This window comes from Nerophis ophidion, linkage group LG20 (assembly GCF_033978795.1).
Source record: "Nerophis ophidion isolate RoL-2023_Sa linkage group LG20, RoL_Noph_v1.0, whole genome shotgun sequence".
In the NCBI taxonomy this organism is placed as follows: Eukaryota; Metazoa; Chordata; class Actinopteri; order Syngnathiformes; family Syngnathidae; genus Nerophis; species Nerophis ophidion.
The window spans coordinates 20,442,441-20,586,619 of NC_084630.1; the positions used below are offsets into that span (position 1 = coordinate 20,442,441).

At 41.5% G+C, this 144,179-nt stretch overlaps 1 protein-coding gene across 9 annotated transcripts; it reads left to right on the top strand.

Annotated features, from left to right (window-relative positions):
• Positions 1-2,956: 2,956 nt before the first annotated feature.
• On the top strand, positions 2,957-120,271 carry pecam1b (platelet and endothelial cell adhesion molecule 1b). Of its 9 annotated transcripts, XM_061880678.1 has the most exons (16): positions 14,302-14,572; positions 14,651-14,686; positions 41,568-41,864; positions 47,512-47,793; positions 47,879-48,148; positions 48,212-48,484; positions 53,404-53,691; positions 60,546-60,824; positions 65,019-65,120; positions 65,238-65,268; positions 83,099-83,178; positions 104,868-104,921; positions 107,270-107,359; positions 107,677-107,742; positions 112,408-112,430; positions 120,038-120,271. In XM_061880678.1, exons 1-16 carry the CDS (start codon positions 14,527-14,529, stop codon positions 120,137-120,139), a joined length of 2,319 nt encoding a protein of 772 aa, XP_061736662.1. In that variant the 5' UTR covers positions 14,302-14,526; the 3' UTR covers positions 120,140-120,271. The 9 variants fall into 9 exon arrangements, 8 of the variants coding, with proteins under 8 accessions (XP_061736666.1, XP_061736662.1, XP_061736665.1 ...); XM_061880682.1 differs by lacking the exons at positions 14,302-14,572; positions 14,651-14,686 and adding an exon at positions 2,957-2,975; XM_061880679.1 differs by lacking the exons at positions 65,238-65,268; positions 83,099-83,178 and having other exon boundaries at positions 14,303-14,572.
• Positions 120,272-144,179: the final 23,908 nt, after the last annotated feature.

Sequence of the window (144,179 nt, forward strand, 5' to 3'; positions counted from 1 at the left end):
GTAAATAATATATAAATAATAAATGTCAGTGTTCATCTGTAAATAATAAATGTTATTGTTTTTCTGAAAATAATATATAAATATTAAATGTCAGTGTTCATCTGTAAATAACACTATCTAAGTAATAAATGTCAGTGCTTATGTGTAAAAATGTATAAAACAATGGTCAGTGTTTATCTGTAAATAATATATAAATAATAAATGTCAGTGTTTATCTGTAAATAACAATATATAAATAATAAATGTCAGTGCTTATTGGGAAAAATATATAAAACAAATGTCAGTTTTTATCTGTAAATAATATATAAATAATAAATGTCATTGTTTATCTGTAAATAAACAATATTTAACTAATAAATGTCAGTGTTTATCTGTAAATAATATATAAATAATAAATGTCACTGTTTATCTGTAAATAAACAATATGTAAAAAATGTCAGTGTTTATCAGTAAATAATAAATGTTACTGTTTATCTTTAAATATTATATAAATATTTAATGTCAGTGTTTATCTGTAAATAACAATATATAAATAATAAATGCCAGTGCTTATGTTTAACAATATATATAAAAACATGTCAGTTTGTATCTGTAAATAATGTATCAATAATAAATGTCAGTGTTTATCTGTAAATAATAAATGTTAGTGTTTATCTGTAAATAATATATAAATATTAAATGTCAGTGTTCATCTGTAAATAACAATATCTAAATAATAAATGTCAGTACTTATGTGGAAAATATATAAAACAATGGTCAGTTTTTATCTGTAAATAATATATAAAATAATACATTACAGTGCTTATTGAGAAAAATATATAAAATAAATGTCAGTGTTTATCTGTAAATAACAATATATAAATAATACATGTCATTGTTTATCTATAAATAAACAATATGTAAAAAATGTCACTGTTAATCAGTAAATAATAAATGTTACTGTTTATCTTTAAATATTATATAAATATTTAATGTCAGTGTTTATCAGTAAGTAATATATGTTACTGTTTATCTTTAAATATTATATAAATATTTAATGTCAGTGTTTATCTGTAAATAACAATATATAAATAATAAATGCTAGTGCTTATGTGTAACAATATATATATGAAAACATGTCAGTTTGTATCTGTAAATAATATGTCAATAATAAATGTCAGTGTTCATCTGTAAATAATACCTGTTATTGTTTTTCTGTAAATAATATATAAATAATAAATGTCAGTGCTTATGTGGAAAATATATATACAATGGTCAGTTGTTATCTGTAAAAGATATATATAAATAATAAATGTCAGTGTTTATCTGTAAATAACAATATATAAATAATACATGTCAGTGCTTATTGAGAAAAATATATGAAACACATTTCAGTTTTCATCCGTAAATAATATATAAATAATAAATGGCATTGTTTATCTGTAAATAAACAATATACAAATAATAAATGTCAGTGTTTATCTGTAAATGAACAATATGTAAATAATAAATGTCAGTGTCTATCTGTAAAGAAACAATATGTAAATAGTAAATGTCACTGTTTATCAGTAAATAATAAATAAATGTTAGTGTTCATCTTTAAATAATATGTTAATATTAAATGTCAGTAAATCTGTAAATAACAATATATGAATAATAAATGTCAGTGTTTATATGTAACAATATATAAAGAATACATGTCAAATAACAATATATAACAACTAAATGTCAGTGTTTATCTTTAAATAGCAATATATAAACAATACATGTTAGTGTGTATCTGTAAATAATATATGAATGTTAAATGTTGGTGTGTCTGTAAATAAACAATATATAAATAATAAATGTCAGTTTTTGTCCGTAAACAATATATTAATAGTAAATGTCAGTGTTTATATGTAACAATATATAAAAATAAATAGCAGTTTTTATCTATAAATAACAATATATAAAAACTAAATGTCAGTGTTTATCTTTAAATAGCAATATATGAATTATAAATATTAGTGTTTAGTTGTAAATAATATACCAATAATAAATGTCAGTGTTTATCTGTAAATAATATATAAATAATAAATGTTTGTGCTTATCTGTAAATAATTTATAATTATTAAATGTCAGTTTTTATCTGTAAATAACCATATATATATATATATATATATATATATGATGTCAGTGTTTGTATGTAACAATCTATAAATAATAAGTGTCTGTGTTTATCTGTAAATAACAATACATTAAGAATAAATGTCAGTTTTTATTTGTGAATAACAATATATAAATAAAAAATGTCAGTTTTCATCTGTAAATAACAATAATATAAAAACAAAATGTCAGTTTTTATTTCTAAATAGCAATATATAAATAGTAAATGTCAGGGTTTATGTGTAAATATATAAATAATAATTGTTAGTGTTTATCTGTAAATTTATAATTATTAAATGTCAGTGTTTATCTGTAAATAAACAATATATAAATACTACATTTCAGTTTTTATCTTTAAATAGCAATATATAAATAATACATGTTAGTGTTTAGTTGTAAATAATATATAAATAATAATTGTTAGTGTTTATCTGTCAATAATTCATAATTATTGTCAGTGTTTATCTGTAAATAAACAATATACAAATTTTACATGTCAGTTTTTATCTGTAAATAACAATATATAAACAATGTCAGTGTTTATATGTAACAATATATAAAGAATAAATGTCAGTTTTTATCTGTAAATTTTTTTTCCACTAAAATGTTGTAGCCTTACCCCCAAATTAGAAAAAACAATGGTATATTATCACACAGTGCCCCTCTGTGGTGGTTTAAGGAAATACTTTCAGTTAGAAACGCTCCCTTTTTTTGGGGCTGTCACCTGTCTAAGGTTGAAGGTCAGAGCATCCATCTTGTTTTCCCACGGTTTGTGTGAGTCAATGTGCTCGACAAACATTTCCTCCTAAAGCTCAGCAGCGTCGTTGTTGAGCCTTAAAGAAGCTTTGGTGGTAAGTCTTTTCAATTTATGACACGTCTGCACGTCCACGGATGCTGTGTACTTGTTATGGGCCTGCTGCAGTGCTGCCCAGCAGAGAATGGACGCTTGCATTGCAGCTGGCCCATATTATTACAAGTCATGTTACCATGACGACGCTAATCATGAATTAATTTTTTTTTAAAAGGGCCAATTGAATGGGTACATGCACTTTTAATGAAAAGTCTAAAAGATTACTCTGAAGTTAAAAAGTAGCCTGGGAGCAATCAAAGCTGCTCACCCGGTCAATAAGGTGGACACTTTGTTTGACACGTCAACTTAATGTGGGTTATAGTCATCCATGACAGCCTTTTTGTTGTAAATTGTGAGGTGTGTGTGTTAAAATCATGGTTGTTTGTACAAATGATGCCAGATGTGAACAAGGTGTCATGATGTAAATGAGGTGTGGTTGTATCGTATATTAAGTGTGTTCATGAAAGGGCATTTTATGACGTTTCTTAATTTGATGACATGCTATAGTATGATTTTATTGCATGATTTTTGTATCCCTTTAATTTAGGTAGCCATGGACTGCAGATGGGAATGAGCTACCGTATTTCCTTGAATTGCCGCCGGTATGCGCCTGCCTAGAACTATTGCCGGGTTAAACTCGTTTCGCAAAATAATTAGCGCATGCTTAGAATTAAAGCCGGCTCAGGATAAACGCTGGGTCAAACTCGTTCCGCAAAATAGTATTTTTATTAGCGCATGTCTAGAATTTCCCCGGGTCAAACTCGTTTCGCAAAATAATTAGCATATGCCTGGAATTTCCCCCGGGTCAAACTTGTCACGTCACGAGTGATACTTCACCTGTCATCATTTTCAAAATGGAGGAGGCTGATTTCAATCATTTGAAATCGCATAAAGGGAAGTAGATTAAGTAGGATTCAGTAGGATTAAGGTCCAAACTATTGAATATGCTAAAAAGAACATTAAGCAGCTATGTTTTATTAATATACCATAGCTGCGTGTGTCAAATATGAGTCATTAAATGACTCCCGCCTCCTGGTGGTAGAGGGCGCTAGTGATCCTTCTTGCGACTACTCGGCTGCAGAAGAAGTGACAACAAGCAGCAAGAGTGAGCAGCGATCGTTTATTTTTTCCTCTCGCTTGCACTTTTAACATGGAGGATTACATATCTAAAATAAAACAGTTTTCTAAAATGGACTTTCAATCGAAGCAGGAGGTAATAAATGAAGATCTCCATCGAGACAGAGAGACTTTTAAAACTGCAGAAAGATAAGGAAGACTTCTATAAACAAGTTATCGATGCTTTTGATCAGAAGGAGCTGGACTTCATTTATAAGTAAAGGTAAGACCATAGTAAAGTTTTTTTATTAAATATCCTTTTCATGAGGGTATCCTTACATCACACTCAAATTTATAAGCGCAGGCCTAAATGTACAACATGCCTTTGGTAAGTGCGAGGTTTTAAAATAATTAGCGCCCCGGCGTCAATTCAAGGAAATACGGTATTTATAATCCGTTAAAGAACATATCTGTCTTTGAGCTTAATATTTCTGTGCTTTGTCCCTTCAAATAAAGACTAAACTAACGAATGGAGGATTGCTCAGAGACAAGATTACTCCTCTCGCAGCTCAGCCGTTCTTTGACAAAGCTCGGCGCTTGATGTCTCATTTTGTTCACACACACGTCTACTTGGACCCTGGCTACAAAGTTTTGACGTCCAATGTTCGGTTTTGTCTGGACGGCCATCGGAAGGAGGCGAGCGCCTTCGGTCTTCCTTCATTAAAATGGATGGCATCCGCGCTAATTTAATAGATTGTGGAAGCCTTGAAAATGTGCCTTTTTTTCCTTTTTTTTTGGTGAACAACCTGTCCTCGTGGCCACATCTCTTACGCCACTGTCATGTGTTTCGGTGAAAACCTTGACACACGTGTCGTCTCTCTTAAAAGGTCACTGTGACAGGTTTCCAGCCGCCATCGTGGACCATCGATGCAAGACGCCTCGTAGCAGGTTTGCCACTCGTTTATTATTTCAATAATATTTCACAGTCGGTCACGTCGATTTCCAGCGCGACCTCCTTTGCTGCTCATCTCGGCTCGCCTTCCGGTGGCCGGTGGCTTCGTCTTCCTCGCGGGCTCATCTTTCTTCTGGTCGCTCTCGTCGTCTTTCACTGTTGTTTCTCCTCCGTCTTCTGCCCAGATTGCTCTTCCTTCTCCCCTTTTATACTGCAGGAGAAGATGCACGGATTGAGAGCAGGTGTGTGTCTTACACACCTGGCTCCGATAGCTGCAGCGTCGCTCCAGGCGTGCCCCACCTCTCTGATCCGCCGCACACTCCGCCTCCTGGCCTCCATCTTGAGTAGGACCGCGTTTTGTCCTACCCCGCTGTCGGCTCCGTCTCTCCACAGTCATTTTTATGGAGCACATGTGTCCCATTTGACTCCTGTTGGCCCTCAAAGCCAAGAAAGTCGGTTACAGTAAATCTCTCATTGACTCCAATGTTAGATGTCCACTTCAACAAACACAAAATTGCTCATTTTCCATTTATTAGAACATTGACAACAACAGAAAGTTAAAATATAACCTTGAGGCACTAACGTTTTTTAGGAAAAGTCCATATCTTGCCAAAACTGTCAGAAAGTGTATATTTTTGGAAAACTTTTTTTCGCTAAAATTTCATAAATAAAAAAAAATAAAAAAACGGACTTGCTTCAGCAGCACAATACTGGTGCTGTAGTTGTAGGGCATGTCTCAAAACCTCACCAGGAGTCCCGATTAAACCCGAAATATGGCAGAAAATGCATATTTTGCGTTAAAAAAAAAATTCACCAAAATGTCGTAAGGGGGTGCCCTGAAAAATTTTTCAAAAAAACGGACTTGCTTCAGCAGCACAATATTGGTGCTGTAGTTAAATAAATAAATAAATAAATAAATGGGTTGTACTTGTATAGCGCTTTTCTACCTTCAAGGTACTCAAAGCACTTTGACACTACTTCCACACTTACCGATTCACACACTGATGGAGGGAGCTTTCATGCAAGGCGCTAACCAGCACCCATAAGGAGCAAGGGTGAAGTGTCTTGCTCAGGACACAACGGACGTGACGAGGTTGGTACTCGGTGGGGATTGAACCAGGGACCCTCGGGTTGCGCACGGCCACTCTTCCACATATATTTATAAAGGATTTTTGAATTGTTGCTTTTTTTTTAGCATACTTTTTAAAAATCTCACGTACCCATTGGCATACCTTCAAGTACCCCCAGGGGTACGCATACCCCCATTTGAGAAACACTGCTCTACATGACAGAAAGGCTCTGTTGGTTTTAAATAATCTACCGCGAAAATCCAAATCAGAAATCCTCGAAATGTATTTAAAGGACGTCCTGCAAAAAAGGCTAATCAAACATCCTCCATTTGACGGGAGCACTCTAGTGGGTTTTAAGCACCTACTGCAAAAAGGCTAGTCAAACATCCCTCTCTCTATGTGACAGACTGTATATTCTGCTGTTTATTTGTCACTTTGGGGTTTCACATGCATCACAGCTGGAGAGAGACGGTGTAGTTGAAAAAGGGGAGTGTCTTAGTTGAAGGAGATGTCTCAAAACATCATCTGGAGTCTGGACAAAACCCCAAAAAGGCGAAAAAATCATATTTTTGGAAAACTTTTTTTTCGTTAAAACATCGTAAGGGGGACCCTTACAAAAAAAAAAACAGATTTGCTTCAGCAGCACAATACTGGTGCGGTAGTTGTAAGAGATGCCTCAAAACATCCTTATTGAGTCCTAACAAAACCCAAAATGGCAGAAAATGCATATTTTTGGAAAACTTTTTTTCGCTAAAATGTCGTAAGGAGGGAAATAAAAAAAAAAACAGACTTGCTTCAGCAGCGCAAAACTGGTTCTGTAGTTGGAGGAGATGTCTCAAAACGTCATCAGGAGTCCCAACTAAACCCGAAAATGGCAAAAAAAATCTATATTTTACAGAGATAAAAAATCGCTAAAATTCAAGAAAACGGACTTGCTTTAGCAGCATTATACTGGTGCTGTAGTTGTAGGAGATTTCTCAAAACCTCATCGGGAGTCCTGACAAAACCCAAAAATGGCAGAAAATGCATTTTTTTGGAAAACTTTTTTTTGCTGAAATGTCCTTACAAAAAATTAAAAAATACTGACTTGCTTCAGCAGCACAATATTGGTGCTATAGATATAGGAAATGTCTCAAATTGTCATCTGGAGTCCCGATAAAACCTGAAAAGGGCAAAAAAAGGAATATTTTACAAAGAAAAAAAAATTGCTAAAATGTTGTAAGGGGGGGACCCTTACAAAAAAAACAAAAAACAAACTTTCTTCAGCAAGACAATACTAATGCTGTAGTTGTAGGAGATGTCTCAAAACGTCATCAGGAGTCCAGAGAAAACCCAAAAATGGCAGAAAATGCATATTTTTGTAAAAGTTTTTTTTCGCTAAAATGTCATAAGGGGGGACCCTTTCAAAAATTCAAAAAAATGGAATTGCTTCAGCAGCACAATATTGGTACTGAAGTTGTAGAAGATGTCTCAAACGGCATCGGGAGTCCCGACACAACCCGAAAACTGCAAAAAAAAGTATATTTTTTGGAAAACTTTTTTCCCTAAAATGTCGTAAGGAGGGACCTTTACAAAAAAAAAAAATGAACTTGCTTCAACAGCACAAACCTGGTTCTGTAGTTGGAGGAGATGTCTCAAAATGTCATCAGCAGTCCCAACAAAACCCGAAAATGGCAAAAAATCTATATTTTACAGAGATAAAAAATCGTTAAAATGTCGTCAGGGGGACCCTTACGAAAAATTCAATAAAACGGACTTGCTTCAGCAGCACAAAACTGATGCTGTAGTTGTAGGAGATGTCTCAAAACGTCATGAGGAGTCTCGACAAAACCCAAAAATGGCAGAAAATGCATATTTTTGTAAAAGTTTTTTTCGCTGAAATGTCCTTGGAGGGGACCCTTACAAAAATTCCAAAAAACGGAATTGCTTCAGCAGCACAATATTGGTACTGTAGATGTAGAAGATGTCTCAAATGGCATCGGGAGTCCCGACACAACCCGAAAACTGCAAAAAAAAAAAAAAGTATATTTTTGGAAAACATTTTTTTCGCTAAAATGTCGTAAGTCATTTACAAAAAAAAACAAAAAAAAACGAACTTCCTTCAGGAGCACAAAACTGGTTCTGTAGTTGGAGATGTCTCAAAATGTCAAATGTCATTTTTTTTACGAAAAATCCAATAAAACGGACTTGGTTCAGCAGCACAAAATTTGTGCTGTAGTTGTAGGAGATGTCTCAAAACGTCATCAGGAGTCCTGACGAAACCCAAAAATGTCAGAAAATGTATATTTTTGGAAAACTTTTTTTCGCTAAAATGTCGTAAGGGGGACCCTTACAAAAATAAAAAAAACAGTTTTCCTTCAGCAGCACAAAACTGGTGCTGTAGTTGAAGGAGATGTCTAAAAATGTCATCAGGAGTCCTGAAAAAACCCCAAAATGGCAGAAAATGCATATTTTTGGAAAACTTTTTTTCGCAAAAATGTCGTAAGAGGGGACCCTTACAAAAAAAAAAAAAAAGACTTGTTTCAGCAGCACAAAACTGGTTCTGTAGTTGTAGGAGATGTCTCAAAACGTCATCAGTAGTCCCAACTAAACCCGAAAATGGCAAAAAAATCAATATTTTACAGAGATAAAAAATCGCTAAAATGTCATAATGGGGGACCTTACAAAATTTTTTTTAAAAACGGACTTTCTTCAGCAGCACAAAACTGGTGCTATAGTTGTAGATGTCTCATAACCTCATCAGGAGTCCTGACAAAACCTGAAAATGGCAGAAAATGCATATTTTCAGAAAACTTGTTTTTCGCTAAAATGTCGCACAGTCCAGTAAGTACCTTACAAAAAATTCAAAAAAACCAGAATTGCTTCAGAAACACAATATTGGTACTGTAGTTGTAGGAGATGTCTCAAATGGCATCGGGAGTCCCGACACAGCCCGAAAACTGCAAAAAAAAAAAAATATATTTTTTGGAAAACTTTTTTTCGATGAAAAAAAACGAACTTGCTTCGACAGCACAAAACTGGTTCTGTAGTTGGAGGAGATGTCTCAAAATGTCATCAGCAGTCCCAACTAAACCCGAAAATGGCAAAAAAATCTATATTTTACAGATATAAAAAATCGCTCAAATGTCTTAAGGTGAATTTTTTGTAAGGGTCCCCCCTTACAAAAAATTCAATAAAACGGACTTGCTTCAGCAGCAAAAAACTGATGCTGTAGTTGTAGGAGATGTCTCAAAACGTCATCAGGAGTCCCGACAAAACCCCAAAATGGCAGAAAATGCATATTTTTGGAAAACGTTTTTTCGCTGAAATGTCTTAGAAAGGGGACCATTACAAAAAATTCAAAAATACTGACTTGCTTCAGCAGCACAATATTGGTGTTACAGATGTAGGAGATGTCTCAAATTGTCATCAGGAGTCCCGACAAAACCTGAAAACGGCGAAAAAGGAATATTTTACAAAGAAAAAAAAATCGCAAAAATGTTGTAAGGGGGGGACCCTTACAAAACCCCCCCCAAAAAACAAACTTGCTTCAGCAAGACAATACTGGTGCTGTAGTTGTAGGAGATGTCTCAAAACGTCATCAGGAGTCCCAACAAAACCTGAAAATGGCAGAAAATAAATATTTTGCAGAGGAAAAAACTCGCTAAAACGTCGTGGGGGGGGGGACCTTACAAAATATTCAGAAAAACGGACTTGCTTCAGCAGCACAATACTGGAGTTGTAGTTGTAGGAGATGTCTCAAAACGTCATCAGGAGTCCGGATAAAATCCAAAAATTGCAGAAAATGCATATATTTGGAAAATATTTTTTCGCTAAAATGTCTTAAAGGGGGGACCCTTACACAAAAATATTCAAATAAAACGCACTTGCTTCACCAGCACAATACTGGTGCTGTAGTTGTAGGAGATGTCTCAAAATGTTAACAGGAGTCCCAACAAAACCCGAAAATGGCAGAAAATTTATATTTCAGGAAAAAAGCTGAACTGCACCAATTTTGTCAAAAGGAGTGGTCAAAAATTCAAGCAGAAGCTTGTGGATGGCGACCAAAAGCGCCTTATTGCAGTGAAACTTGCCAAAGGACATGTAAGCAAAAATACTTTTGACCCAGTACATTTTCTCACATTTTCAGTAGACTCATAATTAATTCATAAAAGAATCAAACTTCATGAATGTTTTTTTGTGACCAACAAGTATGTGTTCCAATCACTCTATCACAAAAAAATAAGAGTTGTAAAAATGATTGGAAACTCAAAACAGCCATGACATTATGTTCTTTACAAGTGTATGTAAACTTTTGCCGTGTTGTATAAAACTTCCCAAGATCATTTTCATTGCAGTTGAACTCATTTACGCTTCTTCAAGTGTCAGGTTCAAACACTGATGACATTTATTAAACAGACAAGAAGCAAGGAATCATGCAGAGACAGAGTTCAATTTGGCTCATATGAGGAGAGACATGTATTGGGCTGTACTCTAGTTACAGATCCAAACTACGTTCTAAAAGTCCAGCCCACATGCTTCCTCTATTTATTTGGGAGGTCCCTGGTTACATCACTGAAGCTGTCGCTGAGGGAAGGGGGCAATCTCGACAACTCCAGTTAGACACAATATATGATTATACAAAAATGCAAACGTGTTGACGGTGGTGATATCTCCTCGTCTCTGCTTTGTCAGCGTCCCGGTACTCGATGTTCGGCCTTGGCGGTCAGCAGGCCGAGTCTGGACACAACACCGATACGAGACAACTTGCAATCCTCTTGATTGCCAGCTTTGCACAGATAGAAAAATACAGCTTCAGCACAACTGATAATAACTATAGCAACGTCCTTTAAGCATAAAGTTACTTTTGACCAAGCAGATTTAGTCACATTTTCAGTAGAGCCATAATTAATTCATAAAAGAACCATACTTCATGAATGTTTTTTTTGTGACCAACAAGTATGTGCTCCAACCACTCTATCACAAAAAAATAAGTCGTAGAAATGATTGGAAAACTCAAGACAGCCATGACATTATGTTCTTTACAAGTGTATGTAAACTTTTGACCGTATGTGTCTGCCGTGTTATATATAACTTCCCAAGATCATTTTCATTGCAGTTGAACTCATTAACGCTTATCCAAGTGTCAGGTTCAAACACTGATGACATCTATTAAACAGACAAGAAGCAAGTAATCATGCAGAGACAGAGTTTAATTTGGCTCAAATGAGGAGAGTCGTGTTTTGGGCTGTATTCTAGTTACAGATCCAAACTACGTTCTAAAAGTCCAGCCCACGTGCTTCCTCTATTTATTTGGGAGGTCCCTGGTTACATCACTGAAGCTGTCGCTGAGGGAAGGGGGCAATCTCGACAACTCCAATTAGACACAATATATGAATATTAATAAAATACAAATGTGATATCGCCCCGTCTCTGCTTTGTCAGCGTCCCGGTACTCGATGTTCGGCCTTGGCAGTCAGCAGGCCGAGTGTCATGATCCGCTCCTCGGATCATGACATATTCTGGTTTTGGTTACGTTTTGTATCTCGTCTTGTTTGACTTCCTTAGTTCCCGGTGGCACTTCCTGTTTTGTTCCGTTTCCATAGTTACCCATTTGTGTCACCTGCCTTGCTTTTCACATGCACCTGCTTTTTGATTAGTGAATTGAAGTGAATTATGTTTATATAGCGCTTTTCTCTAGTGACTCAAAGCGCTTTACACAGTGAAACCCAATATATAAGTTACATTTAAACCAGTGTGGGTGGCACTGGGAACAGGTGGGTAAAGTGCCTTGCCCAAGGACACAACGGCAGTGACTGGAATGGCGGAAGCGGGAATCGAACCTGCAACCCTCAAGTTGCTGGCACTGCCACTCTACCAACCGAGCTATGCCGCCCCTTCTATTTAAGCCTGCCCTTGTTTTTCATTGGTTGTCGGATTCTCGTTTGCTATCCCAGGTGACGTCGCTCTTCCCGCATTATGGTAAAGAATTTTTGTATTCATTAGCTTCCACGCTATTCTTTTGTTTGCTTGTCCCTAGTTTACATGCTAGCGCTTTTTGTTCCTTCAAGCTCCCATGCTAGTTCGGTTGGTTTGTCTCTAGTGCCTTTGTGCCAGTATTTCCATTATTAGTTTGTTTTTGTAGTTAGAAATAAATCATAATTCCTACCTTCATGCTGTGTTACATTCTACTGCATCCATGGGAGAACAAAACCTCACCACGATGCCACCCAAGCGTCACACCGAGTCTGGACACAACACTGATATGAGATTACTTGCAATCCTTTGGATTGCCAGCTTTGCACAGATAGAAAAATACAGCTTCAGCACAATTGATAATAACTTTAGCAACGGCCCTTAAGCATAAAGGTACTTTTAACCCAGCAGATTTAGTCACATTTTCAGTAGAGCCGTAATTAATTCATATAAGAAGCAAACTTCATGAATGGTTTTTTTTGTGACCAACAAGTATGCGCTCCAATCGCTACATCACAAAAAAATAAGAGTTGTAGAAATGATTGAAAACTCAAGACAGCCATGTCATTATGTTCTTTACAAGTGTATGTAAACTTTTGACCGAATGTGTCTGCCGTGTCATATAAAACTTCCCAAGATCATTTTCATTGCAGTTGAAGTCATTAACGCTTATCCAAGTGTCAGGTTCAAACACTGATGACATTTATTAAACAGACAAGAAGCAAGGAATCATGCAGGAACAGAGTTGAATTTGAGACGTGTTTTGGGCTGTATTCTAGTTACAGATCCAAACTACGTTCTAAAAGTCCAGCCCACGTGCTTCCTCTATTTATTTGGGAGGTCCCTGGTTACATCACTGAAGCTGTCGCTGAGGGAAGGGGGCAATCTCCAAACTCCAGTTAGACACAATATATGAATATTGATAAAATACAAACGTGTTGACGCTGGTGATATCGCCCTGTCTCTGCTTTTTCTGCGTCCTGGTACTCGATGTTCGGCCTTGGCAGTCAACAGTCCGAGTCTTGACATGTTTTGGATTGCCAGCTTTGCACGGATAGAAAAATACAGCTTCAGCACAATTGATAATAACTATATCAACGGCCCTTGAGGACAACATTACTTTTAACCCAGCAGATTTGCTCACATTTTCAGTAGACCCATAATTAATTTAAAAAAGAACCAAACTTCATGAATGTTTCTTTTTGGGGACCACCAAGTATGTGCTCCAATCACAAGTTGTAGAAATGATTGGAAACTCAAGACAGCCATGACATTATGTCCTTTACAAGTGTATGTAAACTTTTGACCGTATGTGTCTGCCGTGTCATATAAAACTTCCCAAGATCATTTTCATTGCAGTTGAACTCATTAATGCTTATCCAAGTGTCAAACACTGATGACATCTATTAAGCAGACAAGAAGCAAGGAATCATGCAGAAACAGAGTTCAATTTGGCTCATATGAGGAGAAACGTGTTTTGAGCTGTATTCTAGTTACAGATCCAAGTTATGTTCTAAAAGTCCAGCCCACGTGCTTCCTCTATTTATTTGGGAGGTCCCTGGTTACATCACTGAAGCTGTCGCTAAGGGAAGGGGGCAATCTCGACAACTCCAGTTAGACACAATATATGATTATACAAAAATGCAAACGTGTTGACGCTGGTGATATTGCCCCGTCTCTGCTTTGTCAGCGTCCCGGTACTCTATGTTTGGCCTTGGCAGTGAGCAGGCCGAGTCTTGACATCTTTTGGATTGCCAGCTTTGCATGGATAGAAATATACAGCTTCAGCGCAATTGATAATAACTATAGCAACGGCCATTGAGGATAAAGTTACTTTTAACCCAGCGGATTTGCTCACATTTTCAGTAGACCCATATTTAATTCATAAAAGAACCAAACTTCATGAATGTTTCTCTTTGGTGACCAACAAGTATGTGCTCCAATCACAAGTTGTAGAAATGATTGGAAACTCAAAACAGCCATGACATTATGTCCTTTACAAGTGTATGTAAACTTTTGACCGGGACTGTATGTCAGTGAAAAGTTATGTCAGTGATAAACTTCAGGAAAGCACTTAGCTTCAGAAACAATGTATGTGTGTCGTTCTTTTTACCTGGTCAGCCACTCACGGCCAATCCAAGAGGTTAAAGGCCTGTCTACTGTAACATAATTTGGACTGTCTCACACACACACACACACACACACACACACACACACACACACACACACACACACACACACACATACACACACACACACGAATAAAAGAACATTCCACAGCAGCAAATAGTGGGCCGGCGTGGACATCCTGAGGAAACAACACTGACTTCCTGTCAAATTAAGCAAAGCCGCGGCTGCTCGGAGTGATAACCGATGCCTCTGGTCACTGAGTGGCTGAGGTAGGGCGCCACCTTCGTGCCACCCCGTCTACCGACCACATCCCAAACCCAAATCAACACTCATCAGTCAGAGATCCATGAGGATCATTGGTAGGACCATTGGAGAGCTCCTCAGACACAATGGATTACTTTCTACCGGTGTTTACTTCCTTGCTCATATGCAACCGTAAGATGTTCTAATCTCTTTGGTTAGAGGAAGGTCATTGATTTGTCTCTAATCAGCTGCTTTTTTTCCGTCTTTAAGACATTCACCCATGGAGAGGGGCGGACGCACAGTCCAGTAAGTACCGTACACTTGCATGCGTATGTTTTTTTAGGATCCCCATGAACCTGTTTCTAGAAAACGACATATCCACGTTAGTCCGATTTAATCGCATTGCCGTGGATTCGTCATTGCCAAAACGTCATCGTTCCTGCTCACAATCATTTCAATGGAACCCCGAACAACATATTAACAGATTACTCAAAGTTAATTCAAAAGAAAGCAATACAAACAGAAAATAACAAACGTAAGAACACATTTTATGGACTTAGTTTTTTTTTTACGGATTAAGTGTGTGAGGTCTGTTTCTTATTGTATCTCCATAGCATGGGTGTAATGATGATTGGTAAGGTAATATTATTATCATTAATATTATTACTAACAACGTAGCAATACTCTCAGAATTACCGTATTTTTCGGATTATAAATCGCTCCGGAGCATACTTTGCACCGGCCGAAAATGCATAATAAAGAAGGAAAAAAAACATATATAAGTCGCACTGGAGTATAAGTCGCATTTTTGGGGGAAATTTATTTGATAAAACCCAACACCAAGAATAGACATTTGAAAGGCAATTTAAAATAAATAAAGAATAGTGAATAACAGGCTGAATAAGTGTACGTTATATGAGACATAAATAACCAACGGAGAAGGTGCCTGCTATGTTAACTGTCTTGTGATCATGTTTTGTTTAGTTATGTTCTGTTTGGCTTAAGACTCCAGTGTTTCCTGTTTTTGCACTTCCTTGTTTGTTTGGTTTCCATGACTACCCATTAGTTTTCACCTGTCCTCACGTTTTGCACTTGCACACTTGTCACTAATCACCACGGCATTATTTAAACCTGTAGTTGCCAGATAGTCAGCTTGGCGACGTCACCTTTACCCACTTCATGACATGCTACCTCTGTCACTCATGCCGATCCATAGTATTGCGTCTTGTCATGCCACGTAAGTTTTGTTTATTAATGCCACAATTAGTGTCTTTTGTTTTTTTGTCCATAGTTCTGCTTTTGTGCTAGCCTTTTGTTTTTATTAGTCAAGTTTTTTCTCCGCCATTGTGCGCGCCTTTTGTTTGCTTCTTTTTTTGTAGTTTGCTAGTGTTATAAATAAATATGTACTAACATTCACGTCTTGCCCGCGCCAACTTTCCTTTGCCTTCTGGGGAAAACAACCATCACAGCCCACGTTCTGACATTAACGTAACATATTATGGTAAGAGTCATTCAAATAACTATAACATATAGAACATGCTATACCTTTACCAAACAATCTCCCACTTCTAATCCATAAATCCCATGAAATCCAAACAACTCTGCCAAATCCAAAGGTATGCGCCGCTTCCTGTTGTCGTTTTCTGCTGCATATTTCACTACGTCCAGCTTGTAATCTGCAGTACATGATTTCATTTTCTGTGCCATTTTTGTTCAGCCCTTCTCAGTTTTTATAAGTTACCGCCAACGATGAAATGATCCATTTTAATAGCTACGGAAGTAGCATATAGCATATAGCAGTTAGGATCCCATGACCCACAATGCACTCCTGCCATGACCCTCCCCCGCCGAATTCTTATTGGTTGACGTGTGAGGGACGATTGCTGACATTATCTTCGTCTCTTCCGCGAATTAGATGAATAATATTATTTGATATTTTACGATAATGTGTTAATAATTTCACACATAAGTCGGCCAAACTATGAAAAAAAATGCGATTTATAATCCGAACAATATGGTATATTGCCCAAGGGACCAGGGTACATTGGGAATAAGTCTTCATTAAGAGTTACCGTATTTCCTTGAATTGCCGGAGGGCATATAGTATGCGCCTGACTTGAATTACTGCCGGGTCAAACTCTCTTCCCAAAATAATTAGCGCATGCTTAGTATAACCGCCTGGTCAAACTCGTGACGTCACGAGTGACACTTCCCCTGTCATCATTTTCAAAATGGAGGAGGCTGATTTCAGTACCGGTAAATTAAAATCGCATAAAGGAAAGAAGATTAAGAGCTCTTCAGTAGGATTTAAGGTCCAAGCTTACATCATAATCATTTTTTTTACTGCATACCTTTGGTAAGTGCCGGAGTGAGAAGAGGTTTTAGAATAATTAGCGCATGCTTACTTTTACCGCATGCCTTTGGTAAGTGCAGGAAGTTTTAAATCAATTAGCGCCGTGGCGGCAATTCAAGGAAATACGGTACTTGCTGACCGTCTAACACACATTATGTTTTGTTTTTGCTTGCATGAGTTCAAATCTGTTGTCATCCCCTTAAAAAGCCATAATTGGAACACAGCGGGGGCGTAAAAGCCATTTTTTTTTAATCAAAGCAATGGGATTGGTGGAAAAGTAACAGCCGCGGACTATAAGAGAACATGTGTCACAGTTTGTTAGCGTAAAAATGGAACATTCGACTTAGTCTTTATCAGGTTTTATGGCTTTTTATTGCATTAAATCTTCTTTGTCGCAGATGCTTTGTTAAAGAATAGTCTACCTTCCAGCAATTGTGCTCCTGCCATGCTCATTTTCCATCAGCGCCTCCTGAATGACGCCCACTCTCGGCCGGTTTACTCCGCTCTGAATAGCCTGCTGGTTTTTTCCTGCTTTTTTTGTTGGTTTACTGGTAAAAAAAAATAGAAGAGCGAGGGTGGGAGACTGGCGTTGTAAGTCAAGTGTGGACACAGGCAAAAATGCTGATATTATACGTCCATCCATCCATTTTCTACCGCTTGTCCCTTTTGGGGGTCGAGGGCGTTGCTGAAGCCTATCTCTGCTGCATTCGGGCGGAAGGCAAGGTACGCTCATAGAAAAATGTATATATTTAATAAGGATTTCCAATAATGGCTTTTTTGCCGATATTCTGACATTGTCCAACTCTTAATTACCGATTCCGATATCAACCGATACCGATGTATACAGTCGTGGAAAAAACACATTATTATGCCTCATTTTGTTGGATGCATTAAATAATGTAACAAGGTTTTCCAGAATAAATCAACTCAAGTTATGGAAAAAAAATGCCAACATGACACTGCCAGATTTATTATTGAAGTCACAAAGTGCATTATTTTTTTTTGAACATGCCTCAAATCAGCAGCTTAGAATTTCGGACATGCTCTCCATGAGGAGGTTGAGGTGGGCATAGTGGGGTGTATATTGTCGTGTCACGGAAGAGTTAGTGCTGCAAGGGTTTCTTGGTATTTGTTCTGTTGTGTTTATGTTGTGTTACGGTGCGGATGTTCTCCCGATATGTGTTTGTCATTCTTGTTTGGTGTGGGTTCACATATTTGTAACAGTGTCAAAGTTGTTTATACGACCACCCTCAGTGTGACCTGTATGGCTGTTAACCAAGTATGCAGGCATTCATTTGTCTGTGTGAAAAGCCGTAGATGATTTGTGATTGGGCCGGCACGCAAAGGCAGTGCCTTTAAGGTTTATTGGCGCTCTGTACTTCTCCCTACGTCCGTGTACCACTCAGTCATAAATTTAACTTTTTGAAACCAATACCGATAATTTCCGATATTACATTTTAAAGCATTCATCAGCCGACGGACATCTCTAATATTTAAAAATATTTAATTATATGGATAATATAATGTAAATCTTTGTAACTACGTTTATAATATATTGAGATAAGGACCGTTAAAAACAGTTACCGTACTTTCTGGACCATAGGGCGCACCGGATTATAAGGTGCAATGCTGATGAGCGGTTTTAGTCAGGTCTTTTTTCATACAAAAGGCGCACCGGATTATAAGGCGCATTAAAGGGGGAAAATTATGATTTTTTTTTTAAATGTAAAACACTTCCGTGTGGTCTAAATAACATGTGATGGTGGTTCTTTGGTCAAAATGTTGCATGGATGATGTTTTACACATCATCTTCAAATCGCTTTAGGATGCGCCGTTTTGTGGGCGGTCTTATTTACCTTTGACAGCGTCTTCTCCCCGTCATCATTATTGTAGCGGTGTAGCGTGCAAGGACAGGAGTGGAAGAAGTGTCAAAAGATGGCGCTAGCTTGTTTTAATAACATTCAGACTTTACTTCAATCAATAACGAGGCAGCATCTCCTCATCCGTGCCTCACTAGTGCAACAATGTGTCCCGTGAAAAACGGTCTAATCCGGACTTCTAATAACTAAAGTTCCTTGGAAGAATAATGTCAACTCACTACAAAGGTAGTTATTAGCGCTTCCATAGTAAGATATAAGTAAGAACTTTACACTACTTTATGTGAGAAATGGCAAAAGCAGAGGATGAATGTCCCATAACAAGAAGATAGAGAAAAATAAGAAGCTTATCGATGGAAGCGTGCAAATTTTTAGTTTTATGTTCCGGATCATGTTTTTGTTATATTCTGTTAGTTTTTGGACTCCCTTAGTTCCTGTTTTTGTGCACCCTTGTTTGTTTTTAGTAACATTTTCAGGACTTATGGGTCTTGGGTCCTGGGTACATGGGTCCGTCTAGGCAGACCATTAAAATTGTGAAATAATGATACTGCTATCTGTTCTTTTTTATCCATTTGACTATCGTAATTATGGCATGCGCGCACCGCACCCTTCTTGAGTCATTTCTGTGCTCTCAAACTACCAAACTAACTCCAAAATACAGAGCTGAACATTTCCCAAATGACTTCAAGTGTCAGCCAATATGGTTTTTATTTTCCGCCATAAAGCTGTGTGAAAAACACCCGCTACTACTGCACACCGATGTAAACGCGACCACCCAATACAGATCTTCATTGGTAAGTCCATGGTAACTTGGCAGTTTCTAATACTGTAGTTGGACTACTGTGGTGTTGTAACACCTCTCTACACACTATGCACAGCTTTTCTCTGTTTTAATTGTTGTGACTTGAGAAAATAAGTAACTTTTCCAAAAGTTGTATTATTATTTTTTTACATCTTCTTTTCTTAAAGTTAATTGCATTGCACTGAAGTTATTAGCTCTACAATTTTTGTATGTGTCTATTTAAAAAAAATAAAAAAATAAACACATGCCATTGTGGCCCTGCGATGAGGTGGCGACTTGTCCAGGGTGTACCCTGCCTTCCGCCCGATTGTAGCTGAGATAGGCGCCAGCGCCCCCCGCAACCCCAAAAGGGAATAAGCGGTAGAAAATGGATGGATGGATGGACATGCCATTGTTCTGACATGATATATGATACACATGTACAGTCCTTTGAGACATTTGTGATTTAGGGCTATATAAATAAACATTGATTGATTGATTGATACACACAAAAAAAATTACCATGAAAAGATTACGTTTGCATCAAATTGTAATGTTTTAAAATATAATGTTTGCATCGAATTGTAATGTTTTAAAATATAATGTTAGTGGATGGAACTGTAACCCATGTATCTAGATCGGATGCACACTTTAAATAATAAGTTAATGGAGATATCAAGAGGTGGCACAAAACATAAGGAGTCTTAGTTGTGCACAATCTGTATAGATTTATTCTAACTAGGAATGTCCGATACTATCGGACTGCATATATTATCGGCAGATCAATGCATTATAAAGTGATATCAGAAATTATCGGTATCGGAGTCAAAACTATCGGTATCGGTTTTAAAAAGTAAAATCAATGACATTTTTAAAACGCCGCTGTGAGGACGTAGGGAGAAGTACAGAGCATCAGTCAACCTTAAAGGCCTTTGCGTGCCGGCCCAATCACATAATATATGCAGTTTTTCACACACACAAGTGAATGCCAAGCATACTTGGTCAACAGCCATACTGGTCACACTGAGGGTGGCCGTATAAACAACTTTAACACTGTTACAAATATGTGAACCCACACCAAACAACAATGACAAACACATTTCGGGAGAACATCCGCACCGGGGTTGGGGAGGAGACCCTGCCCCAAGTGGAGGAGTTCAAGTACCTAGGAGTCTTGTTCACGAGTGAGGGAAGAGTGGATCGTGAGATCGACAGGCGGATTGGTGCGGCGTCTTCAGTAATGCGGACGTTGTGAAGAAGGAGCTGAGCCGGAAGGCAAAGCTCTCAGTTTACCGGTCGATCTATGTTCCTATCCTCACCTATGGTCATGAGCTTTGGGTCATAACCGAAAGGATAAGATCACGGGTACAAGCGGCCCAAATGAGTTTCCTCCGCCGTGTGGCGGGGCTCTCCCTTAGAGATAGGGTGAGAAGCTCTGCCATCCGGGAGGAGCTCAAAGTAAAGCCGCTGCTCCTCCACATCGAGAGAAGCCAGATGAGGTGGTTCGGGCATCTGGTCAGGATGCCACCCGAACGCCTCCCAAAGGAGGTGTTTAGGGCACGTCCAACCGGTAGGAGACCACGGGGAAGACCCAGGACACGTTGGGAAGACTATGTCTCCCGGCTGGCCTGGGAACGCCTCGGGATCCCCTGGTAAGAGGTAGACGAAGTGGCTGGGGAAAGGGAAGTCTGGGTTTCCCTGCTTAGGCTGTTGCCCCCGCGACCCGACTTCGGATAAGCGGAGGAAGATGGATGGATGGATGGCATCCGCACCGTAACACAACATAAACACAACAGGACAAATACCCAGAATCCCTTGCAGCACTAACTCTTCACCCACCTCAACCTCCTGCTGCTCTCTCAGGGAGAGCATATCCCAAATTCCAAGCTGCTGTTTTGAGGCATGTTAAAAAAAAAATAACGCACTTTGTGACTTCAATAATAAATATGGCAGTGCCATGTTGGCATGTTTTTCCATAACTTGTGTTGATTTATTTAAATGCATCCAAAGGGGCATCACAACAAAAGTAGGCATAATAATGTGTTAATTCCACGACTGTTTATAACGGTATCGGTTGATATCGGAATCGGTAATTAAGAGTTGGACAATATTGGGATATCGGTTAAAAAAAGCCATTATCGGACATCTCCAATAATAATATGACTCCTTTAATGAGAATAGACCTGAATAGGCAGTGCACTTTATAATCAGGTGCGCCCTATGGTCCGGAAAATACGATAACTAAAGCTGGACTGCAGTAAATGTATTTAGAGATGCTAAAAGAAGCAAGTGGACTCGGACTACCCAATATTAAATTCCACTATTGGTCAGCAAATGTTGCCAGACTATCACAATGGAAACATGGATATGAGGGAAAGACCTCCGACCCAATACCTTTTGTTGACCTTTCCACTGCCTTGTGAGCCATCCATTTTATACCGCTTGTCCCTCTTTGGGTCGCGGGTGGGCTGGCGCCTATCCCAGTTGTAGTAGAGCGGAAGGCGGGGTACACCCCGGACAAGTTGCCACATCATCGCAGGGCCAACACAGATAGACAACATTCACACTCACATTCACACACTAGTGCCCCGAGCTTGGGGATCGAACCCAGGACCTTCTTATTGTGAGGCACACACACAAAACCCGGTGTCACCGTGCTGCCCTGCCTTGTCATCTGAAGGACGAAACGGCAAAGAGAAAACCTTCCCAAAATTTGGCTCAATAAAGCTTTAAAATTCTTCAGTCAACTTTTCTCAGACGACAGGTTTTAGTTCTTTTAACCGTTCACTCCGAGAACACAATACTCGTGCTACACAAGTTTAAGTACCCTCAACCTCCTAGTTTTACAAAAACCGTCCCCTTCATTCCTCTATTTACCGCCACAGAACCAAGTGGAGGCTATTGTAGGCCGGGAGTCGGCAACCCACGGCTCTTTAGCGCCGCCCCAGTGGCTCTCTGGAGCTTTTTGCAAAAATATATGAAAAATGGAAAAAAACAAACATATTTTTTGTTTTAATATGGTTGAGGAGGACAAACATGACACAAACCTCCCTAATTGTAATAAAGTACATTGTTTATATTAAACATGCTTCACTGATTCGAGTATTTGGCGAGCGCCGTTTTGTCCTACTAATTTTGGCGGTCCCTGAACTCACCGTAGTTGGTTTACATGTGCAACTTTCTCCGATTTTCTAAGACGTGTTTTAGGGCCATTCTTTTTCTGTCTCATTTTGTCGACCAAACTTTTAATTTTGTGCATGAATGCACAAACGTGAGTTTTGTTGATGTTATTGACTTGTGTGGAGTGACAATCAGACATTTTTGGTCACTGCATGACTGCAAGCTAATCGATGCTAACATGCTAGTTAGGCTAGCTGTATGTACATATTGCATCATTATGCCTCATTTGTAGCTATATTTGAGCTTATTTAGTTTCCTTTAAGTCCTCTCAATACAATTTATATCTCATGACAAACTATCTGTGTGTAATATGGTTTTGGATTTTTTGCGGCTCCAGAGGGATTTGTTTTTGTATTTTTGGTCCAATGTGGCTCTTTCAACATTTTGGATTGCCGACCCCTGTTGTAGGCAAAGACCCATTCAGGGAAAAAAACGTGCCTCCGTTTTGTACAAGTCGATGCTAAAAAATTAAACCTGCCATATTTTCTGGACCATAGGGCGCACCGGATTATAAGATGCACTGCCGATGAATGGTCTATTAAAATCTTCTTTCAAACAAAAGGCGCACTGGTTTATAAGACTCATTAAAGGAGTCATTATGATTTTTTTCTAAATGTAAAACACTTCCTTGTGGTCTGCATAACATGTGATTGTGGTTCTTTGCTCAAAATGTTGCATGGATGATATTTTACAGATCAGGATACGCCGTTTTGTGGGCGGTCTTATTTCCGTGCCTCCATTTCTTCTTTTCCCCGTCATTTTTGTTGTAGCGGTGTAGCGTGCAAGGATGGGAGTGGAAGAAGTGTCAAAAGATGACGCTAACTGTTTTAATGACAATCAGACTTTACTTCAATCAATAACGGAGCAGCATCTCCTCATCCGTGGCTCACTACTGCAATAATGTGTCCCGTAAAAAAACGGTCTAATCCGGACCTCTCTAATAACTGAAGTTCCTTGGGTGAATAATGTCAACTCACTACACCGGTAGTTTTTAGGGCTTCCATAGTAAGATATAAGTAAGAACTTTACACTACTTTGTATTAGAAATGGCAAAAGCAGAGAACGAATGTCCCATAACAAGAAGATAGAGAAAAATAAGAAGCTTATCGACTACGGAAGCGCGCATATTCTCAGATTCCTGATCCGGATCAAGTTTTTGTTATATTCTGTTAGTTTTTGGACTCCCTTAGTTCCTGTATTTTTGCACCCTTGTTTGTTTTTAGTAACAGTGAAAAAGTGTATCGACTATGGCATTCTCAAGGACTACAGCGGCGGACATGCGTACATTTTCAGGACTTATGGGTCCTGGGTCATTGGTACTTGGGTCCGTCCAGGCAGACCGTTAAAATTGTGAACTAATGACACTGCTATCTGTTCTTCTTTATCCATCTGACCATCGTAATTATGGCATGCGCGCACCGCACCCTTCTGGAGTAATTTCTGTGCTCTCAAACTACCAAACTAACTCCAAAATACAGAGCTGAACATTCCCCAAATGACTTCTATATGTCAGGCGATATGGTTTTTATTTGCAAATATTTTGTGGGCGGTCTTATTCATGTGGCTCACCTTCGACAGCGTCTTCTCTTTGTTGTAGCGGTGTAGCGTGCAAGGACAGGAGTGTAAAAAGTGTCAAAGATGGCGCTAACTTGTTTTGATGATATTCAGACTTTACTTCAATCAATACCGGAGCAGCATCTCCTCATCCGGGGCTCACTAGCGCAAAAACGGAAATGTGTCCCGTGAAAACCCGTCTGACCTAAATTCTCTATTATTCAATCCAATCCACTTTATTTGTGTAGCACATTTAAACAACATAAATGTTTCCAAAGTGCTGCACAACAATATTAAAAGCAATATTCAAATAAATCAATCAATCAATGTTTATTTATATTGCCCTAAATCACAAGTGTCTCAAAGGGCTGCACAAGCCACAACGACATCCGCGATACAGAGCCCACATAAGGGCAAGGAAAAACTCACCCCAGTAGGACCGCTTATGGGGGAAACCCCGCCCCCCTTAAAATAGTTTTTTGCCCCACTGTGTATATATATATATATATATATATATATATATATATATATATATATATATATATATATATATATATATATATATATATATATATATATATATATACACACACACACACACAGTGGGGCAAAAAGTATTTAGTCAGCCAACGATTGTGCAAGTTCTCCCACTTAAAAAGATGACAGAGGTCTGTAATTTTCATCATAGGTACACTTCAACTGTGAGAGACAGAATATGAAAAAAAAAATCCAGGAATTCACATTGTAGGAATTTTAAAGAATTTATTTGTAAATTATGGTGGAAAATGAGTATTTGGTCGCTTCAAACAGGGAAGATCTCTGGCTCTCACAGACCTGTAACTTCTTCTTTAAGAAGCTCTTCTTTCCTCCACTCGTTACCTGTATTAATGGCACTTGTTTGAACTCGTTATCTGTATAAAAGACACCTGTCCACAGCCTCAAACAGTCAGACTCCAAACTCCACTATGGCCAAGACCAAAGAGCTATCGAAGGACACCAGGAAAATAATTGTAGACCTGCACCAGACTGGGAAGAGTGAATCTACAATAGGCGAGAAGCTTGGTGTGAAAAAATAAACTGTGGGAGCAATTATCAGAAAATGGAAGACATACAAGACCACTGATGATCTCCCTTGATCTGGGGCTCCACGCAAGATCTCGTCCCGTGGCATCAAAATGATCATGTAAACGGTGAGCAAAAACTCCAGAAACACACGGGGGGACCTGGTGAATGACCTGCAGAGAGCTGGGACAAAAGTAACAAAGGTTACCATCAGTAACACACTACGCCGACAGGAAATCAAATCCTGCAGTGCCAGACGTGTCCCCCTGCTTAAGCCAGTGCATGTCCAGGCCTGTCTGAAGTTTGCCAGAGAGCACATGGATGATACAGCAGAGGATTGAGAGAATGTCATTTGGTCAGATGAAACCAAAATAGAACTTTTTGGTAAAACTCAACTCGCCGTGTTTGGGGGAAGAAGAAGACTGAGTTGCATCCCAAGAACACCATACCTACTATGAAGCATGGGGGTGGAAACATCATGCTTTGGGGCTGTTTTTCTGCTAAGGGGACAGGACGATTGATCCATGTTAAGGAAAGAATGAATGGGGCCATGTATCGTGAGATTTTGAGCCAAAACCTCCTTTCATCAGTGAGAGCTTTGAATGGTTAACCAAATACTTATTTTCCACCATAATTTACAAATACATTTTTTAAAATTCCTACAATATGAATTCCTGGATTTTTTTGTTCCCACATTCTGTCTCTCACAGTTGAAGTGTACCTATGATGAAAATTACAGACCTCTGTCATCATTTTAAGTGGGAGAACTTGCACAATTGCTGGCTGACTAAATATTTGTTGCCCCACTATATATATATATACATATATATATATATATATATATATATATATATATATATATATATATATATATATATATATATATATATATATATATATATATATATATATATATATATACATTAAAGTATATAATTTATATTTATTTGTTTTGCCGTTTCTGTTCACATGTTAAAGGTGTTTTAATGAATATACATGCATGTTCAACATACAGATTCCTATCTTTCATGAAGACAAGAATATAAGGTAAAAACATGATTTAATTTAAACTAAAAAAAGATACAAACAAAAATCGCTCACAGTGGAGGCACAACTTGGGCTAAGGAACAAAGCTAACGCATAAACAGACTATGAACATAAATCACACAAAACTTACTTGGCATGGCATGAAACACGAAACTATGGCAAGGCATGAAACAAGTCAGCACAGAACAAGAAAAGATCACATTGACACCAGGGCGACTGACTGGCAAAGACGAGCTTAAATACTGCCTCTGATTAGTGCTCGGGAAGCAGGTGAGCGGGCATTTTGTCCACCAGAGACAGGTGGAAAAAATGAGTAACTAAGGAAACAAGAGAAGGGAGTGGAAAAAAACGGAACTTAAAGAGTCCAAAGGACAAACAGCACATGGCCAAACAAAAACATGATCAACAGACATGACATTTGATTTATTATTGGTTAGCTTCAGAATAACAATGTTATTAAAAAGAATAAGAGACTTATTATACTTTAAAAATGTTGATCTTACTTAAAAACGCGCACATTTAGTTGTATTCAGTGTTAAAAAAATATGATATGGCTCTCACTGAAATACATTTTGAAATATTTGGCTTTCATGGCTCTCTCAGCCAAAAAGGTTCCCGACCCCTGGTCTTATACCACATGAAAGTCGTTGGTTTTTGGCATCTTATTTGTCCAGCTTCCATATTTGTTTTTATACACTTTACAAGAAATACATTGGCGGCAAACTCCGTAGCTTACTAGCTTTTTTGCGCTAGCTTTCAAAGACTCTTATTTTGTTAGCGTAGGCGCGATGGAGCGGGGCTTTTATTGTGAAGACAGGAACTGTGCAATCAGTCTTTAGGCTTTCGACGGGAAGTACGGTTGAAATAAAAAGTGTCTTTTTTTCCTTTACATTTTTGATTGATTGAAACTTCTATTAGTAGATTGCACAGTACAGTACATATTCCGTACAGTTGACCACTAAATGGTAACACCCCAATAAGTTTTTCAACTTGTTTAAGTCAGGTTTTACTGTGACGGTCATGTGACCGCCTGGCTCTGTTTGATTGGTCCAACGTCACCAGTGACTGCATGTGATTGGTGAAACGCAGGCATGCGTAGATCCTACTTTGAAGCTCTGTGACAAACCAAAACATACAAAGCGTGCATTAACAGATCGATTAAGAAAAAGTAGCGAGTAGCGAGCTGAATGTAGATAAATGGAGCGGAGTAAAAGTAGCGTTTCTTCTCTATAAATATACTAAAGTAAAAGTAAAAGTATGTTGCACAAAAACTACTCTTAGAAGTACAATTTATCCCAAAAGTTACTCAAGTAGATGTAACGGAGTAAATGTAGCGCGTTACTACCCACCTCTGGTTATAAGGCGCACTGTCATCAGCATAGTGGGTTTTAAGAATAGACTAAGAGGAGAAGTGGTGCAAAAAGAGATTATTCTAGATCAGACCTGGGCAAGTTAAGGCCTGGGGGCCACATGCGTCCCGTTGATCTTTTCAATCTGTCCCGCTGGACATTCCCGAATATATATATTTTTTTAATCTTTAAGATGGAAAGTGTAGCTGCCATCATAATGTGCAATAATCTGCATTTATGGATGATATACCAGTTACTATGGTCATCTCATTAGTTACTATGGTCATCTAATTAGTTACTATGGTCATCTAATTAGTTACTATGGTCATCTAATGAGTTACTATGGTCATCTAATTAGTTACCATGGTCATCTAATTAGTTACTATGGTCATTTAATTAGTTACCATGGTCATCTAATTAGTTACTATGGTCATCTAATGAGTTACTATGGTCATCTACGTCACAGCAGCTCAGACGAGGCACCAAGCAGTGTGGGCGGGGAGCGTTTCCACAGACAACAGAAGGAGATTTTCACAACAAAGTTCTAAAGCTTAGTTATATATAGAATAAAATAGAAAGTACTTTATTGGTCCCCGGGGGAAATTCAGCAAATATCAGACTGTAGGTGAGTTTGTGTATACTTCGCGTTCATATTTCACTGTTTGTTGCATTTTTGTTGCGTTTCACTTAATTGTAAAATATGTCGATGGAAAGGGGGCGTGACATACATGTTGTCAATATTCAGTGTTTTATCCCTAATAGAAAAATTTAAAAATTCCACTATGTTTTTTAAGGCGGTCTCTCATAAGGTTTTTAGCATTCAATCGGACATTATTGTGAAGATTTGTGTTGTTGTTCCTAAAAATAGACATACATTTTTTTCTCTAAATGTGGCCCCCGAGTCAAAATAATTGCCCAGGCCTGTTCTAGAATGTACCTAATGTCATGACTGGTTTTATTTATTATTGACTATTTTATTGATTATGGGACAAGTAGTAGAAAATGGATGGATGGTACTTTTTCGTCACTTATTGTTTGTTTTCGGTACACTAATGTGGGTATTTTAGGCCAGTGGTCCCCAACCTTTTTGCATCCGCGGACTTTTTTCAACGCTTAATAATTTGTCCCGCGGCCCGGTGGGGGGGGTCCTTTTTTTTTCTTTTTTTTTTTCTTTGTCATGTAAAAGGGACGTTTTTGTCATGAAAAAGGGAGGTTTTTGTGGTTGGTGCACTAATTGTAAGTGTATATTGTGTTTTTTATGTTGATTTAATTTAAAAAAAAAAAATATATATATATATATATATATATTCATATTTGTTTTTTTTTTAAATAAAAATTAATAAAAAATTCTTCTGCGGCCCGGTACCATGCCGCTGCCCGGTGGTTGGGGACCACTGTTTTAGGCCATTGCTTATTTGTTTTATATTTGAAAAAAAAAAAAAAATAAATAAAATGAAAAAAAAAAAATGAAAAAAAAAAAAAAAAAAAAAAAAAAAATATATATATATATATATATATATATATATATATATATATATATATATACATTTAATTTTTTTTATTTATTTATTTTTAATTTTTAATTTTTTTTATTTTGGTACATTATTATAGAAACTCAAAGTTATTGTTTTTTTTGGGTTCTTTGTTGTTGCTATTTTTGTATTGCAACATTTTATTTTTGATCAGGTCGTACTTCATTGTAAACTTTTTGTTTTGTGATTGTGTGATGTTTTTTTGCCTGGACCCCGGGGAAGAATAGTCTCTACTCCGGTGTTGACTAATGAAAATCCTTAATAAACTAAACCAAACTGTCGAGTTTTGAGAACATGGAAGGATTTTAAGTACGCCTTATCATTTGAAAAATATAGTATTTAATGGAAGAAGTCCAAATCTGCCTGGGAAAAATACATTGGTGTTAGTCTAGTGAGGAGTGGAAATCCTGCCTGACTCGTATTCATCCTTCCTCCCGGTGTTTGACACACTATAATCCAGTTCAAAGTGATCACTGCCTCCCTTACACAAGGGAAAAAATGGCAAACATTGACCCTGAGCTGGACCCTGCCTGTGGGTCACATGATGTGGTCTTCCCCTGCCCTCGACCACTCCTGGAAGCACATTTTTCTCAGCTCTCTCAAATTTCTGGACAAGATTTAACAGTCGGTATTAAAATTGCGTTTCTTGGCATAACCCCAGCACATTGCAAGTTTAATGAACATTAAACAAAAGCCATAGCATTCACCATTTTACCTGCCCATAGGTTTATTCTTTCCCACTGGATATCAGACTAGACCCCATCATTCATGCAATGGCTGAAGGATATATGCTTTTTCCTGCCATTGGATACGGACCGTTTTCTACAGAACAGAAATTATCTGAGAGCTGGAAGCATTTCACTGTGTGTGTGAAAACGTTCCCCCTTTTTAAGGGGAGAGCCGGAGTGTACTCTGTTATACAAACCCCGTTTCCATATGAGTTGGGGACTTGTGTTAGATGTAAATATAAACAGAATACAATGATTTGCAAATCATGTTTAACCCATATTGCTACAAAGACAACATACTTGATCTTCAAACTTTTTTTTGCAAATAATAATTAACATAAAATTTCATGGTTGCAACACGTGCCAAACTAGTTGGGAAAGGGCATGTTCACCACTGTGTTACATCACCTTTTCCTTTAACAACACTCAATAAACATTTGGGAACTGAGGAAACTAATTGTTGAACCTTTGAAAATGGAATTATTTCCTATTCTTGTTTTATGTAGAGCTTCAGTCGTTCAACAGTCCGGGGTCTCCGCTGTCATATTTTACGCTTCATAATGCGCCACACATTTTCCATGGGAGACATGTCCGGACTGCAGGCAGGCCAGGAAAGTACCCAAACTCTTTTTTTACGAAGCCACGCTGTTGTAACACGTGCTGAATATGGCTTGGCATTGTCTTGCTGAAATAAGCAGGGGCGTCTGTGAAAAAGACGGCGCTTAGATGGCAGCATTTGTTGTTCCAAAACCTGTATGTACCTTTCAGCATTAAATGTGCCTTCACAGATGTGTAAGTTACCCATGCCTTGGGCACTAATGCACCCCCATACCATCACAGATGCTGGCTTTTGAACTTTGCGTCGAAAACAGTCTGGATGGTTGACTTCCCCTTTGCTTCGGATGACACAATGTCGAATATTTCCAAAAACAATTTGAAATGTGGACTCATCAGACCACAGAACACTTCTTCACTTTGCATTAGTCCATCTTAGATGAGCTCTGGCCCAGAGAAGCCGGCGGCGTTTCTGGATGTTGTTGATAAATGGCTTTCGCTTTGCATAGTAGAGCTTTAACTTGCACTTACAGATGTAGCGACAAACTGTATTTAGTGACAGTGGTTTTCTGAAGTGTTCCTGAGCCAATGTGGTGATATCCTTTAGAGATTGATGTCGGTTTTTGATACAGTGCCGTCTGAGGGATCAAAGGTCACGGTCATTCAATGTTGGTTTCCGGTCATGCCGCTTACCTGGAGTGATTTCTCCATATTCTCTGAACCTTTCGATGATATTATGGAGCATAGATGTTGAAATCCCTAAATTTCTTGCAATTGTACTTTGAGAAACGTTGTTCTTAAACTGTTTGACTATTTGCTCACACAGTTGTGGACAAAGGGGTGTACCTCGCCCCATCCTTTCTTGTGAAAGACTGAGCATTTTTTGGGAAGCTGTTTTTATACCCAATCATGGCACCCACCTGTTCCTAATTAGCCTGCACACCTGTGGGATGTTCCAAATAAGTATTTGATGAGCATTCCTCAACTTTATCAGTATTCATTGCCACCTTTCCCAACTTCTTTGTCACGTGTTGCTGGCAACAAATTCTAAAGTTAATGATTATTTGAAAAAAAAATTTTTTTTATCAGTTTGAACATCAAATATGTTGTCTTTGTAGCATATTCAACTGAATATGGGTTGAAAATTATTTGCAAATCATTGTATTCTGTTTATATTTACATCTAACACAATTTCCCAACTCATATGGAAACGGGGTTTGTACAAAAGGTGAATTGTGACAAAAAAAAGTGTGATATGTCATTTGTCATCACAAATGTTTGTTTTTCTGTGTACTGTATTATTATATTTTAGTATATTTTTATATCACTATTTTTTTTTGTTATTTACGGGACACGTGTCAAACCCAAGGCTTGGGGGCCATATTTGGTCCGCTATATTATTTTATGTAAAACAGCTAGGAATGTTCTTGCTAAAAGTATTCAACTTTTGATTTTGACAGAAAAGAATACACACACTACATGCAATTTCATTATTTAAAATGTATCTGAATATGTTATTTTCTTACTTTTTTTTTTAAACAAAAATAAATACTTAAATATTGGCTTGATTCATACTTTTAAAGCAAGTTTTTTATGAAGCCCTGTAATGTAGACTTAGAGTGAGAATTAGTAAAGTTCAAATATAAATTTTAATTAAGTTTACAAGGGATGATCCTAATCATTCCTTGTAATATTTTTAATGTGTATAATGTTTTTGTTTAACAAAACCCAAAAGCAGTGAAGTTGTCACGTTGTGTAAATGTTAAATAAAAACAGAATACAATGATTTGCAAATCCTTTTCAACTTATATTCAAGTAAATAGACTGCAAAGACAAAATACTTAACATTCGAACTGGAAAACGTATTTTTTTTGCAAATATTAGCTCATTTGGAATTTGATGCCTGCAACATATTTTAAAAAAGCTGGCACAAGTGGCAAAAAAGACTGAGAAATTTGAGGAATGCTCATCAAACGCTTATTTGGAACATCCCACAGGTGAAAAGTCCTATTGATTGGGTATAAAAGCAGCTTCCATGGAATGCTCAGTCATTCACGAACAAGGACGGGGCGAGGGTCACCACTTTGTCAACAAATGCCCGAGCAAACTGTCCAACAGTTTAAGAACAATATTTTTCAACCAGCTATTGCAAGGAATTTAGGGATTTCACCAATCATCTAAAGCATGGGTGTCAAACTCTGGCCCGCAGGCCAAAATTGGCCCACCGTGTAATTTAATTTGGCCCTTGAGGCAATATCAAATTAACATTAGAGCTGGCCCGCCGGTAACACCACATTCACCGCTACTCATACTTGCCAACCCTCCCGATTTTCCCGGGAGACTCCCGAAGTTTAGTGCCCTTCCCGAAAATCTCCCTGGGCAACCATTCTCCCGATTTCCACTCGGACAACAATATTGGGAGCGTGCCTTAAAGGCACTGCCTTTAGCGTTCTCTACAACATGTCTTCACATCCTCTTTTCCTCCATATAAACAGCGTGCTGGCCAAGTCTCATAATATATGCGGCTTTCACACGCACATATGCGAATACCACGCATACTTGGTCAACAGCCATACAGGTCCCACTGAGGGTGGCCGTATAAACAACTATAACAGTGTTAAAAAATATGCGCCACACTGTGAACCCACACCAAACAAGAATGACAAAACACATTTCGGGGGAACACCCGCACCGTAACGCAACATAAACACACCAGAACAAATACCCAGAAACCTTTGCAGCACTAACTCTTCCGGAATGCTACAATATACATCCCCCGCTACCACCAAACCCCACCCACCTCATTTTTTTTTTCAAATTTATTAGCATGCGGAAAAAGTTAATGTTGATATTTACCTCAGCAAATAGAAAAGAGGCATTAATTTTTTTAATTACATTTTATTTAATATACCACTGATGTTTTTTCGTAAGTTGATTTTGCACTATTATGTTATATAAGCTCTGCTTGTTCCGTGGGAGGAAGCCGGAGTACCCGGAGGGAACCCACGCAGTCACGGGGGAGAACATGCAAACTCCACACAGAAAGATCCCGAGCCCGGGATTGAACCCAGGATTACTCAGGACCTTCGCATTGTGAGGCAGATGCACTAACCCCTGTTCCACCGCGCTGCCCTATTTAAGCCTTGCTTGTTCAATATTCAATGCAAAACTTGTTTGGGTCCCTATTAAAAGGTTAATTTGTTCAACCTTGGCCCGCGGCTTTGTTCAGTTTTAAATTTTGGCCCACTCTATATTTGAGTTTGACACCCCTGATCTAAAGGTTCAGAGATATTTGACATTTTCAAAACCCAAATTATGTTTTCAATCATTTCATTTCAAATCCAGGTTCTTACTTTCTTTGCCGTTTTTTTGAATGGTACATGCTGTTGAAACAGTAGGACCTTATTAAGTCGGTCAGATTTTTCAAGAAGCTGTCAATAAGGACCAATGATTTAAGTTCTAGCCCAGGGGTCGGGAACCTTTTGGGCTGAGAGAGCCAAGAATCCAAATATTTTAAAATGTATTTCCGTAAGAGCCATATAAAAAAATGTTCAACACTGAACAACTAAATATGAGGATTTTTAAGTAAGACCAACATTTCTAGAGTATAATAGGGCTCTTATTCTTTGTAATAACATTGTTATTCTGAAGCTAACTGTGGAGGGGGTGTGGCCTGCGGGCCTGCAGCGAAACGGGGTGTTGCCAGGATCGGCTTCGAAATCAGCAACAGATGCGTAGAAGGCCCACCTGGGCCTTGTTATCTAATCACCTGTCGCTCTGTTATAAGCAGCAGCCAGGAGGAGAGATGGGGTGGAGGCTGGAGCCAGAGCGCGAGCGAGAATGAAAGAGGAAAAGACAATTGCTAGGAAGCAACTGAGAGACTTATTGAAAAATAAAACAATATTGTAACCCTGAAACAGGCTCTCATGTCGGTGCTTGGGGGTCTGAAGAACCCTCAGGAGGGCAAGCCCCACACCAATATTAAATACATAACTTCTTACCATTAACGCAACTTCTTGAACAGGTGCGGTAGAAAAACGGATGGATGGCTTCAAAATGCATGAGAATGATTTTATATTTTGAACGTTATTTTTAACACTGTGATTACAAGTGGAATTATTCATTACTTATCGTGTTAAGCAATGTCAGCTCAGATTTATCCGAGAGCCAAATTCAGTCATCAAAAGAGCCACATCTGGCTCCAGAGCCATAGGTTCCCTACCCCTGTTCGAGCCATTCTGTACGTATTAGTAAAAAGTGCCTGCCTAAGTCGATGTTGACTGCTTTTAGCTGACATAAAGTTTAACAAAGTGGTCATTTTTTTGAAAAATGTATCTGTATAGACATGTGTTGTATTGTTGACTGCATTGGTACCACAAAGCAGAGTGAAAAGACAACAGCAACAGAACTACCGGTACTAGGGTTCCACATTGCAAAGTAGCAACGTGGAAAGTAGCAATCGATTATTTTCTATGTTAGTAAGATCACATGCCATATTTTTCGGACTAAAAGGTGCACTTAAAATCCTTTTAAAACTGGACAGTGCGCCTTATAACTCTGCGCGCCTAATATACAAAAACATTTTGATTGTGCTTACTGACCTCGAATCTTCTTTAATTTGGTACATGGTGTAATGTGACCAGTAGATTGCAGTCATACATAAAATATACGTTTGGACTGCAATATGACTCAAACAACACCAACATTTTATATATCCTATTGAAAATATAGAACACAGTGCTCAAAAATCTATCAGAATGTTTTAGTAGGACTTTGGTAAGCTATGACGCCGTACCGCTTGATGGATTGTACTGTGCTTCAACATAGGAGTATTATTATGGTGTGTGTGTGTATAAGGTAAAACATATTATCTGGTGTTTTGTTTCGCAATATTATGCTAAAGCAACTTTTCTTACCTTCTGGTAGCTGCTGATCTGTATTTGGGATCTGCATAAGTCGTGAGAATGTGCGTGTGTCCGCCTTTGTAGTCCATTCCGACACCATAGTCAGTAAGCTTCTTTTTTTCGATCTTGTAATATAAAATAGTGTAAAGTTCTTACTTATATATGTTAGTAAACTCGCCATGAAAGCACTAAAACGTACCGGTGGGGTGAGTTTACATTATTCACCCAAGGATGGTTATTCACGGGACACATTTCCGGTGTTGTTGCACTAGTGAGCCACGGATGAGGAAATGCTGCTCCGTTATTGATTGAAGTAAAGTCTGAATGTCATTAAAACAGTTAGCGCCATCTTTTGAAACTTCTTCCTCTCCCGTTCTTGCACGCTACACCGCTACTACAAAGATGACGGGGAGCGTCTAGTCTTCTTCTGTGACGTTAAGGATGCCAAAGAGAGGGTCAATCAACAATCGCTAGATTGCAAAACTGGCCATAACCACAAAAAGGTTTAGGTGCAGGCAGCATACCCTTTCCTCTTCGAGCTGTCCTGGATTAAATGATTTTTTTTTTGCCAATCATTTTGGAACGTGCAAGCGTATTTCTTCTTCTTACTCGTCGACACTATGTCTCTTCTTCATTCTGCTGCTTCATCTCATCCGTGTCGTGTGTGCAGTTGTGCCCTGAGCTCCAAAAGCCGTAGTAGATGTTATTGTAGCGTCCTGGAAGAGTCAGTGCTGCAAGGGGTTCTGGGTATTTGTTCTGTTGTGTTACGGTGCGGGTGTTCTCCCGAAATGTGTTTGTCATTCTTGTTTGGTGTGGGTTCACAGTGTGGCGCATATTTGTAACAGTGTTAAAGTTGTTTATACGGCCACCCTCAGTGTGACCTGTATGGCTGTTGACCAAGTATGCGTTGCATTCACTTGTGTGTGTGTGTGTGTGTGCTTGAAATGAACTTTATCATTAAATCAGTTAAAAGATCATACAACGTGTCAGCATTTCATGACATCTTGGAGTAAAAACTATTGTAACACCCGTCCAACGCTAAGTTATTATGTGACTGGGCCGACACGCAGTTTATATGGAGGAAAAGCGAACGCCTGGACAGCATGGGGCTGTTAAGGGGTGAAGGTTTCAGGTGAGAGAGAACGCTAAAGGCAGTGCCTTCAAGGCACGCCCCCAATATTGTTGTCCGGGTGGAAATCGGGAGAAATTTGGGAGAATGGTTGCCCCGGGAGATTTTCGGGAGGGGCGCTGAAATTCGGGAGTCTCCCACGAAAATCGGGAGGGTTGGCAAGTATGGTACAAAAAGCTGATGATTTTACATTAAAAAATTGTTTTGGTAAATATTTTGTATGGTAAGTCTTAATTAATTATTTCAATATTTACAAAATAAGATAAGCTATGTTTTATCCTGCATTATTGTATCATTTATTTCATTCATTCAATGGCTGTTGTTGTCACGACCCGAATAGGACTCTGGACACATATGGAGGATTTAAGAAACTTATTTATTCTGGCAAAGGAAGGGGTCCAAAACAGGAGAAGCAAAACAGATCTAACCTGCCCACTAAACTAACAAAAATATTAACAACTCAAAAAGCTCCAACTGTGGAGGGAAAAACGGGCTAAGAACAAAAACTACCAACTACAACAAAAAGCGCTCCAACGGAGGCGATGCTAGGAAGCTAATCTGACCTGAAATGTGTCTCGTGAAAACCCTTCCGACAGAATTTTTGAATTCTGAATTTTTAAACTGAATTTTTAAACACGAGCATTTTGCTAACAATTTCTTAAAAATGTCAACATAATTTAAGAATTCAGTTAACCAATTTCAAATGGGAAAAAAATGTAGTGACCATATTTTCCGGCCCATAGGGCGCACCGGCTTATATGGCACACTGCCAATGAATAGAATTGAATAGAAACTTTATTGTCATTTCACAAGTACAACAAAACTATGTTTTCAGCACAAACCCGTTCAAGACGAGACAAACAAACAGTGTACAGGGTTACAGAACAGGAACGCTGATGGGTTGCCACGAGGCGCCCCGTAAAAAATGGGGAAAAGGTAAAACGCTGGGGAAAAAGATGAATAAAAAAAAATACAAACTAGACTGAGGTCCTAAAGGGGCATAGTCTGGAGTAGGGAAAAACTTCCATGCCACGCATGTTACATATAATCGGGACAACTCGCAAGGGGGCGGGGGTTGGAGCCCTGGAGGTCGATTGCTGCTATGAACCGTCCATCACCGAAGGGGAATCAAGCGGTAGTGAAGGTTTGTGTGTGTGTGTATGCCCATTGTCTTAGGTGTGTTGATGTAGTGTCCATAGGCCTGGGGCCGTTCTGCATGCAAGCACAAGTTCGTCTCCAAGTGTCGTTGAGGCAGGGGGGAGGTCAAAAGCGTCCATCATTGGAATGGTCTATTTTCTAATTTTTGTCATATATATGGCGCACCGGATTATAATGCACATAAAGGGGTCATATTATTATGATGTTTTTCTGAATGTAAAACACTTACTTGTGGTCTACATAACAAGTGATGGTGGTTCTTTGATCAAAATGTTGCATGGATGATGTTTTATAGATCATCTTCAAGCCGCTTTCTGACAGTATCTTCAGGATGCGCCGTTTTGTGAGCAGTCTTATTAACGTGGCTCACCTTCGACAACGTCTTCTCCCCGTCATCTTTGTTGTAGCGGTGTAGCGTGCAAGGACAGGAGTGGAAGAAGTGTCAAAATATAGCGCTAACTGTTTTAATGACAATCAGTTTTCAATCAATAACGGAGCAGTATCTCCTCATCTGTAGCTCACGAGTGCAACAACAATACTGGTCAAAGTTATCATTACCAAATAAAATAGCTTCGAGGTCGGTAAGCACAACCAGAATTATTCCGCACATTAGGCGCACCTGGTTGTAAGGCGCCGTCGAGTTTTGAGAAGAAGAAAACATATTTTAAGTGCGCCTTATAGTTCAGGAAAATATGGTATATAAGTTCAGTGTCAAAAAAAACTTTTTTTTATTGGAGACACAAATTAACCTTCATACCTTCTACTCTTGTCTTACTAACTGGCAATTCTACAGAACCTGGGTTCCCGTATTGTCCGCTGTCTGCAGACATTATCCATCCATCCATTTCCTACCGCTTATTCCCTTTTGGGGTGGCGAGGGGCGCTGGTTTTAGCTGTCTCAGCTAAAATCGGGCGGAAGGCGGGGTACACCCAGGACAAGTTGCCACCTCATCACAGGGCGTCTGCAGACATTATGTGTGTCGTATTTGCACATCCAATTGCTCCTTTGTTTCAACAAATTGTTAGTAAATTTACCTACAAATTAGTTGAGAATAGAGAATAATATCGGACTGCCAATCGCTTTAAAATGTGATATCGGAAATGATCGGTTTTCGGTTTCAAAAAGTCAAATGTATGACTTTTTAAAACACCGCTGTACGGAGTGGTACATGGACGTAGGGAGAAGTACAGAGCGCCAATAAACCTTAAAGGCACTGCCTTTGAGTGCCAGCCCAATCACATTATATCTACGGCTTTTCACACACACAAGTGAGTGCAGTTCATACTTGGTCAACAGCCATACAGGTCACACTGAGGGTGGCCGTATAAACAACTTTAACACTGTTACAAATATGTGAACCCACACCAAACAAGAATGACAACATCCGCACCGTAACACAACATAAACACAACAGAACAAATACCCAGAACCCCTTGCAGCACTAACTCTTCTGGGACGCTACATTATACACCCCCACCTGAACGCCGGCCCCCTCAACCTCCTCATGCTCTCCCAGGTGGAGCATGTCCCAAATTCCAAGCTGCTGTTTTGAGGCATGTTCAAAAAAATAATGCACTTTTTGACTTCAATAATAAATATGGCAGTGCCATGTTGGCATTTTTTTCCATAACTTGAGTTGATTTATTTTGGAAAAACCTTGTCACATTGTTTAATGCATCCAGCGGGGCATCACAACAAAAATAGGCATAATAATGTGTTCATTCCACCACTGTATATATCGGTGTCAGTTGATATCGGAATCGGTAATTAAGAGTTGGACAATATCGGAATATCGGATATTGGCAAAAAAGCCATTTTTTTAAGAACATTAAAAAAAACTAACGACCACAATCTATTGTAGTCATGTTTGTTATTAAATGAGAGACGACGAGAGATTATCATCACACGCCTCTGTCAATGTAAACAAGGAAATAAGAAGAACGCAGTGGGCGATGCACGGAGATATTTGATTGGCTGTACAGTTGAATTTTTAGAGACCGATTCGATTAGCAAAAATTGACGATGATTTGCCAAAATGTGCAAGGACGATGCGAAATACTAAAGGCTCCAAAAAAAAAAACAAAAAAAAAGATTAAACCCAAAACTAGTGAAGTTGGCACATTGTGTAATTCGTAAATCAAAAGAGAATACAATGATTTGCAAATCATTTTCAACTTATATTCATTTGAATAGACAAGATACCTAATTATTGCAGTTAATCATTAATTTAGAATTTAATTGCAGCAACACATAGCAAAAAAATTGTCACAGGGGCGTTTTTTCCACTGGGTTACATGGCCTTTCCTTTTAACAACACTCAGTAAACGTTTGGGAACTGAGGAGACCAATTTTTGGAGCTTTTCAGGTAGAATTCTTTCCCATTCTTGCTTGATGTACAGCTTAAGTTGTTCAACAGTCCGGGGTCTCCCTTGTGGTATTTTAGGTTTCATAATGCGTAACACATTTTCTATGGGAGACAGGTCTGGACTGCAGGCGGGCCAGGAAAGTACCCGCACTCTTTTTTTTTTTTACGAAGTCACGCTGTTGTAACACGTGGCTTGGCATTGTCTTGCTGAAATAAGCAGGGGCGTCCATGGAAAATACTTTGCTTGGATGGCAACATATGTTGCTCCAAAACCTGTATGTACCTTTCAGCATTAATGGTGCCTTCACAGATGTGTAAATTACCCATGCCTTGGGCAATAATACACCCCCATACCATCACAGATGCTGGCTTTTGAAGGATAACAGTCTGGATGGTTTGCTTCCTCTTTGGTCCGGATGACACAATGTCCAATATTTCCAAAAACAATTTGAAATGTTGACTTGTCAGACCACAGAACTCTTTTCCACTTTGCATCAGTCCATCTTAGATGAGCTCGGGCCCAGCGAAGCCGGCGGGAGTTTCTGGGTGTTGTTGATAAATGGCTTTCGCTTTGCATAGTAGAGCTTTAACTTGCACTTACAGATGTAGCGACAAACTGTATTTATTGACAGTGGTTTTATGAAGTGTTCCTAAGCCCATGTGGTGATATCCTTTAGAGATTGTCGGTTTTTGATACAGTGCGGTCTGAGGGATCGAAGGTCACGGTCATTCAATGTTGGTTTCCAGCCATGCTGCTTACGTGGAGTGATTTCTCCAGATTTGCTGAACCTTTTGATGATATTACCATGAATTGATTAACGTGGACCCCGACTTAAACAAGTTGAAAAACTTATTCGGGTGTTACCATTTAGTGGTCAATTGTACGGAATATGTACTGTACTGTGCAATCTACTAATAAAAGTATCAATCAATCAATCAATCAATCAAAACCGTAGATGTTGAAATCTCTAAATTTCTTGCAATTGCACTTTGAGTAACGTTGTTCTTAAACTGTTTGACTATTTGCTCATGCAGTTGTGGACAAAGGGGTGTACCTCGCCCCATCCTTTCTTGTGAAGGACTGAGCATTTTTTGGGAAGCTGTTTTTTATACCCAATCATGGCACCCACCTGTTCCCTATTAGCCTGCACACCTGTGGGATGTTCCAAATAAGTGTTGGATGAGAATTCCTCAACTTTATCAGTATTTATTGCCACCTTTCCCAACTTCTTTGTCAAGTGTTGCTGGCAACAAATTCGAAAGCTAATGATTATTTGTAAAAAAAAAAAAAGTTTATCAGTTTGAACATCAAATATGTTGTCTTTGTAGCATATTTAATTGAATATGGGTTGAAAAGGATTTGGAAATCATTGTATTCCGTTTATATTTACATCTAACATCATTTCCCAACTCATATGGAAACAGGGTTTGTATATAACGTTCAACTACAGCAGCCTTAAGATAAAGTTAAACACTTTATGTTCGTGGAAGCCAGTCATAGATGATACTTTTGTCAAAAATCATGCATGTGAACCAAAATGTTCAAACTAAGTCGGGGGGTTCTTTTATAAATTATCTCATTTTGTAACCTTTGTATTTATTCACAACGCAGGTTTCACTATACGAGACATCAGCATATCTCTGGAGCCCAGTTCCGATGTGGCGCGGGGCACCAATGTGACCGTCAGATGCCAGGCGCTGGTCAGCATCTCCGGCACGGCAGCGCTGAGTCGCGAGTACACAATCTACAAGGACGGCATCACGGTGTACACCAAGAACATGGGCAGCTCCGACGACCTCCTGTATCGACTGCCTGACGCCAGAGTACCCAACACGGGCAAGTACAAGTGTCGGATCAACATCGACGGCCGGTGGATGACAAGCGAAAGCAAGAAGCTCAAAGTGACAGGTAACTTCTTTTCTTCTTGATGTTTTAACTTAGCACTTCTGTGCTTAGACTTAGTCCAGGGGTCGGCAACCCGAAACGTTGAAAGAGCCATATTGGACCAAAAATACAAGTCACACTGAGGGGGGCCGTATAAACAACTTTAAAAAAATATGCGCCACACAGTGAACCCACACCAAACAAGAATGACAAACACATTTCGGGAGAACTCCCGCACCGTAACACAACATAAACAGAAGAAATACCCGGCAACCCTTGCAGCACTAACTCTTCTGGGATGCTACAATATACCCACCGCTACCACCAAACCCCGCCCCCCCTGAGCCTTGACATTAATGAAGTATCATCCAAGAAAAGATGGCAGGTATCTGGCTTGGTCACATCAGATGCGATCAGTGTGTAGCAAACTGAGAAGTAAAAAGGCCTGAATGGTTGATTTATTCAATGTTATTTTCTTTTCAAATGTTTTAGCCCAGGGGTGTCAAACTCAAATACAAAGTGGGCCAAAATTTTAGACTGAACAAAGCCGCGGGCCAAGGTTGAACGAATTAACCTTTTAATAGGGACCCAAACAAGTTTTGCATTGAATATTGAACGAGCAAGTCTTGTATAACTTTATAGTGACATGCAAAATCGATTCTCAAATATTGTAGCATCCCGGAAGAGTTAGTGCTGCAAAGGGTTCTGGGTATTTGTTCTGTTGTGTTTATGTTGGGTTACGGCAGTGGTTCTCAAACTTTTTTTGTCATCCCCCACTTTGGACAAGGGGGAGTTTTCAAGCCCCACCTGCCCCCATCGCCACAACAGAACGCTAATGCCAAGCTTAACATTTTCAGATTTATTGAACATCAAGTAACATTCAAGTCAGGGTTTCCCACTCATTCATTCATTTGTGGCGGCTCTCCACGAAAGAATGACAGCCGCCACAAAAAAAAAACAACAAAAAAAAAAAACGGCTTTTGACTCGCTTGACCGCTCATAAAAGCAGTGAGACTCTGTCTGTGAATGGAGCTTGTAGTTACATATTATATAAATATGTAAATATGATATAAATATCTATATGAATATGTACATAAAGTGTTGTAATTATATTCCAACTCCGCGTTCTTCTTGGTCATTGCCGCCACAAGAACATAATAATAAAACATTTTTTTTAAGTGGAATTCCCTCCCGTTCCTCGCGCCCCACCTGTCATGTCTCTATTCCCCACAGGTGGGGCCCGCCCCACACTCTGAGAAACGCTGGGTTACGGTGTGGATGTTCTCCCTAAATGTGGTGGTCATTCTTGTTTGGGGTGGGTTCTCAGTGTGGCGCATATTTGTAACAGTGTTAAAGTTGTTTACACGGCCACCCTCCGTGTGACCTGTATGGCGGTTGACCAAGTATGCGTTGCATTCACTTTGTTTGTGTGTGAAGTCCGCATATAGTATGTGACTGGGCAGACACGATGTTTGTATGGAGAAAAAGTGGACGGTACGACAGTTTGTAGAGGACCTTGAATGCAGTGCCTTTAAGGCACGTCCCCAATGAATGTTGTTTGTGTGGAAATCGAGAGAAATTCGGGAGAATTGTTGCCCCGGGAGATTTTTGGCAAGGGCACTGAAATTCGGGAGTCTCCCGGGAAAATCGGGAGGGTTGGTAATTATGAGTATTAGCGGTGAATGCTGTGTTATAATACCAGCGGGCCAGCTCTAATGTTAATTTGATATTACCTCAAGGGCCAAATTAAATTACACGGTGGGCCAGAGTTTGACACCCATGGTTTAGCTCAGGGGTAGGGAACCTATGGCTCGCTAGCCAGATGTGGCTCTTTTGATGACTGCATCTGGCTCTCGGATAGATCTGAGCTGACATTGCTTAACACAATAAGTAATGAATAATTCCACTTGTAATAAGTGTTAAAAATAATGTTCAAAACATAAAACATTCTCATGAATTTTTAGTCCATCCATCCGTTTACTACCGCACCTGTTCAAGAAGTTGCGTTAAAAAGTTATTTATTTATTATTGGTTAGTGTGGGGCTTGTCCTCCTGTGGGTTCTTCAGACCACCAAGCACCGACATGAGAGCCTGTTTCAGGGTTACAATATTGTTTCATTTTTCAATAAGTCCCTCAGTTGCTTTCCAGCAATTGTATTTTTCTCTTTCGTTCTCGCTCGCGCTCTGGCTCCAGCCTCAACCCCGTCTCTCTTCTTGGTTGCTGCTTATAACAGAGCGACAGGTGTTTAGATAACAAGGCTCAGGTGGGCCATCTACGCAGCTCTCGCTGATTTCGAGGCCGGTCCTGGCACACCCCAGATCGCTGCAGGCCCGCGGGCCACGCCCCCCTCTACAGTTAGCTTCAGAATAACAATGTTATTACAAAGAATAAGAGCCCTATTATACTCTAGAAATGTTGGTCTTACTTAAAAATGCATGCGTTTAGTTGTGTTCAGTCTTAAAAAATATATTATATGACTCTTACGGAAATACATTTTAAAATATTTGGCTTTTTGGCTCTCTCAGCCAAAAAGGTTCCCGACCCCTGGTTTAGCCTGTGGAAAAAGTTCATATTGATATTTACCTCAGCAGGCTGCAAATAGAAAAGAGGCATTAAATGTTTTATGTACCGTATTTTTGGGACTATAAGTCGCAGTTTTTTTCATAGTTTGGCCGGAGGTGCGACATATACTCAGGAGCGACTTACCGTATTTCCTTGAATTGTATGTATGCACCTGCCTAGAATTACTGCCAGGTCAAACTCGTTTCGGCATCGTTTCAGCATTAAGGGTTGGAATTGGGGGTTAAAGGGGAACATTATCACAATTTCAAAAGGGTTAAAAACAATACAAATCAGTTCCCAGTGGCTTGTTGTATTTTTTGAAGTTTTTTTCAAAATTTTACCGGTCTCGAAATATCCCTAAATAAAGCTTTAAAGTGCCTTATTTTCGGCTCTCTGCGAAGACACTGGCCATTTCCCTGTGACGTCATACAGTGCTGCCAATGTAAACAAACAATGGGAATACCACAGCAAGATATAGTGACATTAGCTCGGATTCAAACTCGGATATCAGCGACTTAAGCGATTCAACAGATTACACATGTATTGAAACAGATGGTTGGAGTGTGAAAGTATTGAAGAAGAAACTGAAGCTATTGAGTGAATAGCTATTGACGCTATTCATAGCCATAGCATGGCCGAATAGCTGCGTTTGCATCGCCGGTAAAATGTGCGGACCAAACGATCAGGACTTTCGCATCTTTTGACACTGGAGCAACTTAAATCCCTCGATTGGTAAGTGTTTTTTTCGCATTAAATGTGGGTGGAAGGAAACGTAATATAGTTGCAAATGCATCCACAGGTTATCCATACATCTCTGTTCCATGTCTGCTTTAGCACCGCCGGTAAATAGCATGTTAGCATCGATTAGCGTAGCATGTTAGCATCTATTAGCTGGCAAACAAAATCAACAAAACTCACCTTTGTGATTTCGTTGACTATCGTTGCAAATGCATCTGCAGGTTATCCCTACATCTCTGTGCCATGTCTGTCATCGCCGGTAAAATGTGGAGACATTCTGGCACATTCAATGGGGGTCTGGCGGCAGACACTTTCGCATGTTCGGGCCAGTGGTGCAACTTGAATCCCTCCCTGTTAGTGTTGTTACACCCTCCGACAACACACCAACGAGGCATGATGTCTCCAAGGTTCCAAAAAATAGTCAAAAAAACGGAAAATAACAGAGCTGAGACCCGGTGTTTGTAATGTGTTGAAAATGAAAATGGTGGGTGTGTTACCTCGGTGACGTCACATTCTGACGTCATCGCCTCCAGCTCGGTAAACAGAAAGGCGTTTAATTCGCCAAAATTCTCCCATTTAGAGTTCGGAAATCGGTTAAAAAAATAGGTCTTTTTTCTGCACCATCAAGGTATATATTGACGCTTACATAGGTCTGGTGATAATGTTCCCCTTTAAATCACCATAAGTGATTCCCGGGCGCGGCCACCGCTGCTGCCCACTGCTCCCCTCACCTCCCAGGGGGTGATCAAGGGTGATGGGTCAAATGCAGAGGATTATTTGGCCACATCTAGTATGTGTGTGACAATCATTGCTACTTTTGTAATAGGGATCCAAAATTTGTCGCCGACAATTATAATATAACAATAGTCGTGATGTCATCGTTCGTGTTTTTTCCGGCTGAAAGTGGGTCACTTGCAAAAACATCCCCAGTGACAACATAACATGTGAAGTGTGAGGACATTTCCTCTTATTTTTGTTGAAAACATGAATTCCTGGCTCATTCTGCAAAGCGGAACTTGTTTTTGTGCAAGCATTTTAAAGCAGAGACATGACGTCAGACATTTAGAGGGACCATGCCGACGTAAGAGTACTATTAGCTTCTACCTTGCGAGGGACGAAGTTGCGTCAAAAATAACTATCATTTTAACCAAAGTCAGCCAGCGGAGCTTTGTCTACATCAACTTTTTAAAGCAGCATCAATTTGCCACACTTTTCCTCCTTGCACCACCCTAAGGCCCTCTGTTTCATCGGACAACACAATGACAAAGATAAGACCTTCTGGAGGAAAGTTCTGTGGTCAGATGAAACAAAAATGGAGCCGTTTGGTCACAATACCCAGCAATATATTTGGAGGAGAAAAGGTGAGGCCTTTAATTTCAGGAACAGCATCCCTACCATCAAGCATGGTGGTGGTAGTATTATGCTCTGGGCCTGTTTTGCTGCCAATGGAACGGGTGCTTTACAGAGTGTAAATGGGACAATGAAAAAGGAAGATTACCTCCAAATTCTTCAAAACAAGCTAAAGTCATCAGCCCGGAGGTTGGGTCTGGGGCACAGTCGGGTGTTCCAACAGGACGATGACCCCAACACGTCAAACGTGGTAATGGAATGGCTAAATCAGGCTTGAATTAAAGTTTTAGAATGGCCCTCCCAAAGGACTTAAAGGTGTGGACAATGTTGAACGTCCAGTGCGCGTTGGTGGTGCACTGGACCCCAACGCTGATACTCCGACAGAGAGTCGCTGGGCGAATCGGACGTGTAACACGTTAGTCGTGATGTGCTACCGTAACTGAAAACTCAACGGCGAGCCCCTACACACCCCTTCCCCCTCTCCCGTTGGCTACAGACCGAGACGATTTTTGTTATTTGGGTCCCAAATGTGTCTTTCAAGGTTCTGGGTTGCCTACCCCTGCGTTAGTGGAAAAGCGGCAAATGAGTGAAAGCGACAGAAACGTTTCAATGGAAACAAGGGTTTTCTTACCTGCCTGGCTGCGGTCACACCGTGACACCTGTCCGTCAGTAATAACAGTCCCAGATTCAAACCGTTATTTTTTTTTTCTATTGTTTAATTTGCATTGACTCACATTTCTTAATTGTCATTTAGTTTCATTTATATTTAGATTTTATTTTGTGTTGACAATAAAAATAAAGACATTTAAAAATATTTGTTTTAAGTAATCTTTTCTCGCGGTCCAGCCTCACCCAGACTCTGCATCCAGTGGCCCCCAGTTAAATTGATTTTGAGACCCCTGATATAGATGAAAATGTTCATGTTCCCCCTTAATTATTTTCTTTAAGCACATTCGACTGTGAAATAGTACTGTAGTTTTCCCGTCGCCCTCACACTTTGTATATTTCCTCACTCTGCAGGTCTGTCAGCACCACAGTTCCATATTAACAAGGGTGTGGTCAGTGAGGGGGAGGAGCTAACAGCCAAATGCACTGCACCGGGTGAGACGGGTTCCATTATTTTCTACTTCTATGACAACTCCAAGGAGATCCGGGAGGAGCGGGTCAACTCCAACACTTCCGAGGTCAAACTTCACTTCAACAGCGTTGGCATCCACAAGCTGTACTGTTCCTACACCATCCCTGTGACGCCGGACTCCTTTCAGTCCGAGAAAAGTCAACCGCTCACACTTACCGTCAAAGGTGAGGGGGGGGGGAACTTCAAACACCCTTGTCTTTACCAAGCATTGATGTCCGGCTAACACATCGGTCCGACATGTTTCCATAGAGTTTTTGATCACTCCGGTTTTGGAGATTTTCCCCAACAACAACGTCTATGAAGGAGACCGACTTGACATCTTGTGCACTATCAGAAACCTTGTGTACAACTCCGGGACTGTCCACCTCTACCTGAGCCGAGGGACCCAGCTCCTCAGCAGGGGGGACACCAACGTTAACCACAGCATGATCGCACTGGCCAAGGACTCTGAGGAATTTGAGTGCAGACTGGAAATGGGGAAGGTCGTCAAAGTAGACACAAAAAAGGTTCCGGTGATTGGTAAGTAAATTCTATACTTTACTTTGTCGACGCAAGACTGACGTCACGTCGTTGTTTCCATAGAGCTCTTCTCAGTGCCCACTCTGACGATGTCTCCCAAAGAAGTCTTTCACAAGGAAAACATGACGTTGACCTGTAAAAGTAGCAGCTACGCTTCAGAGAGGCTCCACAGGGACCAGTTGACCTACAGTTTAGATCCGCCAGGGAGCCTTCAGATTCCTAAGACCACTGGAGTCTTTTTTGTCAAGGCTCTGCTCTATGAGTTCAACTACACCTGCATAGCTCAAGCGAAGGGGATCCACAAATACAGTAAACCGTTGACGGTCCGTCCTAAAGGTGAGCATGCCGTTTTCTTACGTATTTAGTCTCATATAAAATGTTGCTGCGGAAGTCGTTTCCGAGCGGTCCCACTGACAGACACTTCACAGGATCCAAGAGAGTTTTAATTATATGTTTTTATCCAAAGTTTTCTCTCTCAAAACGTCTGTATCCTCTCTCCCTTTCTGCTCCCGGCCGCTTACCGTTACAGATGATTACATTAACACGTACCACCTGTGTAATCTAATCACCTGCTGGCTGTGTCTCGCCGTCCGCGCATGCCCCGCCCCTGCCCGATGGTGCTCGGCCTCAGCACCCTGGACAGCGGCGAAGTGTTAAGCCGTAGCCCGACCGGGATAGCAGAGACGGAGAACAAAATGTTGATTATGTGGCAGATACATACTTCCAAGGTCATTTTCAAGAAGGATATTTAAAGAGAAACTACATCTTGTGAGACGATGACGGCCAATGAAATGGGGAAATCCTCGCCATTTCCACTCGAATAAGCCGACGATGAGGGGCACCACTAATTGTGAGCTCAAATATTAAACATTTTTAACTTTTTATGGTGACTTTTGCTCCTACAGGCAGCGCTCACTACACCTCTCTCCACAGTTTCCATTATTGCTTTATTCTCTCCACTTTTCTATTGTTTAAAAAACAAAATAGTTTTTTAAAATGGCGCTTTCAGGGAACTATTTATACAACCTTAAGGATGGGTACGGAATTCTGTATTTTCAGTGGCGGCCCGTGCATTTCCCACCTAGCCCTTCTGTGATGTCAAACTTCAATAATTACCTCTCAAAATATCACCACATGACCATTGCTGGAGAAATACTATACAAAAACACATTTACGCACTACTGCGCATTGAAACACCCCAACAGTGTACAAAACGGGTTATTTTCTGGCGCACTTGAAAAAAAACAATTAAAATGCATCAGCGATTAAAAAATATCTTATGTGGTACTGTCAAAATTAAAAATTGCAAAAAACATACTTAAAGTAAAAAAATGTTAGATTTGAGCTCACAATTTGTGGCACCTATTCGAGTGGAAATGGCGCGAATTTTCCCATTTCATTGGCCGAAATCGTCTCACAAGATGTATTTTCTCTTTAAATATCCTTCTTGAAAATGGCCTTGCAAATATATACCGTATTTTACGGACTATAAGTCACATTTTTTTCAATAGATTGGTGTGCGACATACACTCCGGAACGACTTGTGTGAAATTATTAACACATTACCGTAAAATATCAAATAATATTATTTATCTCATTCGCGGAAGAGACGAAGAAAATGTCAGCAATCGTCTCACACACACATCAAGCGAGCGACTTATAATCCAAAAAATACGGTATCTGCCACCTAATCAGTCCTTCTCTGCTATGATTTGGCTACGGCGCAACACATCCTACTTCCTGCTAAATTGCAACTTGTGATTGGATACTCACTTTGGAATGACAAGTGAGTATCCAATCACAGTCTCGTTAACAACAGGCTACCTAGAAAGGCTACTGTGAACAACTTGTGATCTGATTGGCTATGACAACTGTTTATCAACTCTGTGTTCTCAAATTCAATTCGCTAACGGTCCCGGTGAGTATCCAATCACAGGAGGCGTAAATGTCACGTTCAACCTTAGGCCAACTCGTGATCTGATTGGCTGATCGGAATTATCAATCAACTGTATGTCCCTGTTCTCTGTATGCCCGCATTGTTGATTCTGAAGACTCCGGGCAGATTTGGTACAGCATGGCAACACGGCACTGGAAGAAGCATAATATAACATAAAGAGAATATGAATAATTTTAGATATTTAGAGTAAGTAAATAACAATTTTTTTTTTACCTTTTAATTACGATCATGATTTCTGATTTTGTTAGGCTAGCAGAGAAAGCCTTACTGGCCTCGACACCACACCACTGATAGGTACCAGCCGAATTAAATTAGGACTACCGTGTACTAGGATTGTACGGTAAACTGGTATTAGTCTAGTACCGCGATACCAATGAATCATTTTCGGTACGATACAGTCTCTGAAACGTACCAGTCCCGCGCCCGCCCGCGTCAAAGTCACGTCGTATCATTGCTGGTTTTACCAGCAGCAGAGCATGTTCGGCGGCACACAATCACTGAGTACTTACAAGCAGAGACAGTGTGACAAAAACGGTAGAATGGACGCATTTTGGCTTAAAAAGTAAAGATAAAGGTGAACTTTTAACACTGAAACGTCCTCAGGAAGAGGTGCTGTAAGACATGGCTAGCTAATCGCAGTCGGCGGTGTTTTAGCGACTTCTAAATCACTAATCCTCGTCTCCGTGGCGACAAATAAAGTACGTTTCTTCCAAGTATCATCCCTGCAGGACGAGGAATAGCTAAACATGCTTCACTACACTTCGGAGCGCACCTGCATGAAAATGTAAACAAATGCAATTGGCGGATCTGGATCGACACCTGACATCCACTGTAATGATACCAATCACAGGAGTGTATCTAGTCGACACTACTATGATTACGATATTTTTTGGCATCATAACATCTTTCGTTTTTTTTTCAAATGTATATTATGTTGATAAACTCAGGAAATATGTCCCTGGACACATGAAGACTTTAGATATGACCAATGTATGATCCTGTGACGACTTGGTATCGGATCGATACCTAAATGTGTGGTATCATCCAAAACTAATGTAAAGTATCAAACAACAGAGTAATAAGTAATTGCTACATTTTAACAGAAGTGTAGATAGAACTTGTTAAAATAGAAAATAAACAGATATTAACAGTACATGAACAAGTAGATTAATGATTAATTTTCTTCCACTTTTCCTTAAAAATAGAAAGGAAAAAGACACAATATTTTACTGCATATGTCCGCAAACTAATTAGGAGTCTTTGTTTGTTTACTTACTACTAAAAGACAAGTTGTCTAGTATGTTCACTATTTTATTTAAGGACTTAACTGCAATAATAAACACATGTTTGATGTAGTTTAAGATTTTTTTTAAAATAAAGCCAATAGTGCAATTTCTTTTGTGGTGCCCCTTATTTAGAAAAGTACCAAAAAGTACCGAAATAATTATAGTACCGATACCGGTACCAACATATTGGTATCGTTACAAGACTACCGTGTACAAATAAAATCACACGGTACTGTATTTTGATATCTTTGTTGCATGTCCAGCTGCAGACTCGACACCGGCTCCAGCACTTGGCAGGCAAACAAGCGTATTCATAGCAGACTGCCTCTTAAATAACGTTGCATCGTTGTCCGTGGCAACAAAGCAAGCATGCCTCATTGAAAACGCTCAAAAGTAAGGCTCTACTTTTCAAAATGCTATTTCATATTTGAAATGCCATACACATGCTACTTAGACATGGTTTTCAGTTCTGTTTTGGTACGTTTTTTATTTGTAAAAAACTTGTTTTTCTCTCAGAGTTCTTTCTTTTACTGCGCCTGAGTGCACAAAGCAAATTCCATCAAGGCATGCTTGGATATTTACTTGAAACAAGTGAGAGCCAGAATCTCAAGCAACACCTTTAAAGTAAGAAAGCGTTCAAAAGCAAGGCTCTACTTTTCAAAATGCGTTTAGCTTGATGCTAATTCATATTTGAAATGCCATACACATGCTACCAATTAGGAGTGCGACGGTACAGGTTACCCACGTTTTGGGACACAGTTTTCAGTTCTGTTTCGGTACGTTTTCTACGTGTAAAAACGTGTTTTCCTCTTAAAGTTATTTCTTTATATACAGCAAAAATTGCAATCTGCGGTAAGATATCAGTAATGGACTGAATATTATACCGAACAACAATATTAAAATGTACATGTTCAATGTGTCGGTCTAACCTCGGTAGCTCTGCTAAACTGCCCTCTTCCGCCATCCAAAGTCTTGCAATTACAACTAAATAAAAATTATAATAGTTAAATATTAAACAATGAACACTTATTACGACATAAACACACACAAAAGTACCAAAAATCCGTACCGTATTGGATCAAATGCGAAATGTACACTGATGACATCTATTAAACGAGACAAGAAGCAAGGAATTAAAGAGAGACAGAATTCAATTTGGCTCATTAAGGAGAGACGCTTGGAGACTGTACCCTCGTACAGTGTCTCAGCACGCTTTGGCGAAAGATTGTAATGAAGTGAAGTGAATTATATTTATATAGCGCTTTTTCTCTAGTGACTCAAAGCGCTTTACATAGTGAAACCCAATATCTAATTTTTACATTCAAACCAGTGTGGGTGGCACTGGGAGCAGGTGGGTAAAGTGTCTTGCCCAAGGACACAACAGCAGTGACTAGGATGGCGGAAGCGGGGATCGAACCTGCAACCCTCAAGTTGCTGGCACGGCCGCTCTACCAACCGAGCTATACCACCTATATATTGTACACCGCCTCTTTTTAATTGGACTTTCCCCGACTACATGACAACAGCTGTTTCTAAGGGATGTGGGTCGTAAACAGCTTTGCCTTTTGGTTACAGAGAAATTGAAAAGAGAAGGTCTTACAACAGTTCGGAGAGGACTCTGGCCCCGCTTCTTCTTCGCTTTTGTAGTTCTTGGGTCAAGTCAATCTCTTTCTGTTGAATGTAGCTAAGATAGGCTCCGGCACCCCCCGCGACCCTGAACAGGACACGCGGTAGAAAAATGGATGATTACAATGCATGAAAGAAACACAACACCTTCATGTTGCTTCCCATCCTACACAGTGGAGATTTACAAGCCTTCTTGGTAGGTTCAAAGACAGCATTTGTCTTCTCGCCGGGAACTTATTCAACACAAAGTATCGTGATATCTTAATACGATTATTCTAACAGGTACTCATCCCTATATAACTTCATGTTTACTTCCTGTGCATGTCGATGGCTCGCATATAAAATAATTGAATTGATCAGCATGCTGTTCTCGTTGTCCACTTTAGTAACTGTCTCCACTCCGAGGATATCAGTGGTCGGCAGGGCGGTGCTGGGGAGACCTTTCAAGATCCACTGCCAGTCGGACGTCGGCAGCCTGCCCATAAACTACACCCTGTTCAAGGAGTACGAGGAACTGAGCAAAGCCAGCGTTAGGCGTCCCTCGGAAAATGCGCTCTTCACCGTCACCATCGACCGGCCGGAGGATATCAACAAATTCATGTGCGAGGCCAAGAACAGTCCTCTCAGCAGCTCCGAGATCCCTCTCAGCAAAAGACTGGACGCCGCTGTTGTTGGTAAATATTAGTTTGACTGCATATTTACAAGGTGAACACACCTCCACTCCAATAATGGATGAATCAAGAAGGGCTATGCGACTGTACAATATTTCTGTCAGGTTTAAACATCGACCACATCTGTTAAAACAGACAAGAAGCAAAGAATGAAACGGAGACAGAATTCCGTTTGGCTCAGTGAGGAGAAACGTGTACCCTTGTATAGTGTCATTACGCGTTGACTAAAAAAAGTTCACGTCTCCTCCTGTTTACATAACAGATGTTTCCAAAGGAATTGTTTTCGGTCACATTAACACAAAAGAAAAATATGCCTTCGGCTTTGACTGGTCCTGAATCGAGCTTGGGCAGGTATTGGATGACAATAGATAACCTGCCCCCGTCTCTTCCCATCGTACACAACGGAATTTTCCAAGCCTTTGTCTTGGTGCAACAAAGACAGCTTTTGTGTGTTCACTGGGAACTCCGAGAACGGATAGTTTTTGAGTAATTTACATACAATTTTTGGATATGCCCTGTTTGTATAACAACAGCTGTTTCCAAAGGAATTGTTTTCGGTCACATTAACACAAAAGAAAAACATGCCTCGGGCTTTGACTGGTCCTGGATCGAGCTTGGACAGGTCTTGGATGACAATAGATAACCCGCCCCCGTCTCTTCCCATCGTACACATCGGAATTTTCCAAGCCTTTGTCTTGGTGCAACAAAGACAGCTTTTGTCTGTTCACTGGGAACTCCGAGAACGGATAGTTTTTTGGTAATTTACATACAATTTTTCTGGCGAGATCCCTCTTTGTCTGAATCATTTTGCATAAGTTGGCTTGACTGTGATCGAGTGCAGACAGCAAGTTCTCTGTACGATATTTCGACGACATCTGTTAAAACAGACAAGAAGCAAAGAATGAAACGGAGACAGAAATCGGTTTGGCTCATTGAGGAGAAACATGTACCCTTGTACAGTGTCATTACGCTCTGACAAAAAAAATGTTTCACGTCTCCTCCTTTATTTGGATATGCCCTGTTTACATAACAACAGATGTTTCTAAAGGTCACATTAACACAAAAGAAAAACATGCCTCGGGCTTTGACTGGTCCTGGATCGAGCTTGGGCAGGTCTTGGATGACAATAGATAACCTGCCCCCGTCTCTTCCCATCGTACATAGCGTAATTTTCCAAGCCTTTGTCTTGGTGCAACAAAGACAGCTTTTGTCTGTTCACTGGGAACTCCGAGAACGGATAGTTTTTTGGTAATTTACATACAATTTTTCTGGCGAGATCCCTCTGTGTCTGAATCATTTTGAATAAGTTGGCTTGACTGTGCTCGAGTGCAGACAGCATGTTCTCTGTACGATATTTCTGTCAGGTTTAAAAATCGACGACATCTGTTAAAACAGACAAGAAGCAAAGAATGAAACGGAGACAGAATTCCGTTTGGCTCAGTGAGGAGAAACGTGTACCCTTTTACAGTGTCATTGCGCTCTGACAAAAAAAAACGTTCATGTCTCCTCCTTTATTTGGATATGCCCTGTTTACATTACAACAGATGTTTCTAAAGGTCACATTAACACAAAAGAAAAACATGCCTCGGGCTTTGACTGGTCCTGGATCGAGCTTGGGCAGGTCTTGGATGACAATAGATAACCTGCCCCCGTCTCTTCCCATCGTACATAGCGTAATTTTCCAAGCCTTTGTCTTGGTGCAACAAAGACAGCTTTTGTCTGTTCACTGGGAACTCCGAGAACGGAAAGTTTTTTGGGTAATTTACATACAATTTTTCTGACGAGATCCCTCTGTGTCTGAATCCTTTTGCATAAGTTGGCTTGACTGTGCTCGAGTGCAGACAGCAAGTTCTCTGTACGATATTTCTGTCAAGTTTAAACATCGACCACATCTGTTAAAACAGGCAAGAAGCAAAGAATGAAACGGAGACAGAATTCAGTTTGGCTCAGTGAGGAGGAACGTGTACCCTTGTACAGTGTCATTGCGCTCTGATAAAAAAAAAAAGGTTAACGTCTCCTCCTTTATTTTGATATGCCCTGTTTACATAACAGCTGTTTCTAAAGGAATTGTTTTCGGTCATATTAACACAAAAGAAAAACATGCCTCGGGCTTTGACTGGTCCTGGATCGAGCTTGTACAGGTCTTGGATGACAATAGATAACATGCCCCCGTCTCTTCCCATCGTAAACAGCGGAATTTTCCAAGCCTTTGTCTTGGTGCAACAAAGACAGCTGTTGTCTGTTCACTGGGAACTCAGAGAACGGAAAGTTTTTTTGGGTAATTTACATACAATTTTTCTGACGAGATCCCTCTGTATCTGAATCATTTTGCACAAGTTGGCTTGACTGTGCTCGAGTGCAGACAGCAAGTTCCATAAAAGCATGCTTGGATATTTACGTGAAACAATTAAAGAGCCAGAATCACCTAGAAAACAAAGTACAAAATTAGTTTTTTTTTGTGTAGAGATGGCATGTTAATGCTGAAGAACCAAAGCATTGTATTAAAAAAGAAGAATGGTGGTGGACAAGAAGATTGTTAGTAGGGATGTCCGATAATGGCTTTTTTGCCGATATTCCGATATTGTCCAACTCTTAATTACCGATTCAGAAATCAACCGATACCAATATATACAGTCGTGGAATGAACACATTACTATGCCTAATTTTGTTGTGATGCCCCGCTGGATGCATTAAACAATGTAACAAGGTTTTCCAAAATAAATCAACTCAAGTTATGGGGAAAAAATGCCAACATGGCACTGCCATATTTATTATTGAAGTCACAAAGTGCATTATTTCTTAAAACATGCTTCAAAACAGCAATTTGGGACACGATCTCCCTGAGATAATTCCTGATACCCATTTGGACTATGGGAAATATTATACTTGGACTTTCACAATGTGCATTATTTTTTTTTAAACATGCCTCAAAACAACATTTACAAAAACATTGAAGGCACACAGCTTCAGTCCAGAGCAGGGGTCACCAACTTTTTTGAAACCAAGAGCTACTTCTTGGGTACTGATTAATGCCAAGGGCTACCAGTTTGATACACACTTAAATAAATTGCCAGAAATAGCTAATTTGCTCAATTCACCTTTAATAAATAAATGTATATATATTTAAAAAATGGGTATTTCTGCTTGTCATTCCATCGTACATTTTTTTTCCTTTTACGGAAGGTTTTATGTAGAGAATAAATGATGAAAAAAACACTTAATTGAACGGTTTAAAAGAAGAAAAAACAGAAAAAAATAAAAATTTAATTTTGAAACATAGTTTATCTTCAATTTCGACTCTTTAAAATTCAAAATTCAACTAAAAAAAGAAGAGAAAAACTAGCTATTTGAATCTTTATGAAAGAATTAAAAAAATAATTTCTGGAACATCATTAGACATTTTTCCTGATTAAGATTAATTTTAGAATTTTGATGCCATGTTTTAAATAGGTTAAAATCCAATCTGCATTTTGTTAGAATATATAATAATTTGGACCAAGCTATATTTCTAACAAAGACAAATCTTTATTTCTTCTAGATTTTCCAGAACAAAATTTTTAAAAGAAATTCAAAAGACTTTGAAATAGGATATAAATTTGATTCTAAAGATTTTCTAGATTTGCAAAAATTATTTTTGAGTTTTAATCATACTAAGTTTGAAGAGAGATTTCACATATATTCTTTGTCAAAAAAACAGAAGCTAGAATGAAGAAGTAAATTAAAATGTATTTATTATTCTTTACAATAAAAAAATAAATTTACTTGAACATTGATTTAAATTGTCAGGAAAAAAGAGGAAGGAATTTAAAAGGTAAAAAGATATAAGTGTTTAAAAATCCCAAAAAATTATTTTTAAAGTTGTATTTTTCCTCTAAAATTGTCTTTCTGAGAGTTATAAGAAGCAAAGTAAAAAAATAAATGAATTTATTTAAACAATTGAAGACCAAGTCTTTAAAATATTTTCTTTTATTTTCAAATTCTATTTGAGTTTTGTCTCTTTTAGAATTAAAAACGTCGAGCAAAGCGAGACCAGCTTGCTAGTAAATAAATACAATTTAAAAAAGTAGAGGCAACTCACTGGTAAGTGCTGCTATTTGAGCTATTTTTAGAACAGGCCAGCGGGCGACTCATCTGGTCCTTACGGGCGACTTGGTGCCCGCGGGCACCGTGTTGCTGACCCCTGGTCCAGAGTATACTAGAGTCATAAAGTAAACAACAACATAGTCCTCCTTTAGTGCAAGACTGCCTGGTATACTGTATAACAGGAAATCATAAACTGGGCTCAATCTACCCTGCCCTAACGTATTTTTTGAATGAGTAACACAAATGTGCTGCAAGCTGGTGGTGAGTGCTTGAAGTGGCCTAGCAGTCAGCCAGAGCTTCTGAAATGCTGCGTTGAGACAGGGCACCTCTGTTCACCGCAAGCTGCAAAGTGTGCACCATGCAGGGCAGACTAGCCACAACAAACTCCATCGTAGCTTTTGCCATACTGCGGGCGTTGTCCCTGACCACAACGTGAGCTTTCGCCTTGGGGTGGTTTTTGTTGTATTTCTGTTTTTTCCCGGCGGAGTCTTTAAGCGTCAACTGTGTGGTACTACTTTTTTTCCGTGTTTGCTTTTATCCATCTTCCGCTTGTATTCATCATGTATCTCCTTATGATACTTGAAGAGGTGGTAGATCTAATGGCTCGTATTAAAGCATGGGTGTCACACTCTGGCTTGCGAGCCAAATTTGGCCCGCCGTGTAATTTCATTTGGCCCTTGAGGCAGTATGAAATTAACATTAGAGCTGTAACACCGCATTCACCACTCATACTCATACTTGCCAACCCTCCCGATTTTCCCGGACTCCGAAATTTCAGTGCCCCTCCCGAAAATCTCCCGGGGTAAACATTCTCCCGAATTTCTCCCCATTTTTACACGGACGACAATATTGGGGGCGTGCATTAACGGCACTGCCTTTAGCGTCCTCTACAACCTGTCGTCACGTCTGCTTTTCCTACATAGAAATAGCGTGCCAACCCAGTCACATAATATATGTGGCTTTTACACACACACACACACACACACACACACACACACACACACACACACACACACACACACACACACACACACACACACACAAGTGAATGCAATGCATACTTGTTCAACAGTCATACAGGTCACACTGAGGGTGGCCGTATAAACAACTTTATCAATCTTACAAATATGCACCACACTGTGAACCCACACCAAACACGAATAACAAACACATTTCGGGAGAACATCTGCACCGTAACACAACATAAACACAACAGAACAAATACCCAGAACCCCTTGCAGCACTAACTCTTCCGGGACGCTACAATATCCCCGCCCCCCCAAGCAATAATTAATGTTTTACTCATGCACTTTCTCTTGCTACTTCAAGGCTTGAATGTTTGATTAATTTGTTGTTGTTATTTTATATGTAAATTTATTATCAGCCTGTGGAAAAATTTCATTTTGACATTTACCTCAATGGGCTGCAAATAGAAAAGAGGCATTCCATTTTTATTTAAATTTTATTTGGTATGCCATTGATATTTATAAATGATTATTATTTAAAACTGGATTTTACATGTCACGATAAAGTTATATAAGCCTTACTTGTTCAATATTCAATGCAAAACTTGTTTGGGTCCCTATTAAAAGGTTAATTTGTTCAACCATGGCCCGCGGCTTTGTTCAGTTTTAAATTTTGGCCCACTCTGTATTTGAGTTTGGCACCCCTGTATTAAAGGAAGACGTCTTGGTCCCTCATCGCATAACCAACTTTTTGAAGTTATTGCAAATTGTCAGTTTTTTATCCATCAGAGATACTTTGAAATAATCCCGAACCATAGGCATGGTGTCGTTAGTGAGTCACCGAACGAGCTGGCTTGTTAGCCACGGCTACAGCACAGCAACAACACACTCTTGTTGTTGTTATGCTGCGCTAAACCTCTCATGCTGCAGTCGTCAACTCCTGTGTTGTGTGTGGGTGAGGGGAGGGGGTAGGGGCTGCTGACTGGGATATGTACCACTCCATACAGCGGCGTTTTAAAAAGTCATTAATATTACTTTTTGATACCGATAATTTCCGATATTAAATTTTAAAGCATTTAAAGCACATCTCCAGTTGTAAGACTGAAAATTATGATGCTGGAATGATTTGAGGAATATAGAAATAAAAAAAAAAAAAAACGATAATTTTTGGAATGCGGACAATTGCAAGCATGTTTTGACTGAGCTTTTGATGTGGGATTGCTTGAATGGATGGAAGTGTTACAACAGCGTGGCTTTGTAAAAAAAAGAGTGCAGGTACTTTCCTGGCCCGCCCGTAGTCCAGACCTGTCTCCCATGGAAAATGTGTGGCGCATTATGAAGCGTAAAATACGACAGCGGAGACCCCGGACTGTTGAACGACTGAAGCTCTACATAAAACAAGAATGGGAAAGAATTCCACTTTCAAAGCTTCAACAATTAGTTTCCTCAGTTCCCAAACGTTTATTGAGTGTTGTTGAATGAAAAGGTGATGTAACACAGTGGTGAACATGCCCTTTCCCAACTACTTTGGCACGTGTTGCAGCCATAAAATTCTAAGTTAATTATCATTTGCAAAAAAATTAAGTTTATGAGTTTGAACATCAAATATCTTGTCTTTGCTGTGCATTCAACTGAATATGGGTTGAAAATGATTTGCAAATCATTGTATTTTGTTTATATTTACATCTAACACAATTTCCCAACTCATATGAAAACGGGGTTTGTATATCTTGGTGTTCACATACTTGAACCATGTTTTGGGTAATCTCCTCCTCTTCTTTGATTCATGGGTCTCTCTTTCGTCCTCAGTGCCCCTGTCACATCCCGCCCTCACCGTGATCCCGGTTCTGCCGGAAATTGCCGAGGGAGATCACGTCTTCATGATATGTAGCGTCAAAGGCACCCCGCCCGTCACATTCAAGTGGTACTACGACGGCAAAGACAAGCCCATCTTCACCACCACCTCGGACACAAACCACACGGACTACCAGATCCCAGCGCTGTCCAAAGAGCACAGCGGCACCTACTACTGCGAGGCCGTCAATTACGCCAACAATGTGGTCCGAAGCGCACCCATAATCATAGAGGGTAAGAACGGTGTCTCTTGGTGCGAATTCAGTCTTTTATTGTCTAAATAGTAGGTTTCTTTACCTGGAGGTTTCCTCTGCTCATGTGGGACTGAAAGATTCCAACATACACTATATTGCCAGGGGTGTTTGGCCGCCTGCCTTGACTCGCGTGTGGACTTGGGGTAGCATCCCATTCCTAGCCCATGGGGTTCAATACCACCTTTTGCGGCTATTGCAGTTTCGGCTCTTCTGGGAGGGCTGTCCGCAGGGTTGCGGAGCATGTTGGTGGGGGTTTTCCACCGTTCTTCCGGGGGCCCGTTGGTGAGGTCACGCACTGATGTTGGTGGGGAGGGCCTGGCTCTCGCTCTCCGTTCTGGTTCATCCCGGAGGTGTTTTGTCGTGTTCGGGTCGGGACTCTGTGCGGGCCGGTCAAGTTCATCCACACCAGACTGTGTGGACCTTGCTTTGTGGGCGGCATAGCTCGGTTGGTAGAGTGGCCGTGCCAGCAACTTGGGGGTTGGAGGTTCGATTCCCACGTCCGCCATTCTAGTCATATAAGTTATATAACCCTACTATCAAAATGACGTTAAAATTGTGTTATAATGAAGACAACACATGATGTAAGTGTCTATATTAGCCTACTAATATACTGGGGCGGTATAGCTCTGTTGGCAGAGTGGCCGTGCCAGCAACTTGAGGGTTGCAGGTTCGATTCCCACGTCCGCCATCCTAGTCACTGCCGTTGTGTCCTTGGGCAAGACCCTTTACCCACCTGCTCCCAGTGCCACCCACACAGGTTTAAATGTAACTTAGATATTGGGTTTCACTATGTAAAGCGCTTTGAGTCACTAGAGAAAAGCGCTATATAAATATAATTCACTTCACTTCACTAAAGTTTCACAAGCAAAAAGTAGACGGGTGTTGATTAAGAGCCGGTCGGTCCAGTCTTGATTTGTTTTGTAAACTATTTCTTTCAGATGTGATTTCAGGGTTGTACGGTGTAGCGCTACTAGTATAGTACCTTGATAATTACTAATGAATCATATTCGGTACTATACCGTTTCTAAAAAGTACCGCTTATTTTTTAACAGGCATCCCGTCATGACATTGCTGGTTTTTAATGAGCAGAGGAGCATGTTCGGCAGTGCACAATCACAGAGTACTTACAAACAGACACAGGAAAGGGAGAATGGTGAAGTTATAACACTTAACGTCCAGCCGCAGTCTGCAGTGTTTTAGCTACTTCTAAATCACTAATCTTCGTCTCCATGAAGACAAATAAAGTAAATTTCTTACAAGTTTCATCCCTGCAGTGTGAGAGTCCAGTCCATATTGGATCTAACATAATAGTGAGAGTCCAGTCCATATTGGATCTAACATAATAGTGAGAGTCCAGTCCATATTGGATCTAACATAATAGTGAGAGTCCAGTCCATAGTGGATCTAACATAATAGTGTGTGAGTCCAGTCCATAGTGGATCTAACATAATAGTGTGAGAGTCCAGTCCATAGTGGATCTAACATAATAGTGAGAGTCCAGTCCATAGGGGATCAAATATAATACTGAGAGTTCAGTCCAAAGTGGATCTAACATAATAGTGAGAGTCCAGACCATAGTGGATCTAACATAATAGTGTGAGAGTCCAGTCCATAGTGGATCTAACATAATAGTGAGAGTCCAGTCCATAGTAGATCTAACATAATAGTGAGAGTCCAGTCCATAGTGGATCTAACATAATAGTGAGAGTCCAGTCCATAGTGGATCTAACATAATAGTGAGAGTCCAGTCCATAGTGGATCTAACATAATAGTGAGAGTCCAGTCCATAGTGGATCTAACATAATAGTGAGAGTCCAGTCCATAGTGGATCTAACATAATAGTGTGAGTCCAGTCCATAGTGGATCTAACATAATAGTGAGAGTCCAGTCCATATTAGATCTAACATAATAGTGAGAGTCCAGTCCATAGTGGATCTAACATAATAGTGAGAGTCCAGTCCATAGTGGATCTAACATAATAGTGAGAGTCCAGTCCATAGTGGATCTAACATAATAGTGAGGGTCCAGTCCATAGTGGATCTAACATAATATTGTGAGAGTCCAGTCCATAGTGGATCTAACATAATAGTGAGAGTCCAGTCCATAGTGGATCCAACATGATAGTGAGAGTCCAGTCCATAGTGGATTCAACATAATAGTGAGAGTCCAGTCCATAGTGGATCTAACATAATAGTGTGGGAGTCCAGTCCATAGTGGATCTAACATAATAGTGTGAGTCCAGTCCATAGTGGAGCTAACATAATAGTGTAAGAGTCCAGTCCATATTGGATTTAACATAATAGTGAGAGTCCAGTCCATAGTGGATCTAACATAATAGTGTGAAAGTCCAGTCCATAGTGGATCTAACATAATAGTGAGAGTCCAGTCCATAGTGGATCTAACATAATAGTGAGAGTCCAGTCCACAGTGGATCTAACATAATAGTGTGAGAGGTCAGTCCATACTGGATATAACATAATAGTGAAAGTCCAGTCCATTGTGGATTTAACATAATATTGTGAGTCCAGTCCATAGTGGATCTCACATAATAGTGTGAGAGTCCAGTCCATAGTGGATCCAACATAATAGTGAGAGTCCAGTCCATAGTGGATCTAACATAATAGTGAGAGTCCAGTCCATAGTGGATCTAACATAATAGTGAGGGTCCAGTCCATAGTGGATCTAACATAATATTGTGAAAGTGCAGTCCACAGTGGATCTAACATAGTAGTGTGAGAGTCCAGTCCATAGTGGATCTAACATAATAGTGAGAGTCCAGTCCATAGTGGATCCAACATGATAGTGAGAGTCCAGTCCATAGTGGATCTAACATAATAGTGAGAGCCCAGTCCATAGTGGATCTAACATAATAGTGTGAGAGTCCAGTCCATAGTGGATCTAACATAATAGTGTGAGTCCAGTCCATAGTGGATCTAACATAATAGTGTGAGAGGTCAGTCCATAGTGGATCTAACATAATAGTGAGAGTCCAGTCCATAGTGGATCCAACATAATAGTGAGAGTCCAGTCCAAAGTGGAGTTAACATAATAGTGAGAGTCCAGTCCATAGTGGAGCTAACATAATAGTGTAAGAGTCCAGTCCATATTGGATTTAACATAATAGTGAGAGTCCAGTCCATAGTGGATCTAACATAATAGTGTGAAAGTCCAGTCCATAGTGGATCTAACATAATAGTGAGAGTCCAGTCCATAGTGGATCTAACATAATAGTGTGAAAGTCCAGTCCATAGTGGATCTAACATAATAGTGAGAGTCCAGTCCATAGTGGATCTAACATAATAGCTAAACATGCTTCACCCCACACCATAGCTCACTGCTATCATAATGTAAACAAACGCCATGTGTGGATCTACACCTGACATCCACTGTAATGATACTAAGTACAGGAGCGTATCTAGTCGATACTACTATAACATCTTTAGTTGTTTTTTTTAATGTATACAGTTGAGATAGGCTCCAGCACCCCCTCGACCCCAAAAGGGACAAGCTATAAAAAATGGATGGATGGGTATATAAAGTTTATAAACTCAGGCAATTTGTCCATAGACACATGAGGACTTTGAATATGACCAATGTATGATCCTGTAATATCAGATCGATGATACCCAAATGTGGGGTATCATCCAAAACTAATGTAAAGTATCAAAGAAGAGATGAATAAGTGATTATTACATTTTAACAGAAGTGTAGAGAGAACTTGTCAAAATAGAAAATAAACATATATTAACAGTAAATGAACAAGTAGATTAATAAGTCATTTTTACAGCTTGTCCCTAATAGTTTTGAGAAAATAATAGAATGGAAAATGACACAATATGTAACTGCATATGTCAGCACACTAAATTAGGAGTCTTTGTTTGTTTGTTTACTGACTACTAAAAGACACGTTGTGTAGTATGTTTCACTATTTTATTTAAGGACAAACTTGCAATAATAAACATATATATATATATATATATATATATATATATATATATATATATATATATATATATATGTGTGTAAAAAATACATGGTGTGGCCCCAGAAACTTAATTTTATGCCCAGTTCCTGTTGTCTAAACCCAATCACGGGGTTAGGTTCTGGCAGTGAAAAAGTGGCATGACACAGTATATGGTCCTGACTTTTCTTCTCGCTGTTGCTGTCCCTGCAGTGCGTTTGGCGTCGTGGAAGAAAGCGCTGATCATCGGCTTCTGCCTGCTGGTGGTGTCGGTGCTGGTGGTGGTGTGTGTGCTGTGCTTCCGGGCCAAGAGAGGTAGAGAGACTTACAGTCCTCCAGAAACACACATTTCCTTAGTTTGACGTGGTATGTGACGCCACCGTCTCCCGCCCACTTCCTCCTGCTTCTCTCACCTCTCCTCTTTGCTTGTAGGCAAAAGGGAGGCGGCGGCTGAATTGTCAGTGTGAGTTGGCGCCACTACTTGCTTCCTCTAAATGTGATTGATGTGTACAACTGCGCTGGTTAGCTTAGCCACGGTGTTCGGTGCTGAGATGAGATGTTGGTTGTGCCTCAATCCACACACGTACATACCTAAATGTAGTCTTTTAAGAGCTTAAGTGTGTTCCCAGTCAGTATACGGATGTTGCAATCAAAATACCATTAATAATTCAAGCAAAGTACGTGTAGACAAGGGTCCTAAACATGTAGAAAAGTGTTTACACTGCGTATTTTCGGTGATCCGGTGGCCATGTACTGCTTGCCTGTGTATCGGCTGGGGACATCTCTGCGCTGCTGATCCGCCTCCGCTTGGGATGGTTTCCTGCTGGCTCCGCTGTGAATGGGACTCTCGCTGCTGTGTTGGATCCGCTTTGGACTGGACTCTTGCGACTGTGTTGGATCCATTTTGGATTGAACTTTCACAGTATCATGTTAGACCCGCTCGACATCCATTGCTTTCCTCCTCTCCAAGGTTCTCATAGTCATCATTGTCACCGACGTCCCACTGGGTGTGAATTTTTCCTTGCCCTTATGTGGGCCTACCGAGGATGTCGTAGTGGTTTGTGCAGCCCTTTGAGACACTAGTGATTTAGGGCTATATAAGTAAACATTGATTGATTGATTGATATTTGGTTCCTAAGTGTGCACATGTTGACAATCAATCAATCAATCAAGGTTTATTCATAGAGCCCTAAATCACAAGTGTCTCAAAGGGCTGCACAATCCACAACGACAACCTCGGCTCAGATCCCACATCCGGGCAAGAAAAAAACTCAACCCAATGGGATACAAAGAGATACCTTGGAGGGGACAGGCCATGTGGGGACCCCCGCCCTTGGGCAACCGGTGCAATGGACGTTGGGTAGATCTAGTTAATAGTGTGAGTGTCCAGTCCAGGGGCGCCGCTAGGGATTTTGGGCCCCATGAAAAGAATCTCTACAGGGCCCCCAACACATAATTTCACATCATTTTATCATGATTAGGGGCCTCTCTGGGCAACCCTCCATCATGGGTTCCTAGAATCCGTCTCCTTTACCCCCACTTTTCGGGGCCCCTGGTCCAGTCCATAGTGGATCTAACACAATAGTGAGAGTCCGGTCCATACTGGATCCAACATAATAGTCTGAGAGTTCAGTCCATAGTGGATCTAACATAATAGTGTGAGAGTCCAGTCCATAGTGGATTTAGCATAATATTATGAGAGTCCAGCCCATAGTGGATTTAACGTAATAATGTGAGAGTTCAGTCCGTAATGGATCTAACATAATAGGAGAGTCCAGTCCATAGTGGATCTAACATGATAGGAGATTCCAGTCCATAGTGGATCTAGTTAATATTGTGAGAGTCTAGTCCATAGTGGATCTAACATAACATTGTGAGTCCAGTCCATAGTGGATCTAACATAATAGTGTGAGAGTCCAGTCGATAGTGGATCTAACATAATAGTGTGAGAGTCCAGTCCATAGTGGATCTAACATAATAGTGTGAGAGTTCAGTCCATAGTGGATCTAATATAATAGTGAGAGTCCAGTCCATAGTGGATCTAACATAATAGTGAGAGTCCAGTCCATAGTGTATCTAACATAATAGTGAGAGTCCAGTCCATAGTGGATCTAACATAATAGTGAAAATCCAATCCATAGTGGATCTAACATACTAGTGAAAGTCCAGTCCATAGTGGATCTAACATAATATTGTGAGTCCAGTCCATAGTGGATCTAACATAATAGTGTGAGAGTCCAGTCCATAGTGGATCTAACATAATAGTGAGAGTCCAGTCCATAGTGGATCTAACATAATAGTGAGAGTCCAGTCCATTGTGGATCTAACATAAAAGGAGAGTCCAGTCCATAGTGGATCTGACATAATAGAAGTGTCCAGTCCATAGTAGATCTAACATAACATTGTGAGTCCAGTCCATAGTGCATCTAACATACTTTTGTGAAAGTCCAGTCCATAGTGCATCTAACATAATAGTGTGAGAGTCCAGTCCATAGTGGATCTGACATAGTAGTGTGAGAGTCCAGTCCATAGTCGATCTAACATACTAGTGTGAGAGTCCAGTCCATAGTGGATCTAACATAATAGTGAGTCCAGTCCACAGTGGATTTCACATAATAGTGAGTCCAGTCCATAATGGATCTAACATAATAGTGTGAAAATCCAGTCCATAGTGGATCTAACATAATAGTGAAAATCCAATCAATAGTGGATCTAACATTCTAGTGAAAGTCCAGTCCATAGTGGATCTAACATAATATTGTGAGTCCAGTCCATAGTGGATCTAACGTAATAGTGTGAGAGTCCAGTCCATAGTGGATCTAACATAATAGTGAGAGTCCAGTCCATAGTGGATCTAACATAATAGTGAGAGTCCAGTCCATTGTGGATCCAACATAAAAGGAGAGTCCAGTCCATAGTGGATCTGACATAATAGAAGTGTCCAGTCCATAGTAGATCTAACATAACATTGTGAGTCCAGTCCATAGTGGATCTAACATAATAGTGAGAGTCCAGTCCATAGTGGATCTAACATAATAGGAGAGTCCAGTCCATAGTGGATCTGACATAATAGAAGTGTCCAGTCCATAGTGGATCTAACATAACATTGTGAGTCCAGTCCATAGTGCATCTAACATAATATTGTGAAAGTCCAGTCCATAGTGCATCTAACATAATAGTGTGAGAGTCCAGTCCATAGTGGATCTAACGTAATAGTGTGAGAGTCCAGTCCTTAGTGGATTTAACGTAGTAATGTGAGAGTCCAGTCCATAGTGGATCCAACATAATAGTGAGAGTCCAGTCCATAGTGGATTTAACATAATAGTGTGAGAGTCCAGTCCATAGTGGATCTAACATAATAGTGAAAGTCCAGTCCATAGTGGATCTAACATACTAGTGAAAGTCCAGTCCATAGTGGATATAACATAATAGTGAAAGTCCAGTCCATTGTGGATTTAACATAACATTATGAGTCCAGTCCATAGTGGATCTCACATAATAGTGTGAGAGTCCAGTCCATAGTGGATCCAACATAATAGTGAAAGTCCAGACCATAGTGGATCTAACATAATAGTGAAAGTCCAGTCCATAGTGGATCTAACATAATATTGTGAGAGTCCAGTCCATAGTGGATCTAACATAATATTGTGAGAGTCCAGCCCATAGTGGATCTAACATAATAGTGTGAAAGTCCAACTGATGCACAGATGACCGATCCACCCCGGGTCGCGACTTTGAACAGCTAGCGATTCATCCGTGGTCACCTGATAACCTCTCCATGCAGAGGGAAGCAGAGCAGAAAAGAGACGGCAGATCAAATTGTCTAAAAGGGGGGTCTATTTAAAGGCTAGAGTATACAAATGAGTTTTAAGATGAGACTTAAATGTGATGCAATTCCAACTGTCATTGCACATTGCCAATTTGGACTTCTATTTCTTCTTCTTCTTCTCCTTTTTAATGTTGAATTGCAACCACTCGAGTTAGTCGCTCCCCGTTTGCTGTATGGCCAAAATGGCGACCATTAAGGTTGGTTAAGCGTCCAGCATTGCACGCTAACCATTTTTAATATTTCAAGTGCAACATCTGCCCGTGCACTACAGTATATTATACCGTACTTGTCCGTATGAACACACTCTTGCTCTCAAGAGACTAATTCTAAGTATTGAAATGCACCAATTCAGGCACAGCCTGGGTCTCAAATGGAATAGTTCTATAAGTAGACTTGAGTAAATAAAAATCGGACACTGTGTAGCGTACTAAATTTTAACAGTGTTGCCTTATCCCAAATCCATTTCTGTTGTTATGGACTTACCGCCATTGTCAAGCGCAATGTTTATTTTAGAAGTTAGTACAGAACCGCGTGATCTGAGGCCTCGCACACTTACAAACGTGCACAGTGCAATTATTGAAGTGTTTCATTTGGGACCCAGAACTTGTCTTTGAATCTCGGGTGACCCGATTCCAAGTGAACAGCTCTGAGTGCAGGCATGAGAACACCAAGAAAACATTAAGGTTTGATCAAAGGTGTGCGCCACTTCAACAAAAGTACTGGAACAATTCTAGGAACTGACAAAATGTAGGACTGATCTTTTACAAAAATTAACAGTTTCCACTAGAGGTGTCCGATAATATCGGACTGCCGATGTTATCGACCGATAAATGCTTTATGGTGTAATATCGGAATCTGTTTCAAAAAGTAAAATGTATTACTTTTTAAAACGCCGCTATCGGGAGTGGTACACGGACGTAGGGAGAAGTACAGAGCAGTTGCGTCTTCCAGTCATACTTGCTAACCCTCCCCATTTTCCCGGGTGAATCCCGAATTTCAGTGCCCCTCACGAAAATTTACCGGGGCAACCATTCTCCCGAATTTCTCCCGATTTACACCCAGACACCAATACTGGGGCACTGCCTTTGCGTGCCGGCCCAATCACATAATATCTACAGCTTTTCACACACACACAAGTGAATGCACAGCATACTTGGTCAACAGCCATACAGGTCACACAGAGAGTGGCCGTATAAACAACTTAAACACTGTTACAAATATGCGCCACACTGTGAACCCACACCAAACAAGAATGACAAACACATTTTGGTAGAACATGCGCACCGTAACACAACATAAACACAACAGAACAAATACCTAGAATCCCTTGCAGCACTATCTCTTCAGGGACGCTACAATATACACCCCCCGCTCCCACCAAACCCTGTCCCCATAATAATAATAATAATAATACATTTTATTTGTAAAAAATCACTTTACGTTGAGCAAACAACCTCAAAGTACCACAGTCTAAAAAAATTGTAATAATAATAAAAAGATAATAAAATTAAATAAAATATAAAACTAGAAACAGACCAATAGCTAAAACCAGCATGCATGTCTATAAAAAAGCTTTTTTTTTTAAATTTTTTAAGCCTTTCTTAAGAGCATCCACAGTCTGAGAGCCCTCAGGTGGTCAGGAAGAGCGTTCCACAGACTGGGAGCAGCGGAGCAGAAAGCCCGGTCTCCCATAGTTCATAGCTTTGTCCGTGGAGGTTGGGTGTCGTGTGGAGGATTTGGGGGTGAGCAGTTCTTTGAGGTGGAGGGGGGCATTTCCATGGAGGCACTGGTGAGTTAGTAGGGAGATTTTGAATTCAATCCTGAGTGGAACAGGAAGCCAGTGAAGGGATTTGAGGGTTGGTGTGACGTGGTCATGTTTCCACACTCTCATCAGGATCCTCACAGCACTATTTTGTATGTACTGCAGCTTCTGAATGTTCTTGCTGGGGGATCCCGACAAGAAGTGCGTTGCAGTAGTCGAGCCTGGAGGAGACAAAGACGTGGACAAGTCTCTCGGCATCAGAGAGAGCGAGTGAGGGGCGGAGTTTTGCAATGTTCCTGAGGTGGTAGAAGGAGTTCTTGCACAGTTGTTTTATCTGAGCCTCAAATGTCAGGTGAGGGTCCATTTTAACACCCAGATTAGCATGTAGAGTGTGAAGAGGGACGGGCCGAGGACTGATCCTTGAGGGACACCACACGTGACAGAGAGTGTGTCCGACTTTGCCTTTCCCAGAGAGACCAACTCTGTTCTATCCGTGAGGTAGGACGTGAACCAGTTTAGGGCAGTGTCAGAGAGTCCGCTGGTGGAGTGTAGGCGGTGTAGAAGGATGCGGTGATCAACAGTGTCGAATGCTGCAGTGAGGTCAAGGAGGATGAGAAGAGATGGTGAGCCAGCATCAGCAGTCATCAGCCGGTCATTGGTGACCCTGACCAGAGCAGTCTCCGTGCTGTGGCCAGAGTGGAAACCAGACTGGAATTTTTCATAAAAATTGTTTGTTTTAAGATGATAATGAAGTTGGGCAGCAACTACCATTTCCAGCACCTTTGAGAGGAATGGTAGATTGGAGATGGTCGGTAGTTGGCCAGCACTTCTGGATCTAGGCTGGGCTTTTTGAGGAGTGGTTTGATGACTGCAGATTTTAGGACAGTGGGGACCTGACCAGCCTGGAGGGAGTGGTAATGATTTTGGTGATCAAAGGACTTATTGCAGGGGGTGTGCGTTTTTACCAGGGCTGAGGGAAAGGGGTCCGGGATACAGGTGGAGGGTTTCATCTTCCTCATGATTCCCTCAACCTCTCTCTGCGTGATGTCTGTGAAGCAGCAAAGAGGCTGAGTGGTCCCAGGCTTAGGGTTGACAGTTGGGACAAGGGGAGCGGGGGGGAGATGGTGGAGAGAGAGGAGAGGATGTTTTCTACTTTAGTCCTGAAGAAAGAGATGAAATTATTGCATTGCTTCTGTGTGGTGTCCGAGTGTAGGTGAGTTTGGGGTTTGAGGAGATGATTTACGGTGTAAAAAGTTGCTTGGAGTTTCCAGGGCTATTTTTGATGATATTGGAGTAGAACCGGGACCGTGTATCACTGAGGGACTTTGAATAGGCCTTCTGGTGTTCTCGATTGGCTATTTTGTGAACAGTAAGTCCTGAGTCCATGAAATGCCGTTCAAGGACACATCCCGCTCTCTTCTTCCGCAGCTCGTCGGTGTACCAGGGGGATGAGCGCATGACTGTTCAGGTTTTGACAGGGGCATGGAGGTCTAGGAGGCTGGTCAGCGAAGTGTTGTAGAAGTCTACAGACTCAGTGACTGATGGGAAGTTGACAGAAAGAGAGATGCTGGAGGTCAACGGCTAGGGTGTCTGGGTTAATGTTTTTTATATTCCTGAAACTGATTTGGCGTATGGGATTTTCAAAGGGAGACATGAAGGCCTTGTGGTCGGACACAATCAGGTAGTATACTAAGAGTTTGCTGATGGGGACAGAGTTGGTGATGACCAGGTCAAGAGTGTGGCCTCTGGCGTGTGTTGGAACCTCAACATGTTGTGTCAGGTTGAGGCCATCTAAAAGGTGCAGGAACTCAGCAGAAGAGTAGCAGGAGGGGGTGTTGACATGAATGTTAATATCTCCAAGTATTATGATATTGGCTGAGGTTGTGCAGAGTGTGGTGAGAAGGTCATGTATCTCTGGGATGAAAGCAGAGTTTGTTTTGGGGGGTCAGTAGATCAGGAGCATGGTCATGGAAAAAGGGGGTGCACAGGCAAGGGCATGGGGGACAAAACAAATTTCCTTCAGTGTACAACAGCCAGGTCACTACCACGACCGGTGTTGCGGGCTTTTTCTAGGTAGCTGTATCCAGAAGGACAAGCTTCATTCAGAGCAGAGTGAACCCCCTGGTTGATGCCATGTTTCTGTGATACACATGAAGTCAACCTGTTTGTCAATTATGTGATCTTGCATGAAGGAGGATTTGTTATTAAGGGATTGAGCATTCAAAAGTTCAATTTTGACTTTTGTTGAGGTGGTGATTGTCTGCAGGGGCCGCAGCAGGCTGAAATCCACTCCACGTTTTCGGTTCTGCTTGGTGTGTGGAGGTCTCGCGGCGCTTCCCGTGCTGCCATGCAGTGGTCTCGTGACGTTTGCAGTGCTACTAATCACAGCGTTCTGAAGACGTGTCAATTGTGCCACGGGGGTCCAGATGGACGGAATACACTGATCAAGCTGTTGGTGGTAGACAAACTTTTTCCGACAGCTTCTGTGGATATATCGGGGATGACGCAGAAGTCCGAGTTCATTGATGATGGGGATTTTATATCCAGGAGTGATTGTGGAGTTGAGCCGGAGGAGTTTGGAGATGGAATATCTGAACGTCATGCTCTCAAGGGAGGATATTGCCGAGCCCAGCTAACCGCTAGCCAAAAAGTTTAATGAGAAGGCAGCGGTCCCAGCAACGAAGGCTTACTGAAAAATACCTCTCAGGACTATGTCTGTGCCCAAAATCAATGAGGATCGTCTTGCAGGGGTGGGGGAATAGGTCTCCGTCAACGGTGGTTTGATGGGCAGATCCAGTGAGCAGGATCCCCAGAGAGGCTAAGTTGACAGCTGGAGGTAGGGGGTAGCAGGTAGGTACCGATATAAAAAGTGGCTGATCGCAAGACTGGAAAAGTAAAAAGTTAGTGCTGTTTGAATGAGTATGTTGGCTGGGAAGAAGTAGCACAGAAAAACCATAAATCGCGGAAGAATCTATAAATCGCGGGTGGAGAAGCGGCGAACATACAGCGCCAGCGTCCTCTCCAACTTCCGGTTTGAAGATAAATCAATCCATCTCCTGATTTCGGAGGTCTCAAGGTTCGCAAGTATGCCCCAAACTGTAAACCACACCTGTAAGGTACTGTGCAAGGCTTGTAGGGTTGTCCCGATAACAATATTTTGGTCCCGGTACAAAAATGTTTTTTGATACTTTTCTAAATAATGGGGACCACAAAAATGGCTTTATTATAACACAAAATCTTAGGGTACAATAAACATATGTGTATTATTGCAATCAAAGAACTAGAGATGTTCGATAATATCGGACTGAAGATATTATCAGCTGATAAATGCTTTAAAATGTAAAATCGAAAATTATCGGTATTGGTTTCAATAAGTAAAATTACCGAGTGGTACAGGGACGTAGAGAGAAGTATAGAGCGGCAATAAATCTTAAAGGCACTGCCTTTGCGTGCCGGCCCAATCACATAATATCTACGGCTTTTCACACACATACAAGTGAATGCAAGCACACTTGCTCAACAGCCATACAGGTCACACTGAGGGTGGTTGTATAAACAACTTTAACACTGTTACAAATATGCGCCACACTGTGAACCCACACCAAACAAGAATGGCAAACACATTTTGGGAGAACATTCGCACCGTAACACAAAATAAACACAACAGAAAACATGCCCAGAACCCTTTGCAGCACTAACTCTTCCAGGACACTACAATATACAGCCCCCTTCCTCCCAACGCATTGAAATCAGAAAGGACACAGATATATATATATATATATATATATATATATATATATATATATATATATATATATATATATATATATATATATATATATATATATGTATATATATATATGTATATATATATATATATATATATATATATATATGTATATATATATATATATATATATATATATATATATATATATATATATTTACCATTTGCGGCCCACAGCTAATGTTTTAAAGGCCCACGGCACATTCTAAATATACTATTAAAATAAACAAAAACATAACAAACGTGAAATAAAAAAGTTTAAAGGTGAAAAGTCATTTAGAAAAAGTTGCAATGTTGACCAATAAAACAATACTGTTTTTTTCTTTCAAACTGTCATTGGTCAAAACATAATATTGAATCAAAATCAATGTTATTATGAATTATTGACCTATCCAAGGTTCCCATTACTTTACATCAAATATTCCACTTTGAAAAATATTTTTCGGTGGAATGTTTTGCATATTTTGTGTGTTTGCCATAAAAAAAACAACATAGTTTTGTTTCACAAAAAAGGGCGGAAAACAAACAAACAAAAAAATGACATACATTTTTTTAAAACATTTTGAAATGAGGGATAGATGTAAAGTTGATGTAGACTCCAGAGATTTAAGCGTTAAATATAAAATGTATGTATGCCCTGGCACATTACCATTATTTCATGACCCAAGCAAAACACTTTTTACACTTCTATACTGAAATAAATACAGCTACAACTTATTCAATAAAAACATATGACACCTTTTTCCAAAACACAACATAGAATGTGAGATATAGCAGCATAAAGCATACGTTTATTATTTGTTTTCAAAACACTTACAAAAATGTGGAATCCCACATATTCATTATGGGACCTCATTTTTATGACTCGATGGGGTCCCCGGGACCCCATCTGGAAATTTCCTAACGCCAACATTGCTGTCAACAGAGGAGAAAAAAATGCTTTATTTAAATAAATATATTATTTATAAAGCAAGTTTGAGTATCATTGGCAAATGTTCACCTAGTCCCGGCCTTGGCACGCTTATATGTGTCCTCTTTTTGGGGTTTCACAATATGGTCAGCCTAGGGCAGGGGTGTCCAAAGTGCGGCCCGGGTACCATTTGCTGCCCGCAGCTAATCATCTACCGGCCCGCCACACATTCCTCAAAATTTGCATAATTTATGGTATTGCAAAAATTTAAAAAATAATTGTGGCAATGTTGACACAAAGCTGCCATGCAGGCAGTTTTTTTTCCTTTTGTCTTTTTTTTTTTTTTTTTTTAAAGGACAAAAAAATATGTTATAATGAATTATCACTTAAAAATTATCACTTTAAAATGTTTTATGTGGAAAAAATATTGCATATGTTGTGTGGTTGCCATATAAAAACATCAACGTTTTGACAAAAGAGCATATAACAAACAAAATAATAGTTCAAACTTAAAATCGACAAATATATCGGAAGTTGATCTTGAAATTTAAGTGTTAAAAGTAAAAAATAATAATAATAAAAATTTATCACTTTATGAGTGGGCAACCTTTCGGTTCTCAGATATATTTAGTAGGATTTTATTTAACTTTTCACTGTGACTATTCAAAAATATTAAATGAAAATAAAATCAATGGTATCAATGTATTGATCTTTGAGGGCTTTAATTGCTAAATAAAGGAATTCTCCTGAAGAAATCAATAAGGTACTATCTATCTAAATACTGCATATTTCAGTTTTACTATAAAAAAACAAAGTTGTCTTTGACGGAAAAGGTGTTAAAGCTTATTTGTTTACCTCAGGTTGATATAGAGATTTACTGTAAGCATTAAATAGAAAATAATAATTTGTCTTATTTTTAAAATTTTAGTGACTGAGACCCTCTATGCTCCCCAGGAGCCCTAAATATTAAAAAAAAAAATCAATTTATGTTGTTATGGTTTGAAAATGAAAAATATCAATTTGGCCCCTGCATGCTTAATATTTTCCGTGTGCGGCCCTCCGTGGAAAAAGTTTGGACACCCCTGGCCTATAGGGTAACTTCAATGCCACGCCTGTATCGATATACAACCTCCACATAACCGGACAAGCATCAGAGCAAACTCTTTCTGGGATAACCGAAGACAATTTCAACCACTCGAGAGGAAACATGTTGAAAAACAAGCAAAGAGTAAGACTAGCATACAGCATGTCAGAATTTCATCAAACAAAACAATAGTGTGCAGTGTTTAAAAAGCTAAAAAGTACCGTATTTTTTGGATTATAAGTCACTCCGGAGTATAAATCGCACCTGCCGAAAATGCATAGTGAAGGAAAACGTCATATATAAATCGTACTGGAGTATAAATCGCATTTTGGGGGGAAATTTATTTGATGAAATCCAACACCAAAAATAGACATTTGAAAGGCAATTTAAAATAAATAAAGAATAGTGAACAACAGGCTGAATAAGTGTACGTTATATGAGGCATAAATAACCAACTGCTATGTTAACCTAACATATTATGGTAAGAGTCATTCAAATAACTTTAACATATAGAACATGCTATACCTTTATCAAACAATCTCTCACTCCTAATCCATAAATCCCACGAAATCTTATACGTCTTGTCCAGGGGTAGGGAACCTATGGCTCTAGAACCAGATGTGGCTCTTTTGATGACTGCATCTGGCTCTCGGATAAATCTGAGCTGACGTTGCTTAAAACGATAAGTAATGAATAATTCCACTTGTCATCACAGTGTTAAAAATAATGTTAAAAACATAAAACATTCTCATGCATTTTGTAATCCATCCGTTTTCTACCGCACCTGTTCAAGAAGTTGCGTTAATGGTAAGAAGGTATTTATTTATTATTGGTTAGTGTGGGGCTTGCCCTCCTGGGGGTTCTTCGGACCACCAAGCACTGACATGAGAACCTGTTTCAGGGTTTCAATATTGTTTTATTTTTCAATAAGTCTCTCTGTTGCTTTCCAGCAATTGTATTTCCAGCCCCAACCCCGTCTCTCCTCCTGGCTGCTGCTTATAACAGAGCGACAGGTGATTAGATAACAAGGCCCAGGTGGGCCGTCTACGCACCTGTCGCTGATTTTGAAGCCGGTCCTGGCAACACCCCAGTTCGCTGCAGGCCACGCCCCCTCCACAGTTAGCTTTAGAATAACAATGTTATTACAAAGAATAAGAGACCTATTATACTCTAGAAATGTTGGTCTTACTTAAAAATGCACGCGTTTAGTTGTTTTCAGTGTTTAAAAAAAATATTATATGGCTCTTACGGAAATATGTTTTAAAATATTTGGCTTTTTGGCTCTCTCAGTCCAAAAGGTTCCCGACCCCTGGGCTAGTCTCTTACGTGAATGAGCTAAATACAGTAATATCATTTGATATTTTACGGTAATGTGTTAATAATTTCACACACAAGTCGCTCCTGAGTATAAGTCGCACCCCCGGCCAAACTATGAAAAAAAATGCGACTTATAGTCCGAAAAATACGGTACATGTATCATTCTTCTACATCTAAAACTCCCTAAACAAGCAGCTTTATTTAAATTCATCCCGTAGTAAAATATGTACGTTTTCCCTCTTACAGCAACCATTAAAGTCTCTTCTTTACTTTTATATCAAATCATCCATGTAGAAATTGTACATGCACACACAAATGTAATTATTTTTTTCTAATAAGCCTCAAGAGCCCAGACTTCAATAGGTTATGATTAGAGATGTCCGATTATGGCTTTTTTGCCCATATTCCGATATTGTCCAACTCTTAATTACCGATTCTGATATCAACCGATACCGATATATACAGTGGTAAAATGAACACATTATTATGCCTAATTTTGTTGTGATGCCCCGCTGGATGCATTAAACAATGTAACAAGGTTTTCCAAAATAAATCAACTCAATTATGGAAAATTATTTATTATTGAAGTCACAAAGTGCATTTTTGTTTTGTTTTAACATGCCTCAAAACAGCAGCTTGGAATTTGGGACATCCTCTCCCTGAGATAATCCTGATACTCACTACAACTATGGGAAGTACTATACTTTGACTTTCACAGAGTGCATTATTTTTTTTAAACATGCCTCAAAACAACAGCTACAAAAACAATGAAGCCACACAGTTTCAGTCCAGTGTATACTAGAGTCATAAAGTAAACAATAACATAGTCCTCTTTTAGTGCAAGACTGCCTGGTATACTGTATAACAGGAAATTATAAACTGGGTTTAATCTGCCCTGCTCTAATGTATTTGTGTGAGTAACAAAAATGTACTGCAAGCTGGTGGTGAGTGCTTGAAGTGGCCTAGCAGTCAGCCAGAGCTTCTGAAATGCTGCGTTGAGACAGGGCACCTCCGCTCACTGCAAGCTGCTTTCGGTGTTTGCTTTTCATCCATCTTCCGCTTGTATTCATCATGTATCTCCTTATGATTCTTGAAGAGGTGGGAGATCAAATTGCTCGTATTAAAGGAAGACGTCTTGGTTCCTCCTCGCATAACCAACTTTTTGCAGTCTTTGCAAATTGCCAGTTTTTTATCCGTCAGACACACTTTAAAATAATCCCAAACCATAGACATGGTGTTGTTAGTCAGTGACCAAGCGAGCTGGCTTGGTAGCCACGGCTACAGCACGGGCAACAACACACTCTTGTTGTTGTTATGCTACGCTCGCGGCGGTTTGATGAGGTCATCAAGCGTCGCCGGTAAACCTCTCATGCTGCAGTCGTCAACTCCTGTGTTGTGTGTGGGAGAGGGGAGAGGGGAGGGGCTACTGACTGGAGACACAACTGCTTTGTACTGCTCCCTACGTCCGTGTTTTACCGGATAGTGCCGTTTTAAAAAGGCATTCATTTTACTTTTTGAAACCAATACCGATAAATTCCGATTTTAGATTTTAAAGCATCTATCGGCCGATAATATTGGCCGACCGATATTATCGGACATCTCTAATTGTGATCCTTCCTTCATCAAATTTTATTTCTTAATATTCATAATATGTTTCAATCATATCGTTATGGTATTATTTTAGTTATGTTTCATATGTAAATTGCCTTTTCTAGGTCTTAATGTTCTTCCTCTCAGGTACTCAAACAGTTATTTCTAGCAAATCGACATCTAAACTAATGATTAAAGTCATTTTATACACTAGTGGTCAGAAGTTGACATACATTCGTCATTTCTATCTTGTGTAGGGTGGAATGGTTCTAGAACTTGTCTTCAATCAGTACAAAAATTAGATACGGTTTGCTTTGGATTTTTTCCAATATACTTATGGCCAAAATCTCACACAAATATATTCCACTAATACTCTGTTAAAAGTCCCTTAGCAAGTTTCGCACTTTTTTGCAGCTATCAACACGCGTCTGTCATAATTCCGTAAAAGGAAATGTTCTCATTCATTCCCAGGTCTTTAAATTCTCAGGGCTTTGAAACAATGCAACTGGACTGTCTCTCATCAAGGCTTGCTTTATCAGTTCATCCTCACAGACTTAGAACAGATCTAGTCAGGTTCGACCACTCGTCTTTTGGCAGAATTGGAATATTTGGAGGTAGTTCTCCGTCATGTACCGGTAACAACCACAGATAGGATGCTACCATCACCATGATGAACAGTAGTCTGAAATCCTCGCATTCTTCTTACTGAGGACAAATAGTATTGGACAATCTTTGTCTCGTGTCAACATTAATTCAAACTTTCCGGCCATCACATAGTTCAGCCAACTGTCTGTCTGTGAACAGTGGAAAAGTTGTTCCGACAGTTTCCACTTTCTGGCAGGCTTGAGTATTGATGGTTCCTGGTTTGTTCTTTGCCATCCTACCTAGTATTGGTCTTTTCCAGACTTATGACACACTGCTGACACATTGACTGACATTTGTTTGAACTGGGGGACACGGCAGTTATTCACAAATATATATTCCAACCTGTGTCAATCAACAATTGTCCTCTGATCTCCCGTTCAAGGGATTCCCGAGTATTGATCAATCAATGAGGACTGCCAGACTAAGTATCTAATCTTGCCAAAGACATGACCATTTTTAGTCAATGACAACCGCTAATGAGACAGAGACAAGGCTCAGTCTTGTGAAGTCAAAAACATTCCAAAACTTGTATCGCCACTTATTCAAGTGGTTAAGTGTACTGTATACAGTTTTAAAGCATTCAGAAATGTGCACCAGTTTCTAGTTTTTCAGAGTCATTGAAGATGTAGGTTGTATTGTTAGTCCATCCTGGTGAAAAATGTTGCAAAAAGTAATTTAGGGTTTCTAATTTAAGACATAGACGGTCATATTGTACGTAGAAACAAGCTACCGTCTCCCTCAATCTGCAACGTACAAACCCCGTTTCTATATGAGTTGGGAAATTGTGTTAGATGTAAATATAAACAGAATACAATGATTTGCAAATCCTTTTCAACCCATATTCAGTTGAATATGCTACAAAGACAACATATTTGATGTTCAAACTCCATCCATCCATCCCTCATCTTCCGCTTATCTTTAGGCAGCAGCCTAAACAGGGAAGCCCAGACTTCCCTCTCCCCAGCCACTTCGTCCAGCTCTTCCCGGGGGATCCCGAGGCGTTCCCAGGCCAGCCGGGAGACATAGTCTTCCCAACGTGTCCTGGGTCTTCCCCGTGGCCTCCTACCGGTTGGACGTGCCCTAAACACCTCCCTAGGGGAAGCGTTCGAGTGGCATCATGACCTGATGCCCGAGCCACCTCATCTGGCTCCTCTCGATGTGGAGGAGCAGCGGCTTTACTTTGAGCTCCTCTTGGATGGCAGAGCTTCTCACCTTATCTCTAAGGGATAGCTCTGCCACCCGGCAGGGGGAACTCATTTGGGCCGCTTGCACCCGTGATCTTATCCTTTCGGTCATAACCCAAAGCTCATGACCATAGGTGAGGATGGGAAGATAGATCGACCGGTAAATTGAGAGCTTTGCCTTCCGGCTCAGCTCCTTCTTCACCACAACGGATCGGTACGTCCCCATTACTGGACTCCGCCAAGGCTGTCCTGCGTCACTGATTCTGTTCATAACTTTTATGGACAGAATTTCTAGGCGCAGTCAAGGCGTTGAGGGGTTCCGGTTTGATGGCTGCAGGATTAGGTCTCTGCTTTTTGCAGATGATGTGGTCCTGATGGCTTCATCTGACCGGGATCTTCAGCTCTCGCTGGATCTGTTCGCAGCCGAGTGTGAAGCGACCGGAATGAGAATCAGCACCTCCAGCTCCGAGTTCATGGTTCTCGCCCGGAAAAGGGTGGAGTGCCATCTCTGGGTTGGGGAGGAGACCCTGCCCCAAGTGAAGGAGTTCAAGTACCTAGGAGTCTTGTTCACGAGTGGGGGAAGAGTGGATCGTGAGATCAACAGGCGGTGCGGCGTCTTCAGAGGTTTTTTTCTGCAAATAATCATTAACTTTAGAATTTGATGCCAGCAACACGTGACAATGGAGTTGGGAAAGTGGCAATAATTACTGATAAAGTTGAAGAATGCTCATCAAACACTTATTTGGATCATCCCACAGGTGTGCAGGCTAATTGAGAACAGGTGGGTGCCATGATTGGGTATAAAAACAGCTTCCCAAAAAAATGCTCAGTCTTTCACAAGAAAGGATGGGGCGAGGTACACCCCTTTGTCCACAACTGCGTGAGCAAATAGTCAAACAGTTTAAGAACAACGTTTCTCAAAGTGCAATTGCAAGAAATTTAGGGATTTCAACATCTACGGTCCATAATATCATCAAAAGGTTCAGAGAATCTGGAGAAATCACTCCACGTAAACGGCATGGCCGGAAACCAACATTGAATGACCGTGACCTTCGATCCCTCAGACGTCACTGTATCAAAAACCACCATCAATCTCTAAAGGATTACACCACATGGGCTCAGGAACACTTCAGAAATCCACTGTCACTAAATACAGTTGGTCGCTACATCTGTAAGTGCAAGTTAAAGCTCTACTAAGCAAAGCCAAAGCCATTTATCAACAACATCCAGAAACGCCGCCGGTTTCTCTGGGCCCGGGATTATCTAAGATGGACTGATGCAAAGTGGAAAAGTGTTCTGTGGTCTGACGAGTCCACATTTCAAACGTTTTTTGGAAATATTCGACATTGTGTCATCCGGACCAAAGGGGAAGCGAACCATCCAGACTGTTATTGACGCAAAGTTCAAAAGCCAGCATCTGTGATGGTATGGGGGTGCATTAGTGCCCAAGACATGGGTAACTTACACATCTGTAAAGGCACCATTAATGCTGAAAGGTACATACAGGTTTTGGAAAAACATATGCTGCCATCTAAGCACCGTCTTTTTCATGGACGCCCCTGCTTATTTCAGTAAGACCATGCCAAGCCACATTCAGCACGTGTTACAACAGTGTGGCTTTGTAAAAAAAAGAGTGCGGATACTTTCCTGGCCCGCCTGCAGTCCAGACCTGTCTCCCATGGAAAATGTGTGGCGCATTATGAAGTGTAAAATACGACAGCGGAGACCCCGGACTGTTGAACAACTGAAGCTCTACATAAAACAAGAATGGGAAAGAATTCTACTTTCAAAGCTTCAACAATTAGTTTCCTCAGTTCCCAAACGTTTATTGAGTGTTGTTAAAAGAAAAGGTGATGTAACACAGGGGTGAACATGCCCTTTCCCAACTACATTGGCACGTATTGCAGCCATGAAATTGTAAGTTAATTATTATTTGCAAAAATAAAAATAAAGTTTATGAGTTTGAACATCAAATATCTTGTCTTTGTAAAATATTCAACTGAATATGGGTTGAAAATGATTTGCAAATCATTGTATTCTGTTTATATTTACATCTAACACAATTTCACAACTCATATGGAAACGGGGTTTGTACAAATTCTCCCTTGTTGTCTTAAGACTTTTATTGTGAAGACATTCAGCTATTAGATTTCTCCCCGTTGACTTTTTTCTCACCATTTCTCAGAAAGCCTTCGAGCCCTAAATCTGACGATTCTTTAACAGTGAGTCTAACCCGCGACACCGAGGTTTATAACGAAGCCCCAGGTATTTTCTCTTTACTGTTTTCTTGTGTTCCACTGCCTGTCTTCATCGCTCACTATTACAACCGTACGTCCTCTCATAGCATGATGTGTGTGGCAGCCATCTTCCCTCCATCATCCACGTCCTAATATGCATGCTGGAGTCATGTTGTACGCTGACAAACGTTTACATGTTGTGTTTTGTCCCCGACCGTTGGCTTTGACGGTGTGTCCCCAAAGTCTGTATGTCCAATATCGGCATTCTGGGGATGGTCCGCTCCCAGTCACAATCGGTAATGGCCAAATGTACTCGATCGGAAGACGGGAAAAAAATAGTTTATAAACGCTTTAATCTGATCGAAAAGGGCAAATGTAACATTGCGTGACATTCCATAGACGGAAGCAGCCATAGGTCATCATAAACAAAAGTCGGAATTAATTGGTCTTTGTTTTTAAAGGGGAACTGCACTTTTTGTTGCAATTTTGACTATAGTTGACATGACGACAGATTTTTTTAATCCATCCATCCACCTTCTTCCACTTATCCGAGGTCGGGTCGCGGTGGCAACAGCCTAAGCAGGGAAACCCAGACTTCCCTCTCCCCAGCCACTTCGTCCAGCTCTTCCCAGGGCAGCCGGGAGACATAGTCTTCCCAACGTGTCCTGGGTCTTCCCTGTGGCCTCCTACCGGTCAGGCGTTCGGGTGGCATCCTGACCAGATGCCCGAACCACGTCATCTGGATCCTCTCCATGTGGAGGAGCAGCGACTTTACTTTGAGCTCACCCCCGGATTACAGAACTTCTCACCCTATCTCTAAGGGAGAGCCCTTCCACCCGGCAGAGGTAACTCATTTCGACCCGTGATCTTGTCCTTTCGGTCATAACCCAAAGCTCATGACCATAAGTGAGGATTGGAACGTAGATCGACCGGTAAATTGAGAGCTTTGCCTTCCGGCTCAGCTCCTTCTTCACCACAACGGATCGATACAGCGTCCGCATTACTGAAGACGCCGCACCGATCCGCCTGTTCATCTCACGATCCACTCTTCCCTCACTCGTGAAGAAGACTCTGAGGTACTTGAACTCCTCCACTTTGGGCAAGGTCTCCTTTCCAAACCAGAGATGGCACTCCACCCTTTTCCGGGCAAGAACCATGGACTCGGACTTGAAGGCGCTAATTCTCATCCTAGTCGCTTCACGCTCGGCTGCGAACCGATCCAGTGAGAGCTGAAGATCCTGGCCAGATGAAGCCATCAGGACCACATCATCTGCAAAAAGCAGAGACCTAATCCTGCAGCCACCAAACCGGATCCCCTCAACGCCCTGAGTGCGCCTAGAAATTATGTCCATAAAAGTCATGAACAGAATCGGTGACATTTTTTTTTAATGCATTCTGAATATATATACTTAGCATTCTGAATATATATACTTACATCTTTTATATAAAAGATGTAAGTATATATGTAATGTAGTAACCAACACATTTATAGTAAAACTTTATATTTACGTATTTTAATTTTAAGAAGGAGAACCGGAGGGTGTGTTCCAACTATCGTGGGATCACACTCCTAAGCCTTCCCGGTAAGGTCTATTCATGTGTTCTGGAGAGGAGGCTACGCCGGATAGTCGAACATCGGATTCAGGAGGAACAGTGTGTGGTTTTTGTCCTGGTCGTGGAACTGTTGACCATCTCTATACTCTGGGCAGGGTTCTTGAGTGTGCATGGGAGTTTGCCCAACCAGTCTACATGTGATTTGTGGACTTGGAGAAGGCCTTCGACCGTGTACCTCAGGAAATCCTGTGGGGAGTGCTCAGAGACTATGGGGTATCGGAATGTCTGATTGTAGCGGTCCGTTCCCTGTGTGATCAGTGTCAGAGCTTGGTCCGCATTGCCGGCAGTAAGTCGGGCACGTTTCCAGTGAGGGTTGGACTCTGCCAAGGCTGCCCTTTGTCACCCATTCTGTTCATGACTTTTATGGACAGAATGTCTAGGTGCAGTCAGGGCGTTGAGGGGATCCGGTTTGGTGGCTGCAGGATTAGGTCTCTGCTTTTTGCAGATGATGTGGTCCTGATGGCTTCATCTGGCCAAGATCTTCAGCTGTCACTGGATCGGTAAAGCGACTGGAATGAGAATCAGCACCTCCAAGTCCAAGTCCATGGTTCTTGCTTGGAAAAGGGTAGAGTGCCATCTCCAAGTTGGGGAGGAGATTTTGCCCCAAGTGGAGAAGTTCAATTACCTAGGAGTCTTGTTCACGAGTGGGGGAAGAGTGGATCGTGAGATCGACAGGCGGATCGGTGCGGCGTCTTCAGTAATGCGGACGCTGTATCGATCCGTTGTGGTGAAGAAGGAGCTGAGCCGGAAGCCGAAGCTCTCAATTCACTGGTCGATCTACGTTCCCATCCTCACCTATGGTCATGAGCTTTGGGTTATGACGGAAAGGACAAGATCACGGGTACAAGCAGCCCAAATGAGTTTTCTCCGCCAGATGGCGGGGCTCTCCCTTAGAACTAGGGTAAGAAGCTCTGTCATCCGGGAGGAGCGCAAAGTAAAGCCGCTGCTCTTCCACATCGAGAGGAGCCAAATGAGGTGGTTCGAGTATCTGGTCAGGATGCCACCCGAACACATCCGACCGGCAGAAGGCCACAAGGAAGACCCAGGACACGTTGGGAAGACTATGTCTCCTGGCTGGCCTGAGAACGCATCGGGATTCCCCAGGAGGAGCCGGACCAAGTGGCTGGCGAGAGGGAAGTCTGAGCTTCCCTGCTTAGGCTGCTTCCCCCGCGACCTGACCTCGGATAAGCGGAAGAAGATGGATGGATGGATGGACGTATTTTAATTATTTTAAGCATACACAGCGCGTATGCTTTTCTTCATCACAGATTATTACTCACTGCAGACTTCAAGAGAGCCAACAAACATAATAAAACATCACTTACTGTACAATGTCTGCTGTTATTATAATGCCAACTGCTTAGATATACAGCTGAAAAATAGGTAAAAAATGTCTAATAATCTTCACAAAGAAAAGGGGCGAGGGGCACGAGGTGACCATGCACCTTTTCGTGTCGTTTTTTGCCATTTTCGGGTCCTAAATGCCTGCCACAGTGTACCAACTTGTCGGAATACCTACTCAGACGACTTCTGTCTAGGTGAGATGCATGATTTATGATCTGGAATAAACATACGGGGAGCAAGGAAGCGAGGAAACAGCAGACCACTTGATGTAAATATAGAGACACCAATATAAATAGTTTGTCTGTGTTAGTGCTTGTAATAACATCTCTAATACTTGGTCCATAGTCAAGTCACAAAATGTAAATAGTCTATTTTTGGTGCTTTTTGTAACGTTTATAATGATTGTGAACGATACGCAACATTTTTTTTTACAAATTGCAGTTCACCTTTAGGGGAAAAAAATAACACAAAAGTCTTTTTTTAATTGCATTTTCGTAAATAGTCGTAAATAAAAGTTTGCTTACAATGGGAGTCATGACGCCATGGTGTCTATTTTGACCATAAAAGCCACAAAAAAAACATTAAAAAAAAAAAGCGGCAACAATACTTCATTTACATTTTGTAACTTGAATATTAACCAAGTATTAACTAACGTTTAGGACCTGCATTTAGCAAGGTGACTTCCTTATGCTGATGTATTGACATCATTAACTGGTGAGCTGGTGAAATTTCATCCTAGACTATAAATCCTGCCTCTCACCTTAAACAGTGAAGTTATGTTCATTTAAACTGAGAAATTGGCGCACGTTGGCTGCCAATTTAGAATAATTTTTCATCCAAATGAGAGTAAATAAAAATCCTAACATCCCAGTAAGAGCAGACATTGTGCAGTGTGAGGTTTTATTCTCTTTGTTGGCTCTCATGAAGTCTGCAGTGAGTAAAAACCAGTGATGACGTTAAAGGAAAAAGCAAACGTGATGTTTTTTTTTTTTTAAATGAATGCGCCGTGTATGCTGAAAATTTGCAAAATACATAAATATTACATATATTGTACATAAACATGTATTTTTACAGCGTGTAAATAAAACTTCTTTTTTTTCTGTTTGCCATTTGGGATTATTGGACCCTAATTAGAATAAAAACTAAAAATCCTCTTATTATATGATGTACTTAGTCCATAAGTACACAAACGTGTACTTCATGTGTAGTGACATGCTAATTTTAAATTTTTACACTTTTTTTTTTCCAAATTCCATTGTATGTTATACAATGGAATATATAAGTGTCCACATAAGTGGCCATAAGACCCCAATTCAGTAATGTACACCATTTTGGAAATAATAGCTAAAAAGTTTTAATGGAGGTGTTTGGATGTGGTTTTAAGAGCCTATGGGAGCCAGAACGGAGCGGCTCTCATAGGCTCCAATTTTGCTCGCATTTAATAAAGAGTTAGAATGCATTAAAAAAATAAAAAATATGTTCTTGTTTTACGTAGGATTGTGAATAAGAGGTAAAATTCCCCCCAAAATGTGTTGTTCCACTTTAAAACTCATATTCAAACTATTCTGTAAAGTTGAAGTATATTATGGCAATTTTTATTTGAAATTTTTTGAGAGCTGCTTCTGGGTCTGTTGACGATTGGAGAATAATATTAAAACAATGTGGTTTTGAAGTTGGAAAAAAAATAATAAGCTGCAATGCACAACTTCTGTCATGGGAGCAATTCAATGTATTTGGTGCAGTTTTGTTTTAAAGGTGGTGTCTATAGTCGTCCAAATACTTGCATATGCATGGATTACCGTACTAGAAAATTGAGAAGTAGGTATCGGTATCAGCAGCAATACAAAAGTGAAAAAAAATAAAAATAAACCCTCCTAATTGGAAATTATACTTGAGAAAAATACATAGCAAGGCATTAAAAAACAAACTGAAAAATGTAGTTAGTTAGACAATATGTTCATTTGATAAAAGCAGTCAATGATCTAAACTGAGCTGGTCTTAGGTGTGAATGTTTAATAAGTATACATTAAATATAATCTTTAATAAACAAATGTTTGTATAAAGGAAAAAAATGATCCAGTCCCATGGTGACAGCATTAAAATCTTGGAAATGTCCAAAATGATCCATATCAATAAATTTACTTTGAACAATTACATTAATTACGATTAAATCTTTTAATCGTTCGAAATGTCATATTTATTTACACATATAATTGTACAGGTTGTCCATAAAGTCTTTATTTTCACAGTAGAGAAAATATGACTAAATGAATCATGTTATGTATTTTTAAAATTTTTTTATTCATCTGCTTTACATTTTAACAAATTAATTTGTTTAAATGTAAAGAGACTTTATGAACATATAGTACAGGTCAAAGGTGTGGATCCACCTCATTTCAATGTGTTTTCTTTATTTTCATGACTATTTACATTGTAGATTGTCACTGAAGGCATCAGAACTGTGGGGTTCGGGTCTGTGGGACCCGTTTTCAATTTTCATTTTTTTGAAAAAAATGTATATTTATACAAGTAACACATTTTTCAAACCGAGACTCATTGACTTTGGTTCATTTTCAGTGAAAAACATATATCAGAATACATATTTAATGATTACACACCATACACCCCTCCCTTACACATTTCTATTACATATAAGATGCCCAGGTCCACTGGACCCGGTGCTAATAGAAGTGTGGAAATTTGATGTTCTGTGTAACACACACACACACACACACACACACACACACACACACACACACACACACACACACACACACACACACACACACACACACACACACACACACACAGAGAGAGCAGGCCTGGACAGGAGATGTACAGAGTGTAGGTACACAGAACATCAGAGTGTCAAATGTGCGAGAAAATGAGAGCAGACAGTGTTGACAAACAATGTTGCAACCTGGTGTGGGAACTGCAGGTGCAGAAACACAACGTTCATAATGTTGTTACTTAGCTGAAAACATGTTTTATATTCTGGTTTCTTCAAAATAGCCACCCTTTGCTGTTGATTACTGCTTTCCACACTCTTGGTGTGTTTATGTACAGTGGGGCAAAAAAGTATTTGTGCAAGTTCTCCCACTTAAAATGATGACAGAGGTCTGTAATTTTCATTATATGTACACTTCAACTGTGAGGGACAGAATGTGGAAAAAAAAATCCAGGAATTCACATTGAAGGAATTTTAAAGAATTTATTTGTAAATTATGGTGGAAAATAATTATTTGGTCAACCATTCAAAGCTCTCACTGATAGGAGGTTTTGTCTCAAAATCTCACGATACATGGCCCCATTCATTCTTTCCTTAACATGGATCAATCGTCCTGTCCCCTTAGCAGAAAAACAGCTCCAAAGCATGATGTTTCCACCCCCCTGCTTCACAGTAGGTGTGGTGTTCTTGGGATGCAACTCAGTATTCTTCTTCCTCCAAACACGACCAGTTGAGTTTATACCAAAATGGATACATGGATGATACAGCAGAGGATTGGGAAAATGTCATGTGGTCAGATGAAACCAAAATAGAACTTTTTGGTATAAACTCAACTCGTTTTGATGCCTTAAGTGACAATCTACAATGTAAATAGTCATGAAAACAAAGAAAACACATTGAATAAGGAGAAAGTGTGTCCAATTTTTTGGCCTGTAATATATATATATATATATATATATATATATATATATATATATACATATATATATATATTTCAGGGACACACACCTGCAACGAGCCACCAGACAGCAGGCAGGTGTTCCTGCAAGCGGCTAGAAATGATTGATCCATCCAAAGTGTGGCTTAGAGCGTCCATTATGATCTTGTTCCAGGCGGAGTGCCGCGCTATGACGGCATGGAGGGGAGGGCGACCAACGGGACACGAGCTAGCGCCGTGTCGCTGCCCACTGACATCAGCGACAGGAGCAGCTTCAGTTTCCCAGCCACAGTGTAGAATCACGCTGCTTTGCCAGGGACGGGATTCACTCTTAGGAGAATTCAGTGTGTGACAAAACACCAGAGAAGGAAAGCAAACGAAAATAACTCGCCTCCTGCTGCTCCCTCTCCCCTCCCCCTGCAATCTCCACGGCCTTTTGTTTGTCCTGCCCTCCTCTGCGTCAATGTGTGTGTGTGTGTGTGTGTGTCCGCACCGCCATGTTTGTGCATCATTGTTGGATTTGCACACCGCTCTAGGAAATGTGTGTATATATTTTGGTTGATTCTTTGACTCGCTCAAATCATTTTAGAATAAAACAAAAGTTTGTTCTGTTTAGAAGTGTGTCGTTATCAATTATTTTGCTACAGTGACTGCATCTGACAAGGGTGTGTGCGTGTGTGGGGGCGGGGGGGGGCACTTTGATACATGCTATATATACTAAACCCCAAAACCACTGACGTTTGCATGTTGTGTAAATGGTAAATAAAAACTGAATACAATGATTTACAAATCCTTTTCATAGCTCGGTTGGTAGAGCGGTCGTGCCAGCAACTTGAGGGTTGCAGGTTCGATTCCCGCTTCCGCCATCCGAGTCACTGCCGTTGTGTCCTTGGGCAAGACACTTTACCCACCTGCTCCCAGTGCCACCCACACTGGTTTAAATGTAACTCAGATATTGGGTTTCACTATGTAAAGCGCTTTGAGTCACTAGAGAAAAGCGCTATATAAATATGTTTCACTTCACTTGTTTCAATTATATTCAATTGAATAGAGTGTAAGGACGAGATATTTAACGTTCAAACGGGAAAACTTTGGTATTTTTTGCAAATATTAGCTCGTTTGGAGTTTGATGCCGGCAACATGCTTCAAAAAAGTTGGCACAAGTGGCAAAAAAGTTGAGGAATGCTCATCAAACGCTTATTTAGAACAGGGTAATTGGGAACAGGTGGATGCCAGGATTGGGTTTAAAAGCAGCTTCCGTGAAATCAATCAATCAATGTTTATTTATATAGCCCCAAATCACAAATGTCTCAAAGGACTGCACAAATCATTACGACTACAACATCCTCGGAAGAACCCACAAAAGGGCAAGGAAAACTCACACCCAGTGGGCAGGGAGAATTCACATCCAGTGGGACGCCAGTGATAATGCTGACTATGAGAAAACTTGGAGAGGACCTCAGATGTGGGCAACCCCCCCCCCCCCCCCCCCCCCCACTAGGGGACCGAAAGCAATGGATGTCAAGCGGGTCTAACATGATACTGTGAAAGTTCAATCCATAGTGGCTCCAACACAGCCGCGAGAGTTCAGTTCAAGCGGATCCAAGACAGCAGCGAGAGTCCCGTCCACAGGAAACCATCTCAAGCGGAGGCGGATCAGCAGCGTAGAGATGTCCCCAACCGATACAGGCGAGCGGTCCATCCTGGGTCCCGACGAGCGGTCCATCCTGGGTCTCGACTCTGGACAGCCAGTACTTCATCCATGGTCATCGGACCGGACCCCCTCCACAAGGGAGGGGGGGACATAGGAGAAAGAAAAGAAGCGGCAGATCAACTGGTCTAAAAAGGAGGTCTATTTAAAGGTTAGAGTATACAGATGAGTTTTAAGGTGAGACTTAAATGCTTCTACTGAGGTAGCATCTCGAACTGTTACCGGGAGGGCATTCCAGAGTACTGGAGCCCGAACGGAAAACGCTCTATAGCCCGCAGACTTTTTTTGGGCTCTAGGAATCACTAATAAGCCGGAGTCTTTTGAATGCAGATTTCTTGCCGGGACATACGGTACAATACAATCGGCAAGATAGGCTGGAGCTAGACCGTGTAGTATTTTATACGTAAGTAGTAAAACCTTAAAGTCACATCTTAAGTGCACAGGAAGCCAGTGCAGGTGAGCCAGTACAGGCGTAATGTGATCAAACTTTCTTGTTCTTGTCAAAAGTCTAGCAGCCGCATTTTGTACCAACTGTAATCTTTTAATGCTAGACATGGGGAGACCCGAAAATAATACGTTACAGTAATCGAGACGAGACGTAACAAACGCATGGATAATGATCTCGGCGTCTTTAGTGGACAAAATGGAGCGAATTTTAGCGATATTACGGAGATGAAAGAAGGCCGTTTTAGTAACGCTTTTAATGTGTGACTCAAAGGAGAGAGTTGGGTCGAAGATAATACCCAGAATTTTTACCGAGTCACCTTGTTTTATTATTTGGTTGTCAAATGTTAAAGTTGTATTATTAAATAGAGGTCGGTGTCTAGCAGCATTTCCGTTTTTTTGGCATTAAGTTGCAAAAAGTTAGCGGACATCCATTGTTTAATTTCATTAAGACACGCTTCCAACTGACTAGAGTCCGGCGTGTTGGTCAGCTTTAGGGGCATGTAGAGTTGGGTGTCATCAGCATAACAGTGAAAGCTAATACCGTATTTGCGTATGACGTCACCCAGCGGCAGCATGTAGATGCTGAAGAGTACAGGGCCAAGGACCGAACCCTGGGGAACTCCACACGTTACCTTAACATAGTCCGAGGTCACACTGTTATGGGAGACACACTGCATCCTATCAGTAAGATAAGAGTTAAACCATGACAGGACTGAGTCTGACATACCAATTTGTGTTTTTATACGCCCTAATAAAATATTATGATCGACGGTATCGAAAGCAGCGCTAAGATCAAGGAGCAGCAAAATAGATGACGCATCAGAGTCCATCGTTAGCAATAGATCATTAGTCAATTTTGCGAGGGCTGTCTCAGTCGAGTGATTTGCCCTGAAACCGGATTGAAAGGTTTCACATAGATTGTTAAACGCTAAGTGTTCATTTAGCTGCTCTGCAACAATTTTTTCGAGGATTTTCGAAATAAAGGGAAGGTGAGACACCGGTCCGTAGTTTACCATGAGGTCAGGATCGAGGTTAGGTCTTTTAAGGAGAGGATGAATAACCGCTTTTTTGAATGCAAGGGGAACAGTGCCCGAGGAAAGTGATAAGTTTATAATATTTAGCACTGATGGACCTAATAATACAAAAAGCTCCTTGATAAGTTTCCCAGGAAGTGGGTCAAGTAAACATGTTGTTTGTTTTATTCCATTTACACGTTGTAACAATCCTTCTAATGTTATTTCATCAAAACGAGAGAAACTATTTTGGATATTTGCAGTATCCGCCGTATATACAGTCGTATCTGTGTTACTATAACCCAGTTGTAGCTGGGACGCATTGTCTTTAATCTCCTTTCTAATAAGTTCAATTTTCTTATTAAAGAACTTCATAAAGTCATCTGCCGAATGGGTGGAGCTACTGGAAGGAGTCCCTTGTTGGGTTAGCGATGCTACTGTACTAAACAAAAATTTTGGATCGTTTTTATTAATGCGGATGAGATTTGAGTAATAATTAGTTTTAGCTAAGGTAAGCATGCGTTTATAAGTAATTAAACTATCACTCCATGCTTGATGGTGCACCTCAAGTTTAGTCGTGCGCCATTTGCGTTCCAGCTTTCTACATAATAATTTTTGAGCTCTAGTTTCTTCAGTAAACCATGGCGTACGCCTTTTTGGAGCCTTTTTTAACTTCAGCGGTGCTATACTATCAATGGTTTCGCGCAGGGCGTTGTTAAAGTTGTTAGTGAGGTTATCAATAGAGCCCACATACTTTGGGAACGATGCCATTACCGAGGGCAGTAGGTCCGCAAGAGTCGTCGTTGTGGCAGCATTAATGTTGCGGCTGCTATAGCAGTTATTATTATTATTAGCTTGCCGAACATGAGTCTGAACTTCGAATTTTATAAGGTAATGATCGGACATTACTCTAGTACACGGGAGTATCATAACTTTGGAAACGGTGATACCTCTGACAAGCACTAGGTCTATTGTATTACCGCTGCGATGCGTCGGTTCATTTATTATTTGTGTAAGACCACAGCTATCAATTATAGTCTGGAGCGCCACGCACGGTGGGTCCAATGGGGTATTCATATGGATATCAAAGTCCCCCATTATAATTATATTATCGGCGTGCGTCACTAGATCAGCAACAAACTCTGAGAATTCACTAATAAAGTCCGAATAGGGCCCTGGGGGGCGGTAGATAACGGCCAGGCACAGAGGCAGAGGTGTGGCAGACTTCATAGAAAGCACCTCAAACGATTTATATTTATTATTTAAGTTAGGACTAAAGTTAAAGTTTTCGTTGTATATTAGTGCGACACCCTCTCCCCTTTTGAGGTGACGGGCAATATGCGCATTCGTATAGTTAGGAGGGGATGCCTCATTTATCGCAAAAAAGTCGTCTGGTTTAAGCCAGGTTTCGCTAAGACCGATGACGTTAAGGTTGTTGTCTCTAATGACCTCATTGACTAATAACGTTTTGGGAGACAAAGAGCTGATGTTTAGAAAGCCCATATTATAGGTAGTGGGCTGTTTTAAGGAGTTGTTGATAAAATTATCCGTAGTAGCAATATTAATAATGTTGCGTTTATTATGCGCAGTGTACTTAAAATAATTACGACCATATCTAGGAATTGATATGACGGGAATTTTCAGATTGTCTACTTGGCGCTGCGATAAACTGAACGCATCATAATTTGCCACCTCAGTAGAACGCATGTCTAACTCTGACGTAGTCATAGACACAGCAGAAAAAACATTTTGTGAGTTGTGTATTATTCTACGAAAATTGCTATGTGCACAGGGATCATCCAGCCTGGCGCTGGCTGGTTCTAGCTTAACTGACTCCATACCCAGGCTAGCAGGCTCTGTAATTGCCTGTGACCGGGCTTGCTCTAGTGTAGTTAGTCAAATGTGGCTCAATGCGAAATCTATGTTCCGAGACAAGAGGATAGCGCCTTCCTGGTTAGGGTGAAGGCCGTCTCTCCTCAGCAAGCCAGGTTTGCCCCAGAATGAGGGCCAATTATCAATAAACGTAAATCCCTGTTGTCTGCAGAAGCTATCCAGCCACTTGTTAAAAGAGACTAATCTGCTATATCTCTCATCATTGCCTCTCCCAGGCAGGGGGCCAGAGACAATTACTCGATGCCTGGAGATCTTTCTGGCGAGATTACAAGCCCTGGCTATGTTTCTCTTTGTAATCTCTGATTGTCTCATCCTAACGTCATTGGAGCCAACGTGTATTACTATATTCGCATAACTAGTGGTGCGGTTAGCCTGCCGTACGTGTTTACTAGACCTGTTGCGAGTTAGCTCCCTAAGATTAGCTTCAATGTCAGGTGCTCTGCCCCCGGGAATACACTTAATTGTGGCTGGTTTGCTAAGCTTTATGTTTCGGGTGATGGAGTCCCCTATGACTAAAGTGTGGTGCCCGGTAGACTGGGGTGTAGGACTAGCTAAAGGGCTAAATCTATTATGCGTCTCAACTGGTACACCGTAGCTTGTAGGCCGGTTAGGGCTGCTACAAGCTGGGCTAGTTAGCTCGCTACAGCTAATGCTAGCAGATGTGTCCGCAACATCTAAAGTTACGAAATTACACTGCTCTAACTGGCGGACACGGCTCTCTAGCAAAGCCAACTTATCCATGAGTAAAGTGCACGAAGCGCAGGAAGCCATACTCACAGAAACTTTCCGTCGCCGAGTGGGGTGCCAGCTGTCTTCGGGAAGTGGTGGTCACGGTGGCGGGGGAGAAGCTTCCTTCAGACCGGCGCTGCCTTTCTCCGCTAGCCTCGTTAGCTTAGCAGCTAGCTAGCTGAGGGCGAAGTGGTGAGACAGAGATCGGGTGATTTGCAAGTTAAATTGAACTATTAAATATGTTCGAGAAGTTGTAAATAAAGCTGCAAAACAGTTAAAATCACACAGATAGAACGATACTTAGTCATTCACAAACAAGGATGGGGCGAGGGTCACCACTTTGTCAACAAATGCCTGAGCAAATCGTCCAACAGTTTAAGAACATTTCTCAACCAGCTATTGCAAAGAATTAAGGGATTTCACCAAAAAAGCCAGGACAAGTGGCAAAAAAGACTGAAAAAGTTGAGGAATGCTCGTCAAACACTTATTTGGAACAGGCTAATTGGGAACAGGTGGGTGCCAGGATTGAATATAAAAAGCAGCTTCCGTGAAATGCTCAGTCATTCACAAACAAGGATGGGGCGAGGGTCACCACTTTGTTAACAAATGGGTCAGCAAACTGTTTAATAACAACATTTCTCAACCAGCTATTGCAAGGAATTTAGGGATTTCACCATCGGTGAGTTCTTTTCAACTTTCCCTTGAGGTACTTGTCCTCTATCGGTCTCGTGCCGGTATTTAGCCTTAGATGGAGTTTACCACCCGCTTTGGGCTGCATTCCCAAGCAACCCGACTCCGAGAAGTGTCTGTAATATCATCAAAAATGTCAGAATTTGGAGAAATCCCTGCACGTAACTGTGACATATTTCCTGCCGTCCTCGTGTGGGTTGCAGTGACGATCGATACAACTTCATCATCGCAGGTTTGACTCGTGTTTATTATTTCAATACACATCATGTCTTCTTGCCTGTCAGTCGCGCCAATTGCTAGCGCACCGGCTTTTCCTGCTCGTCACGGCGCAACCTTTCGGTGGCCGGTGGCTGCGTCTTCCGCGGCGTGGCATCTCGCTCTGGGTTGATCTCGTCGCTCTTGTGGTCGTTGTCGTCGTGTGTTTCCTTTCCTACTTCTGCCACGACTGCTCATTCCTCCCCCTTTTTATGCTGCAGCAGAAGATGTAACGATTGGGCGCAGGTGTGTGGTGTACGCACCTGACACTGATGGCTGCAGTGTCGCTCCAGGCGTGACCCGCCTCTCTGTTCTGCTGCATGCCCCACCTCCTGGCCGCCATCTTGGTCAGGACAACCATTTCTCCCAGCGCGCTGTCGGCTCATCGGCTCTGTCTCTCCACAGTAACATTGAATGCCCGTGACCTTGGATCCCTCAGGCGGTACTGCATAAAAAAAAAAAAAAAAACGACATCAGGGACGGCGTGGCGCATTGGGAGAGTGGCCGTGCGCAACCCGAGGGTCCCTGGTTCAATCCCCACCTAGTACCCACCTCGTCACGTCCGTTGTGTCCTGAGGAAGACACTTCACCCTTGCTCCTGATGGGTGCTGGTTGGCGCCTTGCATGGCAGCTCCCTCCATCAGTGTGTGAATGTGTGTGAATGGGTAAATGCGGAAGTAGTGTCAAAGCGCTTTGAGTACCTTGAAGGTAGAAAAGCGCTATAAAAGTACAACCCATTTATCATTTATCATTTAAAGGATATCACCACATGGACTCAGGAAGACTTCACAAAACCACTGTCAGTAACTACAGTTGGTCGCAACATCTGCAAGTGCAAGTTAAAACTCTATTATGCAAAGCGAAAGCCATTTATCAACAACACCCAGAAATTCAGCCAGAGCTCATCTAAAATGGACTGATGCAGAGTGTAAAAGTATTATGTGGTCCAACGAGTCCACATTTCCAATTGTTTTTGGAAACTGTGGACATCGTGTCCTCCGGAGCAAAGAGGAATAAGAAGTGTATCTTGTGTGTTTTTGTGTTGATTTAATCAAAAAAAAAAAAAGAAGAATAAGAACCATCCGGATTGTTCTAGGAGCAAAGTTCGAAAAGCCACTTTTAGTAACTACAGTTGGTCGCGAAATCTGCATGTGCAAGTTAAAACTCCACTATGCAAAGCGAAAGCCATTTATCAACAACACCCAGAAACTCAGACGGAGCTCATTGAAGATGGACTGATGCAGAGTGTAAAAGCATTATGTGGTCCGACGGGTCCATTTTTCAAATTGTTTTTGGAAACAAAGAGGAATAAGAACCATCTGGATTGTTCAAGGCGCAAAGTTAAAAAGCCAGCATGTGTGATGGTATGGGGGTGTATTAATGCCCAAGTCATGGGTAAATTAGACATATGTGAAGTCACCATGAATGCTGAAAAGTTTTGGAACAACATATATTGCCATCCAAGCCCCTGTTTATTTCAGAAAGACAATGCCGAGCCACATATTACAACAGCATGGCTTCTATGGTACTAGACTGGCCTGCCTGTAGTCCAGTCCTGTCTCCCATTGAAAATGTGTGGAGCATAATGAAGCCTAAAATACCACAAAAAGACTGTTCAACAACTTAAGCTGTACATCAAATAAGAATCTGGATAGAATTCCACCTGTAAAGATTAAAAAATGTTTCTCCTCAGTTCCCAGTGTTGTTAAAAGGAAAGGCCATGTAACACAGTAGTAAACATGCGCCTGAGCCAAGTTTTTTGCAATGTGCTGCTGCCATTACCTTCTAAGTTAATGATTAATTTCTCAGTTCAAACATGAAATAGCTTGTCTTTGCAGTCTATTGAATTGAATATAAGTTGAGAAGGATTTGCAAATCCTTGTATTCTGTTTTTATTTACCATTTACACAACATGCTAAATTCACTGGCTTTTGGGTTTCGTATAAAAAAAACGAGTATAAAAATGTCTGCACTTAGTTCATTGCTGTTTGTGCGATCACACACACTTACACCCAAACAGGAATACTAACAAACTTAACACTAAACTTCACAATAAGGAATGCACAACAGCCACTTCCTTTGCGAAACGAAACAATGGAGTCTGCTAGAAACTTCCGACGTCAACACAAAGCAGGTTTTGTTGCTCCGAGTTTGTGCAGCGTGCGGAGGAAATGGAGCTCTGAATCTTCTTGGGAGATGTACGAGATAACATTAGCAGCTGTGCAGAGGTTTTGACAACCATTATGCTGAATAAAGAACACTCAACACAAAATAAGCACACTTATGAAATAGGAAGCACACAAGTGAAATAGGAACTCTGCTAGGGTTTCTCTGCAATACGGACACACATTTGTAATGTTCGAACACTGATGGCATCTATTAAACAGACAAGAAGGAAGGAATCATGCGGAGACAGAGTTCAATTTAGCTCATGAGGAGAACGCATGGAGCTGCGCACTTAGTCACAGTCTCACCCTACACTCTAAGGTTCAGCTCATGCGTCCCTCTATTTATTCAAGAGTTCCATAGTCAACATGGGGCGGTATAGCTCGGTTGGTAGAGTGGCCGTGCCAGCTTGAGGGGTCAATCAATCAATTAATCAATCAATCAATCAATCAATCAATCAATCAATCAATCAATCAATGTTTATTTATATAGCCCTAAATCACAAGTGTCTCAAAGGGCTGCACAAACCACAACATCCTCGGTAGAGCCCACATAAGGGCAAGGAAAAACTCACACCCAATGGGACGTCGGTGGCAGTGACAATAATGACTATGAGAAACCTTGGAGAGGACCGCATATGTGGGCAACCCCCCACCCCCCGCCCTCCCCCTCAGGGGACCGAAAGCAATGGATGTCGAGCTGGTCTAACATGATATTGTGAAAGTCCAGTCCATAGTGGATCTAACATAATAGTGAGAGTCCAGTCCAAAGTGGATCCAATATAGTAGCGAGAGTCCCGTCCATAGTGGAGCTGGCAGGAAACCATCCCAGGCGGAGGCGGATCAGCAGCGCAGAGATGTCCCCAACCGATACACAGGCGAGCGGTCCATCCTGGGTCCCAACTCTGGACGAGCGGTTCATCCAGGGTCCCGACTCTGGGTCCAGGTTCGATCCCTGCTTCCACCAGCCTAGTCACAACCGTTGTGTCCTTGGGCAAGACTCTTTACCCACCTGCTCCCAGTGCCACCCACACTGGTTTAAATGTAACTTAGATATTGGGTTTCCCTATGTATAGTGCTTTGAGTCACTAGAGAAAAAGTGCTATATAAATATAATTCACATCACATCACTGAGGCCGCCTCTAAAAGGAATGGTCACATATATCATGCAAAGCAGCTCCAGTACGCACAATACGTGACGGAATGTGCCGGGCTTTGTGATTTCCTTGTTTCTGCTTCGTCTGCGTGCTGTCGTCTTATATTCGTTGAGGTCCTTGAAGTCTGTTAGCGGGCTAAAACAAAGATGGCATCTGCGGCTGAGGCCACCCCTCAGACAAGAAGTTTTCGTCCTTGCACAGATAGAAAACAGGCAGCTTGAGCACAATAGCTAATAACTATAGCAACAGACTTTAAGCATACTAAAGTTGCGTGATAATATATGTACATGATTATTCTAACAAAGTAACAGCAGAAAATCTAAAGCATTTATTTTGTTAAAGACAGTGGTTCTCCAACTTTTTCCACCAAGTACCACCTCCCAAACTACCATGCTGTGCGTCAAACTACATGTCAAGTTGTCTTGCTTTAATGCTACAAGCGCAACAGGTGTGTGTATAAGGTAATGCATATTATCTGGCCTTTTGTTTCACAATGTTAAGCAAAATCAACTTTACTTACCTTCTGGTAGCTGCTGATCTATATTTGGGATCTGCATAATTCCTGAAAATTTGCGTGCTTCCGCCTTTGTAGTCCGTGGGAACATTGGAGTCGATAAGCTTTTTCTTTTTCTCTATTTTCTTGTTATGTGACAATCATCCTCCGCTGTTGCCATTTCTAATATAAAGTAGTGTAAAGTTCGTACTTATATCTGTCAGTAAACTCGCCATGGAAGCGCTAAAACATACCGGTGTAGTGAGTTTACATTATTCACCCAAGGAACTTTAGTTATTAGGGAGTTCTGGTCGGACGGTTTTTCCTGGGACACATTTCCATCTTTGTTGTTGTTTCCGGGTGAGGAGACGTTTCTCCGTTATTGATTGAAGTTAAGTCTGAATGTCATTAAAACTACAGATGTCCGATAAATTTTTTTTTGCTGATATTCAATATTCCGATTGTGGGGAGGCGGGGCTGGCAGTCCGATAGCGAGGCAGGGCACGCTCCAAGACCGCGGCAAGGGGGCGTGGACGGCGGGCCAGCGGCAAGGCAGGGCGGGCCGGGATCGACGCCGCAAACGTTATCAGGAGTGTGGATCGCCCAGCTGGGCTAATCTACTAATCTCCGTAAACTGTGTAGAAGGCCGGCAGCCGTGAACGTGAGGGAGAGAGTCGGAAGGAAGGACGTGAGCGAGAGAGAAGCAGATGCTGAGCGCGAGAGCCAGAGAGCCGAGGGAAGACGACGACGTATGAAGCTGAAAAGCAAGCGGAAGAACGAGCAGGCAAGAGACGCGTTTGTTGAAAAAAAAGAAGTCTAAAGCTGTTCGCGGCGATGCCTATCCTTGATGGTCCTTGGAAGTCAGTCCAACTCTTAGTTACCGTTTCCGATATCAACCGATACCGATATATACAGTGGTGGAATGAACACATTATTCTGCCTAATTCTGTTGGGATGAACCGCTGGATGCATTAAACAATGCAACTTTACCATGAATTGGATTAACGGGGACCCTGACAAGTTGAAAAAGAGTAATAAAGTAAACAATAACATAGTCCTCCTTTAGTGTCTGGCATACTGTATAACAGGAAATTTCAAACTGGGCTCAATCTGCCCTGCTCTAACATATTTTTATGAGTAACACAAATGTGCTGCAAGCCGGTGGTGAGTGCTTGAAGTGGCCTACTTCAAGCGGTACATATCCGGTAGGCCCTATGATATTTACCGCTCCGTACAGCGGCATTGAGAAAAGTCATTTATTTTACTTTTTGGAACTGATACCGATAGTTTACGATATTTCATTTTAAAGCATTTATCGGCCGATATTATCGGACATTTCTACTCAATGCCAAATATTTTAGTGCCGGTTCCTGAAGCGAAATGTATTTCGATACTTTTTGATACAAAAAAATGGCTTTATTTTAACAAGAAGTCTTAGGGTACATCAAACATATGTTTCTTATTGCAAGTTTGTCTTTAAATAAAATAGTGAACATACAAGAGAGCTTGTCTTTTAGTAGTAAGTAAACAAACAAAGGCTCCTAATTGGTCTGCTGACCTATGCAATAACAAACAGTATTGTGTCCTTTTTAAATTATAAAGGACAAACTGTAAAAATGCATAAATTGTTAATTTATTGTTAATATCTGCTTATAGTCAACATGTTAAATCTACACTTCTGTTGAAATGTAGTAATCACTTATTCTTCTCTTCTTTGATACTTTACATAAGTTTTGGATGATACCAGAAATTTAGGTATAGATTCGATACCAAGTAGTTACAGGATCATACGTTGGTCATATTCAAAGTCCTCATGTGTCCAGGGACGTATTTTCTGAGTTCATAAATATAATGTGAATTTTTAAAAAATTGAACAAATATTGATGTAATCTTAGTAGTAATGACGAGACACACTCCTGTACTTGGTATCATTACAGTGGATATCAGGTGTAGATCCACCAATGGCATTTGTTTACATTATGACGCCGGTGAGCTACGGTGTGTAGTGAAACATGTTTAGCCATTCCTCGTCCTGCAGTGATAATGTAACATGTAAGAAACGTACTTTATTTGTCGCCATGGAGACGAGGATTAGTGATTTAGAAGTAGCTAAAACGCTGCCGACTGCCAGGTCTTAAAAAGCACCGCGTTTCAGTGTTATAACTTCACCTTTATCTTTACTTTTTAAGTCAAAATGCGTCCATTTTTCCATTTCTGTCTACACACTGTCTGTTTGTAAGTACTCTCTGACTGTGCGCTGTCGAACATGCTCCTCTGCTCGTAAAATCATCAACGTCACGCCCGGGAAACGGTACTTTTCAAACGGAGTATGGTATCATTTTTAATTCATTAGTACCGCGATACTATACAAGGGCCGGTTTACCGTCCAACCCTAGCACTTACTAAAAAACAAGGGTGAGGTTTCATTTAACAAGTATATTTAATATTTTGGCCAATGCAACATTAAGCATTGTTTGAATATAGGAAAATAAAACACTGTACTTTTAATGAGGGGGTTCTTTATCATACAACTAGAGGTACAAGTTCCACGGTTTGAAAACCACTGATTTGCCCCATGGACCTTGAACAAGCCCCATCGGGTTTCATACATTTTTATTTCCAATAAAAAATATATAATGTTTGCATGTTCTTTATCAGGGGGACAAACAATTCTTTTCAAAGTGACCTCGAAGCAAAAGTTCCAGCAAGAAGGCGTCCCCTCCTGTAAGAGGGTGTGCAACGGGAAAAAAATCTTACCCGTGTGGGCGTGTCACCACTGAACACAAACAGAACCAAAAAAAGTGTATAAAAACAATAAAATCTACCTCATGTCCTCGATTAATCCAAGTTTATAAATGATCACTCCCAATCCTCTCTCTCGCTCTGATCCCGACCGCTTAATGTTAAAGACAACATATGATTATATTTACAAGTACAACCTGTGAAATCTAATCACCCGCCAGGTGTGTCTCGCCGTCTGGTGCTCGTCTTCGGTACCACGGACAGCGGCGGTGACTTTTCCTCCTACAGGCAGCGCTGACTGTCACCTGGAAATAATATCCATCAATAACGTACTGTAACTTTTCATACTAAATGTATTCTTTCTTTCTACAAATCCCGTTTCCATATGAGTTGGGAAATTGTGTTAGATGTAAATATAAACAGAATACAATGATTTGCAAATCCTTTTCGACCCATATTCAGTTGAATATGCTACAATGACAACATATTTGATGTTCAAACTCATAAACATTTTTTTTTTTGCAAAAAATCATTAACTTTAGAATTTGATGCCAGCAACACGTGACAAAGAAGTTGGGAAAGGTGGATAAGAATACTAATAAAGTTTAGGAATGCTCATCAAACACTTATTTGGAACATCCCACAGGTGTGCAGGTTAATTGGGAACAGGTGGGTGCCATGATTGGGTATAAAAACAGCTTCCCAAAAAATGCTCAGTTTTTCACAAGAAAGGATGGGGCGAGGTACACCCCTTTGTCCACAAGTGCATGAGCAAATAGTCAAACAGTTTAGGAACAACGTTTCTCAAAGTGCAATTGCAACAAATTTAGGGATTTCAACATCTACGCTCCATAATATCATCAATATATCATGTGTGTGTGTGTGTGTGTGTGTGTGTGTGTGTGTGTATGTGCGTGTTCTGACTCAATGGGGACATCACTCTGTTTACACAGTCACCTTTCGGGGACTTCTGACGGTGTGGGGACCAAAAAACAGGTCCCATAAAGAGAAACCTTTTTAAATGGTCAGATCCATTTTGAAGATAACTAAGTGTTTTTTAATCATTTTACCTCATTTTTGTATCCCTCCACAACCTGTAGAAGGGTGGTGCCCACAAGGTATGATCAACAACTCGGTCCCCATTCCAAATTATAACCAGTGTGTGTGTGTGTGTGTGTGTTGTGTGTGTGTGTGTGTGTGTGTGTGTGTGTGTGTGTGTTCTGACATAATGGGGACATCGTTCTGTTTACACAATCACCTTTAGGGGACTTCTGACGGTGTGGGGACCAAAAACAGGTCCCATAAAGACAAACCTTTTTAAATGATGTTCTGATCCATTCTGAAGATGACTAAGTGATTTTAAATCATTTTACCTCATTTTTTGAATCCCTCCACAACCTGTAGTAAGGGTGGTTCCCACAAGGTATGATCTACAACTCGGTCCCCATTCCAAATTATAACCAGTGTGTGTGTGTGTGTGTGTGTGTGTGTGTGTGTGTGCGTGTTCTGACTTAATGGGGACATCGCTCTGTTTACACAGTCACCTTTAGGGGACTTCTGACTTTGTGGGGACCAAAAAAAACGGTCCCATAAAGAGAAACCTTTTTAAATGATGGTCAGATCCATTCTGAAGATAACTAAGTGATTTTTAATCATTTTACCTCATTTTTGTATCCCTCCACAACCTGTAGAAAGGGTGGTTCCAACAAGGTATTATCAACCACTCGGTCCCCATTCCAAATTATAACCAGTGTGTGTGTGTGTGTGTGTGTGTGTGTGTGTGTGTGTGTGTCCCACAGGTAAGGTGGAGCGAGTGGACATCAGTGTGTGGAGTGAGCGCCCCCCCCAGGCAGGTAAGCATGTTGCACGTTCTCCCGCCATGACAACCTAATGACAGTAGGCCAGACCTGGGGAAAATACGGGCCCGGGAGCCACATGCAACCCATTAAGATTTTTAATCCGGCCGACGGATGTTCTACATCAGTTTTTTTAGACCTTTACCATCAAAACTGTAGCCGCCATTATGATGTGCAGTGCCATGAGCTATAGAAAATATTTCAATGGTTGAAATCTGCGCTTTTGGGTGTTGTAGGAGTTACTACGGTAATCTACGTCACAACAGCTCAGGCCAGGAACAAAGCAGAGTGGGCAGGGTTTGTTTTTAGAGCAGCCAGCCCAAAACGCATGTGTCAGGAACAGATGCGGAAGCAGATTTTTACAACAGGTTTCTGCATAAAAGTGATAATATGTCATATTTTTGGTGTTTATTTCCCATTCATACAAACCCTGTTTCCATTTGAGGTGGGAAAATGTGTTAGATGTAAATATAAACAGAATACATTGATTTGCAAATCCTTTTCAACCCATATTCAGTTGAATATGCTACAAAAACAACGTATTTGATGTTCAAACTGATCAACATTTTTTTTTGTGCAAATAATCATTAACTTTAGAATTTGATGCCAGCAACACGTGACAAAGAAGTTGGGAAAGGTTGTAATAAATACTGATAAAGTTGAGGAATGCTCATCAAACACTTATTTGGAACATCCCACAGGTGTGCAGGCTAATTGGAAACAGGTGGGTGCCATGATTGGGTATAAAAACAGCTTCCCCAAAAAATGCTAAGTCTTTCACAAGAAAGGATGGGGCGAGGTACACCCCTTTGTCCACAACTGCGTGAGCAAATAGTCAAACAGTTTAAGAATAACGTTTTTCAAAGTGCAATTGCAAGAAATTTAGGGATTTCAACATCTACGGACCATAATAGGGACGGCGTGGCGCAGTGGTAGAGTGGCCGTGCGCAAACCGAGGTTCACTGGTTCAAATCCCACCTAGAACCAACCTCGTCACGTCCGTTGTGTCCTGAGCAAGACACTTCACCCTTGCTCCTGATGGGTGCTGGTTGGCGCTTTGCATGGCAGCTCCCTCCATCAATGTGTGAATGTGTGTGTGAATGGGTAAATGTGGAAGTAGTGTCAAAGCGCTTTGAGTACCTTGAAGGTAGAAAAGCGCTATACAAGTACAACCCATTTATTTATTTATTTAATATCATCAAAAGGTTCAGAGAATCTGGAGAAATCACTCCACGTAAGCGGCATGGCCGGAAACCAACATTGAATGACCGTGACCCTTGATCCCTCGGATAGCACTGTATCAAAAACCAACATCAATCTCTAAAGGATATCACCACATGGGCTTAGGACCATTTCAGAAAACCACTGTCACTAAATAGAGTTTGTCTGTAAGTGCAAGTTAAAGCTCTACTATGCAAAGCGAAAGTAATTTGTCAACAACATCCAGAAACGCCGCCGGCTTCTCTGGGCCCGAGATCAACTAAGATGGACAGATGCAAAGTGGAAAAGTGCTCTGTGCTCTGACGAGTCCACATTTCAATTTTTTTTTTAAATATTCAATATCATGTCCTCCGGACCAAAGGGGAAGCGAACCATCCAGACTGTTATCGACGCAAAGTTCAAAAGCCAGCATCTGTGATGGTATGGGGGTGCATTAGTGCCCAAGGCATGGGTAACTTACACATCTGTGAAGGCACCATTAATGCTGAAAGGTACATACAGGTTTTAGAACAACATATGCTGCCATCTAAGCGCCGTCTTTTCCATGGACGCTCCTGCTTATTTTAGCAAGACAATGCCAAGCCACATTCAGCACGTGTTACAACAGCGTGGCTTTGTAAAAAAAAAAAATGTGTGGGTACTTTCCTGGCCCGCCTGCAGTCCAGACCTGTCTCCCATGGAAAATGTGTGGCGCATTATGAAGTGTAAAATACGACAGCGGAGACCGCGGACTGTTGAACGACTGAAGCTCTACATAAAACAAGAATGGGAAAGAATTCCACTTTCAAAGCTTCAACAATGATTTTCCTCAGTTCCCAAACGTTTATTGAGTGTTGTTAAAAGAAAAGGTGATGTAACACAGTGGTGAACATGCCCTTTCCCAACTACTTTGGCACGTTAATTATTATTAGCAAAAAATTAAATTAAGTTTATGAGTTTGAACATCAAATATGTTGTCTTTGTAGTGCATTCAACTGAATATGGGTTGAAAATGATTTGCAAATCATTGTATTCCGTTTATATTTACATCTAACACAATTTCCCAACTAATATGGAAACAGGGTTTGTAGAACTCAAAAAGTGATGGTTAAGCGTGTTGTTTTGTCTTCATGTTCCTGACGCAGCACACGAGGAGGAGAGCAGCACGGTGTCCAACGAGCCGGACGTGGAATACACGGAGGTGGTGCATCCCCAGCAGGGGGACAACGCCAGAGGTAACAAGTCTGCGAAGTCGGCCCCCCTCCCCTTACATAATGTCTCCTTCGCCACAAACATTCCCTCCGTTGATAAGAGCGCAACACTTCCTGTGAGGCGCCTAATGAGTCCTAATCGAGGCATCTCCAGGTAGTCATGTCGGGATGACTCTACCGTTTGGGCGCAGTAAACAGGAAGGGTGGAGCTAATTGCTGGGCCGCATTCATGTCGTGTGAGCAGGACGACTAAACCGTTCTGACGCTGTGTGCCTGGAATCAAACCTTTGCCTTTTGATGTCAAAATGTCTTGATATTTGGTCTTCTTTTTTTTGCGGCAGCAGCGGCAGTTCCGCTGCGGAAAGGCACTGAAACTGTTTACAGCGAACTCCAGAAGTCTGCACTCGGTGAGTTCAATACAAACTCACCGTATTATCCGGACCATAGAGCGCACCGGACTATAAGGCGCACTGCTGATGAGGTGGTCTATTCAGGTCTATTTTCATACAAAAGCACATTAAAGGGGTCGTATTATTATAATATTATAATTTTTTTCAACCACTGTGCCGCGGCACACTAGTGAGATACAGTCTGGTGTGCCGTGGGAGATTATCTAATTGTGTGTGTGTGTGTGTGTGTGTGTGTGTGTGTGTGTGTGTGTGTATAAATGTGCGTGTTCTGACTTAATGGGGACATCGCTCCGTTTACACACTCACCTTTAGAGGATTTCTGACGGTGTGGGGACCAAAAACAGGTCCCTTAAAGGTAAACCCTTTTAAATGATAGTCAGATCCATTCTGAAGATAACTAAGTGATTTTTAATAATTTTACCTAATTTTTTGTGCCTTCACAACCTGTAGAAAGGGTGGTCCCCACAAGTCATGATCAACAACTTGGTCCCCATTCCAAATTATAACGTGTGTGTGTGTGTGTGTGTGTGTGTGTGTGTGTGTGTGTGTGTGTGTGTGTGTGCGTGTTCTGACTTAATGGGGACATCGCTCTGTTTACACAATCACCTTTAGGGGACTTCTGACAGTTTGGGGACCAAAACACAGGTCCCTTAAAGGTGAACCCTTTTAAATGATATTCAGATCCATTCTGAAGATAACTAAGTGATTTTTAATCATTTTACCTCATTTTTTGTGCCTTCACAACCTGTAGAAAGGGTGGTCCCCACAAGTCATGATCAACAGCTTGGTCCCCATTCCAAATTATAACGTGTGTGTGTGTGTGTGTGTGTGTGCGCGTGTGTGTGTGTGTGTGTGTGTGTGTGTGTGTGTGTGTGTGTGTGTGTGTGTGTGTGTGTGTGTGTGCGTGTTCTGACTTAATGGGGACATCGCTCTGTTTACACAGTCACCTTTCAGGGACTTCTGACGGTGTGGGTACCAAAAAACAGGTCCCATAAAGAGAAACCTTTTTAAATGATAGTGAGATCCATTCTGAAGATAACTAAGTGATTTTTAAACATTTTACCTAATTTTTGTATCCCTCCACAACATGTAGAAAGGGTGGTGCCCACAAGGTATGATCTACAACTCGGTCCCCATTCCAAATTATAACCAGTGTGTGTGTGTGTGTGTTAGTGTGTGTGTGTGTGTGTGTGTGTGTGTGTGTGTGTGTGTGTGTGTGTGTGTGTGTGTGTTCTGACTTAATGGAGACATCGCTCTGTTTACACAGTCACCTTTAGGGGACTTCCGACGGTGTATTTTCATACAAAAGGGGTCGTATTATTATCATATTATAATGTTTTTCAACCACTGTGCCGCGGCACACTAGTGTGCCGTGAGATACAGTCTGGTGTGCCGTGGGAGATTATCTAATTTCACCTAACTGGGTTAAAAATAATTTTCGCAAACCAGTACTTATAATACGCAAATAATGTGTCTTTGTTGAGTGGCTGGGCTATCTAGAGCTCGGCAGACTAACCGTGTAAGAGTTTTCAGTCAATCAATCAATGTTTAATTATATAGCCCTAAATCACAAAAGTCTCAAAGGGCTGCACAAGCCACAATGACATCCTCGGTTTAGATCCCACATAAGGGCAAGGTAAACACTCTCAACCCAGTGGGATGTCGTTGTGAACGACTATTAGAAACCTTGGAGAGGACCGCAGATGTGGGTGACCCCCACTTTCCCCCCCTCTAGGGGGGGACCAGATGCAATGGACGTCGAGTGGGTCTAGCACAGGGGTCGGCAACCTTTACCACTCAAAGAGCTATTTCGACCCGTTTCACAAAGTAAAGAAAAAAATGGGAGCCACATAACTCTTTTGAAATTTATAATGAAATAATACTGCATACAGATGTTTTTTTTCTTAGCGCTATGTATAAACCAGGGGTCTCAGACACGCAGCCCGCACCGTGATATGAAAATTTAATGTTAGTGCGACTCGCGAGTTTTATATGAATGCTGCCTGACAGCGTCACACCTGCCAATCGGACTCCCGAATTTCAGAGTAATTATTCTCTCGAATGTACGCTGGTGTTCACCCAATGAACAATACTAAGGGCGTACATTATGTCACTACCGCCCTCTACAGGTTGTACAAATAGCTTGCAAGCCTACAGAATTGTTTGACGACGCTATTGCAGACACATGTAAGAGACTGCAAGGCATGCTTATTCATCAGCAATACAGGTCACACTGAAGGTGGCCGTTTAAACAACTTTAGCACTCTTAACAATATGCGCTACACTGTGAACCCACACCAAACAAAAATGACAAACACATTTCAGGAGAACATCCACACTATAAGACAACATAAACACGACAGAACAAATACCCAGAACCCCTTGCAGCACTAACTCTTCCGGGACGCTACAGTATACACCCCCGCTACCACGAAAACCCCCCCACTGCTCCGTGCGTCGGTTGAGGTGGGCAGGGTTGGGTTGGTGGTAGCGGGGTGTATAATGGAGCCCGGAAGAGTCAGGATACATGGGATTCTGGGTATTTGTTCGGTCGTGTTTATGTTGTGTTATAGTGTGGATGTTCTCCTTAAATGTGTTTGTAATTCTTGTTTGGTGTGGGTTCACAGTGTGGCGCATATTAGTAAGAGTGTTAAAGTTGTTTATATCACAACCCTCAGTGTGACCTGTATGGCTGTTGAACAAATATGCTTTGCAGTTGTATATGCGTTCAAGTAGAGGTCCATCTAAAATGTGACCGGACAGCTGGGACGCAGATAGCATGGTGAAAATCCTAGCGCAGTTACATATAGAAAGGTTGTTAGAGGCATTGACATCAAGGCGCGCCGTTAAAATTGATGTCTGGGTAAAAATCGAAAAATGTTAACCCGGGAGATTTCTGATAGAGACATTAAAATTGGAAATCTACCGGACTTCTCCGGGCAGTCGGCAAGTATGCGGCTGAGCCACATCAGAGTGGTCAAAGAGCTGCATGTGGCTCCGGAGCCGCGGGTTGCTGACCCGTGGTCTAGCATAATATTGTGAAAGTCTGGTCCATCGTGGATCTAACATAATAGTGAGAGTCCAGTCCATAGTGGATCTAACATAATAGTGAGAGTCCAGTCCATAGTGGATCCAACATAATAGTGAGAGTCCAGTCCATAGTGGATCTAAGATAATCGTGAGAGTCCAGTCCATAGTGGATCTAACATAATAGTGAGAGTCCAGTCCATAGTGGATCCAACACAATAGTGACAGTCCAGTCCATAGTAGGGCCAGCAGGAAACCATCCCGAGCGGAGACAGGTCAGCAGCACAAAGATGTCCCCAACCAATGCAAGGACGAGTGGTCCACCCCGGGTCCCGACTCTGGATAGCCAGCACTTCATCCACAGCCCCCCCCCCCCCCCTTCGAAAAGGGAGAGGGGGGCAGCGCAGAAAAGAAAAGAAACGGCAGATCAACTGGTCTAAAAAGGGGAGTCTATTTAAAAGGTTAGAGTAGGAAAGCCGGCCACTCTTGGCACACAGTTGGAGGAGTTTATGTCAGCGAGGGACAGGAGGACACTGGACAAACTGCTGGCTTTCATGGAGAATCCTGAGCGAGCTCATACTCCTTCAGCTTCCTTCCCACAGTGTTCCATTCAAGAACTCCTTCATTCCTCAGTCCATCCAGCTGTATAATCGGTCACCATAGAGCAACAGTCATCATCATTGGCGATCACTCGAACGAGTATGACAATACTCTTGGTAGGAGTGTATCACTTTATGGAGGATGCCTGTGCGTGACTTAGTTTAACGTGGGGAGACTGGTGCACAGACAGTCACCACACCATCCTTGACAGAGTCGGGTCAGGGTCCAGTGGCATGGAGTCCAAGACGCCTGGGGACCCTTTTCTGCTGCAGCCTTCTCCCGCCGTCGTGACGCTCCATAGGGTTAGCAATCGTTCTCCACCTGTTGCCCCGTTGAGGTCTTGGGTCGTTATTTCCCCATAACTGGGCCCACATGTATGTGGGTGTGCCTTCCTCCGCCATTGCAGCCATTGTGGTAGTTCTTAAATCTACTGCCTCGGGAGCAGTCAGGTACTAGGCCTTTGCCGACACTCACTGAAGTACTCCCCGGCTCACCCACACCGTCCCAAACAAGCCCATCCACCATCGCAGCCGATGTGGTAGTTCTTACATCTACCTGCTCCGCCGTTGAGGTCTTCGCAGTATCCCTGGCTAGGGGGAATTCAGGTACTAGGCCTTTGCCAAGGGCCACCTGGGGTAACAGTAGTAAAGGGGTTAACCTCCTAGTGACCCAAAACCCAATAGAGGAGCCTCCCCTGCCGGATGCACTTTAACCTCATGTACCAGGACAATCTACCACCGTACTGATGGTGGACAAATCTACGCCGACCGACTAAAGTGACCATATCCTGTTACTGCTGGCAGGAGCTTCCTGTTATTGGAACTGCAGCCAGATGCTGGATATGTCAGGCATCTCTCCGTGTCCTAAGACTTCCTGTCCGACGAGTGACTAAAGAATTGTGAATTCTTGTGAGAGTGTTGATTGAAGGAAGAGTCATAGAACAAGTCGGGATGAGTCAGGACAGTACATGACTCATGAGGACCTGTAATGTCAGACAAGGAATAAACCTAACCTTCTTACCTTTTGTCTCTGCAGGTGCTGCCGAACATCATGATTATGTAAGTATTGTCAAACTTTTGTCGCCACCCTTGTTATACTTTCAACTTCTGAAGTACCGACACTCTGCACTGACCGAAGCCGGCCAGCCTAACTTTTCCAAATCATTTTTAACACCACTCTAAATGTGTTACCAACAACAGGATTTGCAGTGTTTTTCAACCTACTGTAAGTCTTGAACTAGGTTTGTCCGGTATACAGATACTAGTATCGTACCACGGTGCTAATGGATCTATTTTTTAGCATCACAAATTTTTATTTTTGTTTTTAAAACATGTATATTACCTTTGGGACGGTATACCTCGGTTGATAGAGTGGCTGTGCCAGCAACTTGAGGGTTCCAGGTTCGATCCCCGCTTCTGCCAACCTGGTTACTGCCGTTGTGTCCTTGGGCAAGACACTTGACCCACCTGCTCCCAGTGCCCACCCACACTGGTTTGAATGTAACTTAGATATTGGGGTTCACTATGTAAAGCGCTTAGAGTCACTAGAGAAAAGCGCTATATAAATATAATTCACGACCCTGGACACATGAGGACTTTGAATATGACCGATGTGTGGCGTAATTATTCTCTGCCATCACTTTTGATCACCTCCTGGGAGGTGAGGGGAGCAGTGAGCAGCAGCGGTAGCCACGCCTGGGAATCATTTTTGCTGATTTAGCCCCTAATTCCAACCTTTGATGCTGAGTGCCAAGCAGGGAGGTAATGGCTCCCATTATTATAGTCTTTGGTATGACTCGGCCGGGGTTTGAACTCACAACCTATCGATTTCAGGGCGGACACTCTAACCACTAAGCCACTGAGTAGGTAGGTGATATAAAAAATTTTTTTTTTAAATTGGCTAAGGGTCCCATTCTGCCAATAAGTAGATACTTGACAGATCCGGGTCAGGGTGCAGTGGCATGGAGTCCAAGACGACTGGCGACCCTTTTCTGCTGCAGCCTTCTTCTGCCGTTGTGATGCTCCATAGTGTTAGCAATCATCCTCCACCTGTTCCACTGTTGAGGTCTTAGGTTAAATTCCCCATTCTTCTGCCATCGCAGCCGTTGTGGTGGATCTTAAATCTACCGTGTTCCGCCGCCTGCTCCCCTGTTGAGGTCTTGGGTCGTTATTTCCTCATAACTGGGTCCCCGTGGATGTGGGGGCTCCTTCTTCCACCATCGCAGCTGTTGTAGTAGTTCTTACATCTAACATCTTCTGGCTGCTCCGCCATTGAGGTCTTGGGTCATTATTTCCCCATAACTGGGTCCACATGGATGTGGGGGTGCCTTCTTCCGCCATCGCAGCCGTTCTGGTGGTTCTTACATCTACCGTCTTCTGCCTGCTCCGCCGTTAAGGTCTTGGGTCGTTATTTCCCCATAACTGGGTCCACATGGATGTGGGGGTGCCTTCTTCCGCCATCGCAGCCGTTCTGGTGGTTCTTACATCTACCGTCTTCTGCCTGCTCCGCCGCTAAGGTCTTGGGTCGTTATTTCCCCATAACTGGGTCCACATGGATGTGGGGGTGCCTTCTTCCGCCATCGCAGCCGTTGTGGTGGTTCTTGAATCTACTGTCTTCCGCCTGCTCCGCAATTGAGGTCTTGGGTCATTATTTCCCCATAACTGCGTCCACATGGATGTGGGGGTGCCTTCTTCCGCCATCGTAGGCGTTGTGGTAGTTCTTACATCTACCGTCTTCCGCCTGTTCCACCGTTGAGGTATTGGGTCATTATTTCCTCATAACTGGGTCCCTGTGGATGTGGGGGCTCCTTCTTCCGCCATCGCAACTGTTGTAGTAGTTCTTACATCTACCATCTTCTGGCTGCTCAGCCATTGAGGTCTCGGGTCGTTATTTCCCCATAACTGGGTCCACATGGATGTGGGGGCGCCTTGTTCCGCCATCGCAGCCGTTTTGGTACTTCTTACATCTACCGTCTTCCGCCTGCTCTGCAATTGAGGTCTTGGGTCGTTATTTCCTCATAACTGGGTCCCCGTGGATTTGGGGGCTCCTTCTTCCACCATCGCAGCCGTTGTAATAGTTCTTACATCTACCATGTTCTGCCTTCTCCGCCATTGAGGTCGTGGGTCATTATTTCCCCATAACTGGGTCCACATGGATGTGGGGGCGCCTTGTTCCGCCATCGCAGCCGTTTTGGTACTTCTTACATCTACCGTCTTCCGCCTGCTCTGCAATTGAGGTCTTGGGTCGTTATTTCCTCATAACTGGGTCCCCGTGGATTTGGGGGCTCCTTCTTCCACCATCGCAGCCGTTGTAATAGTTCTTACATCTACCATGTTCTGCCTTCTCCGCCATTGAGGTCGTGGGTCATTATTTCCCCATAACTGGGTCCCCGTGGATGTGGGGGCGCCTTGTTCCGCCAATCGCGGCCGTTCTGGTAGTTCTTACATCTACCGTCTTCCACCTGCTCCGCAATTGAGGTCTTGGGTCATTATTTCCTCATAACTGGGTCCACATGGATGTGGGGGTGCCTTCTTCCACCATCGCAGCCGTTGTGGTAGTTGTTACATCTATCGTCTTTCGCCTGCTCCGCCGTTGAGGTCTTGGGTCGTTATTTCCTCATAACTGGGTCCCGTGGATGTGGGGGCTCCTTCTTCCGCCATCGCAACTGTTGTAGTAGTTCTTACATCTACCATCTTCTGCCTGCTCCGCCATTGAGGTCTTGGGTCATTATTTCCCCATAACTGGGCCCACATGGATATGGGGGTGCTTTCTTCCGCAATCGCAGTCGTTGTGGTAGTTCTTACATCTACCGTCTTCTGCCTGTCCCACCGTTGAGGTCTTGGGTTGTTATTTCCTCATAACTGGGTCCCCACGGATGTGGGGGCACCTTGTTCCACCATCGCAGCCGTTTTGGTAGTTCTTACATCTACCGTCTTCCACCTGCTCCGCAATTGAGGTCTTGGGTCATTATTTCCCCATAACTGGGTCCACATGGATGTGGGGGTGCCTTCTTCCGCAATCGCAGCCGTTGTGGTAGTTCTTACATCTACCGTCTTCCGCCTGCTACGCCATCGAGGTCTTCACTGTATCCCTGGCTAGGGGGCAGTCAGGTACTAGGCCTTTGCCAAGGGCCACCTGGGGTAACAGTAGTAAAGGGGTTAACCTCTTAGTGCCCCAAGACCCCATAGAGGAGCCTCCACTTTATCGTCATGCCCAGGACTGTTGGCAGTAATAGCGTAATATTACAAGTAATACTTGCCTACTTCCTTAACCAGTCTTGCTCTCCCGACCAAAAAATTGTGTACACTCAAATTAAGCAAGCAGTGTACACACAGTTTCAGGTGTACTACAATGTGCACTCGCATTATTCCAAGCACACTGTAGATGTTGCCTTCCAGTGGGTCCTACTGGCCACCAAGCATGTCCAGGCAAGCCCATTTCACGGTTTGAAATACAGTTATGTTATTCGTTCAAGTCTCTGGGTTGCTCTTCAGCAGTCTCTTTTTCCGCTCTCGCTCTGGCTCGTGCTCTCCCTCCGGCTCCAACTAACTCTCTCCTCCCGGTTTGCTGCTTATCCAAAGTGACAGGTGATTAGATAACAAGGCCCAGGAGGGCTATCTACACACCTGTCGCTGACTTCGAGGCCGGTCCTGGCACACCCCGCTTTACTGCAGGCCTGCAGGCCACGCCCCCTCCACACACACACACACACACACACATACACTATACGACTGATTTTTACAGCTGTACATACAGCATCATGGCAGCACGGTGGAGCAGTTGTTAGTGAGTTTGCCTCACAATAAGAAGGTCCTGGGTTCGATTCCACAGGTTTGGGGTCTTTCTGTGTAGAGTTTGCTGTGAATACTGCTTTGCACACTCTCGGCATTCTCTCCATGAGCTTCGAAGCACACCTGTGAAGTGAAAAGCATTTCAGGTGACTACCTCTTGACGGGGGTATATAAAAACTGTATACCGTATTTCCTTGAATTGCCGCCGGGACGCTAATTAATTTAAAACATCTTCTCACTCCTGCGCTTACCAAAGGCATGCGGTAAAAGTAAGCATGCGCTAATTATTTTAAAACCTCTTTTCACTCCGGCACTTACCAAAGGCATGCAGTAAAAATTTGAGTGTGACGTAAGGATACCATCATGAAAAGCACATTTAATAAAAAAAAACGTTATTATGGTCTTACCTTTACTTATAAATGAAATCCATGCCAGCTCCTTCTGATCAAAAGCATCGATAACTTGTTTATAGAAGTCTTCCTTATCTTTCTTCAGTTTTAAAAGTCTCTCTGTCTCGATGGGGATCTTCCTTTATAACCTCCTGCTTCGATTGAAAGTCCAGTTTAGAAAACTGCTATCAGACGGCTCCTATCAATTAGCTCGGCTCCTCAAGTGGGGGCGGCGACAACATAATTACCCTCGAACAACTCCCCCTCCCGTTCTGCTCCTTGGGTGACCCATTTATCCCACCGCTGCCACCAGGAAGTGTTATTGTATAAATAACACACTGGGTATTTAGGACTGGAACATGCTTTATTTCAGCCCGGTTGTTTACATAGCCAGCATAGGTGTTGCTTCCTAAAAGGTCCATCGTGCACCCGCCACCTCATATCCGTCCCAGCAAAATTCACGTCACTCATTGTCACTTCTTCTGCAGCCGAGTAGTCGCAAGAAGGATCACTAGCGCCCTCTACCACCAGGAGGTAGGAGTCATTTAATGACTCATATTTGACAAACGCGGCTACGGTATTGTGACGGTCTCAAGCCGTCGTCTTGCGGGTTCCCAGGACCACCAAGGAAGGACATGGCTTGAGAAGTTTGACTTTGTTTATTTTTCAATAAAACCTCAGTCCAGGTCGCTCTTCCGCTCCTCCTCTCCGCTCGCTTGCCAACGCTGTCCCCCCTGCCGCCATGTGGGGTGGAGATGATTGAAGGAACCCCTCATGAAACAGTTCTGTAGAGATGAGGTAGTCTTGTGATTTTTCCCACACCTACATATATATATATATATATATATATATATATATACAAAAAAATAATAATTTAAAAGCCCGGCTCCTGGCCAGGGGTCACCAAAATTTGGTGACCCCTGAATTAGAATACAAACTACATTTTCTTTGGTTAAGTACATAACTCCACATGTGTTCATTCATAGTTTTGATGCCTTCTTTGACAATCTACAATGTAAATAGTCATGAAAATAAATAAAACCCATTGAATGAGAAGGTGTGTCCAAACTTTTTGTCTGTACTGTATATACACGACTTAACACATCGGCCCCCAGAAACATTTTTTGTCTCTCACCGTGGCCCCTGAGTCCAAATATTTGCCCGGGTGTAGGTTTAAGCACAAGAAGTTCATTTAAAAAACACAACACGTAGGTATAAATCTTAGCGCACATCACTGAGTTTAACCTCTGAAATGTAATCACTTAAGTTAGTTTTAACTGTCTAATGACGTGTAAAAATCCTTTGGAGATGGCAATCATCGTACAACTCCTAGTACTTCCTCAGTCCCTCCCTGTTTCAGTGGCCCTCAGCAGGCTGATGATCCACAGCGAAAGAGGGAAAACACCATCACAATTTCCAGACAAGAACAAAGCCGTTTGGGCTGTGGCTTCCTTCCTTATCGGCCCCCGAGATAAGCAGCGGGGCCTCATTCCAACGACCTCAAGGCCCATCTCATTCTTCTCTCCGTCGTCTATCTCCTTACATGGTGTTGATGGACATCGTCTAAAGCAGGGGTCACCAACCTTTTTGAAACCAAGAGCTACTTCTTGGGTACTGATTAATGTGAAGGGCTACCAGTTTGATACACACTTAAATAAATTGCTAGAAATAGCCAATTTGCTCAATTTACCTTTATTAAATAAATCTATATACAAAAGAATGGATATTTCTGTCTGTCATTCCGTCGTACATTTTTTTCCCTTTTAGGGAATTTTTCTTTTGTAGAGAATAAATGATGAAAAAAACACTTAATTGAACGGATTAAAAGAGGAGAAAACTGGAAAAAAATGAAAATGTTATTTTGAAACATAGTTTATCTTCAATTTCGACTCTTTAAAATTCAAAATTCAAACAAAAAAAGAAGAAAAAAATAGCTAATTCGAATCTTTTTGAAAAATTAAAAAACAATTATTTATGGAAAATCATTGATAATTTTTCCTGATTAAGATTCATTTTAGAATTTTGAGGACATGTTTTAAATAGGTTAAAATCCAATCTGCACTTTGCTAGAATATATAACAAATTGCACCAAGTTATATTTCTAACAAAGACAAATCATTATTTCTTCTAGATTTTCCAGAACAAAAATTTTAAAAGAAATTCAAAATACTTTGAAATAAGCTTTAAATTTTATTCAAAAGATTTTCCAGATTTGCCAGAATATTTAGATTTTAATCATAATACGTTTGAATACATATTTCACAAATATTCTTCGGCGAAAAAACAGCAGGTAAAATGAAGAATTAAATTAAAATCTATTTATTATTCTTTACAATAAAAAAATAATTTACTTGAACATTGATTTAAATTGTCAGGAAAGAAGAGGAATGAATTTAAAAGATAAAAAGGTATATGTGTTTAAAAATCCTAAAATAATTTTTAAGGTTGTATTTTTTTCTAAAATTGTCTTTCTGAAAGTTATAAGAAACAAAGTAAAAAAATAAATGAATTTATTTAAACAAGTGAAGACCAAGTCCTTAAAATATTTTCTTGGATTTTCAAATTCTATTTGAGTTTTGTCTCTCTTAGAATTAAAAATGTCGAGCAAAGCGAGACCAGCTTGCTGGTAAATAGATAAAATGTAAAAAATAGAGGTAGCTCACTGGTAAGTGCTGCTATTTGAGCTATTTTTAGAACAGGCCAGCGGGCGACTCATCTGGTCCTTACGGGCGACCTGGTGCCCGCGGGCACCTCGTTGGTGACCCTTAGGTCTAAAGCAAAGGATGTTTCAAACTTTTCACTGCGGTGATGAAGGGGAAAGACTCAAAATAATCCAAAGGGAAAGCCTTGAAATCATTACAGCTCCAGTCATAAAATGAAAAAAATTATGTCAAATACATTGACTTTTTAAAAATGTTTTTGTAAAATAGTTTAAAATACATAAACAATTGAGTGACGGACTAATAAAATACATTGTTCGTCAACATGTGTCAAATACGGTCTATCCGTAAACTATTCACAGCGTTTCACTTTTTCCACATTTTATGTTACAGCTTTATTCCAAAATGTTAAAAAATTAAATAAAATCCCTCAAAATTCTACACACAATACCCCACAATGACACTGTAAAGTTCCATCCATCCATCCATTTCTACCCCGTATCCCTTTCAGGGTCGCGGGGGGTAGCTGGAGCCTATCTCAGCTGCATTCGGGCGGAAGGCAGGGTAAGCCCTGGACAAGTCACGGGGCCAACACAGAGAGACAACATTCACACTCTTTTTTTTGCCCACTCGTGCCATTTTTTTAAAAACATGTCGCAGGCATCCAATTCCAAATGAGCTAATATTTGCCAAAAATAACAAAGATTTTCGAACTTTCTTCTCTTTGCAGTCTGTTCAAATGAATATAAGTTGAAAGGGATTTGCAAATCGTTGTATTCAGTTTTTATTTACCGATTAATGCACGGTTGTGTGTGTGTGTGTGCAGGGTTGCGTGGAGTATGCTGATCTCAATGGTGAACACGCAAATATGAATCATCGCCAATCGGGATTCAACAACTGCCAGGATCTGCCGGTTCCGGTTGATTAGGAGATACCACTTCATCGCACGCCGTTTTGTTTCCACTCCTACTTGCACTCACAAGTCCTGCACACGCTCCTGTAGAAGCACTACTTTTCCATCAGTATCATATTTTAATTTTCAATAAAAGCATGTATCACATTGTTGCTGTACGTACTTATCGTCATGATCCGTTGCCCGGATCATGGAGTTGAGTTTCCAGTTGCCATGACTGCAGATTGTTTTCACCTGCCTCTGATTAATGTTTGGGACGCTCACCTGCTCCTGGGCACTAATCAGAGAGCTAGATTATATTGCCAAAAATATTTGGCCACCCATCCAAATGATCAGAATCAGTTGTCCAATCAAGCACTTAGGCATGGAGACAGTTTCTACACTGCAAAAGCTGAAATCTAAGTAAAATGAAATATCTGAAATTAGGCTGATATTTGTTTATTTTCTGTCTGATAAGATAATTTTTCTGATTAAGCAGATTTTAATTAGAGTTTTTTGCTTGTTTTTTAAGAGTTTTGGTCCTATATTTTCTTGATTGTCAGGTTCAAACACAGATGACATCTATTAAACAGACAAAAAGCAGTGTCAGTGTTTGGGACGCTCACCAGCTCCTGGGCACTAATCAGAGAGCTACACTATATTGCCAAAAGTATTTGGCCACCCATCCAAATGATCAGAATCAGGTGTCCTATTCACTTGGCTCGGCCACAGGTGTATACAATCAAGCACTTAGGCATGGAGACTGTTACTACACTGCAAAAACTGACATCTAAGTAAGATGAAATATCTCAATTAAGGCTGATATTTGCTTATTTTCTGTCTGATAAGATCATCCTTCTCACTAAGCAGATTTTATTAGAGTGTTTTACTTGTTTTAAGGGTTTTGGTCCTAAATGATCTTGATTGTCAGGTTCAAACACAGATGACATCTATTAAACAGACAAGAAGCAGTGTTTGGGACACTCACCTGCTCCTTGGCACTAATCAGAGAGCTACACTATATTACCAAAAGTATTTGGCCACCCATCCAAATGATCAGAATCAAGTGCTCCACTCACTTGGCTCGGCCACAGGTGTATACAATCAAGCACTTAGGCATACAGACTGTTTCTATACTGCAAAAACTGAAATCTAAGTAAGATTACATATCTCAAATAAGGGTGATATTTGCTTATTTTCTGTCTGATATGATCATTCTTCTCACTAAGCAGATTTTATTAGAGTGTTTCACTTGTTTTACGGGTTTTGTTCCTAAATTATTTTGATTGTCAGGTTCAAACACTGATGACATCTATTAAACAGACATGAAGCAGTGTCAGTGTTCCGGACACTCACCTGCTCCTTGGCACTAATCAGAGAGCTACACTATATTGCCAAAAGTATTTGGCCGCCCATCCAAATGATCAGAATCAGGTGTCCCATTCACTTGGCCCTGGCCACAGGTGTATACAATCAAGCACTTTGTGCATGGCAACAGTTTCTACACTGCAAAAATTGAAATCTAAGTAAGATGAAATATCTCAAATAAGGGTGATATTGCTTTTTTTCTGTCTAAAAAGATAATTTTTCTCACTAAGCAGATTTTAATTGGAGTTTTTTACTTATTTTCTGTCTAATAAGATAAGTCTTCTCCCTAAGCAGATTTTATGTTAGAGTTGTTTTTACTTGTTTTAAGGGTTTTGGTCCTAAATGATCTTGATTGTCAGGTTCATACACTGATGACATCTATTAAACAGACATGAAGCAGTGTCAGTGTTCGGGACACTCACCTGCTCCTGGGCACTAGTCAGAGAGCTACACTGTATTGCCAAAAGTATTTGGCCACCCATCCAAATGATCAGAATCAGGTGTCCTATTCACTTGGCCCGGCCACAGGTGTATACAATCAAGCACTTAGGCATGGAGACTGTTTCTACACTGAAAAAACTGAATTCTAATTGAGATGGCATATCTCAAATAAAGGGAATATTTGCTTATTTTTTTGTCTGGTAAGAAAATTACTGTCCCTAAGCAGATTTTATTTACAGTTTGTATTACTTGTTTTAAGGGTTTTGGTCCTAAATTATTTTGATTGTCAGGTTCAAACACTGATGACATCTTTTAAACAGACATGAAGCAGTGTCAGTGTTCCGGACACTCACCTGCTCCTTGGCACTAATCAGAGAGCTACACTATATTGCCAAAAGTATTTGGCCGCCCATCCAAATGATCAGAATCAGGTGTCCTATTCACAGGTGTATACAATAAAGCACTTAGGCATGGAGACTGTTTCTACACTGCAAAAACTAAAATCTAAGTAAGGTGAAATATCTCAAATAAGGGTGATATTTCTTATTTTCTGTCTGATAAGATCATCCTTCTCACTAAGCAGATTTTAATTAAAGTTGTATTTACTAGTTTTAAGGGTTTTGGTCCTAAATGATCTTGATTGTTGGGTTCGAACACTGAAGACATCTATTAAACAGACAAGAAGCAGTGTCAGTGTTCGGGACACTCACCTGCTCCTGGGCACTAATCAGAGAGCTTCACTTTATTGCCAAAAGTATTTGGCCACCCATCCAAATGATCAGAATCAGGTGTCCTATTCACTTGGTGTATACAATCAAGCACTTGGGCATGGAGACTGTTTCTATACTGCAAAAGCTGAAATCTATGTAAGAAGAAATATCTCAAATAAGGGTGATATTTACTTATTTTCTGTCTGATGAGATAATTCTTCTCACTAAGCAGATTTTAATTAGATTTTTTTTTTTACTTGTTTTAAGGGTTTTGGTCCTAAATTATATTGATTGTTGGGATCAAACACAGATGACATCTATTAAACAGACAAGAAGCAGTGTCAGTGTTCGGGACACTCACCTGCTCCTGGGCACTAATCAGAAAGCCACACTATATTGCCAAAAGTATTTGGGCACCTATCCAAATGATCAGAATCAGGTGTCCTATTCACTTGGCCCGGCCACAGGTGTATACAATCAAGCACTTAGGCATGGAGACTGTTTCTACGCTGCAAAAACTAAAATCTAAGTAAGATGAAATATCTCAAATAAGGGTGATAGTTCTTATTTTCTGTCTGATAAGATAATTCTTCTCACTAAGCAGATTTTAATTAGAGTTTTTTACTTGTTTCAAGAGTTTTGGTCCTATATTATCTTGATTGTCAGGTTCAAACACTGATGACATCTATTAAACAGACAAGAAGCAGTGTCTGTGTTCGGGACACTCACCTGTTCCTGGGGAAAAATCAGAGAGCTAAACTATACTGCCAAAAGTATTTGGCCGCCCATCCAAATGATCAGAATCAGGTGTCCCATTCACTTGGCCCGGCCACAGGTGTATACAATCAAGCACTTAGGCATGGAGACTGTTTCAACACTGCAAAAACTGAAATCTAAGTAAGATGAAATATCTCAAATATGGGTGTTATTTGCCCTTTTTCTGTCTGATGAAATAATTATTCTCACTAAGCAGATTTTAAATAGAATTTTTTACTTGTTTTTAGGGTTTAGGTCCTAAATGATCTTGATTGTCAGGTTCAAACACTGATGACATCTATTAAACAGACAAGAAGCAAGGAATCATGCAGAGACAGAGTTCAATTCGGCTCAAATGAGGAGAGATGTATTTTGGGCTGTACTCTCGTTACAGATCCAAACTACGCTCTAAAGTCCAGCCCACATGCTTCCTTATTTGAGAGATCGCTGGTTACATCACTGAAGCTGCCGCTGAAGGAAGGGGGTAATCTCAGCATCCCCAATATATGAATATTAACGAAATGCTAATGTGCTGAAACTCGTGATATCGCCCTGTCTCTGCTCTGTCCGCGTCACGGGACTCGATGTCCGCCCTTGCCAGTCAGCAGGCCGATTGAGGTTCTGAAAACACTGATACGAGGCGACTTGCTTTGCACAGATAGAAAAAATACAACTTCAGCACAATTGAAAATAACTATAGCAACGACCCTTAAGCATAAGCGTTGTGTGATAATATATACATAATTATTCTAACAGCTTGTTAAAGAGATTTTATGACCTATATTGTGTAAAACATGTTTGAAACTAGAATGTCAAGTGTTGCAGAGCTGTTATCAACAATCACAAGTATAAAACTACTTTTTTAAAGTAATCATTTCTTATTTCAAGCAAAAAAAAAAATCATTATATTACTTAATTTAAGAATTTTTTTTCCACATATTGAGCACAAAGGTTTCATTTATTTTTCTACCAAGAAAAGTGCACTTGTTATTAGTGAAAATATTCTTATTTTAAGGTATTTTTGGTTTCATTTAGGTTAGTTAATTTTACTTGTTTTAGAAAGTCTTGCCAAGCCGAATTTTCTTGTTCTATGGGCAGATAATTTTGCTTAGTTCGAATACAATACCCTTAATTTTTGTTTGTTTTTTCTTGTTTTTGAACACTGCGTTTTTGCAGTGTACAAACATTTTTGAAAGAATGGGCCGCTCACAGGAGCTCAGTTGTTTCCAGCGTGGAACTGTCACAGGATGCTACCTGGTGAGCACAGTCTACCATCTGAAGACAGGAACAATTATTATTCATATCGAAATGATCACCACCATTTAGCACAGATAAAATTATGGCGGCGACAAGGCTTTTTTTTACAGACCCTGATTCCATATGAGTTGGGAAATTGTGTTAGATGTAAATATAAACGGAATACAATGATTTGTAAATCATTTTCAACCCATATTCAGTTGAATATGCTACAAAGACAACATATTTGATGTTCAAACTCATGAACTTAGTTTTTTTTTGCAAATAATAATTAACTTAGAATTTCATGGCTGCAACACTTGCCAAAGTAGTTGGGAAAGGGCATGTTCACCACTGCGTTACATCACATTTTCTTTTAACACTCAATAAACGTTTGGGAACTAAGAAAAACTAATTGTTGAATCTTTGAAAGTGGAATTCTTTACCATTCTTGTTTTATGTAGAGCTTCAGTCGTCAACAGTCCGGGGTCTCCGCTGTCGTATTTTACGCTTCATAATGTGCCACACATTTTCCATGGGAAACAGGTCTGAACTGTAGGCGGGCCAGGAAAGTACCCGCATTCTTTTTTTACGAAGCCACGCTGTTGTAACACGTGGCTTGGCATTGTCTTGCTGAAATAAGCAGGGGCATCATGATAACGTCGCTTGGATGACAACATATGTTGCTCCAAAACCTGTATGTACCTTTCAGCATTAATAGTGCCTTCACAGATGTGTAAGTTACCCATGCCTTGGGCACTAATACACCCCCATACCATCACAGATGCTGGCTTTTCAAATTTGCGCCTACAACAATCCGGATGGTTATTTTCCTCTTTGTTCCGGAGGACACCACGTCCACAGTTTCCAAATATAATTCGAAATGTGGACTTGTCAGACCACAGAACACTTTTCCAATTTGCATCAGTCCTTCTTAGATGAGCTCGGGCCCAGCGAAGCCGGCGGCGTTTCTGGGTGTTGTTGATGAATGGGTTTTGCTTTGCATAGTAGAATTTTAACTTGCACTTACAGATGTAGCGACCATCTGTAGTTACTGACAGTGGTTTTATAAAGTGTTCCTGAGCCCATCTGGTGATTTCCTTTACACACTGATGTCAGTTTTTGATGCAGTCGCCTGAGGGATCAAAAGTCCATAATATCATCGCTTACGTGCAGTGATTTCCCCAGATTCTCTGAACCTTTTGAGAATTTTACGGACCTTAGATGGTAAAATCCCTAAATTCCTTGCAATAGCTCGTTGAGAAATGTTTTTCTAAAACTGTTCGACAATTTGCTTACAAAGTGGTGACACTCACCCCATCCTTGTTTGTGAATTACTTAGCATTTAATGGAAGCGTCTTTTATACCCAATCATGGCACCCACCTGTTCCCAATTAGCCTGCACACCTGTGGGATGTTCCATATAAGTGTTTGATGAGCATTCCTCAACGTTATCAGTATTTATTGAAACCTTTCCCAACTTCTTTGTCACGTGTTGCTGGCATCAAAATCTAAAGTTAGTTATTATTTGCCAAAAAAAAAAAGTTTATGAGTTTGAACATCAAATATGTTGTCTTTGTAGCATATTCAACTGAATATGGGTTGAAAAGGATTTGCAAATTATTGTATTCTGTTTATATTTACATCCAACACAATTTCCCAACTCATATGGAAACGGGGTTTGTAATATTATTATTATTATTATTATTATCATAAACCATTTTTTTACCCAATATAACTGACTTGATTCCAAGGAGTAGTGCAGTAATATAATGCACATAACAAGTGTGTATTAAAACAAGGTGAGATATCAGAGACCAAAGCAGTTGTGTATTTTATCAAGCCTCTGCAATTTTCTTGTTCTTTTCTGCATTTTATTCCCAATTAATGTCGGGTTTTGTCACATCCAAGTCGTTGTGTTATTCATGTGATTAAAGGAAACGTCTGACTCGTAACTCCCTGCAGCCTGCAGCGACCTCTTGTGGCCCAAATCTAAACTTGTTTGGGCAAGAAGCAATATACATAATGATGAGAGTAGAACAAACACTTTATTTCTACTGAATGCATTACAGTGTGCTTTTTTTTCTTTTCTACAACTTTATTGGTCATACAAAATTACTCGTCTGGCCGTTCACAAAACCCAAAAACCACAGAAGTCGGCACGTTGTGTAAAAGGTAAATAAAAATAGAATACAATGATTTGTAAATCCTTTTCAACTTATATTCAATTGAACAGACTGCAAAGACAGGATTCTTCTTTTTTTTTCACAAATAAGTTGTCACAGGAGCATTTTTACCACTGTGTTACATGGCCTTTCCTTTTAACAACACCCAGTAAACGTTTGGGAACTGAGGAGACACATTTTTGAAGCTTTTCAGGTGGAATTATTTCCTATTCTTGCTTGATGTACAGTTTAGGTTGTTCCACAGTTGTGGTATTTTAGGCTTCATATTTCACCACACATTTGGTCTGGACTGCAGGCACTCTTTTACTATTGGCATTGTTTTGCTGAAATAAGCAGGGGCGGCCATGAAAAAGACATTGCTTGGATATGTTGCTCCAAAACCTGTATGTACCTTTCAGCATTAATAGTGCCTTCACAGATGTGTAAGTTACCCATGCCTTGGGCACTAATACACCCCTATACCATCACTTTTGAACATTGCGCCTAGAACAGTCCGGATGATTCTGTTCCTCCTTGGTTCCGGAGGACACGACGTCCACAGTTTCCAAAAACAATTTGAAATGTGGACTCGTTAGACCACAGAACAACTTTTCCATTTTGCATCAGTCCATCTTAAATGAGCTCGAGCCCAGCGAAGCCGGTAGCGTTTCTGGGTGTTGTTGATAAATGGCTTTGGCTTTGCATAGTAGAGTTTTAACTTGCACTTACAGATGTAGCAACCAACTGTAGTTACCGATAGTGGTTTTCTGAAGTGTTCCTTTACACACTGATGTCGGTTTTTGATGCAGCACCGACTGAGGGATCAAAGGTTATTGGCATTCAACGTGCAGTGTTGCAGGGATGAGCTAATATTTGCCAAAAATTAACAAAGTTTACCAGTTGGAACATTACATATCTTGTCTTTGCAGTCTATTCAATTGATTATAAGTTGAACATTTTTTGCAAATCATTGTGTGGGGGCGTGGCCTACGGCAAAATCAGCGGCAGGTGCGTAGATGACACAGCTGTGAGTGTTTGTCCGATCACCTGTCGCTATCTGGGAGAAACCATTCTTGTGCTCGAGCGAGAAGGAGAAGACTGACAACCCGAAGGCTGAAAAGCCAGAGAAAAGATTTTCATTGAACATTAAATCTTTGTATGGAATCATGCAGACTGCTGTCATGTCGGTGACTGGTGGTCCGAAGAAACCAGAAATAAGAGGCTTCCAAACATTGTATTCTCTTTTTATTGACCATGTACACAACGTGCCAACGTCACAGGTTTGGGGTTTTGTACTTATGTATGTTTATTTAGCACTTTGAGATGTGTTATTCACATGTTAAGTGCAATACAAATGAAATGTATTATTTTATGTACAAACCTCGTTTCCATCTGTGTTGGGAAATTGTGTTAGATGTAAATATAAACAGAATACAATGATTTGCAAATCCTTTTCAACCCATATTCAGATGAATGGACTACAAAGACAAGATGTTTGATGTTCAAACTCATAAACTTTATTTTTTTTTGCAAATAATAATTAACTTATAATTTCATGGCTGCAACACGTGCCAAAGTAGTTGGGAAAGGGCATGTTCACCACTGTGTTACAGTGGTGAACATAAGTTTGAAGAGTTTCTTGAAGTGGATGATATTAGTATATTGTTGGATTGCTTTGCTTAATCCACTCCATCATTTAATTCCAAATACTGATATACTGAAGGTCTTAAGTGTTGTACGTGGTACAAATGTTTTAAGTTACATTTTTGTCTAAGATTATATTTCTCCTATTCTCTTGAGAAGAGTTGTTGTATATTCTTGGGAAGCAGGTTATAGTTTGATTTGTGTATAATTTCAGCTGTTTGCAATTCCACTATGTTGTGGAATTTCAGTATCTTTGATTCAATAAATAAGGGTTTGTATGTTCTCTATATCCAACATGATGTATTATTCTAACTGATCTTTTTTAAAACACTGTTAGTGAATGAAGTGTACTTTTGTAATTATTTCCCCATATTTCTACACAGTAACTCAGATATGTAACACTAGTGAGCAGTAGAGAATACGAAGTGATTTTTTTTTGTCCGGAATATATTTAGCTTTATTCATTATTGACGTGTTTCTTGCTACTTCATGTTGTATATTTTTTACATGACAGGGTATCCACGGATCCTTAAAAAGTCTTAAATCCATGTGTCTAAAATTAAGGCCTTGAAACAGGGGCGTCAAACTCAAATACAGATTGGGCCAACATTTAAAACCGAACAAAGCCACGGGCCAAGGTTGAACAAATGAACCTTTTAACAGGGACCCAAACAAGTTTTGCATTGAATATTGAACAAGCAGGGCATATATAACTTTATAGACGGCGTGTCGCAGTTGGGAGAATGGCCGTGCCAGCAAACTGAGGGTTCCTGGTTCAATCCCCACCTTCTACCGACCTCGTCACGCCTGTTGTGTCCTTGAGCAAGACACTTCACCCATGCTCCTGTTGGTTCATGGTTAGGGCCTTGCATGGCAGCTCCCACCATCAGTGTGTGAATGTGTGTGTGAATGGGTGAATGTGGAAGTAGTGTCAAAGCGCTTTGAGTACCTTGAAGGTAGAAAAGCGCATACAAGTATAACCCATTTACCATTTATAGTGACATGCACAATCAAGTTTCAAATAATAATAATAATCCAAAAATATCAGTGGCATATCAAAATTTAAATAAAAATTGAATGCCTCTTTTCGGCGGCGAGGTTGAGGTGGACGGGGTTTGGTGATAGCAGGGGTTGTATATTGTAGTGTCCCAGAAGAGTTAGTGCTGCAAGGGATTCTGGGTATTTGTTCTGTTGTATTACGGTGCGGATGTTCCCCCGAAATGTGTTTGTCATTCTTGTTTGGTGTGGGTTCGCAGTGTGGTGCATTTTTGTAACAGTGTTAAAGTTGTTTATACGGCCACCCTCAGTGTGACCTGTATGGCTGTTGACCAAGTATGCCTTGCATTCACTTGAGTGAGTGTATAAGCCGCATATATTACGTGACAGGGACGGCACGCTGTTTGTATGGAGGAAAAGTGGACGTGGCGACAGGTTGTAGAGAACGCCAAAGTCAATGCCTTTAAGGCCCACGCCCATTATTGTTGTCTGGGATGAAATTTAGGAGGGGCACTGTACTTTGGGAGTCTTCCGGGAAAATCGGTAGGGTTGGCAAGTAAGAGTATTAGCGGTGTTACAGCGGCGGGCCAGCTCTATTGTTAATTTGATATTGCATCAAGGGCCAAATTAAATTACACGGCGGGCCAAATTTGGCCCCGCGGGCCAGAGTTTGACACCCATGCCTTAAAAAGTCCATCCATCCATCCATCATCTTCCGCTTATCCGAGGTCGGGTCGCGGGGGCAGCAGCCTAAGCAGGGAAGCCCAGACTTCCCTATCTCCAGCCACTTCGTCTAGCTCTTCCCGGGGGATCCCGAGGCGTTCCCAGGCCAGACATAGTCTTCCCAACGTGTCCTGGGTCTTCCCCGTGGCCTCCTACCAGCTGGACGTGCCCTAAACACATCCCTAGGGAGGCGTTCAGGTGGCATCCTGACCAGATGCCCGAACCACCTCATCTGGCTCCTCTCGATGTGGAGGAGCAGCGGCTTTACGTTGAGCTCCTCCCGGATGGCAGAGCTTCTCACCCTATCTTTAAGGGAGAGCCCCGCCACCCGGCGGAGGAAACTCATTTCGGCCGCTTGTACCCGTGATCTTATCCTTTCGGTCATGACCCAAAGCTCATGACCATAGGTGAGGATGGGAACGTAGATCGACCGGTAAATTGAGAGCTTTGCCTTCCGGCTCAGCTCCTTCTTCACCACAACGGATCGATACAACGTCCGCATTACTGAAGACGCCGCACCGATCCGCCTGTCGATCTCACGATCCACTCTTCCCCCACTCGTGAACAAGACTCCTAGGTACTTGAACTCCTCCACTTGGGGCAGGGTCTCCTCCCCAACCCGGAGATGGCACTCCACCCTTTTCCGGGCGAGAACCATGGACTCGGACTTGGAGGTGCTGATTCTCATTCCGGTCGCTTCACACTCGGCTGCGAACCGATCCAGTGAGAGCTGAAGATCCCGGCCAGATGAAGCCATCAGGACTACATCATCTGCAAAAAGCAGAGACCTAATCCCGTGGCCACCAAACCGGAACCCCTCAACGCCTTGGCTGCGCCTAGAAATTCTGTCCATAAAAGTTATGAACAGAATCGGTGACAAAGGACAGCCTTGGCGGAGTCCAACCTTCACTGGAAACGTGTCCGACTTACTGCCAGCAATGCGGACCAAGCTCTGACACTGATCATACAGGGAGCGGACTGCCACAATAAGACATTCCGATACCCCATACTCTCTGAGCACTCCCCACAGGACTTCCCGAGGGACACGGTCGAATGCCTTCTCCAAGTCCACAAAGCACATGTAGACTGGTTGGGCAAACTCCCATGCACCCTCAAGAACCCTGCCGAGAGTATAGAGCTGGTCCACAGTTCCACGACCAGGACGAAAACCACACTGTTCCTCCTGAATCCGAGGTTCGACTATCCGGCGAAGCCTCCTCTCCAGTACACCTGAATAAACCTTACCGGGAAGGCTGAGGAGTGTGATCCCACGATAGTTGGAACACACCCTCCGGTCCCCCTTCTTAAAGAGAGGGACCACCACCCCGGTCTGCCAATCCAGAGGTACCGCCCCCGATGTCCACGCGATGCTGCAGAGTCTTGTCAACCAAGACAGCCCTACAGCATCCAGAGCCTTAAGGAACTCCGGGCGGGTCTCATCCACCCCCGGGGCCTTGCCGCCGAGGAGCTTTTTAACTACCTCAGCGACCTCAGCCCCAGAAATAGGAGAGTCCACTACAGATTCCCCAGGCACCGCTTCCTCAAAGAAAGACGTGTTGGTGGGATTGAGGAGGTCTTCGAAGTATTCCCTCCACCGATCCACAACATCCGCAGTCGAAGTCAGCAGAACACCATCCGCACCATACACGGTGTTGATAGTGCACTGCTTCCCCTTCCTGAGGCGCCGTATGGTGGTCCAGAATCGCTTCGAAGCCGTCCGGAAGTCGTTTTCCATGGCTTCCCCGAACTCTTCCCATGTCCGAGTTTTTGCCTCCGCGACCGCTAAAGCTGCACACCGCTTGGCCCGTCGGTACCCGTCCACTGCCTCCGGAGTCCTATGAGCCAAAAGAACCCGATAGGACTCCTTCTTCAGCTTGACGGCATCCCTCACTGCTGGTGTCCACCAACGGGTTCTGGGATTACCGCCACGACAGGCACCAACAACCTTGCGGCCACAGCTCCAATCAGCCGCCTCGACAATAGAGGTTCGGAACATGGTCCACTCGGACTCAATGTCCCGCACCTCCCTCGTGACATGTTCAAAGTTCTCCCGGAGGTGTGAATTGAAACTCTCTCTGACAGGAGACTCTGCCAGACGTTCCCAGCAGACCCTCACAATGCGTTTGGGCCTGCCAGGTCTGTCCGGCATCCTCCCCCACCATCGCAGCCAACTCACCACCAGGTGGTGATCGGTAGAAAGCTCCGCCCCTCTCTTCACCCGAGTGTCCAAAACATAAGCCCGCAAATCCGATGACACAACTACAAAGTCGATCATGGAACTGCGGCCTAGGGTGTCCTGGTGCCAAGTGCACATATGGACACCCTTATGTTTGAACATGGTGTTTGTTATCGACAAACTGTGACGAGCACAAAAGTCCAATAACAAAACACCACTCGGGTTTAGATCCGGGCGACCATTCTTCCCAATCACGCCTCTCCAGGTTTCACTGTCGTTGCCAACATGAGCGTTGAAGTCTCCCAGTAGGACAAGGGAATCACCCGGAGGAGCACTTTTCAGTACTCCCTCGAGTGTACCCAAAAAGGGTGGGTATTCTGAACTGCTGTTTGGTGCGTAAGCACAAACAACAGTCAGGACCCGTCCCCCCACCCGAAGGCGAAGGGAAGCTACCCTCTCGTCCACTGGGTTGAACTCAAACGTACAGGCTTTGAGCCGGGGGGCAACCAGAATTGCCACCCCAGCCCGTCGCCTCTCACTGCCGGCAACGCCAGAGTGGAAGAGGGTCCAGTCCCTCTCGAGAGAACTGGTTCCAGAGCCCTTGCTGTGCGTCGAGGTGAGTCCGACTATATCCAGCCGGAACTTCTCTACCTCGCGCACTAGCTCAGGCTCCTTCCCCCCCAGTGAGGTGACGTTCCACGTCCCAAGAGCTAGCTTCTGTAGCCGAGGATCGGACCGCCAAGTGCCCTGCCTTCGGCTGCCGCCCAGCTCACAATGCACCCGACCTCTATGGCCCCTCCTATGAGTAGTGAGCCCATTGGAGGGATGACCCACGTTGCCTCTTCGGGCTGTGCCCGGCCGGGCCGCATGGGAACAGGCCCGACCACCAGGCGCTCGCCATCGTGCCCCAACTCCGGGCCTGGCTCCAGAGCGGGGCCCCGGTGACCCACGTCCGGGCGAGGGAAATCTGGGTTCATTTCGTTGTAATTCCATAGAAGTCTTTGAGCTGCTCTTTGTCTGATCACTCACCTAGGACCTGTTTGTCTTGGGAGACCCTACCAGGGGGCATGAAAACCCCCAGACAACATAGCTCCTAGGATCATTGGGACACGCAAACTCCTCTACCACGGTAAGGTAGCAGCTCAGAGAGGAGGCCTTAAAAAGTATTACATTTATTAGAAATTCCTAAGATGGTCTTAAATTCAGTACTCAATGGTCTTAAATTGTCGGGCCAGTTTTTTTTTTTCTTTTTTCCGGGCACGTCTTTGAGTAACAGTGAGTGATTTCAGTGTCAGTCGCGCGCAGACTCCTTCCCTTCTTCCTCGCGTCCCGCCTTTCAGTCAGCATGGGGAAATGCAAGTTTTGCGAACGTTGGCTGGAGGAAAGCCGATTTAAAAGCTTGCTTAAGCCTGTTGCCAATCCCAAGGAGGCCAGGTGCGTACTTTGTAAGAGGGATTTCAAACTTGGCACCATGGGAATTAGAGCGGTCGAATCGCACATGCAGTGCGGTAAGCCTAAAATCGCGGCAGAAAGCCAAAAACAAACACTGTGCATCTCTCAGTTCTGCGTGGGTCCCGAGGAGGCCAGGTGCGTACTTTGTAAGAGTGATTTCAAACTTGGCACCATGGGAATTAGAGCGGTCGAATCGCACATGCAGTGCGGTAAGCATAAAATCGCGGCAGAAAGCCAAAAACAAACACCGGGCATCTTTCAAGTTCTACGTGGGTCCAGCCCCAACGCCCCCCCAGCTAGCAACAACTGCCGTTAGCAGCACTGACCTGACACTAATCTTCGGCGGGACAGCAACATTAAAATCCGAGGTGTTATGGATCTTGAAACATCAATCCTACACCTCAAATGACGGGATTGTCAATCTTTTTCGTGTGATGTTTCCTGATTCTCAGGTTGCTAATACATTTTCCTGCGGAAAGGATAAAACAGCATATATTACGAGACGCGGATTAGCACCTCACATCCTAAACCTGCTCTTCGACCAAGTCAACGGGTCTCGGTATGTGTTAATGAAATGTCATTTATTTTTTACCCTCACCTCGGTTATTATGTTTTTACTGGCGTTGGTTTGTTTGTTTTGGATGTCAAAGTTTTTGGATCTCTCAAGTTTGTTGATAAGCTGTTTGGCAGAGTGGTGCTTATCAGTTTGTTTATTAATAAACATACAAAAAGTAAACTTGACTGATTGTCATTGAGGTCGTAGTACAGTTGGGATCCCCAACCATCGCTTATATTTATAGATTTTTTATTATTTTTTTCGGTCTTAAATTTCATTCAAGGGGGCATTAAAAAGGTCTTAAAACGTCTTAAATTTGACTTGCTGAAACCTGCAGATACCCTGCATGAGAGTTCCAGTTCAATTTATCATCAATCATTATACCTAGAAATTTGGTTTTATTTACTCTGTCAATTTCTATTCCGTCTATTTGTATTTGTGTTTGACTTTCTCTTCTACTGTTACCAAACAGCATTATTTTAGTTTTACTGAGATTCAATGATAGTCTGTTTTTGTCAAACCATTTTTTTAATTTGTTAATTTCTTCTGTTATTATTTGTAATATCTTTTGTGTGTTCTCTCCTGAACAAAACACTGTTGTATCATCGGCAAATAAAACTAACTTTAAATCTCTTGTAAATTTACAAATGTCATTTATATAGAGATTGAATAGTTGAAGTCCTAGTATTGATCCCTGAGGTACACCACAGGATATATTTGCACTCTTCAGCATCTACATGCTGCCGCTAGGTGACATCATACGCAAATACGGTGTTAGCTTTCACTGTTATGCTGATGACACCCAACTCTACATGCCCCTAAAGCTGACCAACACGCCGGACTGTAGTCAGTTGGAAGCGTGTCTTAATGAAATTAAACAATGGATGTCCGCTAACTTTTTGCAACTTAACGCCATAAAAACAGAAATGCTGATTATCGGTCCTGCTAGACACCGACCTCTATTTAATAATACAACTTTAACATTTGACAACCAAATAATAAAACAAGGTGACTCGGTAAAGAATCTGGGTATTATCTTCGACCCAACTCTCTCCTTTGAGTCACACATTAAAAGCGTTACTAAAACGGCCTTCTTTCATCTCCATAATATCGCTAAAATTCGCTCCATTTTGTCCACTAAAGACGCCGAGATCATTATCCATGCGTTTGTTACGTCTCGTCACGATTACTGTAACATATTATTTTCGGGTCTCCCCATGTCTAGCATTAAAAGATTACAGTTGGTACAAAATGCGGCTGCTAGACTTTTGACAAGAACAAGAAAGTTTGATCACATTACGCCTGTACTGTATATACCTTTATATATACATATATACCTATATATATACCTATACTGGCTCACCTGCACCTGTGCACTTAAGATGTGACTTTAAGGTTTTACTACTTACGTATAAAATACTACACGGTCTAGCTCCATCCTATCTTGCCGATTGTATTGTACCATATGTCCCGGCAAGAAATCTGCGTTCAAAAGACTCCGGATTATTAGTGATTCCTAAAGCCCAAAAAAAGTCTGCGGGCTATAGAGCGTTTTCCGTTCTGGCTCCAGTACTCTGGAATGCCCTCCCGGTAACAGTTCGAGATGCTACCTCAGTAGAAGCATTTAAGTCTCACCTTAAAACTCATCTGTATACTCTAGCCTTCAAATAGACCTCCTTTTTAGACCAGTTGATCTGCCACTTCTTTTCTTTTTCTCCTATGTCCCCCCTCCCTTGTGGAGGGGGTCCGGTCCGATGACCATGGATGAAGTACTGGCTGTCCAGAGTCGAGACCCAGGATGGACCACTCGCCTGTGTATCGCTTGGGGACATCTCTACGCTGCTGAGCCGCCTCCGCTTGAGATGGTTTCCTGTGGACGGGACTCTGGCTGCTGTCTTGGATCCGCTTTGAACTGAACTCTCGCGGCTGTGTTGGAGCCACTATGGATTGAACTTTCACAGTATCATGTTAGACCCGCTCGACATCCATTGCTTTCGGTCCCCTAGAGGGGGGTTTCTCATAGTCAGCATTGTCACTGGCGTCCCACTGGATGTGAATTCTCCCTGCCCACTGGGTGTGAGTTTTCCTTGCCCTTATGTGGGTTCTGCCGAGGATGTCGTAGTCATAATGGTTTGTACAGTCCTTTGAGACATTTGTGATTTAGGGCTATATAAATAAACATTGATTGATTGATTTAGCATCGTAGAAGTGTGTTCGCCTAGCTTCACGTATTGTTTCCTGTTCGTTAGATAACTTCTTATCCAGTTTAAGACTAACCCTCTGATGCCATATCCTTCTAGTTTTTTGATTAAAATATTGTGATTAATTGTGTCAAATGCTTTAGTTAGATCCATAAACGCTGCTGCCGCACATTTTTTACTATCTATTGCATTGGTAATTTCTTCTGTGATTTCAATTAAAGCCATTGAAGTTGAAACATTAGCTCTGTATCCATATTGGCTCTCTTTGAGTATTCTATTTTTATTTATGAAACTCTCTAATCTGTTATTGAAGTTTTTCAATGATTTTAGAGAATTGTGGAAGTAAAGAAACAGGTCTATAACTTTAGCTATTTTCATTTTGTTTGGAAATGTATCTGTTTGAAATGATAGGTTACTAATATACATTAATGGTCCTGAGATCTCTTCAATAACTTTTTTTTATCGTTTCCACATCAATTCCGTTACAATCAGTTGAAGTCTTAGATTTACAATTTTTCACAATTATTACTATTTCCTCCTGTGTCACATTTCTGAGGAACATGGAGTTGGGATTTCGCTCTATGGTATCATTATAGTCCTCAATTGAAACTTGGTCTGGAACCCTTTCTTCCAATTTTGGTCCAATATTTACAAAGTAGTTATTAAAGCTTTCAACTACTTCTTTTATGTTGTCATTATGTTCATTTGCGTCTAAGAAGTATTGGGGGTAAACCCTCTTAGTGCCATTTTTAATAATGCTATTGAGGATGCCCCATGTTGCTCTCATACTATATTATGAGGGCAACATAATATAATATAATATATATATATGTATATATATATACTAGAGATGCGCGGATAGGCAATTATCTAATCCGCAACCGCATCACCAAAGTCGTCATCCACCCGCCGTCTACCCGAACCAACATTTTATCAGGACCGTACCCGCCCGCCAACCACCCGCTGAAATACAGCTGAGGTTGGCCGCCTTTACCACTCACAGAACTATTCAAACCCGTTTCAGAGAGTAATAAGGACAATTAGAGCCGCTATAGTTCTCGCGACCATCCAATAGCTTCATCCTGATGACAAGAATATGGGTGTGCTGTGAAGACATTGCCTTAGACACGTTCAACAACATGTACGAACCGATTGTTGGTCCGACAACATGTTGTGTGCAGCTTCCGCAATTACACGTACAAGATTGAAAGGCATACTGGGTGATACAGAGTACACTGATGGTTGTGATATAAACAACTTTAACACTTACTAATATGCGCCACGCTGTGAAGCCACACAATACAAGATTGACAAACACATTTCGGGAGAACATCCTCACAGTAACACAACATAAACGCAACACAACTAATACCCATAATCCTCTGTATTCATGACACTTCCTGAATATATTTTACACCCCCGCGCCCCCAACCCCGCCCACCTTACCGATGCACGGGTTGCTAGCGGGGTGTATAAAATAGTCAGGATGTGTCATGGATACAAAGGATTCTGAGTATCTGTTGTGTTGCGTTTATGTTGTGTTACTGGGAGGATGTTCTCCTGAAATGTGTTTGTCAATCTTGTTTGGTGTGGCTTCACAGCGTGGCGCATATTACTAAGAGTGTTAAAATTGTTTATATCACAACCATTAGTGTACTCTGTGTCACCCAGTATGCCTTGCAGTCGTGTGAGTGTTGCCGCGGAAGCCACACACAACATGATGCTGGACTGACAAGTAAATCGTACCAGATGTAGAAGGCGACAAAGCCAATGGCATCATAGCGCGCCCTAATTCCTATTATCTGGGTGGCTGCCGGCTGACATTCTAGAAAATAATAGCGACTCCTATTGTCTTCTTCGCTTTATGACACGGGTCTTAAATGGCACTTTGAATGGCAAAGGATACCGATCCCAGAACCATGTATATGAAATATTTCCGGATGGTTCAACCGACACCCGCCCGGACCTAATTAAAATCAATTTTTTCGTCATGTCACCCGCCCGACCCGCGGTTTATCCGCGGACTCCGCGGATGAGACCGAAACCGCGCATCTCTAATATATACACATTTGTGTATACATACATACTGTTGCGATCCGTTGCTCGGATCGTTCCATTTTGTAGTTTTCTTTCCTGTATCACATTTTGTAGTTTGACTCCTTAGTTCCTGTTTTAGTCCGTTTCCATACCAACGTATTATTTTCACCTGCTGTGGTTTCAAGACGCAAACCTGTCTTACTAATCACCATCCTATATAAGCCAGCCTTTTCCGTTCACTCATTCTCGGACTCTAATTTGCTCTCATGTCTTGTGTTTCATGCTCTTTCTCGCTAGCTTCCATGCTAGTCGTTTTGTTTTCCCTTTTTGTGCCTTTGTGCCAAGTGTTTGTGTTTCCGTTCGTTTTCCTAGCTTTCCATGCTAGCGCTTTTGTTTGCCTTTCTGTTTAGCACCAGTGTTTTTTGTTCTTGCCTGTTTTATTAGTTTAATAAATCCTTTATTTCAGGGGTAGGGAACCTATGGCTCTAGAGCCAGATGTGGCTCTTTTGATAACTGCATCTGGCTCACGGATAAATCTGAGCTGACATTGCGTAACACGATAAATAATGAATAATTCCGCTGGTAATCACAGTGTTAAAAATAATGTTCAAAATATAAAACATTCTCATGCATTTTTAATCCATCCATCCGTTTTCTACCACACCAGTTCAAGAAGTTGCGTTAATGGTAAGAAGTTATTTATTTATTAATGGTTAGTGTAGGGCTTGCCCTCCTGGGGGTTTTTCAGACCACCAAGCACCGACATGAGAGCCTGTTTCAGGGTTACAATATTGTTTTATTTTTCAATAATTCTCTCAGTTTCCTTCCAGCAATTGTCTTTTCCTCTTTTGTTCTCGCTCGCGCTCTTGCTCCAATGCCAACCCCGTCCCTCCTCCTGGCTGCTGCCTATAACAGAGCGACAAGTGATTAGATAACAAGGCCCATCCACGCACCTGTCGCTGATTTCGAGGCCGATCCTGGCAACACCCACTTCGCTGCGGGCCTACAGGCCACGCCCCTCCACAGTTAGCTTCAGAATAACAGTGTTATTACAAAGAGACCTATTATACTCTAGAAATGTTGGTCTTACTTAAAATGCATACATTTAGTTGTGTTCAGTGTTGAAAAAAATATTATATGGCTCTTACGGAAATACATTTTCAAATATTTGGATTCTTAGCTCTCTCAGGCAAAAAAGTTCCCGACCCCTGCTTTATTTCTTACCTCAAGCTGTGTTCTTGCCGGACGCATCCACGGAGGAACAAATCCGGCATCGCTATGCCGCACAAGCCTCACACATATAAGTATTTAAGTATACATGAATATATATATATATAAATATACATATATATATATATGAATAAATATATATATGTGTATTTGTCTGTACAATAAATTTGTCTCCCAGTATGTTCAATAAGCAGTTAAGTTTGTAAACCTAAGTTCCAACACTGACAATATACATTTATTACTTACTTTATATCATATGAATAATATTTTTGTATCTTCTTTATTTATTATTTTTTAAATATAGTTATCTGAAATCTACATAAGTATTTTTTTTTTCTACTTCCCTTGTGGACGTCCTGTGTTCTACACACACTCAAGTAGCAAACAAAAACTGCAGACAAACGATCTTATTACGGGCAAGGTAGCAGACGTGTAAGTAAAACATGCTGGAAGAGCAATTGTTTCCTAATCTCTGCTGCGGTAGCCTTGGCATTTCGTCGGATCAATATTCTTACCGGCTGCAATCTGGATTAAACAATGTTGTTCTTCTCCTCCCTTCTTTGCAAAACCACAAGTTTTAATGTTCTATAGCGAGCACACACTCATGTCAGTGGGCAAGTGCAATGCAGTTTAATGCATAATGTGACCTTGCATCGCTTTCCAAGCCCCGACAAGCCCTCTTGGTCAATATAAATCCCTCACACAATGTTCCAGCCAGGTGTGCCTTATTCTGGGTGAACAACCTGGCCATGGATGCACTCTCTCTATGAACATTTGGGAAGAAAAATGGGCAGTAAAATCACATATTCACTGGAGCCATGATATTTTAAAAAAACAAAAACACTTTCCATTTAATAATAGAGTCGTAGAAAATCAATGTTGACTTTCCATGGTCCCATTTCCAATTCAAGGAGGTTGTTTTCAGCAAAAGTGCAGCTAATGATGAAGCCTCCACTTAAGCGCGGGCAATCAGCATCTGTAATTTTGTCTTCTGGGCACCGCAATGTGGAGAGACACTTTTTATTTCTTGCTACAGGCAACAAATATGAGCACGCTGAAATTTTATAGCTGAGATGAAGACCAAAAAAAATATTTTTGTTTTTTTAATGTTGCATATCATGCGATGAGCTGGCGTCTTGTCCAGGGTGTACTCCGCCTTCCGCCCGAATTCTCCTGACATAGGCTCCAGCACCCCCCGTAACCCAAATAGGGACCAGCGGTAGGAAATGGATGGATGGATGGATGTTACATATAATAATAATAATAATAATGATAGATTTTGTGTGGCACGGTTCTCCCCGTGAATGCGTGGGTTCCCTCCGGGTACTACGGCTTCCTCCCACCTCCAAAGACATGCACCTGGGGAAAGGCCCCTCCCACCTCCAAGGACATGCACTTGGGGATAGGCCCTTCCCACCTCCAAAGACATGCACCTGGAGATAGGCCCCTCCCACCTCCAAAGACATGCACCTGGGGAAAGGCCCCTCCCACCTACAAGGACATGCACCTGGGGATAGGCCCCTCCCACCTCCAAGGACATGCACCTGGGGATAGGCCCCTCCCACCTCCAAGGACATGCACCTGGGGATAGGCCCCTCCCACCTCCAAAGACATGCACCTGGGGATAGGTTGATTGGCAACACTAAATGATCCCTAGTGTGTGAATGTTGTCTAACTATCTGTGTTGGCCCTGCGATGAGGTGGCGACTTGTCCAAGGTGTACCCTGCCTTCCGCCTGATTATAGCTGAGATAGGCGCCAGCGTCCCCCACGACCCCAAAAGGGAATAAGCGGTAGGAAAATGGATGGATGGATGAATTTTATTTGTAAAAAAGCACTTTACGTTGAGCAAACAACCTTAAAGTGCCACAGCGTAAAAAGAATAGTAATAATAATAATAACAATAAAAAGATAATACAAATAAATAAAGTATAAAACTAGAAACAGCCCAATAGCTAGAACCAGCATGCATGTCTATAAAAAAGCTTTTTTTTAAATATGTTTTTTTTAAGCTTTTTTTAAAATCATTCACAGTCTGAAGTGCCCTCAGGTGGTCAGGGAGAGCGTTCCACGGACTGGGAGCAGCGGAGCAGAAAACCCGGTCTCCCATAGTTCGTAGCTTTGTCCGTGGAGGTTGGAGGAGGTTAGCCTGTTTGGAGCGGAGTTGTCGTGTGGAGGATTTGGGGGTGAGCAGTATCATTCACAATCCTCATGTAGGACAAGACCACATATGTCATGTCATCGGCTGTCACTTGAACGAGTATAACGTAAGGGTGCATCCCTTTATGGAAAATGCCGGTGAGTGACTTTGTTTAACGTGGGGAGACTGGTGCAGAGACGGTCACCACACGATCCTTGACAGATTCGGATCAAGGTCCAGTGACATGGAGTCCAAGACGACTGGGGACCCTTTTCTGCTGCAGCCTTCTTCCCCAATCGCAGCCGTTGTGGTAGTTCTTACATCTACCGTTGAGGTCTTCACCATATCCCTGGCTAGGGGGCAGTCAGGTACCAGGCCTTTGCCAAGGGCCACCAGGGGTAACAGTAGTAAAGGGGTTAACTTCCTAGTGCCCCAATACCCCATAGAGGAGCCTCCACTGCCGAAAGCACTTTAACGTCATGCCCAGGACACAAATGTCCACCTAGTTAAATGTTAAAGTTAAATTACCAATGATTGTCACACACATACACTAGGTGTGGTGAAATTTTGTCTTTGGGTTTGGTAGGACGCCGGAGTACCCTCCCACCTCCAAAGACATGCACCTGGGGAGGCACAGCTACTCCTCACCCCAGTGGGTCTGCAACAGACGCCACCATGCACTCCGGTGGGCCAGTAGAGGGCGCCACCATGCACTCCGGTGGGCCAGCAGAGGGCGCCACCATGCACTCCGGTGGGCCAGCAGAGGGCGCCACCATGCACTCCGGTGGGCCAGCAGAGGGCGCCACCATGCACTCCGGTGGGCCAGCAGAGGGCGCCACAATGCACTCCGGTGGGCCAGCAAAGGGCGCCACCATGCACTCAGGTGGGCCAGCAGAGGGCGCCACAATGCACTCCGGTGGGCCAGCAGAGGGCGCCACCATGCACTCCGGTGGGTCAGCAGAGGGCGCCACAATGCACTCCGGTGGGCCAGCAGAGGGCGCCACCATGCACTCCGGTGGGCCAGCAGAGGGCGCCACCATGCACTCCGGTGGGCCAGCAGAGGGCGCCACAATGCATTCCAGTGGGCCAGCAGAAGGCGCCACCATGCACTCCGGTGGGCCAGCAAAGGGCGCCACCATGCACTCAGGTGGGCCAGCAGAGGGCGCCACAATGCACTCCGGTGGGCCAGCAGAAGGCGCCACCATGCACTCCGGTGGGCCAGCAAAGGGCGCCACCATGCACTCAGGTGGGCCAGCAGAGGGTGCTACCATGCACTCCGGTGGGCCAGCAGAGGGCGCCACCATCTTCTCCAGTGGGCACTCCCATGCCAGCGGACGAGCCGCCTCGCCAATTGCGGCGGCGTTCAACCCGCCGTCGCCACCTGACTCTTCCCCGCTGGTTGCGGGGACACTTTGGCTGGCGGCCCACCACCCTGTCCTCCCTCCACCCTCCTGTGACGTTGGACTGTTATTTTTTTGCACCAAGCCTGCCTTCTTTGCATCTTGGGGTTTGTCACCAACACCGTGTGACAAAAACTCAGCATTTGCTAATATTCCAATTATTATAATTGCATTTTACTTACACATGCAAATTCTCCAAGGTAAAAGCGTATTAGAAAATATCCAGTAACAACCGTGTCCGCATCATACAACTTACTGTGCGATGAAATAAACGATAGTGGCCACTATGTGTCGCCAACAAACAGCATGAGCGCATCGCACTGGCTTACTGTGGACTTCAGATGTGACTTTAAGGTTTTACTACTTACGTATAAAATACTACATGGTCTAGGTCCAGCCTATCTTACCAATTGTATCATACCATATGTCCCGGCAAGAAATCTGCCTTCAAAGGACTCCGGCTTATTAGTGATTCCCAGAGCCCAAAAAAAATCGGCGGGCTATAGAGCGTTTTCCGTTCGGGCTCCAGTACTCTGGAATGCCCTCCCGGTAACAGTTCGAGATGCCACCTCAGTAGAAACATTTAAGTCTCATCTTAAAACTCATTTGTATATGCTAGTCTTCAAATAGACTCCCTTTTTGGACCAGTTGATCTGCCGTTTCTTTTCTTTTTCTCCTATGTCCCACTCTCCCTTGTGGAGGGGGTCGGGTCCGATGTCCATGAATGAAGTTCTGGCTGTCCAGAGTCGGCACCCAGGATGGACCACTCGTCTGGAGTCGGGACCCAGGATGGACCGCTCGCCTGTGTATCGGCTGGGGACATCCCTGCGCTGCTGATCCGCCTCC

Excerpts from the sequence above, each read along its gene's own strand:
- pecam1b (XM_061880678.1), top strand. The coding sequence starts at position 14,527 with ATGGATTACTTTCTACCGGTGTTTACTTCCTTGCTCATATGCAACC. Across the intron at positions 65,121-65,237 it reads GTGCTTCCGGGCCAAGAGAG|GCAAAAGGGAGGCGGCGGCT; the intron begins GTAGAGAGACTT and ends CTTTGCTTGTAG. Across the intron at positions 112,431-120,037 it reads CTGCCGAACATCATGATTAT|GGTTGCGTGGAGTATGCTGA; the intron begins GTAAGTATTGTC and ends GTGTGTGTGCAG.